Here is a 144,179-nt window from a genome sequence, read left to right as displayed (position 1 = left end):
CCAGTCTGTGCTAGCAAAACAGTCATGTAGCTTAACATCTGCTTCATCTGACCACTTTTTTATTGATCTTGGTGCTTCCTGCTTTAATTTTAGCTTGTAAGCAGGAATCAGGAGGATAGAATTATGGTCAGATTTGCCAAATGGAGGGCGAGGGTGAGCTTTGTATGCATCTCTGTGTGTGGAGTAAAGGTGGTCAAGAGGTATTTTTCCTCTTGTTGCACATTTAACATGCTGATAGAAATTTGGTAAAAATGATTTTAGTTTCCCTGCATTAAAGTCCCCGGCTATTAGGTTCGCCGCTTCTGGGTGAGCGTTTTCTTGTTTGCTTATGGCGGAATACAACTCATTCAATGCTGTCTTAGTGCCAGCCTCTGACTGTGGTGGTATGTAAACAGCTATGAAGAATACAGATGAAAACTCTCGGTAGGTAGATACCTACAGCTTATCATGAGATACTCTACCTCAGGCGAGCAATAGCTCGGGACTTCCTTAGATCGTGCACCAGCTGCTATTTTCAAAAATACATAGTTTGCCACCCCTTGTCTTACCAGACACCGCTGTTCTACCCTGCTGGCACATCGTATAACCAGCCAGCTGTATGTTGATATTGTTGTCGTTCCACCTCGACTTCGAGAAGCATAAGATGTTACAGTTTTGAATGTCCCGTTGGTAGTTTAATCTTCTGTGTAACTTGTCAATTTTATTCTCCAAGAATTGCATGTTTGCTAGCAGAATGGAGGGAAGTGGGGGTTTATTCAATCTTTCTCCGCCTCCTCCTCATGCAGATCACAGGGATCGGGCCTGTTCCCAAAGAAGCAGTATATCCTTCGCGTCGGGCTCGTCAGAGTTGTGAAAGGAAAGAAAGGGTTCTGCTAGTCCCTGGTGAGTAATCACAGTCCTGATGTCTAGAAGTTATTTTCGGTAGTGGCAACATTATGTACAAAATAAGTTAAAAAATAAGTTACAAACAACGCAAATAAACAATCAAAAAATCACAATTGGCTGGTGGCATGTAAAACGTCTGCCATGTAAAACACCTGCCATCTTAATAGCTGCTGTAAATTGAACAGTGCAGTTAGATAAACAAGAATTTCAGCTTTCTGCCCACATCAGATATGTCTATGTCCTGGGAAATTTCATGTTACTTACAATCTCATGCTAATCACATTAGCCTACTTTAGCTTAATCATCCAGTGGGGGACACCGATCCTGTAGAGGTTTTAATTGATTTATCTGGTTAAATAAATGTAAAATAAAAAAATGAAAAGAACCTACAGTATGTTTATCTTCATGGACTGAAGCTTCAAGCCATACACCCATTTTCCCAACCTTCTAAGTCTTTATCCAATCGCTTTTAAGTTGAATGGTTGGCAATCAAATGTTCAGATATGCTTCATGCAAATGCATTGCTTGATTGTAAATTATTCTGTATTGGGCTGAGGGGTTATCAAATGGAATAACAAAATCCAGACAAAAAAACAGACCAATTCTAAAGCTGACTTTTGTTCTTGTTTCTTTTCAAACAGTGTTCAGCTCATTCCTTATTTTTAGGTCACACATGGTGCTACAGACACCGTGACATTTGTGCAGGACCAAACTGCTGAATAATTGACTGTGGTTTTGCATGCCTAAATGTCACAGCCATACATAAGGAGCCCTTTGGAGGTTGTGGAGAGAAAGAAAAAAACAAGGGAAGAAATAAGGAAAGAAAGAGAGAGAGAAATAGATAGAAAGAAAGAAAGGATGAAATAAAGAAAGGGGAGAGAGAGCGAGAGAATGCGAGAGAGAGAAAAAGAAAGAGAAAGTGAAAGCAAAAGCAAAAGCCATTGATGTCAATCTAATAAAGGCCACCATCACACATAATGTCTGTCACTTTGCATCAATCATGATTCACCCCAGTGGTTACCCAAAACGCTCAGACTTTTCTGTTTCCATCTATGGGGGCCGGAACCCGTGTCTCACTGGGCCATGACTCCGGCAGACCTGCTCTGACTTGGAGCCAAGGCAAGGCCCTGGGTACTTTTCAGCTTGAAATGACAACCGTGAACTTTAACACCTTCTCACAAAGCAACAATCTTGAATGATGCAGAGGTTGTTGATTCTGCTCGCCACAAGTCTCTAGTGTCACACTCCTGATGCAAACACAACAACAGTAGAGCTGACATTAACATTAAACACAGGTGACACACTGGTTTTTGGGATAAGTCCAATGGAACAGCACCATTAGAGAAAACAGAACAGACACTCAGATGAAAATACTTACTCCTTATTAGAATAGACTACCTAGTGCATTGTGACTAATTTCTTCCTATTTGTCAACAAAGAGAGGCCAGACAGAGAAACCAGACCATTCCGTTTTCCCCCAAAGCCTGTTTTAATGTCATCTTCTGAATTGCAAGGTTGCTAGTTAGAACATCTATATGGAAGTAGAGAGAGAGACAGCGGACTGATAAAGAGTTTGTAGGCGGGGTTTATTCTGTCTCCTAGGCCCCCCAAGATCAGATCTATGCCACTACAGCCAGCCCAAGCCCCCTGCCCCTGCAGGAAGTACCTCTAGATGACAGCAGCACATACAGTGGCAAGAAAAAGTATGTGAACCCTTTAGAATTACCTGGATTTCTAAGTCAATTGGTCATAAAATGTAATCTGATCGTCATCTAAGTCACAACAACAGACAAAGACAGTTTGCTTAAACTAATAACACACACAAAATTATACGTTTTCATGTCTTTTTTAACACACCATGTAAACATTCACAGTGCAGGGTGGAAAAAGTATGTGAACTCTTGGATTTAATAACTGGTTGACCCTCCTTTGGCAGCAATAACCTCAACCAAACGTTTTCTGTAGTTGCTGATCAGACCTGCACAACTGTCAGAAGGAATTTTGGACCCTTCCTCTAGGCCACTCCAGAAGGCTTGTTTTATTCTGTTGAAACTATTCTGTTGTTAATGTACTTCAAATCAAATCAAATCAAATTTCATTTGTCACATACACATGGTTAGCAGATGTTAATGCGAGCGTAGCGAAATGCTTGTGCTTCTAGTTCCGACAATGCAGTAATAACCAACAAGTAATCTAACTAACAATTCCAAAACTACTGTCTTATACACAGTGCAAGGGGATAAAGAATATGTACATAAGGATATATGAATGAGTGATGGTACAGAGCAGCATAGGCAAGATACAGTAGATGGTATCGAGTACAGTATATACATATGAGATGAGTATGTAAACAAAGTGGCATAGTTAAAGTGGCTAGTGATACATGTATTACATAAGGATGCAGTCGATGATATAGAGTAGAGTATATACGTATGCATATGAGATTAATAATGTAGGGTAAGTAACATTATATAAGGTAGCATTGTTTAAAGTGGCTAGTGATATATTTACATAATTTCCCATCAATTCCCATTATTAAAGTGGCTGGAGTTGAGTCAGTATCAGTGTCAGTGTGTTGGCAGCAGCCACTCAATGTTAGTGGTGGCTGTTTAACAGTCTGATGGCCTTGAGATAGAAGCTGTTTTTCAGTCTCTCGGTCCCAGCTTTGATGCACCTGTACTGACCTCGCCTTCTGGATGATAGCGGGGTGAACAGGCAGTGGCTCGGGTGGTTGATGTCCTTGATGATCTTTATGGCCTTCCTGTAACATCGGGTGGTGTAGGTGTCCTGGAGGGCAGGTAGTTTGCCCCCGGTGATGCGTTGTGCAGACCTCACTACCCTCTGGAGAGCCTTACGGCCCGCCAGGATGCTCTCGATTGTGCATCTGTAGAAGTTTGTGAGTGCTTTTGGTGACAAGCCGAATTTCTTCAGCCTCCTGAGGTTGAAGAGGCGCTGCTGCACCTTCTTCACGATGCTGTCTGTGTGAGTGGACCAATTCAGTTTGTCTGTGATGTGTATGCCGAGGAACTTAAAACTTGCTACCCTCTCCACTACTGTTCCATCGATGTGGATAGGGGGGTGTTCCCTCTGCTTTTTCCTGAAGTCCACAATCATCTCCTTAGTTTTGTTGACGTTGAGTGTGAGGTTATTTTCCTGACACCACACTCCGAGGGCCCTCACCTCCTCCCTGTAGGCCGTCTCGTCGTTGTTGGTAATCAAGCCTACCACTGTTGTGTCGTCCGCAAACTTGATGATTGAGTTGGAGGCGTGCGTGGCCACGCAGTCGTGGGTGAACAGGGAGTACAGGAGAGGGCTCAGAACGCACCCTTGTGGGGCCCCAGTGTTGAGGATCAGCGGGGTGGAGATGTTGTTGCCTACCCTCACCACCTGGGGGCGGCCCGTCAGAGCTGGATGACGAGGAAGTGGCTTCTATTTTGAAAGCTCCATGTTCCATAGCCTGCCTTCGCTCCATTTAAAGGGATATCAACCAGATTCCTTTTCCTATCGCTTCCTCAAGGTGTCAACAGTCTTTAGACATAGTTTCAGGCTTTTATTTTGAAAAATTAGCGTGAAAGATAACATCGCGTCAGTGGATAGCTGGGTGTTCGCATGAGTTTTGCTTGCGCAACAGATTGGGGCAGCCATTGTCTCTCCCTCTCCTATTGAAAAAGTGATAATCCCGGTTGATATATTATCGATTATATATTTAAAAAACAACCTGAGGATTGATTATTAAAAACGTTTGACATGTTTCTGTGGACATTACGCATACTATTTGGAATTTTCGTCTGCGATGTCGTGACCGCTCGAGCCTGTGGATTTCCGAACATAACGTGCCAAACAAATGGAGGTATTTTGGATATAAAAATAATCTTTATGGAACAAAATGAACATTTATTGTGTAACTGGGAGTCTCGTTAGTGAAAACATCCAAAGATCATCAAAGATAAGCGATTCATTTTATTGCTTTTCTGATTTTCGTGACCATCTACTTTGATGCTAGATGTTCATAATGTTTTGTCTAGTGATCGATAAACTCACACATACGCTTAGATAGCTTTCACTGTAAAGCATATTTTCAAAATCTGACACGACAGGTGGATTAACAACAAGCTAAGCTGTGTTTTGCTATATTGCACTTGTGATTTCATGAAAATGAAATATGTTTAGTAATTTTATTTGAATTTGGCGCACTACAATTCAGCGGGTGTTGATGAAAATGATCCCGCTAACGGGATGGGGTGCATCAAGAAGTTAGCCTAGGATTTCACTTACTTTTTTGAACCTAGACTGTGAATGTTTACATTATGTAATCAATATAAACAAGAAAAATACAATAACTTGTGTGTTATATGTTTAAGCACACTGTGTTTGTCTATTGTTATGACTTAGATGAATATTGGATTAAATTGTATGACTAATTTATGCAGAAATCCAGGTAATTCCAAAGGCTTCACATACTTTTTCTTGCCAATGTATGCACAGGCCTAACCCCCACTATAACAACCACGCAAGCCCCATCCTGCAAACTAAGAGGTATGTATCAGATGCTCAACATGCTCTGCTCACACCTAGTGTAATGGTCCGAACCTAAACCACACAAAAACAACACTAGACACTATGGAACACAAAGCTTTTACTATCTCATCCTGGAATACACAAGGTCTGAGCTCATCTGCCTTTGACATAAAGAGCAGGAACCCAGACTACATCAAAGAAATTGGAAATACAGACTTGTCATCCTACTACAAACATGGCATAGAGAAATCAGAGCCACTTATTGCCCTCTAGGTTACAGAGAGCTGGTAGTCTCATCCACAAACTACCAGGTGTGAAACAGGGAAGAGCTGATTTCTTACAGAGCAGACATAACCCACTCTATTAAAACAGGAGCATTTTACATCTAGCTAGAAGTTAATAAGGAGAGAACAACAGAGAAAAATGTCCTCATGTGTGCTACCTATATCCCCCCAATAGAATCCCTATACTTTAAGGATGACAGCTTCTCCGTCCTAGAGGGGGAGATCAACCATTTTCAGGCTAAGGGACATGTACTATTCTGTGGCGACATAAATGACAGAACTGGACTAGAACCTGACACTCTCAGAACACAGGGGGACATACACCTACCTGGAGGTGTCAGTATTCCCTCCCAAATATGCTCCCCTAGACACTACTATGACAAAACAACCAACAAAAAGGGGTCACAACTCCTGCAGCTCTGTCACACGCTGGGTCTGTACATAGTCAATGGTAGGCATACAGCTCATCCCTTGGCAGTAGTACTGTAGATTACTTTATTACTGACCTCAACCCAAAGTCATTCAGCCCACTGACACCACTATCAGATCACAGCAAAATCACAGTCCACTTTTTATTTTATTTATTTTGTATTTAACCATTATTTAACTAGGCAAGTTAAGAACAAATTCTTATTTACAATGACGGCCTACCAAAAGGCAAAAGGCTTCCTGCGGGGATGGGGGCTGGGATTAAAAATAAATATATATATATATAAATATAGGACAAAACATGAGAGAGATAACACAACACTACATAAAGAGAGACCTTAGACAACAACATAGCAAGGCAGCAACGCATGACAACACAGCATGGTAACAACACAACACGACAACAACATGGTAGCAACACAACATGATAGCAGCACAAAACATGGTACAAACATTTTTGGGCACAGACAACAGCACAAAGGGCAAGAAGGAAGAGACAACAATACATCACGCAAAGCAGACACAACTGTCAGTATGAGAGTCCATGATTGAGTCTTTGATTGAAGAGATGGAGATAAAACTGTCCAGTTTGAGTATTTGTTGCAGTCGCTAGCTGCAGCAAACTGAAAAGACGAGTGACCCAGGGATGTGTGTGCTTTGGGGACCTTTAACAGAATGTGACTGGCAGAATGGGTGTTGTATGTGGAGGATGAGGGCTACAGTGGATATCTCAGATAGGGGGGAGTGAGACCTAAGAGGCTTTTATAAATAACCATCAACCAGTGGGTCTTGCGACGGGTATGCAGTGATGACCAGTTTATAGAGAAGTATAGAGTGCAGTGATGTGGCAAATCTGACTGCCGAATGGTAAAGAACATCTAGCCGCTCGAGAGCACCCTTACCTGTCTCCGTAATCTAGCATGGGTAGGATGGTCATCTGAATCAGGGTTAGTTTGGCAGCTGGGGTGAAAGAGGAGCGATTACGATAGAGGAAACCAAGTACTTGTATGAGGGGACTACCTCAAGCTCTAAACCCTCAGAGGTAGTAATCACACATGTGGGGAGAGGGGCATTCTTCTTACCAAACCACATGAACTTTGTTTTGGAGATGTTCAGAACAAAATTAAAGGTAGAGAAAGCTTGTTGGACTCAAAGACAGCTTTGTTGTAGAGCATTTAACACACAATCCGGGGAGGGGCCATCTGAGTATAAGACTATACTGCATATAAATGGATGAGAGAGCTTCCTACAGCCTGAGCTATGTTGTTGATGTAAATTGAGAAGAGCGTGGGGCCTAGGATTGAGCCTTGGGGTACTCCCTGGGTGACAGGCAGTGGCTGACTTTATACACTGCGCTCTTTGAGAGAGGTATCTATCAAACCAGGCCTAAGACCCCTCAGAGACACCAATACTCCTTAGCCAGCCCACAAGAATGGAATGGTCTACCACATCAAAATCTTTGGCCAAGTCAATAAAAATAGCAGCACAACATTGCTTAGAATCAAGGGCGATGGTGACAACATTGAGGACCTTTAAGGTTGCAGTGACACATCCATAACCTGAGCGGAAACCAGGTTGCATACCTGAGAGAATAATATAGACATCAAGAAAGCCAGTAAGTTGATTATTGACAAGTTTTTCCAACACGTTTGATAAACAGGGTAAAATAGAAATAGGTCTATAACAGTTCGGATCAGCTTGATCTCCCCCTTTAAATAAAGGAAGAGCTCAGCCATGTGCTTCTTCTCAGGAACAACCACATCATCAACTTTAAGGGACATGGGCAGCTGTGAGGAGGAGGGTATATTCTCCAGGTCGTTAACTGTTTTCTAGAACTTATTGGGGTTAGACCCACAGAGAGAGAACTGCTCCTTAAAGTAACTAACTTCTGCCTCCCGATAGCCTGAGTGCACTTATTTATCTTTTGCCTGAATGAGAGCCAGTCAGCCTGAGTATGTGGGTGGCGAACATTTTCTGCAAATGCAATTCTTGAGGTGGAGTAACTCTGCAAGATCACGATCGACCCAGGGGCTGAACCTGTTTTTTATTCTAATTTTCTTTATGTGGCATGTTTGTTAACAATACCACTGAAAATATCAAAAAAAGAAGGTCCAAGCGTCTTTGACAGAGGGGATCAAGCTGATTTTATACCATTTTACAGAGGCCATGAAGGAAGGCTTGCTCATTAAAGTTTTTTTAGCAAGCATCTATGACAATTCACGACAGGTCATTTCACTGAGAAACCATTACTATCACAGGCTGTAAAACAGTGATCACCAAGGTCATTACAGAAAACCCCAGGCTGATTCCTATCAGGATTATTTGTGAGGATAACATCAAGAAGAGTAGCCTTTTCTGGGTGTTTGGAGTCATACCTTGTGGGATTGGTAATAATCTGAGAAAGATTTAGGGAGTCCCATTGCTTTAGGACTTGGTTAGGTGGTTTAAGCATGTCCCAGTTTAGGTTACCTAGCAGGACAAATTCAGACTTAGTATAAGGGGCCAGGAGAGTGCTTAGGACAGGTAGGGTACAGGCCAGTGCTGATGGAGGACGATAGCACCCAGCAACAGTCAACAAAGAGCTATTTGAAAGTTTAATACTTAAAACCAGCACATCAAATTGTTTGGGGATAGACTTGGTGGAGACAACCGAGCACTGAAGGTGATCCTTGGTAAAGATTTCCACTCTCCCACCTTTGGAAGATCTGTCTTGCCAAAAAAGGTTATAACCAGAAAGGTTAACATCAGTATTCAAAACACTCTTCCTTAACCACCTCTCAGTAATGACCAACACATCTGGATCGGAGCTGTTAACCCACACTTTCAATTGATCAATTTTAGGTAATAAGCTTCAAGTGTTAATGTGCAGAAAACCCAGGCTTTTACGAAAGCAGAAATCAGTGAAGCAGATATCAGAGCTCAAGTCAGAATTTGGGCTAGCAACAGTAGATGGGACAAGGTGTACATGCACATTTCCAGATATCACCAACAGTAATACAATCACGCCACATCATAGGACAAGGAGAGCTCTGTCGTGCTGATTTTATACATCTGATTGTGCATCAGATGGCAACAAGATCATATTGTACAGCAATTTCATCAGGTAACATGAATACAAAGCCGGTGAGAGGTGGTTAGACTGGGATGGGAGGCCAAAAGTCAGTGTAACAGATGGGAGGCTAATAGTCAGAGTTCCGAGTGTGGGAACAAACATAGTCTGTCCCATGATTGGGTGAAGAAAGTTCATAGTCATGACGCAAATAGAAAAATTGAAAAATGCACAAGACTTTTAAAAAATGTATAAAGACTTGGGGCAACCATTGTAAGTTCAGAGTCACTTGCCCCAACAGTGCACGTGGGGGGGAGACAACCAGGTGGGGGTACCTGTACCAGACAGGGGGAGACAACCAGGGCAGACTGTGAACAGATCGCCAGGTGGAATCCAAGCAGCATTGCAGCGGGCAACAGGAGTAGGTATCACTTTTATTTCTGGAGGCAGATTTCTTGTAGAAAATACCAGTCTCTGAACATCAGGAGGGGGCTTCAAGGCCTTTGGATTTGGGTGGGGTAGCCTGCCATTCGTTGGGCACAAAGGCTTCGACTCCTCTCGCTTCACACTGATTGAAGTTGTATCTCTTTGTCCTAGCAAGCTTGGTAGCCTTAGCATTCAGTCCTTATAAAATAAAATATATCATTGTAATGTATTTTTCTTATTGGCTTTTGAAAGTAAAAAATAACTTCAGACTAAGCATTACTCACTCATGCCCAGGTTGGATGGTTTGGGAATAATAATCCTTAGGTGTAGGAAGCATTCCAGGTAATTCCAGGTAATTCCATCCAAAATCAGTTTGTAGGTTTGGAGTTTTGATTTGGAGTGAAGGTTATGTTGTTTAGGGTAGCATCCTGTATTATGTCCCTGACAAGTTTGACAAGTTTGTCTAACTCTAAATATATATATTTTTTTTTAAACATGCTGAAAAATGTGGGAGCTCATCTGCTCATGACCTCTCTCTCTCCTTCAGCAGGTCTCTTGAACAGAGCAATACTCAATCATGAGGCATCAAAGCCAAAGGAACTACACAATATTAATGCAACCGCTGTGTCAGATTATTTAAAAACTTTACGGATAAAGCAAACCATGCAATAATCTGAGACGGCGCTCAGAAAATGACTGAAATTATCCCCGATGTTGGAGTCAACAGAAACCAGAAATCACATTTTAAATATTCCCTTACCTTTGATGATCTTCATCAGAATGCACTCCCAGGAATTCTAGTTCCACAATAAATGCTTGATTTGTTCGATAATGTCCATTATTTATGTCCAAGTAGCTACTTTTGTTAGGGCGTTAGGTACACATATCCAAACGATCGTGCAGGTCCAGCATAACTTCGGACAAAAACTTCAAAAAGTTATATTACAGGTCGAAGAAACTTGTCAAACTAAGTATAGAATCGATCTTTAGGGTGTTGTTATCATAAATCTTCCATAAAGTTCCAACTGGAGAATACCTTTGTGTCTGGAGAAGCAATGGAATGCAGGTCGCTATCATGTGAAATGCCCATGACCAGGAAATGGCTCTCTGCCAGTAACCTGACTCATTCAGCTCTTATTCAGCCCCACAACACAGAAGCCTCATTCAAGTTTCTAAAGACGGTTGACATCTAGTGGAAGCCCTAGGAAGTACATCTTCATCCATATCCCACAGTGAATTCAATAGGGCCTCGGTTGAAAATCGACCAACCTCAGATTTCTCACTTCTTGTTTGAATTTCTTCCCAGGTTTTTGCCTGCCATATGAGTTATGTTATACTCACAGACATCATTCAAACAGTTTTAGAAACTTCAGAGTGTTTTTTTACCCAATACTAATAATAATATGCATATATTAGCAACTGGGACTGAGGAGCAAGCCGTTTACTCTGGGCACCTCTGGGCACCTTTCATCTAAGCTACTTAATACTGCCCTTGCGCCAGAAGAAGTTAAATATGTTTATGTATGAAATCTATCATTCAGTATCACACTTGTGTCCTTCAGCACAACAAAAGTTTCATGTTATACCACAATGTCACCTGTTATGCTGAATGACAGTAGCTTTGTTATCCCATGTTTTCACTAGTTTACAACATGTAATCATGCAATTCATATTTGCTTGTTGTATGAATACTGAATATTATAATTTGTAACTATTTTATGGCATTTTAAGGTATTTCAAGGCACATTATCTTTATACTATTGATGCCATTGTTTAATAAGGAGAAGGCTGCACGGCACAGACAAAAGATTAACGCAGATCCAGTTGCTAGGGAGGAAAGACTAGCCAGAAGAAAAGCAAGGTATTGTTTTCATGGTTTCATGCTACTGTCAGCAACAGAATAGGATATAATAGCATATAAAGCTGGGTGGATAACACTTAACATTAAGTTGCTCTATTTCACTGTAGTTAATGTTTTATTGCACTGCAGTTAAGGTATAACTGATGGATTATATTAGTTAATATAATATTACACACACACACACACACACACACACACACACACACACACACACACACACACACACACACACACACACACACACACACACACACACACACACACACACACTTATGGATTAAAATTGGATTATGAATTATATTAGTTAATAGTTGCTTCAGATATGGGCCACTTTTATGAAAAATCGAGACTGTACAAGTTTGAATTGAAGTCGTAAGATGGGCATTTTATGTAGCTATTTTGTGTAGATATCTTGAAACGGCATTTGTGTACCTGCATTGAATAGAAATGTACCAGTAACAGTGTAACAATGCATAATTACAACATTAACTATCATGCAATAATTGTGTAATAATGCAACTTAATGCAACGTAAAGTGTTGCCGCAGTCTCAAATTATAGTAAAGCGATTATTATTAACATTAGCAATGAAATAGTAACAAAACATGTTTGAGAGAGAAAGGGAGAACTATTTTGCATTGTAAAACCCATGTTCTTTATGTGTGTGGCAAATGGGTCATTTCTCTCTGTCTAGTATGGAAGCGATCTAAGTTCAGCTAGCCTATATATTTAAAACATGTTTTCCTGATTTTTACACAGTTTTATAACTTAAAAAAATTGCTAAAAGAAAAATACTATTGCTGCTACTAATAATAGTTCATTGGATCATTATTGTTATTGCTGAAAGAATCACATTTAATCAATATTTGTGGGCCATAGTGATCTGTGTCATTCAGGGTAACAAAATATTGTCCTACAGTTTAACACCAGTATTTTATAATAAAATACAATATTGAAAGATATTTGCATTGATTTTTACATTTATTTCAGTGTAAGGCAGGAAGTTTTGGGAAAAAACCTTCAACAAATTTTGAATTGTACCCGTGACACTTCAAATATGTGGAATTCAAAATAACTAATATAAGGGCATAGGTGACGCTACAATGAACATAAAAAAGTATTTTAGGGAATTGTAATTGCTGCTTTATTTATTTGCTACTTTGAAAACCTTTGACTCATATATAAATGAATTGGCGAGGGCACTCAAACAGTCTGCAGGACTGGACTGCGTGTTTGCTGATGATCTGGTGATTCTGTCCCCAACCAAGGAGGGCCTACAGCAGCACCTATATCTTCTGCACAGATTCTGTCAGACCTGGGCACTGACAGTGAATCTCAGTAAGACAAAAATAATGGTGTTCCAAAAAAGGTCCAGTTGCCAGGAACACAAATACAAATTCCATCTAGACACCGTTGCCTTACCCCTTCAAACATTCAATCTCCAGCTGTGTACCCCCTCTAGCACCAGGGTTAGCTCAATCTCAAATGTATTTTTTTTCCATCATTGTAAGCTATACGATACATTTATTAAAAATAAGAATTTGTGAGTTTTTTGTCACAACCCAGCTCGTGGGAAGTGACAAAGAGCTCTTATAGGACCAGGGCACAAATAACAATATGATAATAATACATTATTTTGCTCTTTATTTAACCATCTTACATTTAAAATCTTATTTGCTCATCGAAAATTATGAATAACTTACCACAGGTTAATGAGAAGGGTGTGCTTAGGAAATGCAGCTCAGCTATTTCACACATATTCCACACACATATGTATTTAGTTTTCATGCTAGCGAGGGCCGAGAATCCACTCTCACATAGGTAATTCTAGATTCAGATCATTCATGCGAGAAAAAACATCACCAAGATTTTGCGCAATCAGTACAGATACCAACACATCTTCACCACCAAAGTCCATTTGATATCACAAAGCTGTCCAGTACTTTAAAAATATCCTCTCCTGTTGTCCTGGTTTCCAGTGGTTTGCAGAAGAGGATGTCTTCCTTAATTGACCCCCCATAAACGTAACAGACATATACCAGGAGCTGTGCCAGGCCCGCCAAGTCTGTAACGCATAGAATTGGCTGGCTTTTATGCAAAGCAGTAATTGTTTCAAAACATCTCATACCATGTCACTGATGTGTCGTGAAACAGTGTTATTTGATGAAGGCATTGACTGTATAGTTTTTTTGGCCTTTTCCCCCAGCATTGTCCCAGCATTGTCCCAGCAGCAGGAAGAATGAAGTCCTCCATAATAGCTTGGGTCTTGCCTGTCCTAGCCACTCGGTAGCTCACCATATAAGACGCTTCTAGCCCCTTCTTATTAATGGTATCTGTTGCTTTTATACATGTCTTACTACTCTAAAGTCATTTTAATTCTTGCTCAAAAAACTCCTGTGGCTTATTTTTCAAATTGGCATGTTTTGTTTCTAAATGTCTGCACAAGAGTGAAGGTTTCATCGAGTTGTGAAATAGTACTTTTGCACAATGTGGCTGAGGAAAGGCGCTACTCCCAATATAAGTGAACCCCAAATCAATGTCGTTCTCATCATATTTGTGCCTCTTCGATGGTCGATGGTCCAACGTCCCTGTCTGTTGTTCGGTACTTTCCCAGGTAAGGGGGCAGTAGCTCTTTGGCTGCATCAGATTCACAACTGTCTGTGTCCATGCGAGCTGGGCTAACAACAAATGTAGAATTACTGATGCTAGCATTGTATGTGCTCGTGGAAGCAGAACAACTTGTGTTGTCTACAGGTGCAGGTGTAGTACTGCTGGTAGAAGCAGTACTACCAGTAGAGCTGGTATGTGTCTCCATGGACGCGGGCCTTAAAAAATAACCATTTAAACATTTTCGAGCAAACGGAATGAGCAGCAGCTACGTTTGGCTACCTATGGACCGTTAGTGGAATTCCCACGAGAGAGTAACGGTTAATGTGATTGGATGTTAATTATTTGACTAGGGTACCTGTATTTGACATTGTGTTGTTATTTCGCTGAACACTAGATGGTTTAATTTAATTTTTGGCAGTGAAACGAGGCTACTCAGGCACAAAAAAACTCACAAAAAGTTATAGCCCTGTTGGAACATATAACTGGACTGTTTGTGAAGAAGAAAATATTTTTTTTATGTGAATCACATTTTTATTTGGCGTACCCCGACGGCATTGTGCATACCCCAGTTTTGGAATACCTGCCCTAGATCACAAAAAAAACTATACATACAGTACCTCGGCCCCAACATCAGCGCTGCAGGTAATTTCCACAAAGCTATGAATGATCTGAGAGACAAGGCAAGAAGGGCCTTCTATGGCATCAAAAGGAACATAAAATCCAACATCCCAATCAGGATCTGGAAAAAAATACTTGAATTAGTTATAGAACCCATTGCCCTTTATGGTAGTGAGGTTTGTGGTCTGCTCATGAACCAAAAAAAAATCACAAAATGGGACAAACACCAAATTGAGACTCCAGAAAATATCCAGAAAATACCAATTAAATTCTACAATCACCTAAAATTTAGTCGATTCCCAAACCTTCCATAATAAAGCCATCACCTACAGAGAGATGAACCTGGAGAAGAGTACCCTAAGCAAGCTGGTCCTGGGGCTCTGTTTACTAACACAAACATACCCCACAGAGCCCCAGGACAGCAACACAATTAGACCCAACAAATCATGAGAAAACAAAAAGATAATTACTTGACACGTTCGAAAGAATTAACAAAAAAACAGAGCAAACTAGAATGCTATTTGGCCGAAAACAGAGAGTACACAGTGGCAGAATACCTAACCACTGTGACAGACCCAAAATGAAGACTCAGTGTACAGACTCAGTAAGCATAGCCTTGTTATTGAGAAAGGCCGCTGTAGGCAGACCTGGCTGTCAAGAGAAGACAGGCTACCTGCACAGTGCCCACAAAATGAGTTGGAAACTGAGCTGCACTTCCTAACCTAAAGCCAAATGTATGACCATGTTAGAGACACATATTTCCCTCAGATTACACCTGCAAAGAATTTTAAAACAAATCAAATTTTGATAAACTCCCATATCTATTGGGTGAAATACCACAGTGTGCCATCACAGCAGCAAGATGTGTGACCTGTTGTCACAAGAAAAGGGCGACCAGTGAAGAACAAACACCGTTGTAAATATAACCCATATTTATGTTAATCCTTTTTCATTTTGTACTTTAACTATTAGCACATTGTTGCAACACTGCAGATAAACATATGTCATTTGAAACGTCTTTATTCTTTTGGAACATTTATTAGTCTAATGTTAACTGTTAATTTTGTATTGTTTATTTCACTTTTGTTTATTATGTATTTGATTTGCTTTGGCAATGTAAACATATGAGAGAGAGAGAGATAAAGTGAGGAAGAGAGAGACAGAGAGCGAGAGAGGTTAAAAAAGTTCCAGTCAGTTATAGAACCAATTCCTCTACAGTGGCAAGAAAAAGTATGTGAACCCTTTGGAATTAACTGGACTTCTAAGTAAATTGGTCTTAAAATGTTACCTGATCTTCATCTAAGTCACAACAATAGACAAACACAGTCGGCTTAAACTAATAACACACAAACTATTTTCGTTTTCATGTCTTTATTGAACACACCATGTAAACATTCACAGTGCAGGGTGGGAAAAGTATGTAAACCCTTGGTTTTAATAAGTGGTTGATCCTACTTTGGCAGCAATAACCTCAACCAAACGTTTTATGTAGTTGCGGATCAGACCTAAACAACAGTCAGAAGGAATTTTGGAACATTCCTCTTTACAAAACTGTTTCAGTTCAGCAATATTCTTAGGATGTCTGGTGTAAACCGCTCTCTTGAGGTCATGCCACAGCATCAGGTTGAGGTCAGGACTCTGACTGAGCCACTCCAGAAGTCATATTTTTCTTCTGTTGAAGCCATTCTGTTGTTGATTTACTTCTGTGTTTTGGGTTGTTGTCCTGTTGCATCACTCAACTAACTGTTGAACTTCAATTGGCAGATAGATAGCCTAACATTCTCCTGCGAAATGTCTTGATAAACTTGGTAATACATTTTTCTGTTGATGATAACTAGCTGTCCAGACTCTGAGGCAGCAAAGCAGCTCCAAACCATGATGTTCCCTTCACCATACTTTACAGTTGGGTTAAGGTTTTGATGTTGGTGTGCTGTGCCTTTTTTTTCTCCACACATAGTGTGCTCCTTCCAAACAACTCAACTTTAGTTTCACCTGTCCACAGAATATTTTGCCAGTAGCACTGTGGAACATCCAGATGCTCTTTTGCGAACTTCAGATGTGCAGCAGTGTTTTTTTTGGACAGCAGTGGCTTCTTCCGTGGTGTCCTCCCATGAACAACATTCTTGTTTAGTGTTTTACTTAGCGCAGACTCGTCAATAGAGATGTTAGCATGGTCCAGAGATTTCTGTAAGTCTTTAGCTGACACTCTAGGATTCTTCTTAACCTCATTGAGCATTCTGCACTGTGCTCTTGCAGTCATCTTTGCAGGATGGCTACTCCTATGGAGAGTAGCAACAGTGCGTTACTTTCTCCATCTATAGACAATTTGTCTTCCCATGGACTGATGAACATCAAGGCTTTTAGAGATACCTTTGTAACCCTTTACAGCCTAATGCATTAATGCAAACTCACATTTTTTGAGTGTTTTTTAATAGGGCAGGGAAGCTCTAAACAACATCTCCAATCTCGTCTCATTGATTGGACTCCAGGTTAGCTGACTCCTGACTCCAATTAGCTTTTGGAGAAATCATTGGCATAGGGGTTCACATACTTTTTCCAACCTGCACTGTGAATGTTTAAATTATGTATTCAATATAGACAAGAAAAATACAATAATTTGTGTGTTATTAGTTTAAGCAGACTGGGTTTGTCTGTTGTTGTGATTTAGATGAAGATTAGATCTAATTTTATGACCAATTTATGCATAAATTCAAATAAATCCAAAGGGTTCACATACTTTTTCTTGCCACTATATGTGGCAACGTATGTATGGGGTCCACTTTCTAATAATGAATTTACCAAATGGAACAAACATCCAATCGAAATACTGCATGCAGAGTTTTGCAAGACTCTATTGCAAGTGCAAAACAAAACCGCCAAATAACGCATGTAGAGCGGAATTGGGCCAATACCCTTTCCTTATTCAAATAGAAAAAAGAGCCATCAAATTTTACAACCATCTAAAAACATGTGACCCCAAAACATTTCATTACACATCCCTACAATGTCAAGATGAAACAAGAGAAGAGTCCCATCAGTCAGCTGGTTCCGAAGCTCAGTTCAATAACCCAAACCAGCCCCATAGAGCCTCAGGACAGCACTCAGAAAATCTGGTCCAACCAACTCCTCACAAATAAAAAATAAAAAGATATCATCTATTGGAAAGACATCACACAAAATCTAAGTAAACTTCACTGCTATTTGGCTCTAACCAGACAGTACATGGTGGCAGACTGACCACTTTGACTGATAGAAAATTGAGGAATACACTGATTAGGTACAGACTCAGTGAGCGCAATCTGGCTATAGAGACCGGTCATCAGAACTGCATTTCCTATTACACTGTGACAAATACTCAGACAAAACAGTCTTTCTTTCCAAAAATGATCACTCAGTACAAAGAATTTGAAACTATAAATATGAAAAAAAAGAGACAGAGAGAAGGGTAGAGAGAGTTAGAGAGAGAGAGAGAAGGGGAAAGAGAGAGAGAGAGAACATGTAGCTGGAGAAAAGTTGAAGTGTCTTCATAAACTGTCATCATAAACTGTCATTGCATTCCAATAGTAGATATCTCAAATAAAGAGTTGGGCACACTGGGCACACATTGGTTGAATCAACGTTGTTTCCAAGTCATTTCAATTAAATTATATTTAACCAATGTGGAAAGACGTTGAATTGACATCTATGCCCAGCGAGCTTTCTTTCTTTCTCTCTTTCTCTTTCTCAAATGTAAAGCTCTCTTTCTATCCTTCACCCCCCTGGGCGGTTTCTTAGCTATGTGTATGTTGACTGTCATCACCTCGTTCTAACTCACTAACGGTCTCTATCTCCTTAATTCTCTTTCACTTTTCTTCTTTTTTCACTTTCAATTTTTTTGTCTCTCACATTCCTCCCTCCCTCCCCTTTCCATCCTCTCTCTCTCTCTCTCTCTCTCTCTCTCTCTCTCTCTCTCTCTCTCTCTCTCTCTCTCTCTCTCTCTCTCTCTCTCTCTCTCTCTCTCTCTCTCTCTTTCTCTCTCTCAATTAAATTCAAAGGGATTTATTGGCATAGGAAACATAAGGGTTGTTACATTGCCATAGCAAATTACATAGATAATTAACAATTTGTAGATTTGATATGGAAGCTGAGAGTTGTAATATATACAGTTTAGTTTTTACTGTTTAGGTTTCTGTCCAGAAATGTGTCTAAAAGGGATTAACCTCACTAGGGGAGGCTAGCGTCCCACCTGGCCAACGATCCAGTGAAATTGCAGAGCGCCAAATTCAAAAACAGAAATACTCACTATAACAATTCATAAAACATACAAGTGTTATACATCGGTTTAAAGATTAACTTCTTGTTAATACAACCACGGTGTCAGATTTAAAAAAGGCTACTACCTTACTCAATAAATGTTTGTTTTGTTCGATAAAGTCCCTCTTTATATCCAAAAACCTCTTTTTGTTCACGCGTTTTGTTCAATAATCCACAGGCTCAAACGCAGTCACAACAGGCAGACGAAAAATCAAAATAGAATCCTTAAAGTTCGTAGAAACATGTCAAACGGTGTTTATAATCAATCCTCAGGTTATTTTTAGCCTAAATAATCGATAATGTTTCAACCGGACAATAACGTTGTCAACATCGAAGGTAAACAAGAAAGGCGCACTCTCGGTCGTGCGCATGAAAAACCTCTGGGACACTGTAGGGTCCACTCATTCAGAGTGGTCTTACTCTCTCATTTTTGAGAATACAAGCCTGAAACTATTTCTAAAGACTGTTGACATCTAGTGGCAGCCATAGAAAGTGCAATTTAACTCCTAAGTCAATGGATACTGTAATGGCATTCAATAGGATACTAAAAAACATTTAAAAAATCCCACTTCCTGGATGGATTTCTCTCAGGTTTTCACCTGCCAAATCAGTTCTGTTATACTCACATACATTATTTTAACAGCCCTGGAAACTGTAGAGTGTTTTCCATCCACACATACCTATTATATGCATATCCTAGCTTCTGGGCATGAGTAGCAGGCAGTTTACTTTGGGCACGCTTTTCCTCCGGAAGTGAAAATAGTGCCCCCTACCCTAGTGAAGTTAAATTTGTTGTTGCCTAATTGATTTTTGGTAGGTTTCTACACTACTTTCCTTCCATTTATGAAAGTCATTGTTGTTCATTTTCTTAGGTTGTCTGCTTGAATTTTTGTTGATTTGATAGGGAAGCTGAATGGTCAAATATACTGTTTAGGCACTCTACTGCCAAGTTTTCACCTTCACTATTACAGTGAAATGTTTTGTCCAGGAAGTTGTCTAAAATGGTTGAATTTGTCGTTGCCTAATTTTTGTTAGGTTTCTACAATAATTTCCTTCCATATATAGCATTTCTTAAGGAGAGGTATATCTATAATTCCATGTGTATAACTTGTTTTATCATCTACATTTATGATGAGTACTTCTGTTGAATCGATGTGGCTATGCAAAATCACTGGATGTTTTTGGAACTAGTGAACGTAACGTGCCAATGTAAACTCAGATGTTTTGATATAAATATGAACTTTATCAAACAAAACATACATGTATTGTGTAACATGAAGTCCTATGAGTGTCATCTGATGAAGATCATCAAAGGTTAGTGATTCATTTTATCTCTATTTGTGCTTTTTGTGACTCCTATCTTTTGCTGGAAAAATGGCTGTGTTTATTCTGTGGCTTGGTGGTGACCTAACATAATCGTTTGTGGTGCTTTCGCTGTAAAGCCTATTTGAAATTGGACACTGTGGTGGGATTAACAACAAGATTACCTTTAAAATTGTATAAAATACATGTATGTATGTTTGAGGAATTTTAATGATGAGATTTCTGTTGACAGACCATCCCCTGGCACTGCGCAGTGTGTTCGTGTGTGTGTGTGTGTGTGGGGTGTTAGTGGTGGGTGGAAATTCAGGATACTAGACATCCAGGACTTTGTGTCAGCCAATGTCAACCTGTACAAGTCTATGACAGTATTGGTACATGGCAACCCCAAACAGTGTAAACTGGATTTCCAGATAATCAAAGAGGGAGCGCAGCAGGAGAATCTCTCTCTTGAGAATGACTCCCCTACCCCGAGCGAGTCAGATCAGACCTCTTCATTAACTTTTTATGGCTGCAGGGGCAGTATTGAGTAGCTTATGCCCATATCAAACGGCCTGCTCCGCAGTCATAGTTGCTAATATGTGCATATTATTATTTGTATTGGATAGAAAACACTCTGAAGTGTCTAACTGTTTGAATGATGTCTGTGAGTATAACAGAACTCATATTGGCAGGCAAAATCCTGAGTTGAAATCAATACAGGAAGTCAGAAATCTGAGCTTGTATGTATTCACCAAATCAAATCAAATCAAATGTATTTATATAGCCCTTCGTACATCAGCTGATATCTCAAAGTGCTGTACAGCTCTCCTGGTAGCTAATAATCTTGCTGCCTCTACCCTGTGGCACAGACAAATGATTTTGCAGCCACCAAAGGGTCTGATACAAGAGCTTCAGAGGAACCTTGTCAATTTCTTCTGGTCTGGACAACACTCGATTAAAGCTACAGCCCTGTACCTGCCACTGCACGAGGGTGGGCAAGGCCTGGTGGACATTTCCTCTAGAATCATGGCTTTCCGGCTTCAAGCAGCCCAGAGATTGTTGTACAGAGACAGTTCTAGCTGGGTCGAAACGGCCTACATATTGTTGAGGAGAGCGGGCTGTTTGGGCTTAGACAAGCACCTTTTCCTCTTAAAGCTGGAGGGGGGTGATTTGTCTGGCCTGACTCCATTTTATGAGTCTGTTATGCAGGCTTGGAGAGTCCTTGTCAAGTCCCGTAAGGCCGGCACGCCACCAGGGATGTGGCTTTTTGAAGAGCCTCTTTTTCACAACACTGCCACCCAGTCCCGTGTTCTGGGTTCAGCTAGCCTACGTTCATGCCTGTTAGGCGTGGGGTGTACCAAGCTGGGTCATCTGATGCGGAGCAGGAGCAGATCGTTGGAGGAGCTGGGAGAAAGAGCGGGGATCCGATCATCTCACCTACTGAGGAAGGTCGTCGCAGTATGTGACTGACACTTCCAATTCTGATCGGTGGAAGGAGGGTCTGGATTATCTGCAGTATGTGACTGACACTTCCAATTCTGATCGGTGGAAGGAGTGTCTGGATTATGTGTTTTGTTAGTTGTTAGTGCTGCGATGGGGCATTTGAGGAGGACGTGGGGATGCTGCTTTCCTTCGATACCCCGGAGCTGGGGGAGTTCAAGGAGATGGGAAAGAAGGCCATGTACAGAATATGTGTAAAGGTGTCCCATGCCTCTTCCCTGGAAGGGGTCAAATCGACGAGGTGGGCGGGTGTGCTTGGTCCAAGTGCCTCTCCAAAAGGCTGTTGGCGATCATTATACAAACTGCCTATTGATAAGAGGACAGCTGACCTCCAATGTAGGATAATACATGGAGCTATAGCCACCAACATGCATCTGGTACACCTGGACCCTATTGTTGGGGAGGGGTGTCCATTCTGTGCTGAGTCTGAAACTCTGGCACATCTGTTTTTACCGTGTCCCAGGTTGGTCGGGATGATGGATCTCTCTCTCTCTCTCTCTCTCTCTCTACCCTTCTCTCTCTCTCTCTCTCTCTCTCTCTCTCTACCCTTCTCTCTCTCTCTCTCTCTACCCTTCTCTTTCTCTCTCTCTTTTACCCTTCTCTCTCTCTCTCTCTCTCTCTCTCTCTCTACCCTTCTCTCTCTCTCTCTCTACCCTTCTCTCTCTCTCTCTCTCTCTACCCTTCTCTCTCTCTCTCTCTCTCTCTACCCTTCTCTCTCTCTCTCTCTCTACCCTTCTCTCTCTCTCTACCCTTCTCTCTCTCTCTCTCTACCTTTCTCTCTCTCTCTACCCTTCTCTCTCTCTCTACCCTTCTCTCTCTCTCTCTCTCTCTTTACCCTTATCTCTCTTTCTTTCTCTGCCCTTCTCTCTCTCTCGCTCGCATGCACACACACACACACACACACACACACACACACACACACACACACACACACACACACACACACACACACACACACACACACACACACACACACACACACACACACACACACACACACACACACACAGAACCACACTTCATTTCTTTCTCTGTCTCTCTCGATGGCTCTCTTGCTCTGACACTTTTCTAGTCGCGCCTGTCATATATCTCTGATTTGAAAAGGTCTGAGCCTGTCCCCTGACAGAATTAGTTCTGAGACAGAAAAGCAAACACACGCAGCAGCAATTCAATATGCAGCCAACATGAAACATATGCTACATTACCAACAGAGAGAAAAAAACTATACACATAACATATTTTCCCAGTCTAAACAGCCTAGTTCCCCAATATCAACACATTTCCCTAGTTTAAACAGCGTGGTTCCCCAATTACACATTTCCCCAGCCTAAACAGCCTGGTTCTCCAAATTATGAACATTTTAAACCTGACTCTGACCTCTCTGAGCAGAGATCACAGCAGAAACATCAGTGTGGAAGAAGTGTGGAAGGAACACAAAGACTGAACCATAGGGCTCTGGTCAAAAGTAATGCACTCTACCTGGAATAAAGTGTCTTCCATAGAGATAGCGGTAGGACAGGGACAGGGAGCATAGTGGGTGCAGGGAGTATGGCGGTGTGGTTCATTTGTTACTCTGATGAATGTGTTCTAACCTCTCCTCGGGGACCCACAGATGTTTCACAATTATGCTGTAGCCCTGACCTACAGTAACTCACCTGATTCACCATTCATTGATGTGGAATAAGGTATGCTAGCTCTGGATTAGTTCAAATACATGGAATGACTGGGGGTCCCCAAGGAGAGGTTTATAAACCCCTGTATAAGAGAACACTCTCTTTTCTTACCAGGCAGACATTGTGCAGTGTACCTTCCCTTGAGGTCTTATGAATTACGGCCTCTACCCAATGTTATGGATGGCATGCTTCCAATTAAGATGGAGGAACAAACACAAACACACTCATATATATGCGCTGCGCATGAACACAGACACACACACACACACACACACACACACACACACACACACACACACACACACACACACACACACACACACACACACACACACACACACACACACACACACACACACACACACACACACAGACACACACAGGAAAGCACGCAGGCAGACACACACTCACACGCACACAGGCCCACACACAACTACACACGCACACAAACACACACTGCGAGACAAGGGGGTATGCTATGTATATGCATTTCTGAAGGACATATGTTTGACTTTATTAGCCCTGCGGCACTATAACTCCGCCGACCAAAAACGCAATTGCCTCGTTCCAACACAAATATTAACATTTCCAATCTGTTGTGTTGTGCTGCAGCAAATAGAAGCAACATAATTGTGGTACTGTTCATAAATCATGATTATGAAGCAGCATTGGCCACAGCCTTCTGTGTGTGCATCCACTGTGTGAACTCCATTCTTGTCTGTCTATGCTGTGGGCTAAACTAAACCCTGGATGATGACACAGGTTGTTAAGTAATTATGAACAATCAAGACTTTGCTAGGACAACACAGCTGGTGGCCACACCCCCACTGGAGGCAAGAGATGAAGGGTGTGTTCACCGTATCTACTCCTCAACCTACCTTGAAAGTTCTCCTTGGACTGAACCGACACAGACTCTTACCTAGCTTTAGGTTTTGTTACTTGTAAATGGCTATGACACCTCTAAAGTTGGTGTGCACTGTCATCCAGTGTGAATTGAATGGCTTACACTTCGTACTTCTTTGTGACTTGAATGGCTAAAATTTCGTACTTCTTTGACTTGAATGGCTAACAGTTTGTATCCCCATATGTCACTTTACACAGAGGTAATTCAGATGAAGTGCTTAAGGACATTGTTTCTGCAGTATGACTGTCTTTCTGCCACCGTCTGGGACTTCTACCGTCCACTCTGGGGACATGTGTCCCTTCATGTCTCACTCTTTCACTCTCTCTTTCTTGTGCCCTCTCTACTGCTTCACCAAAATACTTTCGCTATGATTGATTGAGCTTTCCTGGAAAAATAGATTGAATATAATAGTGACAAACTGCACATCTGGCACTCCAGGCAGGCTAAAGCACACACAAAACATTTTTTAAGTATTTGAAATAGTATTTGAACTCAGGTCTGTTCACAACCCATACCGTTTGTGTGTTTGACTGGAGTTCGCAGCCAGAAATTATAGAGAAATATGATTTGCAAATATGTTTGAGAGAACACATGTATGCATATTAATAAAAACTTCACTAGGTGTCCCCTTGGGACGTGACTGGGTGTAATTATATTTACAAACCTGCGGAGGCATTAAGATATGCTAAACGACGCTCGCTCCACTCAACCTGCTGAGTGGAAACCCAATCTGTTTTGAAGTTAAAAAGGTTCATAAATAAATCAAATACATCTCCTCCCCCTAACTCTGAACATGTACAGATGTGTATACAACCTGTCTCCATCTCTCTTTTTACTCTTCTCTCTCACATGCACAAACCCATTTGCACTGTTTCTTTTCTTATCCTTTGTTCTTTCCCTCCCCTCTCTCCTTGACTCCTACTCGCTGTGTTTTACTAATTTTTCTCTCTCTGCACGTACAGTTGAAGTCTGAAGCTTACATACACCTAGGTTGGAGTCATTAAAACTCATTTTCAACCACTTCCCATATTTCTTGTTAACAAACTATAGTTTTGGCATGTCAGTTAGGACATCTACTTTGTGCATGACACAAGTAATTTTTCCAACAATTGTTTACAGACAGATTATTTCACTTATAATTCACTGTATCACAATTCCAGTAGGTCAGAAGTTTACATAAACTAAGTTGACTGTGCCTTTAAACAGCTTGGAAAAATCCAGAAAATTGTCATGGCTATAGAAACTTCTTATAGGCTAAGTGGCATAATTTGAGTCAATTGGAGTTGTACCTGTGGATGTATTTCAAGGCCTACCTTCAAACTCAGTGCCACTTTGCTTGACATCATTGGAAAATCAAAAGAAATCAGCAACGACCTCAGAAAACAATTGTAGACCTCCACAAGTCTGGTTCATCCTTGGGAGCAATTTCCAAATGGCTGAAGGTACCACGTTCATCTGTACACACAATAGTACACAAGTCTAAACACCATGGGCCCACGCAGCCGTCATACCGCGATCCCAGAACAACAGCAAAGGACCTTGTGAAGTTGCTGGAGGAAACGGGTACAAAAGTATCTATATCCACAGTAAAACAAGTACTATATCGATATGACCTGAAAGTCCACTCAGCAAGGAAGAAGCCACGGCTCCAAAACCGCCCTAAAAAAGCCAGACTATGGTTTGCAACTGCACATGGGGACAAAGATCGAACTTTTTGGCTACCCGAAACATTTGAACTAAGTTAAACAATTTAACCTATCTTGGGTAGGGGGCAGTATTTTCACTTCCGGATGAAAAGCGTGCCCAAAGTAAACTGCCTGATGCTCAGGCCCAGAAGCTAGGATATGCATATAATTGGTAGTGGATAAAAAACACTCTATAGTTTCTAGAACTGTTCAATTAATGTCTGTGAGTATAACAGAACTGATATGGCAGGTGAAACCCGGAGGATAAACCATCCCCCCCAAAAAAATTCAGCCTACCACTATTTTCAATCGCTGTCACTTTTATTATAATGTGACGTCCTCCCAGATTGCAGTTCCTAGGGCTAGATGTCAACAGATGTCAACAGTCTTTAGAAAGATTTTCAGGCTGTTTTTTGGAAAAGATTAGCCAGAAATTGTAGGTGGTTCCCATTTTGGCTGTAGTGTTTCCAAGTGCGTGAATGAGAGCGCGTTCTTTGGTATTTTTCTCTGGTAAAGACTAATGATTCTCCGTCTTAAATTTGACAGTTTATATAAGTATTAGGGTACCTAAGGTTTGATTATAAACATTGTTTGACTTGTTTGGAAAAGTTTATTAGTAATGTTTGGGATTAATTTGTATGCATTTTGAAAGGGAAACTGGGTGGATTCGGGCCTTGTAAACAATACTCAGCCTTGTCTCAGGATGGTAAGTTGGTGGTTGAAGATATCCCTCTAGTGGTGTGGGGGCTGTGCTTTGGGAAAGTGGGTGGGGTTATATCCTTCCTGTTTGGCCCTGTCCGGGGGTATCATCGGATGGGGCCACAGTGTCTCCTGACCCCTCCTGTCTCAGCCTCCAGTATTTATGCTGCAGTAGTTTATGTGTCGGGGGGCTAGGGTCAGTTTGTTATATCTGGAGTACTTCTCCTGTCTTATCCGGTGTCCTGTGGGAATTTAAGTATGCTCTCTCTAATTCTCTCTTTCTTTCTCTCTCTCAGAGGACCTGAGCTGTAGGACCATGACTCAGGACTACCTGGCATGATGACTCCTTGCTGTCCCAGTCCAACTGGCCATGCTGCTGCTCCAGTTTCAACTGTTCTGCCTGCGGCTATGGAATCCTGACCTGTTCACCGGACGTGCTACCTGTCCCAGACCTATTATATGACCATGCTAGTCATTTATGAACATTTGAACATCTTGGCCATGTTCTGTTATAATCTCCACCCGGCACGGCCAGAAGAGGACTGGCCACCCCTCATAGCCTGGTTCCTCTCTAGGTTTCTTCCTAGATTTTGGCCTTTCTAGGGAGTTTTTCCTAGCCAACGTGCTTCAACACCTGCATTGCTTGCTGTTTGGAGCTTTAGGCTAGGTTTCTGTACAGCACGTTGAGATATCAGCTGATGTACGAAGGGCTATATAAATAAATTTGATTTGATTTGGATAATTGACTGAAGCGTGCCAGATAAACTGAGTTTTTATGGATATAAAGAAGGACATTATCGAACAAAAGGACAATTTGTGATGTAACTGGGACCTTTGAATGCCAACAGAAGAAGATCGTCAAAGGTAAGGCATTTATTATATCGCTATTTCTGACTTTCGTGTCGCACCTGCCTGGTTGAATTTGTTTTCTTCATGGTTTTGTATGCGGGGCACTGTCCTAACATAATCGCATGGTGTGCTTTCGCCGTAAAGCCTTTTGGAAATCTGACACGGACTGGATTAACAAGAAGTGAAGCTTTATTTTGATGTATGATACTTGTGATTTTATGAAAGTTAAATATTTATTATTCTGTAGTTTGAATTTTGCGCTCTGCAATTTCACCAGATGTTGGCCAGATGGGAAGATACCTTCCCATCTTCCAATAATAAATTAAAGGCAATGCTACCAAATACTAATTGAGTGTATGTAAACTTCTGACCCACTGGGAATGTGATGAAAGAAATGAAAGCTGCAATAAATCATTCTCTCTACTATTATTCTGACATTTCACATTCTTAAAATAAAGTGGTGATCCTAACTGACCTAAGAGAGGGAATTTTTACTAGGATTAAATGTCAGGAATTGTGAAAAACTGAGTTTAAATGTATTTGGCTAAGATGTATGTAAACTTCCTGACTTCAACTGTATACTCACTCAGGGTATAAAAGCAGCAAATCATGTTTATGATATTATTATATTGGGAAACTCCTGTACTGCTCTGTTTTGTGACAAAGGATTAACGAAATAAAAAAGATTGTGGGGATTGAAGAGATGTTTAGAGAACCAGGAGACATGGTGACAGTCTGCTACCAAAGTGAGAGAAAGAGAGAGGTAGAGAGAGAGAAAAGGAAAGAGAGGGATATAGAGAGAGGTAAACAGACAGAGAGACAGGGGAGACAGAGGAAGAGAGGCGCAGGAGAGAAGCAGGATATCTGCTCCTAAATTAGGTTCAATTTGCTGAGGGGTGACTAACGAGGCTAATGACACCAGCCCCGCTTTCTGAACCCAGACAGACAGACAGACAGACAGACAGACAGACAGACAGACAGACAGACAGACAGACAGACAGACAGACAGACAGACAGACAGACAGACAGACAGACAGACAGACAGACAGACAGACAGACAGACAGACAGACAGACAGACAGACAGACAGACAGACAGACAGACAGACAGACAGACAGAGACACTTGAGGCTCCAGGCAACTCCTAACTAGGTCATATCTCTGTCTGAGTCTGAGATGAATACAGGGGCAGGGTGAGACGGAAATGAAAAAGCTGGAGATAAACAGAGAGGGCAGGGTGGGTACTCATTGTTTCTAGGAGAGTTGGAAAAATTCTGAGAGAAAGAGAGTATGTAAGGTGACCCTTTACCTGTCTCTTGTTAGAAGACAGAGAGAGAAACAGAAAGCCAAAGATTGAAATAAGGACAGAAAGTTCTGTTGGTAAATGGAGGTAGAGCGAGATGGAGGGAGATCAGGGTAAAGGGTCATTGTTCTTGTCTCTGGCTGGAGAGAAATCAGAGAGTGATAGGAGAATAAAGATAGAACTATGGAATGAGAGCACAAATCTATGTTTTGCTGTCATTGGCTGTAAGAGTCATCAAAGTGAGTAATGAAGAGATACGAGATGGAGAGAGAAGGAAAGAGAAGAGGAGGGAGAGAGCTACAGGCATGCTCAACATGAACTCCTGATTTTTCGTTGTTTTTAGAATGAGATAAACACTCGAATCTAAAAATAATTCAAGACAAGAAGTGATGAACAACAACTATATTAAATCACAATATAAAAAAGTAACTTTGAGCATGAAATAAAGAAGTTTTGACTCTCACTAGCTAGCTACATAACAAAAACCTAGTCAGCAGGCTAACAAGCTAGCCAGAAAAATGTAGCTAGAACAAACCTAGCAGGTTAATACAGCTACATCAAACAACCTAACTGAGTGAGTAAACCAACAAGGAGCACAGACTCTTAACTTTAAACTTATCTTCCATTTTTTTGTGTTAAGATTTTTCACTTTTTGCATTTCTTTTAGCTAATTTAGAACTAGCTAGCAACAGCAGCAGACAAACAAAACTGGTTTCCATGGAAACGGTGCAGCAGAACAGAGCAGCAGTAGTAGCAGAGCCCACAGGCACCATGTCCCCACTCCTCAGCGCGGAGTCCATTCTCTACCCCCCCAGAGGCCAAAAATTACACAACAAGGAAGGCTTTAAAAAAAAAACTACTAAAGGGGAGGCCAGAAACCCTTTTTGCAGACCTCTACAAAAACAGTGATGTGAGTAATCTTATCTTTCTCACTGACCAGCCAAATGCATGGTGCTCAGAAGTCTGCTCTCCCTACCCATCCATAAAGAAAGAGAGAATCTGTAATGGCTGGAAGCTGAAAGTCAAAGACACAGACGACTCTGACAGCACCATGATAACAATCAACCTCTACAAGGCTGGAACTGTCATCATGCAAGGTAACATTAGGCTGTTTGAAACAGACTTTCAGACCATTAACCTCTCTGGTACAAGTGCGACGCTAACGTCCCACCTCGGCAACAGCCAGTGAAATTGCAGGGTGCCAAATTCAAAACAACAAAAATCCCATAATCAAAATTCCTCAAATATACAAGTATTATACACCATTTTAAAGATACACGTCTTGTAAATCCATCCACAGTTTCCGATTTCAAAAAGGCCTTACGGCGAAAGCACACCAAACGATTATGTTAGGTCAGCGCCTAGTCACAGAAAACCATACAGCCATTTTCCAAACAAGGAGAGGTGTCACAAAAGTCAGAAATAGTGTTAAAATTAATCACTTACCTTTGATGATCTTCATCAGATGGCACTCACAGGACTTCATGTTAGACAATAAATGTTTGTTTTGTTCAATAATGTCCCTCTTTTTTGTCCTAAAACCTCCGTTTTGTTGGTGCATTTAGTTCAGAAATCCAGAGGCACAATGGGCACTCTCAACATTAAGACGAAGTCAAAAGTAGAATAAAAGTTAGTAGAAACATGTCAAACGATGTTTAAAATCAATCCTCAGGTTGTTTTAGTCATAAATAATCAATAATATTTCAACCGGACAAAAGCTTCGTCAATAGAAAAGGAGAAACAAGAAAGGCGCATTCCCGATCACGCGTATGACTCGTGTCTGGAAATGTCCACTGTCCACACATTGAAAGTGCTGTATCTCCCTAATTTTTCAGAGTAAAAGCCTGAAACAATGCCTAAAGACTGGCCACACGTAGAGGAAGCCATAGAGATTGTGAACTGGGTCATAAGTCTTTGTACGATGGATAGGCTTTCAATGGAAAACAGCCTTTCAAAATAGTACTTCCTGGTTAGATTTTCCTCAGGTTTTCACCTGCCATATCAGTTCTGTTATACTCACAGACATTATGTTAACCGTTTTGGAAACTTTAGAGTGTTTTCTATCCAAATCTACTAATTATAAAGCTTCTGGGCCTGAGTAGCAGGCAGTTTAATTTGGGCACGCTTTTCATCCAAAAATTCAGAATGCTGCTCCCTACCCTAGTGAAGTTTTAAGGAGAGAGCAGAGAGGGAGAAGGACCCCAACCAGTGGCATGCCTTCCCACAAGACAAACTCCACCAGCACCACCCTTACCCCCTATCCCCAACCAAAAAGGCACATCCAGCACCTCTCTTCCCACCATAGTGGAGGACACGGCCCAGGAGGAGAGCGACCCACTCAGTGCAGAACAGACTCAGGCCCTCTTCCCACCATGGTTGTCATGAGGGAAGAGTTCACCAAACTGGAGGGGGAGGTGGTTCTGCTCAGGGAGAGTGTGAGCAAACAGCAACCAGACATCCACATCTTAGAGGAGCTCCTAACCAAGGTGCGGACAGATCAGGACAGCAGCCTTGCAACACAGCTGAAAGAGGTTCAGCAAGAGTGAGACGGACTCAATAGAGAGCTGGCTGATCTAACAAATGAAGTGATAAAGCTCCAAAAAGACAGGCAGAGCAGTAATAACGAGCTGACCACACTAAGAGAGGAGCTGCAGGTGAGAAAGTGAACAGAGGACAGACTGCAAGAGCAGCTAGATCATCACTTTATAACCTGTCCTCACACAGCAGAGGAGCCCGACACAACCAGCCAGGCCTACCCAGCCCTGCCTACTGCACGCCTCCCCCAGCCCACAGAACAGCCTCCCACTGACAGCGGCACCGGCACAGACCAGCCACATCCCAGCTCCAACACCCACCAGCCCCCACTCTACCACCCTCCAGTCCAGAAGAAACACTGGCTGACATCGTCCTGTTGATGGACTCAAATGGGAAGTTTGTTCAGGAGAATAAACTTTTCCCTAGACACAAAATGAGAAAGGTGTGGTGCCCAACAACGCAGAGAGTCATAGAGTTTCATAAGGCCCAGCTCGGGTCTAGCAACATATTAACATAATCAAGCAACATATTCATACACACCGGAAGCAACGGCCTGCGTGCTCAGTATGAGAGGGTGGCACACTCACTCCGGGGAATGATTGAGAATGCCTCTGCAATATTCCCCAACTCAAGGATCGTGGTGTCAACCCTTCTATGGCGGAAGGACTTCCACCCTGCCACAATCCAAATAATAATGATGTTGATATTGTACTGCTACAGGAAACATGGTGTAGAGGTGATGTTTCCACTGGCTGTCCATTAGGTTATAGGGATATTATCCTGCTTTAAGGTATGACCCAGGTGCAGACAGTGTTGAAGAAATGAAAGTTTATTCTTTAAACAGGGGCAGGCAAATGACAGGTCAAGGCCGGCAGGGGTCAATGATCCAGAGAGGGTGTAAGGCACTGGAACAGCAGGCGGGCTCAGGGTCAGGTCAGGCAGGGGTCAATCATCCAGAGAGGGTGTAAGGCACTGGAACAGCAGGCGGGCTCAGGGTCAGGTCAGGCAGGGGTCAATCATCCAGAGAGGGTGTAAGACACTGGAACAGCAGGCGGGCTCAGGGTCAGGTCAGGCAGGGGTCAATCATCCAGAGAGGGTGTAAGGCACTGGAACAGCAGGCGGGCTCAGGGTCAGGTCAGGCAGAGGTCGGTAATCCAGACTAGTGGGGCAAAGGTACAGGACGACAGGCAGGCTCGGGGCAGGCAGAACGGTCAGAACCGGGAAACTAGACGACAAGAGCAAGGAACAGGCGGGAGCAGGGAAAACAAAACATTGGTAGGTTCTAGAAACAAAACGAACTGACAACAGACAAACAGAGAACACAGGTATAAATACACAGGGCACAATGGGGAAGATGGGCGACACTTGTAGGGGGGGTGGAGACAAGCACAAAGACAGGTGGAAAAGATCAGGGAGTGACAGGGATAATCGTACCATCAACCAAATTAAAAGGAATCACAAAGGGCAGGGACTCGGTGGGAATGCTAATATGGTGTGAATCTGAACTAACTAATTCAATCAAATTGATCAAAACAGGAGAATTCTTTATCTGGTTAAAAATCAACAAAAATCAACATCTTTTCAGATAAAAACGTATTCCTCTGTGCCACATACATTCCCCCCTCAGAGTCACCCTACTTCAATGAAGAGAGTTCTCTCCATTCTAGAGGGGGAGATAAGTCACTTTCAGGCCCTAGGCAACGTACTGGTATGTGGAGAAGAACTAGACACTATTAACAGTCATGGGGACAAACACCTACCGGGAAGCAACAGCCTTTCCCTCCCTACAACCCCCCCCCAGAAACAACTATGACAAAGTGAAAAACAAAAATGGAGTACAGCTCCCGAGGCTCTGTTGTACACTAGGTCTGTACATAGTCAATTGTAGGCTAAGAGGGGACGCTTTTGGTTGGTACACCTACAGCTCATCCCTTGGCAGGAGTACTGTAGACTACTTCATCACCGACCTCAACCAAGAGTCTCTCAGAGCCTTCACAGTCAGCCCACTAACACCTCTCTCAGAGCACAGTAAAAGCATAGTGTATCTGAGAAGAGCGGAACCCAACCATGAAGCATCAAGGCCCAATAAAGTACATGGTACTTAACAGGCCTGTAGATGGAGTGCAAACAGTTTAGAAATCTACCAAAAAGCTACTAATTAGCCCAAAAATACAATCTCTCCTGGACAGCTTTTTAGCCTTAACATTCTCCTACAGCAATGAAGGTGTAAACTTAGCCGTTTGGAACATAAACTTTATATTTATATTAGCCTCCTTGGCTAATCTAAAGAAACCTAAGAGCAAAGCAAAAACAATAGAAAATGAAAAATGGTTTGGGATAATGATTGCAAAAATCGAAGAAAGTAATTGAAAAATACAGTTGACGTCGGAAGTTTACATACACTTAGGTTGGAGTCATTAAAACTCATTTTTCAACCACTAAACACATTTCTTGTTAACAAACTATAGTTTTGGCAAATCGGTTAGGACATCTACTTTGTGAATGACACAAGTTATTTTTCCAACAATTGTTTACAGACAGATTATTTCACTTATAATTCACTGTATCACAATTCCAGTGGGTCAGATGTTTACATACACTAAGTTGACTGTGCCTTTACACAGCTTGGGAAATCAGCCAAGACCTCTGAAAAAAATTGTAGACCTCCACAAGTCTGGTTCATCCTTGGGAGCAATTTCCAAATGCCTGAAGGTACCATGTTCATCTGTACATACAAAAGTATGCAAGTATAAACATGGGACCACTCAGCCGTCATACCGCTTAGGAAGGAGACGTGTTCTGTCTCCTAGAGATGAATTTACTTTGGTGCAAAAAGTGCAAATCAATCCCAGAACAACAGCAAAGGATCTTGTGAAGATGCTGGAGGAAATGGATACAAAAGTATCTATATCCACAGTAAAACGGGTCCTATATTGACATAACCTGAAAGGCAGCTCAGCAAGGAAGAAGCCACTGCTCCAAAACCGCCATAAAAAAGCCAGACTACGGTTTGGGGACAGAGATCATACTTTTTGGAGAACTGTCCTCTGGTCTGATGAAACAAAAGTGGAATTGTTTGGCCATAATGACCATTGTTGTGTTTGGAGGAAAAAGGGGGAGGCTTGCAAGCCGAAGAACACCATCCCAACAGTGAAGCATGGGGGTGGCAGCATCATGTTGTGGGGGTGGTTTGCTACAGGAGGGTCTGCTGCACTTCACAAAATAGATGGCATAATGAGGAAGGAGAATTATGTGGATATATTGAAGCAACATCTCAAGACATCAGTCAGGAAGTTAAAGCTTGGTCGCAAATGTGTCTTCCAAATGGACAATGACCCCACGCATACTTCCAAAGTTGTGGCAAAATGGCTTAAGGTCAACAACGTCAAGGTATTGGAGTGGCCATCACAAAGCCCTGACCTCAATCCTGTAGAAAATTTGTGGTCAGATCTGAAAAAAATTGTGCGAGCAAGGAGGCCTACAAACCTGATTCAGTTACACCAGCTCTTTCAGGAGGAATGGGCCAAAATTAACCCAACTTATTGAGGGAAGCTTGTGGAAGGCTTCTCAATACATTTGACCCAAGTTAAACAATTTGAAAGGCAATGCTACTAAATACTAATTGAGTGTATGTAAACATCCGACCCACTGGGAATGTGACAATGTGACTAAACAAACCTCATCATAAGGAATTGGCTATCCAAAATGGGGATACAGTGGCAAGAAAAAGTATCTGACCCTTTTGGAATTTCCTGGATTTCTGCATAAATTTTTACATTGTTTGATCTGATCTTCATCTAAGTCACAACAATAAACAAACATAGTGTGCTTAAACTGATAACACACAAATTATTGTATTTGTCTTGTCTATATTGAATACATAATTTAAACATTCACAGTGTAGGTTGGAAAAAGTACGAAAACCACGAGAGCCTAGAACCTAGGCTAATGACTTCTCCAAAAGTTAATTGGAGTCAGGAGTCAACTAACCTGGAGTCGAATCAAAGAGACGAGTTTGGAGATTTTGGTTAGAGATGCCCTGCCCCATAAAAAACACTCAAAAAAGAGTTTGCTATTCACAAGAAGCATTGCCTGATGTGAACCATGCCTTGAACGAAAGAGATCTCAGAAGACCTAAGATTAAGAACGGTTGCTTTGCATAAAGCTGGAAAGGGTTACAGAACTATCTCTAAAAGTCAGTCCATGGTAAGACAAATTGTCTATAAATTGAGAAAGTTCAGCACTGTTGCTACTCTCCGAAGGAGTGGCCATCCTGCAAAGAAGACTGCAAGAGCACAGCACAGAATGCTCAATGAGGTTAATTAAGAAGAATCCTAGAGTGTCAGCTAAAGACTTACAGAAATCTCTGGCAGATTGTAAAATCTCTGTTGACGAGTCTACAATACCTAAAAGACTAAACAAGAATGGTGTTCATGGGAGGACACCATGGAAGAAGACACTGCTGTCCAAAAAAAAGCGCTACTGGCAAAATATTCAGTGGACAAATGAAACTAAAGTTATGTTGTTTGGAAGGAACACACAATACTATGTGGAGAAGAAAAGGCAAAGCACACCAACATCGAAACCTCATCCCAACTGTAAAGTATGGTGGAGGGAGCATCATGGTTTGGGGCTTCTTTGCTGCCTCAGAGCCTGGACAGCTTGCTATCATCGACGGAAAAATGTATTCCCAAGTTTATCAATATATTTTGCAGGAGAATGTAAGGCTACCTGTTCACCAATTGAAGCTCAACAGAAGTTAGGTGATGCAACAGGACAACATCCCAAAAGACAGAAGTAAATCAACAACAGAATGGCTTGAACAGAAGAAAATGCGCCTTCTGGAGTGGCCCAGTCAGTCCTGACCTCAACCCAATTGAGATGCTGTGGCATGACCTCAAGAGACTAGTTCACACCAGACATCCCAAGAATATTGTGGAACTGAAATAGTTTTGTCAAGAGGAATGGTCCAAAATTGTGCATGTCTGATCCGCAACTACAGAAAACATTTGGTTGAGGTTATTGCTACCAAAGTAGGGTCAACCTGTCATTAAATCCATGGGTCCACATACCCTTTCCAACCTGCACTGTGAATGTTTCCAGGGTGTGTTCAATAAAGGCATGAACAATTAATTGTTTGTTTGTGTGTTATTAGTTTAAACAGACTGTGTTTGTCTATTGTTGTGACTTAGAGGAAGATCAGATTACATTTTATGACCAATTTATGCGGAAATACAGGTCATTCTAAAGGGTTCACATACTGTTTCTTCCCACTGTATGTGGAGAAATCACTTTGCAAACTTCTGAAGCAATATAACAAAGAGCCCAGAACAAAATGATAAACAAGAAAAATTACACATCCTTCAATCAGCAGTCAAAGACTATCAGAATCCTGTGGATACCCCAGTTACAGAAAAATGATTATTGGAAAAACTATCCATCTCCAACCCAAAAAGGCCTGTGGTGCGGATGGCATTTTTGATACAGAGAGAAGATACAGACCACGAATTCAAATTTGCTATACTCAAACTCTTCAACATTATCCTCACTTCAGTTATTTTTCCTGATATTTGGAACCAAGATCTGATCACACCAGTCTATAAAAATGTTGACAAATTTGTCGCAAATAATTACAGAGGAATTTGCGTTAACAGCAATTTAGGGAAAATTCTCTGCAGTATAATAAATTGCAGACTACATAATTTCCTTGATTAACACAACGTCCTAATCGAAAGCCAGATTGGATTTTTTACATTTTATTATAATTATAAAAAATATATATTATCGTATAACAACCACATTTACACCCTGCACACTCTAAATAACAACAAGTAAACCAAAACAAAGGCAAAATCTACTTGTTTTGTAGACTTCAAGAAAGCATTTGATTCAATTTGGCACAAAGGTATTCTTTTATAAACTAATAGAAAGTGGTATTGGAGAGAAAACATATGATGTTATTAAATCAATGTACACTAAAAACAAATGTGCGGTTAAAATTGGCAACAACAAGCAAACCGACTTCTTCTATGAGGAACGTGTAGTGAAAGAGGTCTGCCCAATAAGTCCAACACTATTTAACATCTACATTAAAACTTCTTATGGCTGGGGGGCAGTATTGAGTAGCTTGGATGAAGAAATTGCCCAAAGTAAATGGCCTGCTCCTCAGTCTCAGTTGCTAATATATGCATATTATTATTAGTATTGGATAGAAAACACAAAAGTTTCTAAAACTGTTTGAATGATGTCTGTGAGTATAACAGAACTCATATGGCAGGCAAAATCCTGAGGAGAAATCAAAACAGGAAGTGAGAAATGTAAGCTTGGTATGTATTCACCACAGTTCCCAATTAAATCCCCTTGAGATATTAATGATGTTGCACTTCCTAGGGGTTCCACTAGATGTGAACCATCTATAGACATTTGAATGAGACTTCTACTGTGTTGTGGGACTGAATGAGAGCAGAATCTATCAGGTGACTGGCAGTCAGCCATTTTCTGATCACGCGCATTCCTCATTGTATGCACTTGCGTTCCATTGCCCATCAAGATACAAAGGAATACTCCGGTTGGAACTTTATTGAAGCTATATGTTAACATCCTAACGATTGATTGTGTACTTAGTTTGAAATGTTTCTTCGACCTGTAATATAACTTTTTGAAGTTTTTGTCCGACTTAACGCTGACCAGAATGAGCGTTTGGATATGTATACCAAACGCGCTAACAGAAGAAGGTATTTGGACATAAATAACGGACATTATCGAACAAAACAAAAATGTATTGTGGACCTTGGATTCCTGGAGTGCTTTCTGATGTAGATCATCAAAGGTAAGGGAATATTTATCATGCAATTTCTTGTTTATGTTGACGACAACATTGCGGCTATTGTGACTTTTTCTTCTGATCGCCGTCTCAGAATATTGCATGGTTTGCTTATTCCATAAAGTTTTTTTGAAATCAGACACAGCAGTTGCATTAAGGAGAGATATATCTATAATTCCATGTGTATAACTTGTATTATCATCTACATTTATGATGAGTATTTCTGTTGAATGATGTGGCTATGCAAAATCACTGGATGTATTTGGAACTAGTGTCACTAACGTCATAGTGAGGAGACCAAAGCGCAGCGTGATGTGAATACATCCTTTTAATGATAGATGAAAACAAACACGAAGTACACTAAACAAACAAAATATCTAGGCAACATATCAAACCAATCTAGGCAACCATAGACATACATAAACACCTAGATGGTAAACAACCCCATAAACCTACAAAACCCCTAGACAGTACAAAAACACATACATCACCCATGTCACACCCTGACCTAACCAAAATATATAAAGAAAACAAAGAATGCTCAGGTCAGGTCCTGACAACTAGTGAATGTAACGCGCCAATGTAAACTTATATTTTGATAAATATGAACTTTATCAAACAAAACATGTATTGTGTAACATGAAGTCCTATGAGTGTCATCTGATGAAGACCATCAAATGTTAGTGATTAATTTGATCTGTATTCGTGCTTTTTGAAACTCCTCACTTTGGCTGGGGATAAAAATGTCTGTGTTTTTCTGTGGCTTGATGGTGACCTAACATAATCGTTTGTGGTGCTTTCGCTGTAAAGCCTATTTGAAATCGGACACTGTGGTGGGATTAACAACAAGATTTCCATTAAAACGGTATAAGATACATGTATGTTTGAGGAATTTTAATTATGAGATTTCTGTTGTTTTGAATTTGGCACCCTGCACTTTCACTGGCTGTTGCCATATCATCCCGTTAACGCGATTGCAGCCATAAGAAGTTTTTAATCAATTTGAAAAAACATTAGAAGAATCGGCAGCACCTGTTCTCACCCTACACAACACTGAAACCGAGTGTCTGCTGTGCGCATATGACCTGGTGCTACTGTCTCCCACTAAGGAGGGGCGAAAGCAGCATCTAGATCATCTGCACAGGTTCGGTCAGACCTGGGCTTTGACCGTTAATTAAAAAAAACTGAATATAATGATATTCCGTAAAAGGTCCAGAAATCTCATTCGACACAGTTCTATTAGAACACACCAAAAACTACACGAATCTAGGACTAAATATCAGCAACACAGGTAACTTTCACATGGCTGTGAATGAGCAGAGAGACAGAGCAAGAAGAGCATTCTATGCCATTAAAAGGAACATTAAAATCGAAATTCCAATTAGAATCTGGCAAAATAACCAATTGCTCTATATGGCAGTGAAGTATGGAGTCCCCTCTCTAATAATGAATTTACCAAATGGGACAAACATCCAATCGAAATACTGCATGCAGAGTTTTGCAAGACTGTGTTGCAAGTGCAAAGAAACCCGCCAAATAACGCATGTAGAGCAGAATTGGGCAAATACCCCCTCCTCATTCGAATAGAAAAAAGAGCCATCAAATTTTACAACCATCTAAAAACAAGTGATCACAAAACATTTAATTACACGTCCATACAATGTCAAGAGACAAAATAAGAAAAGAGACACATCTGTCGTTCTGCCCTTGAACAGGCAGTTAACCTACTCTTCCTAGGCCGTCATTGAAAATAAGAATTTGTTCTTAACTGACTTGCCTAGTTAAATAAAGGTAAAATAAAAAATAAAAAGTCAACTGGCTCCAAAGCTCAAATCAATAACCCAAACCAACCCCACAGAGCCTCAGGACAGCACTCAGAAAATCTGGTCCAACCAACTCCTCACAAAGAAAAAATAAAAAGATATCACCTATTGGAAAGACATCACACCAAATCTAAGTAAACGTCAATGCTATTTGGCTCTAAACAGACAGGTCATGGTGGCAGACTATCGACCGCTGTGACTGATCGAAAACTGAGGAAAACACTGACTAGGTACAGACACAGTGAGCACAGTCTGGTCATAGAGACCTGTCATCACAGGCAAACCTGGCTGCCCAGAGAGGACAGGCTGTGCTCACTCTGCTCCAGAGGAGAGATATAGACAAAGATGTCATATTTAATGGGTGAAAAGACTAAATGTGTTCTCCTGCCACAACCTGAGGGACAGCCAGTGAAAAGTGCTATGTAATGTCAATAATATTTCCCCATTTAGTTTTGTTTTGGCTTTCATACCATGCCATGTAGCTTCTCAGTCATGTTGAGACTGGTCTACTACTATTGCTTTAATGTATTATTATTATTCTCATTAATATTGTTGTTGTAGTTGCTGTTAATGGTAATCCCATTTCCACTACTATTATTCCTATTGCTGTTGGTCCCATCATTTTTGTTAAATGTATACTTTGACATGGTAAGTAATTTTACTTGCCATGTCAATAAAGTCTATTGAAATGAATTGAATTGAGAGAGAGGGAAAGTCGAGTAGAAAAGAGATGAGAAGAGGGGAGAAGGAAAAAGAAGAGGTTAATTCAAACTTATTTTGGCTGCAGGGGCAGTATTGAGTAGCTTGGGTGAGAGGTGCCCAGAGGTGCCCAGAGTAAACGGCCTGCTCTTCAGTCACAGTTGCTAATATATGCATAGTAATATTAGTATTGGATAGAATACACTCTGAAGTTTCTAAAACTGTTTGAATGATGTCTGTGAGTATAACATAACTCATATGGCAGGCAAAAACCTGAGAAGAAATCCAAACAAGAAGTGAGAAATCTGAGGTTGGTCGATTTTCAACCCAGGCCCTATTGACTTCACAGTGGGATATGGATGAAGTTGCACTTCCTATGGCTTCCACTAGATGTCAACCGTCTTTAGAAACGTGAATGAGGCTTCTACTGTGGTGTGGGGCTGAATAAGAGCTGAATGAGTCAGGTTACTGGCAGAGAGCCATTTCCTGGTCACGTGCATTTCACATGATATCGACCTGCATTCCATGGCTTCTCCAGATACAAAGGAATTCTCCGGTTGGAACTTTATGGAAGATTTATGATAACAACACCCTAAAGATTGATTCTATACTTAGTTTGACAAGTTTCTTCGACCTGTAATATAACTTTTTAAAGTTTTTCTCCGAAGTTATGCTGGACCTGCACGATCGTTTGGATATGTGTACCTAACGCCCTAACAAAAGTAGCTACTTGGACATAAATAATGGACATTCTCGAACAAATCAAGCATTTATTGTGGAACTAGGATTCCTGGGAGTTATTATTTTTCTGAGCTCCGTCTCAGATTATTGCATGGTTTGCTTTTTCCGTAAAGTTTAAAGCAAATCTGACACAGCGGTTGCATTAAGGAGAGGTATATCTATAATTCCATGTGTATAGTATTGTCATCTACATTTATGATGAGTTTCTGTTGAATCGATGTGGCTATGCAAAATCACTGAATGTTTTTGGAACTAGTGAATGTAACGCGCCAATGTAAACTCAGATGGTTTGATATAAATATGAACTTTATCAAACAAAACATACATGTATAGTGTAACATGAAGACCTATGAGTGTCATCTGATGAAGATAATCAAAGGTTAGTGATTAATTTGATCTCTATTGTTTTTTTTGTGACTCCTATCTTTGGCTAGAAAAATGGCTGTGTTTATTCTGTGGCTTAGTGGTGACCTAACATAATCGTTTGTGGTGCTTTCACTCTAAAGCCTATTTGAAATCGGACACTGTGGTGGGATTAACAACAAGATTACCTTTAAAACTCTATAAAATACATGTATGTTTGAGGAATTTTAATTATGAGATTTCTGTTGTTTTGAATTTGGTGCCCTGCACTTTCACTGGCTGTTGTCCTATCGATTCCGTTAACGGGATTGCAGCCATAAGAAGTTAAGAGAAGAGAAAATAGAGGTATAGAGAGGGAATGAGAAAATGAGAGAACAAGAAAGAAAGAAAAACATGAGAGTCTTCTCCTACCTGTCTCAGGGTGGCATGGTCCATGCTGGTGGCAGGTGCAAGGCACACAGGGAGACAGGGGTCCTCCGTTAGGGACCTCTCTGCTGAATCCTGGGGCACAGAGCTCACAGAACTGACCCCCAAATCCAGGAGGGCATGTACACACCTCTACCCAGAGTGCAGGAGGGGTAGAGGGGATAACAGGACTGGAGAAGGGGGCAGCGGAAGCCATGGTTACCCCTGAGAGTTGGGACGTGTCTGGGGAGAGAGGATGGAGATCATTAACACTTTATCTCCAAATCTGGAGAGGTCTTGAATACTCAAACATCCTCAAAAGGCTACTCTCACATCCAGAAGACAATGGTCCACTAATGCTGAGTTTTATCATCAGAAACAAGATTAATCTAGGAATTTAACCAAGTTTGTGTGTGTGTGTGTGTGTGTGTGTGTGTGTGTGTGTGTGTGTGTGTGTGTGTGTGTGTGTGTGTGTGTGTGTGTGTGTGTGTGTGTGTGTGTGTGTGCATACCTGCACCCTTGTGACGTAAATGTGGGCACACACCTATCTACTTCACTCTGAGAATCTCTGATAAAACAAATGTATAAATCAGCGCAGTGGAGCGAGGGAGGAGAGCAGGAGGAAAGGAGGAGAGGAAGAGAAGAAAAAGTGGAGGTATTGGGGGAGCATGAACCCACTGGGATTATTGATTCCTCTTTCCTCTCTTCCTCCATGAATAGTGATGGGGGATAGTCCAGGTTGAATCCTCCTCAGCCGTTGTACAGAATACTACCACCACCACTCAAGGTCCAGTGCCCAGGCTTTCAACAGAGGCTCTTTACCAGGGCCAGTGAGGATGTGTGTGCGTGTATCACGGTGAGTAAGGGATGTGTGTGAGATCAAAAATACAGAATGTGTGAATTAATGAATTAATGTCTAACGAGAGAAAGGGAGAGAGGGAAAGAGCCATTTAAAAAAGACAGAATAAGCATGAGGAAGAGAGAGACCTCTAACAAGTCGTGATCACCCTGATCCTTAAGCAACGATACAACACAGTTAATTTACCATCTGCAACTCAGCCCCCAACCAACTCATCCCCTCCGACTACCATACTCCTGGCCACCAGTTAAACCATCTCCCTCTCCTTCTCCCTCCCCCTGTCTCTCGGCAGCCACCCGCACCTCTCTGATTCAGAGGTGTTGGGTTAAATGCGTAAGACACATTTCAGTTGAATGCATTCAGATGTACAACTGACTAGGTATCCCCCTTTCCCTCTCTCTCTCTCTCTCTCTCTCTCTCTCTCTCTCTCTCTCGCTCTCCTTCTCTGCCCTTCTCGCTCTCCATCTCTATACCCTTTCTTCATCTCTCTCTCCCCCTCACTCTTCCCCTCTTTCCCTTTTTCTCGCTCCCTTTTCCATTCTCTCTACATCTCTCTCTCTCTCCCATTCTTTCTGCCCCTCTCTCCATTCCTCTCTCTCTCTCCCTCCACCCCCCACACCTCTCCCTCTACTGATTATGTGGAAGCCTCCTACCCTAACCTTACATCTTCAACACTACTCAGCTGTCACACAGGATCCTCACCCAACAATGTGACATCCATCGCCTACAGACAATCCTGTCATTAAAATAATAATGAATGTCTTAATCTGTTTTTTGGTGCAGGGGGGGAGAAAAAGGCGAAATTGCACTTTGTGGGATTTTCATATTAACATTTGCTTGGCGGCCTGCGGAGATAAGGCACTTCTAACACTGTTTGAGAATTCATTTGAGACCGAACACAAGTCATTAGCAGTGTTTTCCTCCGCAATGCACAAAGAGGGTGTGTGTGTGTGTGTGTGTGTGTGTGTGTGTGTGTGTGTGTGTGTGTGTGTGTGTGTGTGTGTGTGTGTGTGTGTGTGTGTGTGTGTGTGTGTGTGTGTGTGTGAGAGAGAGAGAGAGAGAGAGAGAGAGAGAGAGAGAGAGAGACCGTGTGCGTCTATGTGTACATGAGTGTGGATGTCTGTGTGTGCATGCACATAGTGTGAATGTGTGTGTGGCTTTGACCCAATGTGAGAGATGGTGTGTATGGCTTTAACTAAAGGGAGAGATGGTGACTTTTAACAGCTGTTCTGTCATCTTTGTGCTCTAATCTAATGTAATGCCTCTCACATCCCCTCAGTACACTGACCTAAACACTATGAGAGAGAGAGAGAGAGAGAGAGAGACCGTGTGCGTCTATGTGTACATGAGTGTGGATGTCTGTGTGTGCATGCACATAGTGTGAATGTGTGTGTGGCTTTGACCCAATGTGAGAGATGGTGTGTATGGCTTTAACTAAAGGGAGAGATGGTGACTTTTAACAGCTGTTCTATAATCTTTGTGCTCTAATCTAATGTAATGCCTCTCACATCCCCTCAGTACACTGACCTAAACACTATGAGAGAGAGAGAGAGAGAGAGAGAGAGAGAGAGAGAGAGAGAGAGAGAGAGAGAGGAGAGAGAGAGAGAGAGAGAGAGAGAGAGAGAGAGAGAATCAGACTGTACCCCCGCTCACTCCATTAAAGAGCAGGGGGTGTGGAAGTACAGACAGGCAATATCTGTGAGCAGAAGTCCTGCTGCTCTTGCCTATGAATTTGGCACAACTCAATGCTTCAGTGAGAGCAAGCATGTGTTGAACACTCAGTGATATAAAGTAGGCCTTAACTGGTAATGAAAATGTGCGTGGGTGCCTCTGTTGCATTTAATAGTCTCAAAGTGGTTGTGTGTATAAACTATAAAGAGTGTGTGTGTGTGTGTACGTACGTGGGTGCATGTGGTCCATATGAGAGTGACTGAGGCAGTGTTACTAAGTGAGATAGAGTTCTGGTACTGAACTTCCCCTGCCAGTGAAATAACTTGACAGCTGATGTTCACGAGGCCAAGTGGTGTTACCATGCAGATTCTCCTCAGAGATGTTCCAGAAGAGGCCGGAGCCAATGAGAGGGCAGCAGGTTGAGAGCAAGTAGTAGGAAGCAGACTGCTGTCCATTAATGAACTGACAGGGTAGAGAGGAACCACATCCAGCTCAATGACTCTTCTGATGGATTTGTTTTACTTTGGTTAAATAAGAACATACTCTTAGTGATAGGGTACAGGAGGCACAAATAATGAACAACACGCTAGCTTGAGGTGTAGCCATTGCCAGTGCACACTGGTGTAGCCAGTGTGCACACACACTTATACACACCCACTCTTACACACATGCACACATGTAAACAAACACACACACACACTTACAGTTGTGTCCTCCTGCGTTGCTGATCTGTATAGCAGTGAGGTTGAAGAGAAGATGGTGGAACTGGAAGGCAGACAAAGAAGGCCTCAGCCTCGTCTCCTCCTTGTGAAGTCTGGAGGAAAACAAACACAAACACAGCTCCATGATTACTGAGGCCCCTACGTTTACTGAGGCCCCTATGATTACCGAGTCCCGCAACATGTTTGTACAGTATTATTACGTGCAGTATGTTTGTAGGAATGAATAAATGCATCAGTCATATCTTCGTCTGAAATGTAGCATGGGATGTTTGTGTTAGTAATGGGAATGTGGAAGCTGTCTGTTGGACATACAGCTCCTACTCTGTCCTGTGTGTGAATGTGTTATATTTGGGCAAGGTATATCCGCTATATGTCCTCTGTGTCTATGAGTTAGTGTTGACAGTATATGACATTTCCTCTGTATGTGAAAAAAATGTGTGTCCAGTCTATGGACCACACAGACCTCTCCCCCTCTACAGAGGTCCTCGTTCCCCGGCCCCTAGACTGCCATAGTTATAAAAGGAGACAATTACAAACACAGCCTCACAGCCCCCCGGTAATGGAGCTCTGCTCTGCTGCTGTGTAGCGATAAGCAGGGGTTGATGTGAAAGTGAGAGAACTCTCTGCCATGTCTTCCCTATGGAGCACTGTCCATTTTGGTTCTAATCAGAGCCGGGCAGAGCCAGAGACACTGAGACTGTAATTAAGGAATGCTAGTATGAGAGGAACATCATCAGATGACCAGGAATCCACTGGAGATCTGTGCATAGTGTGTGGTTTGTTTTACTATCTTTGTGGGGACCAAACAACGGATTCCCATTCAAAATCCCATTTTCCCTAACCCTAAACCTAATCCTAATCCTTAACCTATCCCTAACCTTAACCTCAAACCCCTAACCTTAACCCTAAACCGAACCCTAACTCCTAACCCTAAACCTTACCCTTAACCGTAACCCTAATCCCAATTCTAACCCCTAACCCTAAAATAGCCTTTTACCTTGTGGGGACCTGCGAAATGACCCCAAATGTTCCTTATTTTACTATCTCTGTCAGGACTTCTGATCCTAACAAGGATAGTAAAACCAAACACACACACACATACACAGATAGATAGAGACACAGAGGGGCGGAGAGGAGAGCCTCCCGGGTGGCGCAGTGGTCTACCAGAGACTCTGGGTTCGAGCCCAGGCTCTGTCGCAGCCGGCCGCGACCGTGAGGTCCATGGGTCAACGCACAAGTGGCCTAGCGTCGTCCAGGCTAGGGAGGGTTTGGCCGGTAGGGATATCTTTGTCTCGTGTAAGGTGTTTCCTCCGACACATTGGTGCGGCTGGCCTCCAGGTTGGTTTCGCACTGTGTTAAGAAGCAGTGTGGCTTGGTTGTGTTTCGGAGGACGCATGGCTCTCGACCTTTGTCTCTCCCGAGCCCTTACGGGAGTTGTAGTGATGAGACAAGACAGTAACTACTAACAATTGGATACCACGAAATTGGGGAGAAAAATCAAAAATCTAAATCAAAAATCTAAATAAAAAAAATATTTTTTTTTTAATTAACATTTTTAAATTAAAAAAGAGGGGTGGAGAGGAGAGAGATGAGGAGGAGAAGAGAAAATAGACAGAAGAGAAAAGAGAGGATGAAGACGAAGAGAAGAGAACCAGAATACACAAACATGTATCCTGTTTACACATTTAGAACGAAAAGTATCCACCCCTTGTGTCGCCCCACAGTCTACACTGTAATGGAGAACAACAAAGGCTAACTCCTCCAACACTATTTAACATGCGGGCATCAACCCCCCCCCCCCCCCCCCCCCAGTCTCTGAACACCCCTATCCACCCCTTGTGTCGCCCCACAGTCTACACTGTAATGGAGAACCATTCCAGTGTTTTACTTGCTATATTGTATTTACTTTGCCACCATGGCCTTTTTTGCCTTTACCTCCCTTCTCACCTCATTTGCTCACATTGTATATAGACTTGTTTATACTGTATTATTGACTGTATGTTTGTTTTACTCCATGTGTAACTCTGTTTCGTTGTATCTGTCGAACTGCTTTGCTTTATCTTGGCCAGGTCGCAATTGTAAATGAGAACTTGTTCTCAACTTGCCGACCTGGTTAAATAAAGGTAAAATAAATAAAATAAATAAAGAACAACAAAGGCTAACTCCTCCAACACTATTTAACATGTGGGCATCACCCCCCCCCCCCCCCCCCCCCCCCCAGTCTCTGAACACCCCTATCCACCCCTTGTGTCGCCCCACAGTCTACACTGTAATGGAGAACAACAAAGGCTAACTCCTCCAACACTATTTAACATGTGGGCATCAACCCCCCCCCCCCAGTCTCTGAACACCCCTATCCACCCCCCTACTCCCTGTGATTATAAGTGATCCTGGTGTCTGCTGGAAACACAGAGCCACTTATCCTGGCTAATACATTCAACACATTCACACAACACATGCAGGCTCACAGTCATAACATACAGCATGCTATCTGTCACTCAGAGTACATAGCCAGGGAATGGGGAAGTGTGTGTTATTGTCAGTCAAATGACACAAACACAGGCATGGATAAACACACACACAAACACACACACACCACTCCACTTCCCAGCTGATCCATCTCAACGTAACCGTGTGGAGCCAGGAAGAGAGCTCCAGCAGGAGGGGATGCTGTGTGTGTATGTGTTTGTGTGTGTGTGTGAGAGAGAGTGTGTAGGGACAGATATCTGTCTCTCTAATGACGTGTGTGGAGCCTGTCTCCATAGATGGCCCACCCAGGAGGGAAAGGGGGGACCAAACTGCCCCTTCACCAAGGGCTGGGGGGCAGGAGGGAACTCATTAAGGCTTCCGCATGCTTCGGTTTGGCTGGCGCCTAGTCGAACTTGGCTAGGTGAACTGAATGAATCTGCTCGCCTACTCCCTAAAAATACCTTTGCTTGAAAAAGTAGTCAACATTTATCTAAGATAACTCAAGAAGTCTGTCATTCATTATTTATTTTTTGCAGAGGATATCTTTGTCGCGCAATTTTACATCTAACTAAGATGATTGGTGCAGTATTTCTCAAGGGAAAAAAATTGCTTGAAAAAGTAGTCTATTATTGAATGACAACAAACACTTAATTGAAGAATCCTTACTGTTGACCCATGACAGATGAAAGTGTGTAGACTTTGGCTCCAAACTTCGACTTGGCTCGAGAAAAAACATGTTTTGCACGAACAGCAGAAAATAAACTTTCACCAAATATCGTCATAATATATGCACAAACTGTGACGAACTGTTTTGGATGGGAAGCATAAGGACACCTTTAGTGGTGGACAGTAACCAGAAAGGACACGACTATGTCTGACACAAAGTCAGAAGGCAGATTCCATAGTATCTCAATCCAGATAGGGATCATATTGCCATGAAGATGGTACTGTTCATCCACACAGCCTGAGGTATGTATTTGTGACATGTGTAATATCATGTATAGTAGCACAATGGTAGTAGCCTTGTAGTATGTCATACACATATGCACACATGCTATACACATATACCAAACTCACATATGCACACCTCAGCTAATGTTGCCGCCTTAGACAGGTTTTACCTGAGAGTGAAGGTGTGCTGGGGAGCGAGGCCCGGCTGGTGGACAGGTCCATGTTGGGGTGAAAGGTCAGCTGACAGGGTGGTTCCCGATCCTTCCAGGAGCACTGTGGCACTGATAGGGAGGAGGTACTGGGCCTCGGCCGTGAAGGTCAGGGAAAGGAGCTGGCCGTAGCTCAGGAGATGGTTCCCCAGGAACCTCTCTACAGGAGGGAGGGGAGACAGACAAACAGACATGCTTTTAGCTATCTCACATCCTCCCAGAGAGAAAGAGAGACAGAGAGAGAGAGAGAGAGAGAGAGAGAGAGAGAGAGAGAGAGAGAGAGAGAGAGAGAGAGAGAGAGAGAGAGAAAGAGAGACATGTCAATAAGTCCCATTGAGAGAGAGAGAGAGAGAGAGAGAGAGAGAGAGAGAGAGAGAGAGAGAGAGAGAGAGAGAGAGAGGAGAACCTCTTATCATTACTGTGTGGGATTTCAATTGTTTTGTGTTTGTGTATGTTTGCAAGTGTGTACATCTGAGAGTGAACTAGTAAGGGATTGATTTAGTATGAGTGTGTGTTTGTACGAGTGTGTGTGTAAGTGTGAAAGAGAGAGGGTCCACGTTGGGGTGAGTGTGTGTGTGAGGGAGAGAGAGAGAGAGAGAGAGAGAGAGAGAGTGAGTGTGTGTGTGTGTGTGTGTGTGTGTGTGTGTGTGTGTGTGTGTGTGTGTGTGTGTGTGTGTGTGTGTGTGTGTGTGTGTGTGTATGGTAAAGTGCGAGGGCCGAGGATCTTGTAGCCCACAGGTCACAGTGGCAGTCTGGCTGTAATTACCCTCATTACAGCACATTAACACCACTTCAAAGAGCCACACACACACACACACACACACACACACACACACACACACACACACACACACACACACACACACACACACACACACACACACACACACACACACACACACACACACACACACACACACCAAGCCATGCGTACACACACACACATTCCAACCACTTTTCAAACCAGCACACTCACAGCATACAACATGATCAGCAGCCAGGGAGCCTCTAATAAAACAACAAATTGGAAAAACTATCCCATCTTGAGTTATGGGTGGGTGAGGTGAAAGACTCAATAAAATGGTGTTTGTGGAAATATGTAAAAATAAAACAATAATAAGTATGCTAAGAGGAGATGGATAAGCATCCATTATTCAAGATTGATTGCAGCAATAAAAACAGCAGTGCACTTTTATAAACGAGGCAGACATTTCTCAGTAAGGCAATACGAAACAGCAGTGTGACACACACACACACACACACACACGCACGCACGCACGCACGCACGCACGCACGCACGCACGCACGCACGCACGCACGCACGCACGCACGCACACACACACACACACACACACACACACACACACACACACACACACACACACACACACACACACACACACACACACACACCTGTCTGCTCACCTCACAGTCACATCTGATATTTGGAGGACCAGCCTTTATCATCCCAAGCACACTGCCCAGTGCTGGATGACTGCTCTCTGAGTTTATGGACTGATGGTCTGATGGACTGGGTTTATGGGCTGATGGTCTGATGGACTGGGTTTATGGGCTGGTGGTTGACCTCTGATCCTACAGTTTGTTTAGAGTTGTAATGTTATTTACTGTGTGACAGGCTACAGGTTTGCTCTGCTTTAGGATATTTGGAGGAATTTTGAAGAGCATTATAGGATGATGTTGAAGAGGTGATTCAACCAGTACGGTTTGTGTCATATTTCAGGGGCACAACTTTGGTTTTAGAATGTGGGGGGGGGACATAACCTAGCAGGGGGTCTGGGACTCCTCCCTCAGATTTTTTTGGGGCATCTGAAGCTAATTTCCTGTATTTCTACTAGGGCTTTCCCTGACCCAAAACAATATTTGTTGCCAAGAGTAGTCTCTTTTTGACCAATCGATTGGTCGAAATTGTAAAATGTGTATTTTCCCATATATTGAAACACACTATGTATTTGAATAAAATCAACGATATGATGCTTTAAGCTGTTTGATTAAATAACTAAGACTGAAGAGGGAGTCAGAGATCAAGATAGCATAACCAGAAAAAAAACTGTTCCCGACCCTCCTTCTCATGCTGATGCTGGACTTGGCAGATTCTGCTGTTATGCTCCTGAAGTTACCATAATAGGCTAAAGCACTGGCTGGCAATCTATTCCATTTGGAGTGCCAATTTGTCTTACCATTTCCACTAATCTGTCACTTTTATTGCCAACTATGTAAAAAAAAGCCTACATAAATCCAACACATAAAAACATTGCAGCCTGCAGGTAGAAAATATACTGATAAAAATAAATATCTTATAAATCACATCAGCTATAGCATGTCTGAAACTAACTTAACCAACTTGGAACATTGTATAACATATTCTGGGCCCTCAGAGTTTCCCGCGCCAGTGACCTTGGGACAGACACAGCTGTCGGCTGGTTGTGCAATGCATAATAATTAATTAGGTATTACATTTTTCCCTTTAATGCCAAGTGGTTATCAAAGGGAGAAACCTGGAAATATTTTTCAAATATTTTGAGGAACTATTGTCATTCTCAATTGATTCTAAAAACAGACATTGTTTACTTGCTGTTTGAGGTGAAGAGACATTTGAGAAGCTCCACAGCTCACTAGTGGTGATCGGCCACTTTTTTTCAATTTTCGCCTAAAATGACATACCCAACTGTAATTGCCTGTAGCTCAGGCCCTGAAGCAAGGATATGCATTTTATTGGTACAATTTGAAAGGAAACACTTTAAAGTTTGTAGAAATGTGAAAGAAACATAGGTGAATATATATATATATATATATATTATTTAACCTTTATTTAACTAGGCAAGTCAGTTAAGAACAAATTCATATTTACAACGATTGCTTAGGAACAGTGAGTTAACTGCCTTGTTCAGTGGCAGGCAGAACAACAGATTTTTACCTTGTCAGCTCGGGGATTCAATCCACCAACCTTTCGGATATTGGCCCAATGCTCTAACCAGTAGGGTACCTGCCACCCCTAATATAACACATTAGATCTGGTAAAAGACAATACAAAGAAAAAACAAACATTTATTTGGTACATTTTTTTGTACCATCATCTTTGAAATGCAAGATAAAGGCCATAATGTATTATTCCAGCGCAGGTGCAATTTAGATATTGGCCACTAGATGGCAGCAGTGTATGTGCAAAGGTTTAGTCTGATCCAATGAACCATTGCATTTCTGTTCAAAATGTTGTATTAAGACTGCCCAAATGTGCCTAATTTGTTTATTAATAACTTTTCATGTTCAAAATTGTGCACTCTCTTCAAAGAATAGCATGGTATTCTTCCACTGTAATAGCTACTCTAAATCGGACAGATCAGTTAGATTAACAATCTTTTTGGCAATATCAGATATGTCTATGTCCTGGGAAATGTTCTTGCTAATTTCAACCTCATGCTAATCGCATTAGCCTACGTTAGCTCAACCATCCCGCAGGGAATCCAACAATCCTGAATAAGTTAAGACAATCAGAGATACTATCAGACATTCCCAAATGGGCACATTTATAGGCCTACATTTGCGCACAGCCAGGTAGACTAGTCCTACAGTACTTCTACACAGTATGTGTAATCAGGTGGACGTCCTTACTCAACATTGACAGGAGCAGGAACATTGACATTGGTGTCAAACAAAAGACGATTAATAAATTGACAAAACTCGTAAATGGAATGAAATAAACAAAAACGTGTTTCTCACAAGTGTAGCATAGGTTGTGGGTTCTGCAAAACACATGTTCACTCCGACAATGACAACGGTAAAAGACAGTAATAATAATATCTTGAATGCATTAACAGAAATGACTGTACCTAAACAAACTTTGCAGATGATAAATTATGTGAATTAATGGACGGCTAAATGCAGGCTACGACTGGTGATATATGTAATGGGGAATTGATAGACACAGCAAACAATGCACACAATGAAGTTATGAAACAATGAAAACCCACGAAATGGTGGCAGAGAGACGTGCCTTGTGCATCTGAGCCACAATCCTTATTTTCTTGGACTGTGGCATCCCCGCGGCTTCCTCAATGGATTAGTCCACTGAGACAGGCACAAATCACACAGGTGTCCATGTGCCATGGAAAAAAATCTATTTGTAACTGCTCGACTAAAAACAACTGTTTTCAATACAGATCCCTTTTCTCATGCAGTATTCCATATTAGGCACGCAGACGTTATGAAAGTTGCACTGTATACTCTTAATCTTATAATAATTCAAATCTAGTGATACATAACTAGACCTTTCTGCCATCCATTGTGACATGTGGGAGGATAACCAACTTTCCAATTAATGGCAATGCATTTCTTAGCAGCTATAAATGGTAGATTACACAGGTTCTTCTGATAACAGTCTCCAGTATCAACATTTCAAAGCAAACATAAACAGGAAGAAGGGAGAATCTGTAGACATGCTGAGATTAAAAAAACATACGATTTGCCAGATTTCAGCCAGCCTTCACAAGATCATAGCATATGCAAATATTTCCCCTTTTGTGCTTTCCACCTTCATCAGAGGACTTACATTTCTGAGTGCATAATATTCAGTTTCACTGGAATATAGTATGTTCTGTGCATGGTCTTAAACTGCAGAAATGTATGTCTGAGATGATATGAACATGACTGGGCATTTAAACATATCTGTATAGATTCATCATCATCAATAGTGTCTCCCAGGTCTTCAAGTTTTTAATTGACATGTTATGTTTTGTTGGGAAAAGCTTCTACCAATCGTTTTGTTACCGTTTGGAAATCAACTTCAGAGGTTTGTCAGACTACCTTAAAATAGTTTAATATTTGAAGCTTCTGGCTTGTCCAGTGTTTGCTGCTTAGAGAGAATAAAGTATCTGCAAAAGTTCACCTCAGCGCTGTCACAGACTGGTCTTCCCTGGTGGCCTGACCCTGCTGAGACCACAGTCAACATATAATCCTGCTCAGATGAGGCATGACAAAGAATGACCTCAGAGTTAATTTATTCATTATATTATCCAAGAAAGTAATCAATGGTTCAAATAATTGAAATTACCATTATTCTCAGTTGCCTACCCATCAACTCAAGATGGAACTTTGTATCCATTCACTGATTGTATTAATATACTGCAAAATTCACCTGAGCTCCGTACACTTGTCTTCCCTGGCTTTCTGGCTCTGCTGGGACACCTGTCACCATCTGAGCCTGCTAAGCCATGATGATCATAGTGTGCACCATGACAGTGTAGCCTGTAGAGATGTTTATACTGTGTCAGTGTGACAAGTAAGGAATTAGCTAGGGGAAGTGACAGATCAATAATGTTACATTGCTAGACTGACAAAGAAAAACTCTCAATGCTCTGTCAAAAAACACAAGAATATCAATCTTCAATCAATCTTCAATCATTTGGCCTCTGGTCTCATTGTTTGATTCAGGTGTAGTGTGATTGAGGCAAAAATGATAGCTAAAGTTGGTGAGCTAGCTAGCTAGCTAATGTTTGGCTAGCTCCAATGGTACATCAACTGGGGAAAACTAGCCAAAATATGTGACCGACCAGCTCGATTTGGTCTTATGTAGGAACATTTGAAATCGTGTTTATTTTTTATTTTTTACATTGGCCATAGCAGAGACTCAGAACTAGAAAAGGGTATTTCATACACTACAGTTGAGGAACAACAGGAAAGTAATTATACTTTGGAAGTTGATAAACTTGTAACCTCACTTTTGAGAAAATTGCCTTTGAATGTTTTGGAACACCTATTAATGTTAGCTAGCTAATAGTACACTAACTTAAAATGACTTTCTGACAAAATTAGAAACGTGTAATATCTGAAAATTAAGCTAACTAGACTAGACTAGATGCTTCTCCCTCTCTGTCATGGATGCCATGGTTGCCCTTAGTTGGTAGATGTTTTATACAACAGCCTTCTGTGTGTTCTCTTTTCGACTCCATCTGCATGTTTGCAATCAAACACCAGAATTTTCTCGATTTTCTCGATCTCCTGTCATACTCCATCTAGCTATCATACTCTAATTCCACTGATTTCTGATTTCCACTTCCAGAAAGTGGAGAACAGCACTTATGCAGTTCTACTACGTGATATCTTTCAAAAAAAGATATCACGTAGTAGAACTGCATACTGACCAGCTCATGTTATAGACATGAGCCTGCTACATGGAAGACCAATTCAAACTCACCTCTCGGCATGTCCAGCCCACTCATTCGGCTGGACAGCCTAGTGGTTAGAACGTTGTACTAGTAATCAAAAGGTTGCAAGATTGAATTCCCAAGCTGACAAGGTAAAAATCTGTTGTTCTGCCCCTGAACAAGACAGTTAACCCACTGTTCCTAGGCCACATTGAAAATAAGATTTTTTTCTTAACTGACTTGCCTAGTTAAATAAGAAATAAAAAATAATCTCAGACTATCATGGCTAGCGGGAAGGTTGCAATCCTTTTCTGTGGCGAAACCAACTAGGCTCGTAATTTAACAATTTTATTTGTATTTACAGATGGCATACACATTTGTTATTAATGTACATGAAAGTTCACATGTTCCAGAGGGCATTTCTGCCCAAACATAAAAAGTTTAGGTTCAAATGGCTCTCCTGTGAACTAGTGACGCGCGACATAGGCACTTCCTGATTCACATATGCCATTGTACCATTATCATGGATTACTATTAATGGGTTTGTCACAGGAGAGAAACAGACAAGAGATAACAGAGCACTACCAGCCAGTTCTGTGAGCCAGAACAACAATGTTTTCTGCTTCCACTCAATGTGCACGCAGTGAGTGTGGGTGTGTTGTTTTATGTGTGTGTGTGTGTGTGTTTTGAATGTGCCTTTTCAATCTCTGTGTGTCTGTTATTAAGTGATGTGCTCAACCTGAACTCCACTGAACCCCTTCCAGGGACAGACAAATTCTCTGCCAAGATGCCTGACGTCCCAGTGACATTTGATGAACGGTAGAGGAGTCCTGCGATCAATCAAGGGTTTAGACTCTCTCCAAACTAATTAATCAACTCTATTTCAACTAGATAGCCGCCGTCTCACACAAACAACTTTAAGTCCCATGGAGGCCTCTAACTGACATTGACTGCTGTGCAATGGGCATGAAAGCAAAACGTGAACAGACAAGCTTTAACTTTACCCAGCAGAGAGAGAAAGAGAGAGAGAGTGTCCGCGAGTCTGGTGACCTACTCTAAACACTATACACACACACACACACACAATTTGCCAATATAGCAATGTTTTCTTCTCTAAAAACAACCCAAAAAACATAATCTACTTTGTGGGTGTAATGGAGTCTGATATGGTAATGTACAGCTAATGAGAGTGTGCCAGTGATGTTAAGTGGGGGTCATCGAGTTAGATTATCTTGAACATTCTAAACTCAGAAAGAAATAAACGTCCTCTCACTGTCAACTGCATTTATTTTCAGCAAACTTAACATGAGTAAATATGTGTATGAACATAACAAGATTCAACAACTGAGACATAAACTGAACAAGTTCCACAGAGATGTGACTAACAGAAATGGAATTATGTGTCCCTGAACAAAGGGGAGGTCAAAATCAAAGTAACAATCAGTATCTGGTGTGGCCACCATCTGCATTAAGTACTGCAGTGCATCTCCTCCTCATGGACTGCACCAGATTTGCCAGTTCTTGCTGTGAGATGTTACCCCACTCTTCCACCAAGGCACCTGTAAGTTCCCAGACATTTCTGGGGGGAATGGCCCTAGCCCTCACCCAACAGGTCCCAGACGTGAGATCCGGGCTCTTCGCTGGCCATGGCAGAATACTGAGATTCCTGTCTTGCAGGAAATCAAGCACAGTACGAGCAGTATGGCTGGTGACATTGTCATGCTGGAGGGTCATGTCAGGATGAGCCTGCAGGAAGGTTACCACATGTCTTCCCTGTAACACCCAGCGTTGAGATTGCCTGCAATGACAACAAGCTCAGTCCGATGATGCTGTGACACACTGTCCCAGACCAGAGTACAGGCCTCGTTGGAACGTTCATTCCTTCGACGATAAACGCGAATCTGACCATCACCCCTGGTGAGATAAAACTGCGACTCGTCAGTGAAGAGCACTTTTTGCCAGTTCTGTCTGGTCTGCCTTACAACAGCCCAGTCCAGCCTCTCTCAGCCTATTGCGGACAGTTTGAGCACTGATGGAGGGATTGTGCATTCCTGGTGTAACCCTGGCAGTTGTTGTTGCCATCCTGTACCTGTCCCACAGGTGTGATGTTCGTATGTACCGATCCTGTGCAGGTGTTGTTACAAGTGGTCTGCCACGGCGAAGACGATCAGTTGTCCGTCCTGTCTCCCTGTAGCACTGTCTTAGGCGTCTCACAGTATGGACATTGCAATTTATTGCCCTGGCCACATCTGCAGTCCTCATGCCTCCTTGCAGCATGCCTAAGGCACGTTCACGCAGATGAGCAGGGACCCTGGGCATCTTTCTTTTGGTGTTTTTCAGAGTCAGGAGAAAGGCTACGTTTTCATAATTGTGAACTTAATTGCCTACTGTCTGTAAGCTGTTAGTGTCTTAACGACCGTTCCACAGGTGCATGTTCATTAATTGTTTATGGTTCATTGAACAAGCATGGGAAACAGTGTTTAAACCCTTTACAATGAAGATCTGTGAAGTTATTTGTATTTTTACGAATTATCTTTGAAAGACAGGGTTCTGAAAAAGGGACATTTCTCTTTTTGATGGGTGAATGTTTGTCATGAACGTTCTGGGGCTCACAACCTACCAAAGATCATGGTGGTGGTTTGTCCTGAACGTTCTAGGGCTCACGTCCAGCGCAGAGGCAGCCTGTCCAGGAATCTTGGCAGGAACGTTACTGCAGAGGATGTATACTGAAACTTCTCCCACTCTCTCCCTCGTCCTTTTGTGCTTACCCTCCTCTCTTTCCTGTCTCTTTCTCTCCTTTTCCCCTCTCCATTTCTCTCCTGCCGGTATGCTCCCTCTCTCCTTTTCCCCTCTCCATTTCTCTCCTGCCGGTATGCTCCCTCTCTCCTTTTCCCCTCTCCATTTCTCTCCTGCTGGTATGCTCCCTCTCTCCTTTTCCCCTCTCCATTTCTCTCCTGCCGGTATACTCCTCTCTCCTTTTCCCCTCTCCATTTCTCTCCTGCCGGTATGCTCCCTCTCTCCTTTTCCCCTCTCCATTTCTCTCCTGCCGGTATGCTCCCTCTCTCCTTTTCCCCTCTCCATTTCTCTCCTGCCGGTATGCTCCCTCTCTCCTTTTCCCCTCTCCATTTCTCTCCTGCCGGTATGCTCCCTCTCTCCTTTTCCCGTCTCCATTTCTCTCCTGCCGGTATGCTCCCTCTCTCCTTTTCCCCTCTCCATTTCTCTCCTGCCCGGTTGCTCCCTCTCTCCTTTTCCCCTCTCCATTTCTCTCCTGCTGGTATGCTCCCTCTCTCCTTTTCCCCTCTCCATTTCTCTCCTGCCGGTATGCTCCCTCTCTCCTTTTCCCCTCTCCATTTCTCTCCTGCCGGTATGCTCCCTCTCTCCCTTCTCCCTCCATATCCATTTCTCTCCTGCCGGTATGCTCCCTCTCTCCTTTTCCCCTCTCCATTTCTCTCCTGCCGGTATGCTCCCTCTCTCCTTTTCCCCTCTCCATTTCTCTCCTGCCAGTATGCTCCCTCTCTCCCTTCTCCCTCCATATCCATTTCTCTCTCCTTATCCACTTTCTCTCCCTCTCTCCGTGTCCAGCCTATTTAGGTGAGAACCTGCCAAGCTGAGGTGATGGCAGACTCTGTGGTGGCGTTCATGTCGAGTGAAGCTCTTAATGACCATCTCTCCCTTCAACTCCCCCCCCCCCAACATCTCTCCCGATGGCAGAGAGCTGGGTTGGATCTGAACTCACCACCTGGTTTGATTCCCCCAGGGAATCTCAGGCTCATGAGCTGAAAGATTACTTACTATTCAATCACATTTCATTCTTCCTAGACTGGTGCACCTTCTCGGCGAGCCCAATGAAGGATGGAGATGAGACCCACAAGTGATCCTTTGGTTATGTTATACAGTGTAAAACCAGTCACATAATCCTTTGACTGGTGCCGACTCGAGGATAGCCCTCGAAAGGATCGAGATGGAGATTGAACACATATGGGATCTGATTCTTTGGCTCCTGAAGTGAATGTCATAGCCTGCTCTCCTGCACCAGCCACATGCTCCCTGGCCCCATTGAGGCCAGACATATAAAGGATAGAACTGCATGTCCCTCTCTTGACATTCTGAAATAAACCTCTCTTGGGGACATGTCCCTCTTGGTTTTCTGGGTTAGCAGTATGGCCTGGTGTAGATAGGGAGATGGACCATGACCATGTCAGGCACTAAGGCACAGGTGGCTGGTTCTGGATCAGGGCCTGTTGGACCCTTGAGCTTGGAGGATTGGAGAGGAGTAGCACATAACCTGCATTGCTTCAGTGAATGTCCAGCAGTTAAAAATGGAAGCTATGTCAGTGAGGCTGGATTAGCAAGGCTGTTGAAGAAAGTGGTGTTGGCTTGGAATCCATGATAGAATCTGTTGACAAATGCTCTGTCGTCATAGGAACGTGACCTTTCTATTATGTGTCAGCTAGCAGCAATCTTTTCTTTGCCAAGAGGATGAGGACAAGTGTGGTGGTAAATGAATTGGATAGACGACCATGTATTCAAACTCTCTTTCTTTCTTTCTCTCTCTCTCTCGCTCTCGCACTCTCTCTCTCGCTCGCTCGCTCTCTCTCACTTTCTCTTTCACTATCTCTTTCACTGCCTCTTTCTGTCTACCTCTCTGACTTTTTCCTCTAAGTCCCTCTCAGCCTTCTCTCTCTCTTTGAAAGACTCCAGCTGAACTTCCCTGGATAATGCTCTGTGATCTGGGCTCCTCCATTGTGTGTCGGGATTGTGTTCTTTGGCACTGCAGTTTCGCCTGCAGTTTCGCCGGTATTTCTGGAAGTCGGGAAGAAGCACGTTGATCCCCAACACTTCTATCTGTTTTCATTACACTGAGAAGCCAACTGATCTGATTCTAGACATTTAAGCGACAGACGTAGCCCGAGACACACATAATAGATTAATAAGAAATTGCTTTCCCTCTGCGTGTTGTTTGGTAGCGGTGCATTGTCACTCAGAATTATCCGACACTTTAGTGAGAAAGGCTGCAGGAGGATTACAGCAAATGAAGTAGAGAGAGAGAGAGAGAGAGAGAGAGAGAGAGAGAGAGAGAGAGAGAGAGAGAGAGAGAGAGAGAGAGAGAGAGAGAGAGAGAGAGAGAGAGAGAATTTATTTATCATTAAAGCAGTGTGGCAATAGATCTCCGTATTTTACTACTTGACAAAACAACACCAACAAGCTCTGTTCCGGCGAGATAAGGGGATGGCCACAAGGCAGCTCCCGGCGAGTTTGACCACAAATCACTGTGTGGTGGCCTGCAGAGGCACTGGAGTGATGGACGAGCTTCAAGAAAACAGAGAACTAAACCAAACAATAAATAAACAAACAAACTAAATATATCCAAGTCGACTTAACGACATATAAGAAACTCTAAAAATATCTCTGGACCAAGTGAACCAAAGCATCTTCCCTCCGAGGCGTCTTCTGTGATCTCAGGCTTTTCATACATAAATAGACAGATGCCTGTCTGAATGAACTTGTTTACTTGTTAACTTGTTTGTGATCAGAGAGCTTGAACATGAAACCATCAGGATGTTTTGGTAGTTAATGGGATTTCTGCTGTTTCTGGTTCTCTCTATCCCTCTCCCTGTTGGCTGCTGCTTCGCTGGGCTGGGTCCTTGGTGCACTGAGTAGCCAGACTGAGCTGAGCCAGGCCGATTTCCCCTTTGTTATTCTTCCAGCTATGGCCAAGACATCCAATTCCATCAGGCCTAGTCTCTCCTACTGATATATAGTTGAGTCCCAAATAGCACCATATTCCCTATTAAGTGCACTACTTTTGACCAGGGTCTATAGGGTACTGTAGTGTACTATGTAGGGAATAGGGTGTAATTTGGGACACAGTCATAGGGAGAGCCTGTAGCAGAGCCAGCTATAACTCCTCTCTCCTAATGGTCGTGTTAAGAGACTGCTGTGACAAAATGGTGTTGCAGCATGTGCTTTATGACCTTATGGCTAACGTTATGAGTTATTGTTTAATCGAACAAAGGAATGATCTCGAGCAACAAGCCAAGGGTATTAAAGGTAGCAGACGGTAATATGATTTACATATTTACATGTTAAAAGACCAGCGGGTGTCTGAGCTCTCTCCAAGCACAAACTGTCTTTGTGTAATCTTTCCTCATCCTGGAAGTGTATACAATTATCTTATCCCAGATCTTCTCCTATAAACTCTAGGGCCCAGATCTTCTCCTATAACTCTAGGGCCCAGATATTATTCTGTAAACTAGGGCCCAGATCTGCTCCCATAACTCTATGGCCCAGATATTATCCTATAAACTAGAGCCCAGATCTTCTCCTATAACTCTAGGGCCCAGATCTTCTGCTATAACTCTAGGGCTCAAATATTATCCTATAAACTAGGCCCCAGATCTTCTCCTATAACTCTAGGGCCCAGATACTATCCTATAAACTAGAGCCCAGATCTTCTCCATCTGGGCGGTAGGTAGCCTGGCGGGTAGGAGCATTGGGCAGGTAACCAAAAGGATGCCAGATCAAATCCTCGAGCTGACACGGTAAAAATCTGTTGTTCTGCCCCTGAGCAAGGCAGTTTACCCACTGTTCCCAGGGAACCGATGATGTGGATGTCGATTAAGGCAGCCCCCTGCACCTCTCTGATTCAGAGGTGTTGGATAAAATGCAGAAGACACATTTCAGTTGAATACATTCAGTTGTACAACTGACAAAGTATCTTTCTTTCTTTATTTTCCAATGAACTCTAGGGCTCAGGTCTTCTCCTATAACTCTAGGGCCCAGATCTTCTCCTATAACTCTAGGTCCAGATATTCTACTATAACTCTATGGACCAGATCTTATCCTATAATTCTATGGTCCAGATATTCTCCTAATATAACTCGAGGGCCCAGATCTTCTCCTATATCTTTAGGTCAAGATCCTCCTCTTTACTTCTATAGACCAGATTATCTCCTATAAACTACATGGTCCAGATCTTCTCCTATAAACTCTAAGGCCTATATCTTCTCCTATAAACTCCAGGGTCCAGATCTCCTATACATCTATGGTCTAGACCTGGCCAGGTTTTATGTTTGGGAAAACTCCAGGTCCTACTCATATCTCACCTTAAACGTGACATCAGCTCTCTTTGTGTATGTATTTGTGTGTGTGTCAGCTCTGTCTCTCTCACCTGGAGCTCTGTAGAAGCCGAGATCATCCTCACTGAGTGGTAGCAAGTAGACATCCCCTTCCTTCCACAGCAGAGGATACTCCTGTCCCCCGGAAAACTGTCCTGACCAGCCATCTGTGTCTGCAGGGAGGGAGGGGGGAGGAGGAGGAACATGGCAGAATGACTCAGGATGATAACCACAATATAAGGAATTCATAATTAGCTGATAACTTATGAAAGTCATTAGCTAGTTATTAGCTGAATGCAGTACTTTCAAGATAATCATGATTGGCTGAAAATATATATGATTGGCTGAATACCTTCAAGAAAGTCCGATGTGATGTTGACAGCTGCATGGTGATTGGACGATCTGCAGGCCAATGAGTGTCTGAAGCAGAAACAGGGCGTACATCCAGATGGATTGTTCTCTTGCAGGTTGAAGGAGCCTGGCTTACACCTGCACACACACATACACACAAACACGCACACACACACACACACAGGGAACAACGTGACAGGGAACATTTTAATTTACCGGTCATTTGAGAAATGCATTGGGTGCATATGGGTCAGAACACGCAGCTTGTGTAATGAAGCAGCCAATACATTTTAATTTACAAACATTTGCCAAAAAGCTATTCGCGAGAAAATACCAGTTGAAACAGCGCACCTGGGAAAACACCAGTCTAAACAGCGCGCCTGGGAAAACACCAGTCTAAACAGCGCACCTGGGAAAACACCATTCTAATCAGCGCACCTGGGAAAACACCATTCTAAACAGCGCACCTGGGAAAACACCATTCTAAACAGCGCACCTGGGAAAACACCATTCTAATCAGCGCACCTGGGAAAACACCATTCTAAACAGCGCACCTGGGAAAATATCAATCTAAACAGCGCACCTGGGAAAACACCATTCTAATCAGCGCACCTGGGAAAACACCATTCTAAACAGCGCACCTGGGAAAATATCAATCTAAACAGCGCACCTGGGAAAACACCATTCTAATCAGCGCACCTGGGAAAACACCATTTTACACAGCGCACCTGGGAAAACACCAGTCTAAACAGCGACCCTGGGAAAACACCAGTCTAAACAGCGACCCTGGGAAAACACCAGTCTAAACAGCGCACCTGGTAGCAATTCCATATGTGACAGAGATTAAAATCTCTTTTAGAAACTTAGAAAGAGGGGGAATCTAAACATGCAACAACGAGGATGGGTTACTAATATGACTAGGATTGTGCCTTTGGCTTCTGCACAACAAATTGAACGTTGATATGAAAACCAATAGAACAGGAGATGAATGGAAATACATTTGCCAAAATCATATAACTATCCCTGTTTATACAGCAATAAATAAACGCATTCAAAATACTCCACTAGAAAGCATGACTTAGCCACAGAGGAATTGAGGATTACCTCTTTGAAAAAATAACTCTTAGGCCTATGCCTTTTTGGGAAGCCCGCAATTTGGGCAGCGAGCTTGGCAGTAGGCCTAGTTGATTATTGAGTTGCGGCTGTCAGTGAAAATCATCTAAAATATGTCTGAAGATAATGTGTCTTGAGGCCTATGCCCTTTTTGGGAAGGGCATAGGCAGAGGCTGGTGATCTCGCATTAGTTGACTTTTAGCTTTATAAATTTGAATAAAAACATGTATGATTAACAGGACAATGCTTTAGAGAAAGTAAAATGTATTATTGAAATGAAACTGTTCCACAAAATGCGCACATGAAAATCATAAGTGGTATGCAGAACATTAGAAATTGTAGGACAAATTGTAAGCTTCCCCAAACTTGAAACTCACGCACCACCTATGAAGTCTTTTTAAAAGACATGCCTCATAATATGAAATATAATATTCAGGTTTCAAAGAATTAAGTATTTTTTCAAAATACGTACTGCCACCAGCTCACATTGTAAAGTGGTGGCTGATAGCTTGTTGCCTGTACTTTAATGGTGAATGGGAGGCACTATTCAATTACCAGTTGAGAAATTAAAAGAGCAGCTCTTTTTAATCATACACCAAAACTGGTTTTAACACATGATTGAATTTTGAATTGTTGTGCAATGAATGGGCTGAAGAAAGCACATGTTTTACTCCAGCAGCACCCAGCTCTGTATGCTGTGATTGTATTGGATAAATAAGATATATAATGAATAACGAAAATACACACAGGCTAATTTAATTATACTAAATGATGAAATTAAGTTATAGACCGATAAGCATGATGTATTTACATTGACTGGTATTTCCATCAATTAATAAAAAGCATTATTTCGCAATGGATTTTTAAAAATCAATGTCAGTTTGGCCGGCAACAGTTTTTTACTGATATTTATGTATTTATTAAAGCCGGCATTTGCCGGCTAACGGAAAGCCTGACATGCACGCACAAAACATATCGTCATTATATGCTTCGTCATTGCACTCCTGTGCTACTTTACCCACTGTTTCTGTGTAGCTTGTTGTAGCTAATCTCTCCATATTGTGGCGCAAGCTCAGAGACCATCACTAGGCCATGTGAGTCTGTGTAGATGAGAGAATCTGCCAAGTGAACATGTGTTGCTGTCTCTGTTGCAGTGTTGAGGCCAAGGAGGAGGCCAAGGCCAATCACCCCACAGCTGGTATCACACTGTGATACACTACCATGACCTCCAGACAGACTGCTGTAGGGGAGACCACTGGTGTGTGTGAGTGTGTGTGTTGGTGTCTGGGTGTGTATAATTCTTATATATTTTTTCAATACTTTTAACCCTCAACTCCAACATACTCTCCTGCATCCCGCCTCACCCAATGTGGTACAGTTCTCCTATTTTCTTTACTTTAGAATTGGAGCCCCCAAAAGCAGCTAGCTAGCTAACTAGCTACTAGCTAACCTTTGGCCCAGACAACTCCTTCCAGTCTGCACAGAGCGATTCAACCCAGAGAAAACCGGACTCTTTTCCCCACATCCCCGGACTCCTACCGCAAGCTCTGAACCTTTTCACCTGGATCATCGCAGCTAGCTAGCTGGCTAATGTCTCTGTCCCGAAGCAAGCACCATTTAGCCTGGAGCTAGCCTATGCTAGGCCCATCTCCCGGCTAGCTGAAGAGGTCCATCAGCCACAATACGTATTTTGCCAATTGGCCTGGATCCCATTTACTGCTGATACGGAGCCCCGCCGATTCTTCACGACTGGTCTACCGACGTAATCCACCCGAGGGGAATTTCAACAGGCTTCTCCATCACGACGTCCCCTGAATGCCCATCTGCTAGCCACAGCCAACTAGCTGTCTAAAGCATATCGGACTGTTGGCTGAAGAGGTCCATCAGCCAATTTTCTTGGGCTACAATACCTATTTTTGCCAATTGGCCTGTACCCTTTTACTATACGGAGCCCTGCCGATCCATCACGATTCTTCTGCCGACGTAACCTCCCGAGGGGGCTACAACTGACTCTTCCATCGCAACGTCCCCCTAAGGCCCTTCTGCTAGCCTGCTAGCCCGGCCCGCAAGCTGTCTCCAGCCCGCTTAGCTACTCACTAGACCCCATGATCACTCGGCTACCCATGCCTCTCCCTAATGTCAATATGCCTTGTCCATTGCTATTTTGGTTAGTGATTATTGTCTAATTTCACTGTAGAGGCTCCAGCCCCGCTCAATATGCCTTAGCTAACCCTTTTGTTCCACCTCCCACAGATGCGGTGACCACACCTGGTTCAAATGGTGCCTCTAGAGACAATACCTTTCTCATCGTCACTCAATGCCTAGATTTACCTCCACTGTATTCACATCCTACCATACCCTTGTCTGTACATTATGCCTTGAATTGATTCTTCCGTGCCCAGAAACCTGCTCCTTTTACTCTCTGTTAAGAACGCACTAGATGACCCTTATCCTACTCCTCCTCTGTTCCTCTGGTGATGTAGAGGTTAATCCAGGCCCTGCAGTGCCTAGCTCCACTCCCATTCCCCAGGTGCTCTCATTTGTTGACTTCTGTAACTGTAAAAGCCTTGGTTTCATGCATGTTAACATTAAAAGCCTCCTCCCTAAGTTAGTTTAATTCACTGCTTTAGCACACTCTGCCAATCTGTATGTCCTAGCAGTGTCTGAATCCTGGCTTAGGAAGGCCACCAAAAACCCTGAAATATCCATCCCTATCTATAACATTTTCCGACAAGACAGAACTGCCAAAGGGGGCGGAGTTGCAATCTACTGCAGAGTTAGCCTGCAGAGTTCTGTTTTCAGCACAAAAACATCCTGTGGGGTACTGCATTAGAAACAAATAGCACCCACGATATGCACATTTTTAGGGAAGTTAGGAACCAATATGCACAGGCAGTTAGGAAAGCAAAGGCTAGCTTTTTCAAACAGAAATGTGCATCCTGTAGCACAAATTCCAAAACGTTCTGGGACACTGTAAAGTTTATGGGGAATAAGAGCACCTCCACCCAGCTTCCCACTGCACTGAGGCTAGGAAACACTGTCACCACCGATACATTTTTCTATGCCTGGCCATGCTTTCCACCTGGCTACCCCTACCCCGGTCGACAGCCCTGCACCCCCCACAGCAACTTGCCCAAGCTTCTCCTATTTCTCATTCACTCAAATCCATATAGCCGATGTTCTGAAAGAGATGCAAAATCTGGACCCCTACAAATCAGCCAGGCTAGACATTCTGGACACACTCTTTTTAAAATGATCTGCCGAAATTGTTGTAACCCCTATCACTAGCCTGTTCAACCTCCCTTTTGTATCGTCTGAGATCCCCAAAGATTGGAAAGCTGCCGCTTCAAAGGGGAGACACTCTAGACCCAAACAGTTACAGACCTATATCTATCCTACCCTGCCTTTCTAAGGTCTTCAAAAGCCAAGTTAACAAACAGATCACCGACCATTTCTAATCCCACCATACCTTCTCCACTATGCAATCTGGTTTCCGAGCTGGACATGGGTGCACCTCAGCCACGCTCAAGGTCCTAAACGATATCATAATCGCCATCGATAAGAGACAATACAGTGCAGCTGTATTCATCGACCTGGCCAAGGCTTTTGACTCTGTCAATCCCCACATTATTATCGTCAGACTCAACTGCCTTGGTTTCTCAAAGGACTGCCTCACCAGGTTCACCAACTACTTTACAGACAGGAGGGCCTGTTGTCCGTACCTCTGGCTGTCTCTATTGGGGCACCACAGGGTTCAATTCTCGGGCCGACTCTTTTCTCTGTATACATCAATGATGTCGCACTTGCTGCGAGTGATTCTCTGATCCACCTCCATGCAGACGACACCATTCTGTATACATGTGGCCCTTCTTTGGACACTGTGTTAACTAACCTCCAGACGAGCTTCAGTGCCATTACAACTCTCCTTCCGTGGCCTCCAACTGCTCTTAAATGCAAGTAAAACTATATAATGCTCTTCAACCGATCGCTGCCCGCACCTGCCCGCCCATCCAGCATCTCTACTCTGGACGGTTCTGATTTAGAATATGTGGACAACTCCAAATACCTAGGTGTCTGGTTAGATTGTAAACTCTCCTTCCAGACTCACATTAATCATCTCCAATCCAAAATTAAATCTAGAATTGGCTTCCTATTTCGCAACAAAGCATCCTTCACTCATGCTGCCAAACATACCCTCGTAAAATTGACTATCCTACCGATCCTTGACGTCGGCAATGTCATTTACAAAATAGCCTTCAACACACACACATTTACACAATAGCCTTCAGCCCCATATACTACCCACCACTGCGACCTGTATGCTCTCGTCGGCTGGCCCTCGCTCCATATTCGTCGCAAGACCCACTGGCTCCAGGTCATCTGTAACTCTTCTCAGCTCACTGGTCACCATAGCAGCACCCACATGTAGCACTCGCTCCAGCAGGTATATTTCACTGGTCACCCCCAAAGCCAATTCCTCATTTGGCCGCCTTTCCTTACAGTTCTCTGCTGCTTCCTCTGCTGTTCTCTGTGTGTGTGTGTTTGTGTGGCTGTGTGGCTGTGTGTGTAGGGGAGTTGGTGTGTGTGGGTGAGAGTGTTGGTGGGAGGTTCTGTGTGTCTTAGTGGGTGTTTGTGTGTGTGTGTGTTGTTTAGAAACAGGACTATGTAAGGGAAAGAGAGTCCTTGTTCAATGAAGCATGAAATAATACACAACACAACAAAATAAACAGGCCAAAAAAACGTGAAGAATAATTCAACACTGGAGACATTGTGGTTGCGTGTTTGGCTAAGTTCAAACTAGTGATTTGTCTGTGTTGTGTCTGTCTGGTCAAATCTTAGAGAGCAGTAGAAAAATGATATAAATATGGGTGTAGAGAGGGTTAAGTACAGACAGAAAGTCTAAAAGAATCATGTTTCCCCAGTCTTTTCATAAGCATTATGACTAAAAAGGCCCCAGAACACATCACATTGATACCAGTGGAGGCTCCTCAGAGAAGGAAGGGGAGGACCATCCTCCTCAGTGAATTTCATTAAAATAAAAAGTGAAAAAATAGGACTATACTAAATAGATTCACATGTCAACCAAATAATAGATTAAACCAAATAATAGATTAAAACACACATTTTGCAATAAAATGGTCTACAGTAGCCTCAACAGCACTCTTTAGGGTATCACCATGGTGTAGCCGGAGAACAGCTACCTTCAGTCTTCATCTGGGTACATTGACGTCATTACAAAACCTAGGAGGCTCATGGTTCTCACCCCCTTCCATAGACTTACACAGTAATTGTGATAACTTCTGGATGACCTCCTCCAACCTATCAGAGCTCTTGCAGCATGAACTGACATGTTGTCCACCCAATCAAAGGATCAGATAATTAATCTAATGAAAGCATTAGCTACAGCTAGCTACCACTGCAGTACATAACGTTTGAAACAAAGAGTTTTGAACAAATGTATTTATTTAAAAATGAAGGAGAAGCAAGAGAGCTAGCTATATTTCATAGTATTTTTTTCACTTTCACTTAGCTAGCGAAGGCAGCTAGCTAGTTTAACATATGTTAGCTACACTGGATCTCTTCCAAGCTTTTGGTTTTATTAATTATGTGATCATGCTGTTTGTATGTGGCTGTTATGAAAGTTAACTGTGTTTGCGTGTGATCAGGGGTGTATTCATTCCACCAATTCTGTTGACAAACATTTCTTAAAAGGAAGCAAACAGAACCAAACGGGGATAAACATACCTGAATTTGTCCAATAGAAACTCTCATTTTCAACTGTTGGGCTAATGATTACACCCTAGATCAGCTAGATGAGGTGAATAGGATGATTATGTCTTCGGAAGATGGGCATGGACTCTGTTGTCCTACCATTGGGTGCCTCGACCTGTGCACCTACGTTGTAAACTTTCATTCGTAGGCCAGGTTGTAGAAACCTCATGATGGGTATAGGGAAAATGTGAGTATCATGTAGTAGTCTAAACCTATCGATGTTACATTGAGCTGGGTGAATGGAATATGAATAACAGTCATCCAATATGCTGTAATAGAAATAAGGCCATGCTCATAAAACAAATAATCGCCCTACCACATCTTAAACGGCACCGATCGTCACTGAATGATACGTGTCCTGAGTGACTATGAATGAAAGCATACTACACAAAAAATATAAGGACAACATGTAAAGTTCTGGTCCCATAAGCTGAAATGAAAGTTCCCTGAGGTGGCAGGGTAGCCTAGTGGTTAGAGCGTTGGACTAGTGACCGGAAGGTTGCAAGTTCAAATCCCCGAGCTGACAAGATATAAGTCTGTTGTTCTGCCCCTGAACAGTCAGTTAACCCACTGTTCCTAGGCTGTCATTGAAAATAAGAATTTGTTCTTAACTGACTTGCCTAGTTAAATAATGCACCAATAGCTTATTTGTCTAAAAATGTTGGCCCACATTTGTTTACATCCATGTTAAGGTAAAAAAAAAAAGAAGTTCCATATGCACAAATAGCTTATTTGTCCAAAAATGTTCGTTCACATTTGTTTACATCCATGTTAGTGAGCATTTCTTCTTTGCCAAGATAATCCATCCACTTGACAGGTGTGGCATATCAAAAAGCTGATTAAACAGCATGATCATTACACGGGTGCACCTTGTGCTGGGGACAATAAAAGGCCATAAAATGCGCAGTTTTGCCACACAATACAATGCCACAGATATCTGAAGTTTTGAGGGAGAGTGCAATTGGCATGCTGACATCCAGGAATGTCTATCCAGAGCTGTTGCCAGAGAATTTAATGTTAATTTCTCTACCATAAAGCTACCTCAAAGTTGTTTTAGAGAATTTGACAGTATGTCCAACTGGCCTCACAACCACAGACCACGTGTATGGCGTTGAGTGGGAAAGCAGTTTGCTGATGTCAACGTTGTGAACATAGTGCCCTATGGTGGCGGTTTGGTTATGGCATGGGCAGGCATAAGCTACGGACAACGAACACTATTGCATTTTATCAACGGTCAATTGAAGGCCATTCGAATGCACAGAGATACCGTGACGAGATCCTGAGGCCCATTGTGAGGCAAATATCTTTTACGTTATCTGTGACCAACAGATGCATATCTGATTTTTTTTTTTTTTTTTTACTGGTCACATACACATACACATGTTATTGCGGGTGTAGCAAAATGCTTGTGATTCTAGCTCCAACAGCGCAGTAATATCTTATAATTCACAACAATACACACAATACACACAAACCTAAAAGTAAAAGAATGGAATTAAGGAATATATAAATGCTAGGATGAGCAATGTCAGAGGGCATACACTAAAATACAGCAGAATAGAATACAGTGTATACATGTTAGATGAGTAAAGCAAAAATATGTAAACATTATTAAAGTGACTAGTGTTCCATTATTAAAGTGGCCAGTGATTTCAAGTCAATGTATATAGGGCATCAGCCTCTAAGGTTCAGGGTTACGTAATTGGGGGGAAGCCGCCTAGTGATGGCTGTTTAACAGTCTGATGGCCTTGAGGTCCCCGCTTTGATGCACCTGTACTGACCTCACCTTCTGGATGATATCGGGGTGAACATGCAGTGGCTCGGGTGGTTGTTGTCCTTGATGATCTTTTTGGCCTTCCTGTGACATCGGGTGCTGTAGGTGTCCTGGAGGGCAGGTAGTTTGCGTTGGACAGACCACACCAGAGGGTGGTGCAGTTGCCGTACCAGGCAGTGATACAGCCCGACAGGATGCTCTCAATGGTGCATCTGTAAAAGTTTGTTAGGGTTTTAGGTGCCAAGACACATTTCTTCAGCCTCCTGAGGTTGTCTGTGTGGGTGGACCATTTCAAATCGTCAGTGATGTGTACGCCGAGGAACTTGAAGCTTTCCACCTACTCCACTGTGGTCCTGTCAATGTGGATAGAGGCGTGCTCCCTCTGCTGTTTCCTGAAGTCCACGATCAGTACCTTTGTTTTGTTGACATATAGTCAGAAGTTATTTTCCTGGCACCACACTCACCTCCTCCCTGTAGACTGTCTCGTCATTGTTGGTAATCAGGCTTACTACTGTCATCTGAAAACTTGATGATTGAGTTGGAGGTGTGTGTGGCCACGCAGTCATGAGTGAACAGGGAGTACATGAGGGGGCTGGGCTGAGCACGCTCCCTTGTGAGGCCCCTGTGTTGAAGATCAGCGAACTGGAGGTGTTGTTTCCTAACTTCACCACCTGGGGGTGGCCCGTCAGGAAGTCCAAGAAACATTTGCACAGGGCGGGGTTCAGACCCAGGGCCCCGAGCTTAATGGTGAGCGTGCTGCTGCTCCAGTTTCAACTGTTCTGCCTTATTATTATACAACCATGCGGGTCATTTATGAACATTTAAACATCTTGGCCATGTTCTGTTATAATCTCCACTCGGCACAGCCAGAAGAGGACTGGCCACCCCACATAGCCTGGTTCCTCTCTAGGTTTCTTCCTGGGTTTTGGCCTTTCTAGGGAGTTTTTCATAGCCACCGTGCTTCTACACCTGCATTGCTTGCTGTTTGGGGTTTTAGGTAGGTTTTCTGTACAGCACTTTGAGATATCAACTGATGTACGAAGGGCTATAAAAATAAATTTGATTTGATTTGATTTGAGGGTACTATGGTGTTGAATGCTGAGCTATAGTCTTTGAACAGCATAAGTATTCCTCCTCTCTTACATAAGTATTCCTCTTGTCCAGATGGGATAAGGCAGTGTGCAGTGCGATGTCGATTGCATCGTCTGTGGATCTATTGTGGCGGTAAGCAAATTGACGTGGGTCTAGGGTGTCAGGTAAGGTAGAGGTGATATGATCCTTAACTAGCCTCTCAAAGCACTTCATGACGACAGAAGTGAGTGCTACGGGGCGAGTCATTTAGTTCAGTTACCTTAGCTTTCTTGGGTATCTGTATTGGCTGATGTAAAAAGGGCTTTATAAATACATTTGATTGAATGATTGTATTCCCAGTCATGTGAATTCCATAGATTAGGGCCTAATTCATTAATTTAAATCAACTGATTTCCTTATATGAACTGTAACTTAATAAAATCTTTGAAATTGTTGCATTTTGTGTTTATATTTTTGTTTAGTATACAGTACCATTTATAATGTGTTTTGTACTCTGGAAAAAATGTACTTGTCAGTTAGTTTGAAAACCTGTTTTCAATGGGTTACCGTGCCGACTCCATTTGGATACAGTTTGTTAAAGAGCGGTGCCAGAAAATGTCAAGATACGTTCTGTTGAACAACGGCAGCAGGCGGCATCAAAGCTTAATCCTGTACGCCATTGTGCTAACAGTAGGAAGCAGAACAAAGTGTTTCTGTGTCTGTACCGTTGTGGTGACTTCTGTTGCAGACAGCTTCTCCCACTCTCGTTTGCGGAAGAATTGAGTGTGAAAAGTCGCTAAATGCTTTTAAAACCATAGAAATCCTCAGTGTCAAAACTTCTTAAAGCCAGCCTGAAAAGTAGCTGAACGTGTTGCTAGCCTCTTTTACCAATAAAAGTTGCTGGAGGGGTTGGAAAACTTGCTAAATATAGCGACAGTCACTCAATAGGCAACACTGAAAACGTTCCTGGGAGTCTGTGTCACCGTGGTAACCGGAGGGTAGTATTATGTTATATAAGGTGATGATGCAGTAGCCTATCACGGGTCACCTGTCACATGCCTATTTTTCAATTTTGAAGAAAGAACAGTACAATATAAAAGTCACCTGTCACACGCCTGTCCCTCCACGTTAACCCTGCAGTGACAGCCACCATCCAGCACAGAGCAGACGCCCACACTGCCCCTACGGTCACAGTCACACAACCTGTGGAGAGACAATAACAACATCCAGTAAAGGTCAAAGGTTAGCCAGAGGCCAAACTGCTCATGACTGGGGTCATAACATCATGAGACACTTACTGTAGTTTAACACAGAGGTAAGAAAGTCAGAATTCATATTTGTTTGAGTATTTTGTTTTGTGTCTCTGTTTCACATGTTGTTTCATTGATTAATTACTCTGGCAAGGATTGTTTAGTCTTTGCTTGCTCTCTTTTCACACACACACGCACACTGAAAACAGCCTGATCACCAGACCGTGATTGGTTAGGTGGGATCGCAAGCTGTGTCAATCAAAAGCTTTGTTCTATGATAACATGTTTGATCACCTTCATTGATTGATTGTTTTCCTCCAGAACTGTAACACAGAATCAATATTTTAACAAGGTTGCTATTAAGAATAATTCAATTATCCCATGGGCAGGCTTCTACTCTGCTCAGCTCCACTGGCCTGTGTAATTCACACCTCACTTCAGATCAGTACACTGGCAGACTGAGGAAGGTGATGGAGGGAGAGAGGGATGGAGGGAGAGAGGGATGGAGGGAGAGAGGGATGGAGGGAGAGAGAGATGGATGGAGAGGAAGAGGGAGGAGGGAAAAGGAGAGTTTGTGTGTTCTTGTCTGTGTGAGAGTGAAAAACAGAGCAAGCATACCATGCTCACACACCTGTACATGTCTAAGTGTGTTTCTCCATATGCTTATAAGGATCGCCCCCTTTTTTTCCAATCTTTGCCTAAAATGACATACCCAAATCTAACTGTCTGAACTGCAAGTTCTCCCACTTAAAAAGATGAGAGAGGCATGTAATTTTCATCATAGGTACACTTCAACTATGACAGACAAAATGAGATTTTTTTTCTCCAGAAAATCACATTGTAGCATTTTTTATGAATTTACTTGCAAATTATGGTGGAAAATAAGTATTTGGTCAATAACAGGGGATAGGTGTAGGTACTGTTTACAATATCAAGGGGAACGACAGATTTGTACCTTATCAGCTCAGGGATTTGAACTTGCAACCTTCTGTTTACTAGTCCAATGCTCTAACCACTAGGCTACCCTAACACCCCACTATTATTACTATATCAAGGGGATAAGACTGGGTACTGTATACTAAATCAACGGGTTAGGAGTGGGAATTAATTACTCTATTAAGGGGATATAAGTACTGTTTTCTATATAGAAGTACTGTTTACTATATGAATGGGACATGTCTAGGTACTATTTACTATATCAAGGGGATCGGAGTATGTGCTTTTTACTATATCAAGGGCTTTGGAGTAGGTACTGTTTACTAGATTAAGGGGATAGGTGTAGGTGTAGGTACTGTTTACTAGATTAAGGGGATAGGTATATGTACTGTTTACTATATCAAGGGGATAGGAGTATGTGCTTTTTACTATATCAAGGGCTTTGGAGTAGGTACTGTTTACTAGATTAAGCGGATAGGTTTAGGTACTGTTTACTATATCAAGGGGAAAGGAGTGGGTACTGTTTACTATATCAAGGGGAAAGGAGTGGGTACTGTTTACTATATCAAGGGGAAAGGAGTGGGTACTGTTTACTATATCAAGGGGAAAGGAGTGGGTACTGTTTACTATATCAAGGGGAAAGGAGTGGGTACTGTTTACTATATAAATGGGAAAGGAGTGGTAAATGTTGAGTCTATTAAAGGGATTGGAGTGGGTACTGTTTACTATATCAAAGGGAAAGGTGTTGGTAGTCTTTACTAGATTAAGGGGACAGATGTAGGTACTGTTTACTATATCAAGGGGATAAGTGAACGTACTGTTTACTATATCAAGGGGACAGGTGTAGGTACTGTTTACTATATCAAGGTTGATAGCAGTGGCTACTGTTTACTATATTAAGGAAATAGGTATAGGTACTGTTTAGTATATAAAGGGGATATGAGCAGGAAGTTTTTACAATATTAAAGGGATAGGTGTAGGTGTAGATACCGTTTGCTATATCAAGGGGATAGGATTACGAACTGTTTACTATATCAAGGGCTTTGGAGTAGGTACTGTTTACTATATTAAGCGGATAGGTATAGGTACTGTTTACTATATAAAGGGGATAGGTGTAGGTACTGTTTACTATATCAAGGGGATAGGTGTAGGTACTGTTTACTATATCAAGGGCTTTGGAGTAGGTACTGTTTACTATATCAAGGGGATAGGTGTAGGTACTGTTTACTATATCAAGGGCTTTGGAGTAGGTACTGTTTACTATATTAAGCGGATAGGTTTAGGTACTGTTTACTATATTAAGGGGATAGGTGTAGGTACTGTTTACTACATCAAGGGGATAGGACTGGGTACTGTTTACTATATCAAGGGGATAGGACTGGGTACTGTTTACTATATAAATGGGAAAGGAGTGGTAAATGTTGAGTCTATTAAAGGGATTGGAGTGGGTACTGTTTACTATATCAAAGGGAAAGGTGTATGTACTGTTTACTATATCAAGGGGATGGGTGTTGGTAGTCTTTACTAGATTAAGGGGACAGATGTAGGTACTGTTTACTATATTAAGGGGATAGGTGTAGGTACTGTTTACTATATAAAGGGGATAGGTGTAGGTACTGTTTGCTATATAAAGGGGATAGGTGTAGGTACTGTTTACTATATAAAGGGGATAGGAGTAGGTACTGTTTACTATATTAAGGGGACAGATGTAGGTACTGTTTACTATATCAAGGGGATAGGTGTAGGTACTGTTTGCTATATAAAGGGGATAGGTGTAGGTACTGTTTACTATATAAAGGGGATAGGAGTAGGTACTGTTTACTATATTAAGGGGACAGATGTAGGTACTGTTTACTATATCAAGGGGATAGGTGTAGGTACTGTTTACTATATAAAGGGGATAGGTGTAGGTACTGTTTACTATATCAAGGGGGTAGGTGTAGGTACTGTTTGCTATATAAAGGGGATAGGTGTAGGTACTGTTTACTAGATTAAGGGGATAGGTGTAGGTACTGTTTACTATATCAAGGGGGTAGGTGTAGGTACTGTTTGCTATATAAAGGGGATAGGAGTAGGTACTGTTTACTAGATTAAGGGGATAGGTGTAGGTACTGTTTGCTATATAAAGGGGATAGGAGTAGGTACTGTTTACTAGATTAAGGGGATAGGTGTAGGTACTGTTTACTATATCAAGGGGGTAGGTGTAGGTACTGTTTGCTATATAAAGGGGATAGGAGTAGGTACTGTTTACTAGATTAAGGGGATAGGTGTAGGTACTGTTTGCTATATAAAGGGGATAGGTGTAGGTACTGTTTGCTATATAAAGGGGATAGGAGTAGGTACTGTTTACTAGATTAAGGGGATAGGTGTAGGTACTGTTTGCTATATAAAGGGGATAGGTGTAGGTACTGTTTGCTATATAAAGGGGATAGGTGTAGGGACTGTTTACTATATTAAGGAAATAGGTATAGGTACTGTTTAGTATATAAAGGGGATATGAGCAGGAAGTTTTTACAATATTAAAGGGATAGGTGTAGGTGTAGATACCGTTTGCTATATCAAGGGGATAGGATTACGAACTGTTTACTAAATTCAGAAGATAGGAGTGGGTGCTGTTTACTTTATCAAAGGGATCGGTGTTGGATTGTTTACTATATCAAGGGGATAGGTGTTGGTCCTGTTTACTATTTCAACGGGATAGGTGTAGGTAATGTTTACCTCAAAGAGGATAGGAGTGGGTACTGTATACTATATAAAAGGGAAAGGTGTGTGTATAGGAGTGGTTTCTGTTTACTATATTGGGGGATAGGTGTAGGTACTGTTCACTATATCAAGGGGATAGGTGTACGTGCTCTTTACTATCTCAGGGGGATAGGAGAAGGTACTCCTTATGACATTAAGGGGATAGGAGTATGTGCTGTTTAGTAAATCAAGGGGATAGGAGTAGGTGCTGTTTCCTATATTAAAGTGTGACAACCTCCCACTCTGTCTGCCGTATTCTCTCTTTGTTCTTGTTTCCTTATTAGGATGTCGGTGGGCGGAGTTGGGAGGGTCGTCAGCTACATGGGAAACACCTGGGCCCGGTGTCTCCCAGGATAAATACACCACTTCCCCAGACTCTCTCCATGCAGACACCTTTATAGATTTGGTTGTGTTTCTTGGTGTTTTTTTGGTTGTTTGCGTTAGCATCTTTCAACATCCTGCATTATCCCATTCATGCATGCTAAACACTCACACTACTGATTACTGATTACACACACCATTGTGTATTACACTGAATTACTTTATTTAAAAAATATATTTTGTTACTCGTTGTCTCCATTTTGTTACGGGCTTTGAGCCAGTTCGTGACAAGTGGGGGCTCATCTGGGATTTTTGAACGTATTGGTTTGGGAGACCGTGGAGGTACGTGTTTGGTTTGTATATTTTGTTTGAGTTTGATAGGCCCAGTATTGGTTGCCTTTGTTGTTTGGTTTGTGTGCTGCGTTGGAGAGTATAATGGTTAGTTTCCAGGCCCTGTCCAGCCTTAACTCTTGTTCTACTTTCTGTTGGGACATCAGTCTGAGGAGGTGAGTAATTGGCTGTGTACCTCGGGAGATTTGGGTAGGGTAGTGGAACTTGCTACCCGGAGCTATAGCCTTTTTCCCCTGATAGGCTTAGCGCCGTGTTTCATTTTTGGAATATGTTGGGCATGGTTAATGTTTGTGATTTGTGTGGTGTCTGTAGACTGAGCAGTTGTCTCGGGGGCACATCCGTGGCTTGGTGGAATTTTCCTTGCCAGCGGGCTACAGTGCATAAATTCCCACCGCAAATCCGCATGAAGACTAGGGTTGAGTTATTGTAGGTTTTGGGAAGCTCCGTATCTCATCTCTCTTCTATGGTGCTCAGGGTGATTGTCACTTCTCAGGTTGTGGTCTGGTGTGCTCAGCAGAGGGGAAGAGCGAGATTTTTTTTTCTCGTATCTATGGCGTCTTATGTAGATGAGTTAAATTGCTTTCCATCAGAGGAATTGTTAGAATGAGGTACTAAAGAACAGCTGTTGAAGGTCACTGAACACTACAAGGTTAAAATTAGTGATAAATGTCTAAAGAATTATATTAGGTTGATATGAAGCCCAATCTGATGGCGTGGTATTCTTGAAGTTACCACTGGGCCAGCCTCTGCTGAGGACTCGTCGTCTCCCCGTAACGTTACAATGGCCATTCCATCGGTTAGCCCTAGTAGTCTTCTTTTTGAACAGCAGAAAGAACTGCTTCTGTTACAACTGGAGCATGATCGTGAGAAGAGAGAGCATGATCGGCAGCATGATCGTGAGAAGCTAGAGCATGATCGTGAGAAGCTAGAGCATGATCGTGAGAAGCTAGAGCAAGATCGTGAGAAGCTAGAGCATGATCGGCAGCATGATCGTGAGAAGCTAGAGCATGATCGGCAGCATGATCGTGAGAAGCTAGAGCATGATCGGCATCATGATCGTGAGAAGCTAGAGCATGATCGGCATCATGATCGTGAGAAGCTAGAGCATGATCGGCAGCATGATCGTGAGAAGAGAGAGCATGATTGGCAGCATGATCGTGAGAAGCTAGAGCATGATCGGCAGCATGATCGTGAGAAGCTAGAGCATGATCGTGAGAAGCTAGAGCATGATCGTGTAAAGTATGAAAAGGAATTGGCATTTAAACAACATATGGAGCGTGCTAAAATCAAGTTTCAACAGGAATGGATAGAGTTGGTTAGGGAAAGAAAGATCTCAGGGGAGAGTTTGTTCTGGGAAGGTGACCCAGATATACCTAGGGGTCGTTCCTCTTTTGGTCGTGCCCCGGACGCATTTGATATTGTTGGGAACTTACAGTTATTGCCTCTAATGAAAAGGACCCTGAGACATACTTTTCGTTGTTTGAGTGTGTTGCTGACGCTAGGAGTTGGCTTGATTCTGACCGCACTTTAATGTTGCAGTGTGTACTGACTGGTAAAGCGCAGGAAGCATATTCAGCTCTTAGTGTACACGACAGTGCCAGTTATGATGAGGTTAAAATGGCTGTGTTACAAATTTATGAATTGGTCCCTGAGGCTTACAACCAATGGTTTAGAACTTTAAAAAGGAATGATAAACAGACTCATGTTGAGTTTCCGTGAGAATTATCTTTAGTTTAATCGCTGGGTGTTCTGCCTCTGCAGTTGTGACTTTCCAAGGGCTGTGTGATCTGATTGTTAGATCAATTTAAGGACACAATCCCTGATCGTATTGCCACGTATATTAATGAATGAAAAGTAAAGAATGTCGCTGAAGCTGTGGTTTTGGCGGACGAGTATGTGTTGACTCACGAAAGTGTCTTTGCAGTGCCCCGTATTCTGAATGAGTTCGGATAGATTTGGGCTTCACTCACCGAGATACTTTGGCTCACGGGCAGAGTTCTATTCAACTAGGGTTGAACAAGAGTGTCACTATTGGTCAAGAGTGTCACTACTGTCAAGGTTCAGGTCATTGGAAAAACGAATGTCCACTTCTCAGGTCAAAGGGTGCTTACGCTAAATCTAAGCCTACCGCGTTAGCTGCGCCTGTTCCACATCAGTTCACTCATGACTCATTGCCTCATGCCCAGGAGCATGTGAAAGTCCATATTGATCCAGGCTATTTACCTTTCATTACGGAAGGTTTTGTGTCTATGTTAGGAAGTAAAGACCTAGTGCCAGTGAAGATCCTGAGACACAGTGGCCTCTGAATCATTTGTATTGGAGTCTGTGTTACCCTTTTCTGCTGAGACTGGTTCGGGGAATAGTGTTCTAATTAGGGGAATAGGTTTGAACACTCTGTCAGTTCCATTGCATAAACTGATGTTGGATTGTGGGCTGGTGAAGTTGTTGTGGGGGTGCGTCCTTCGTTGCCTATTGAGGGTATCGACGTTATCCCTGGGAATAACTTGGCTGGTGAGCGTGTACCATCTCTAGTGGTTTCCACTAAGCTGTCATTTGTTAGGATTCCTGATGAGAATGTACAGTTTCCCAGAGGTGTTCTCTGCATGTGCAGTGACACGTTCTATGAGCCGTGGCGAACTGGTCACTGCGCTGACTAATGATGATGATAATACAAAAAAGTATGTCACTGTTTTCCCTGTTATCCCGTTATCTGTAACCCGCTCAGATCTAATCAATGCGCAACAGCATGACCCCACATTAGAAAAGTTGCGTGACCAAATTCTGCCTGTGGTACAATTGGGAGATGTCGCCCATGGCTATTTTCTCCAAGAGGATGTCCTGATGAGAAAGTGGGTGTCTCATGGTAGTTGTCTTCTGGGGAAGGCAATTAGTCAGGTTGTTGTACCAGTTAAGCTTCGTGAGTTGGTGTTGGCAACTTCTCACAACGACGTTGCTGGACATGGGGGTGAGGAAAACCTACAATCGTATATTAAGACATTTCTTTTGGCCTAGATTAAAGAGGGATGTTTCTGATTTTATCAAAACGCGTCACACCTGTCAATTAACTCGTAAATCTAATCAAGCTTGTTTCCTGTACTCAGCCAACCTTTTGAGTATCTGATTATTGCCTGTGTGGGTCTTCTGCCTCGTTCTAAAAAGGGTAGTAGTTACCTGTTCACTGTGATGTGTCAGACCACTAGGTTTCTTGCTGCCTGTCCTCTCCGATCTATCACGACTAAGTCTGTGTTAAAAGCTTTGACTCCGTTTCTCTCACTGTTTGGAATCCCTAAGGTCATTCAGAGTGATCAAGGATGTAATTTCACCTCTAATCTGTTTAGTAAGGTTCTTCAACAGCTCCATATTGAACACAATTTGTGAAGTGCCTATCACGCGCCAAGTCAAGGAGCACTGGAACATTTCCATCAATCACTTAAGTCTTTGTTGAGAGCTTATTGTACTGAGATTGATAAGGATTGGGAGGAGGGGTTGCCTTGGTTACTGTTAGCCGCTAGGGAGGTTTCACAGGAGCGCACGGGTTTCAGTCCAAATTACCTTGTGTATGGACATAGGGTGCATGGACTTTTATCTGTCCTCCAGGATGACTGGAAGTCTCCCGAGCCTCCTCAGTCCCTGTTATCGTATGTGTGTGATTTCCGGCGACGCCTGTATGCCGCTGGTGAAATGGCTAAAGAGAAGTTATCATCTTCACAGGAGAGGATGAAGGGCATATTTGATCGCCGAACTGAGCCTTGTCACTTTAGTCTGGGTGACCAGGTTCTTGCTCTGCTGCCAATTGTTGGTTCTCCTTTTCAAGCCAAGTTTCAAGGTCCATATACAGTGGTGAGCCAGTACACTGAGCAAAATTATCTAGTTGCCACTCCAGAACGGAGGAAAGCACACCAGCTGTGCCATGTAAATTTGTTAAAACCCTATTATGCATGTTCCTCTGAGACTGAACAGTAGGAGTCTACAGAGGATGGTAAAACCTGTTCTTTTGGCTGATACCATTGTTTCCTTGGGTTCTTGTCATGCTAGATCTGTGCATGAGGAGGAAGATGTTCCTGGTCCCGACGGTTGTATATTGCAGGGTAGATTGTCTAAAATATCCAGTGTCTCTGAATTTTTCAGTCTTCTCACTCACCTACCTATTGATGGGTGGAAAGAGATGGTTGGTCTGATTCTGAGATTTCCAGGTTTGTTTTCTGATACACCTACCTACACGTACAAACTTAATAGAACATGATATTAACATTGGAGATGCTGACCCCATTCGTCAGCGGTTCTATAGAGTTTCTTCAGAGAAACTTCGTTGTCTGGATGCTGAGGTCAGGTACATGCTGGAGAGTAAGATAGCAGAGCCTTCTTTCTCCAGTTGGGCTTCTCCCTGTATCTTGGTCAGTAAACCGGACGGAACAAACCAATTTTGTACCGACAACCATAAGGGAAACAGTGTCACAAAGCCAGATTAATTTCCTCTTCCTCGGATGGAGGACTGTGTTGAAGTCGGTGCAGCTAAGTTTGACCTGTTAAAAGGCTATTGGCAGGTGCCACTGACGACTAGAGCACGTGAAATCTCTGCCTTTATTACACCCTTTGGTCTGTACTCGTATTCGTTTATGAGTTTCGGTCTGCGTAATGCACCTGCCACTTTTCAGCGACTTATGAACAGGGTTGTCGCCGGTCTGACCGGGTGCGCTGTTTATTTGGTCGATGTAGTTATATATATATATGCAGATACTTGGGAAGAACATCTGTCCCGTATTCAAGCCTTGTCTGGCTGCGGGTCGCCTCAAGATCAATCTGGCAAATTGTGAGTTTGCTCAGGCGACCGTTACATACCTTGGCAAGGTGGTTGGGCAGGTTGAAGTGCGTCTTGTTTGGGCTAAAGTGGTAGCTATTGATGCTTTTCCACCACCAACTACTAAGAAGGAACTGATGCGTTTCTTGGGCATGATTGGTTATTACTGTAGTTTTTGTAATAACTTCTCTACTGTGGTCGCTCCCTTGACAGATATGCTGAAAGCTAAGGCTGTTTACGTTTGGTCTACTCGTTGTCAACAGGCTTTTGAAGATGCAAAGAGGTTGCTTACCTCAACTCTGGTGCTGGCTGCTCCTCATGTGGATTTGTCATTTACCTTGCAGGTGGATGCTAGTCATGTGGGAGCAGGTGCAGTTTTGCTGCAAGCAGATGTGTCTGGGGTTGAGAGGCCTGTAGGTTTCTTTTCCAAAAAGTTTAACGATTATCAGTTCAACTATTCGGTTATTGGGAAAGTGAACAGTTATTATTTGGGCGCTACAACACTTCGAAGTGTATGTCGGGTTGGGGGTAGTACCTATTGTGGTCTACACCGACCATAACCCTCTTTTTTTTTTTTTTAGGTCCATGATGTATCCTAACCAGGGGATAATGAGATGGTGTTTCTTTTTACAATCATTACATCTTGATGTGCGAGACATCCGGGGGACTGAAAACGTGATTGCTGATGCGCTCTCTCGTGCACCCTTTTCCTAAATGTTTACTTGACTGACCATTGTTTCGTATTGTCATGTTCTCTCTGTCCTGTCTGTCCCCTCCTGGTCTTGTTTTCTTCTTTCCTCTTAAATGTTGCTTCCTGTGCAAAGGTTGCTGAGGTCTGGGGAGGAGGTTGGCTGGGGCAAATTGGGAGTGTGAACACGTAACCCCTCATCAATTTGAGACGCAGAGGCTGTGTCAATTTGGGACGCAGAGGCTGTGTCAATTTGGGACGCAGAGGCTGTGTCAATTTGGGACGCAGAGGCTGTGTCAATTTGGGACGCAGAGGCTGTGTCAATTTGGGACGCAGAGGCTGTGTCAATTTGGGACGCAGAGGCTGTGTCAATTTGGGACGCAGAGGCTGTGTCAATTTGGGACGCAGAGGCTGTGTCAATTTGGGACGCAGAGGCTGTGTCAATTTGGGACGCAGAGGCTGTGTCAATTTGGGACGCAGAGGCTGTGTCAATTTGGGACGCAGAGGCTGTGTCAATTTGGGACGCAGAGGCTGTTATGATGTTCCGGGGTCCTTGTTGGTCCCCGGTTTTATGGGGGGAGATGTGACGACCCTCCCACTCTGTCTGCCGTATTCTCTTTGTTCTTGGCATCCTTATTAGGATGCCGGTGGGCGGAGTTGGGAGGGTCGTCAGCTACACGGGGAAACACCTGGGCCCGGTGTCTCCCAGGATAAATACACCACATCCCCATTCATGGAAGAGACTCTCTCCATGCAGACACCTTTATAGATTTTGTTGTGTTTCTTGGTGTTTTTTTGGTTGTTTGCTTTAGCATCTTTCAACACCCTGCATTATGCCATGCATGCAAAACACTCACTTCTTATTACTGATTACACACACCATTGTATATTATACTTGATTTAATAAATATATATTTTGTTACTCTATCTCCACGTTGTCTCCCTTTTGTTACGGGCTTTGAGCCGGTACATGACAAAAGGGATTTGAGTAGGTTCTGTTTACTCTATTAAGGGGACCGGAGTAGGTAATATTTACTTTATCAAGATGATAGGTGTACGTACTGTTTACTATATCAAGGGGATAGGACTGGGTACTGTATACTATATCAAGTGGGAATTAATTACTCTATTAAGGGGATAGAAGTACTGTTTACTATATAGAAGTACTCTTTACTATTTGAATGGGACATGTCTAGGTACTATTTACTATATAAAGGGGATCGGAGATGGTACTGTTTCCTATATCAAGGGGATATGTGTACATACTGTTTACTATATCAAGGGGATAGGACTGTGTACTGTATACTATATTAAGGGGATAGAAGTACTGTTTACTATTGTCATGACTGTCAACCAGGTCAGGTTACAGGAGACCACAACCCTACAGATTATCTCTCAACCCCAACAGAGGAGAGATCTAGGGGTCTGAAGATGTGGGCGGTTTTATGGCCCCTCACGCCCCTGGTAAATCTCAGGCCACAGACAAATTCCTTTGTCCTGTTACTATGGAGAACCAGACATTAAACATGAATAAAGGGACTTTGGAACAATGGTTTCTGTCAGCCACAATGGTGGTCATGACGATAGATGGAAAATGAAAATGTCATTTTTGTTTTGTTAATAGATGACGTTATTACGAAAACATTGTAATGTGAAGAGTTTTCCTAGTATATGTTTGTTTATACGTTGTATTGAAAATAGGTACCGGAGTAGGTACCGTTGACTATATGCAGGGGATAGGAGTGGGTACTATTAAGGGGACATGAGGTACTGTTTACTACATTAATGGTACTGTTCACAATATAAAGATGTGTAGGTGCTCTTTACAATATCAAGGGGATAGGAGGAGGTATTGTTCACTTTCTCTAAGGGATAGGAGTGGGTTCTGTTTACTAAATTAAGGGGATAGGAATATGTGGTTTTTCTATATCAAGGGCTTTGGAGTAGGTACTGTTTACTATACAAAGGGGAAAGGAGTGGCTACTGTTTACAATATCAATGGGATAGGAGTGGGAAATGTTGACTCTATTTAGGGGATAGGAGTCGGTACTGTTTAATATATGAATTGGACACGTGTGTGTATATACTGTTTACTATATAAAGGTAACAGGAGTAGGTACTGTTTACTATATCAAGGGGATAGGAGGTGGTTCTGTTTACTATATCAACGGGATAGGAGGTGGTTCTGTTTACTATATCAACGGGATAGGAGTTTGTGAAGTTTACTTTATCAATGGCATTGGAGTAGGTACTTTTTTAAAGGAATATGTGTTTTCCCTGTTTACTATATCAAGGGGATAGGAGGAGGTACTGTTCACTTTCCCAAGGGGATAGGAGTGGGTTCCTTTTACTAAATTATGAGGATATGAGTGGGTACTGTTTAGTATATCAAGGGGATAAGTGTAGGTTTTGTTTACCATATCAAGAGGATAGGAGTGGGTAATGTTTACTATGTCAATGGGAAAAGTATGTACTGTTTACTATATCAAGGGGATTGGAGGACGAACTGTTCACTTTCTCAAATCAAAGTTTATTTGTCACGTGTGCTGAATACAACGGGTGTAGACCTTATAGTGAGCTTACTTACAGGCTCTAACCAATGTTGCGGGGGGGGGGGGAAGTGTGTGTGTGTGTGTGTAGGTAGGTATAGAAATAAAACAACAGTAAAAATACATTTGAAAAAAGAGTAGGAAGGCTTTTTCCAGACACCGGTTAGTCAGAATTATTGAGGTAGTATGTACATGTAGGTATCGTTAAAGTGACTATGCATATATGATGGACAGAGAGTAGCAGAAGCTTAAAATGAGGGGTTGGCGGGTCGTGGGGCACAATGCAGATATCCCGGTTAGCCAATGTGCGGGGGCACTGGTTGGTCGGGCCAATTTAGGTAGTATGTACATGAATGTATAGTTAAAGTGACTATGCATATAAGATAAACAGAGAGTAGCAGCAGCGTAAAAGAGGGGTTAGGGGGGCACACAATGCAAATAGTCCGGGTAACCATTTGGTTACCTGTTCAGGAGTCTTATGGCAGCTCTACCCTTTAGCTCAGTGCGAATGTTGCCTGTAATCCATGGCTTCTGGTTGGGGTATGTACGTACAGTCACTGTGGGGACGACATCCTCAATGCACTTATTGATAAAGCCAGTGGCTGATGTGGTGTATTCCTCAATGTCATTGGAAGAATCCCGGAACATGTTCCAGTCTGTGATAGCAAAGCAGTCCTGTAGTTTAGCATCTGCTTCATCTGATATTTTTTTTTAGACCGAGTCACTGGTGCTTCCTGCTTTCATTTTTGCTTGTAAGCAGGAATCAAGAGGATAGAGTTGTGGTCAGATTTACCAAATGGAGGGTGTGGGAGAGCTTTGTACGCTTCTCTGTGTGTGGAGTACAGGTGATCTAGAATTGTTTTCCCTCTGGTTGCACATTTAACATGTTGATAGAGATTTGGTAGAACTGCATTAAGTCTCTGGCCAAGGGGATAGGAGTGGGTTCGTTTTGCTAAATTAAGAGGATAGGAGTGGGTACTGTTTAGTATTTCAAGGGGATAGCTGTAGGTTTTGTTTACTATATCAAGGGGATAGGTGTAGGTGCTGTTTACCTCATAAATAGTATAGGAGTGGGTACTGTTTACTATATCAAAGGGAATGGTATACAGTGCCTTGCGAAAGTATTCGGGCCCCCTTGAACTTTGCGACCTTTTGCCACATTTCAGGCTTCAAACATAAAGATATAAAACTGTATTTTTTTGTGAAGAATCAACAACAAGTGGGACACAATCATGAAGTAGAACGACATTTATTGGATATTTCAAACTTTTTTAACAAATCAAAAACTGAAAAATTGGGCGTGCAAAATTATTCAGCCCCCTTAAGTTAATACTTTGTAGCGCCACCTTTTGCTGCGATTACAGCTGTAAGTTTTATATCTTTATGTTTGAAGCCTGAAATGTGGCAAAAGGTCGCAAAGTTCAAGGGGGCCGAATACTTTCGCAAAGCACTGTATGTACTGTTTACTATATCAAGGGATAGGTGTAGGTACTGTTTACTATATCAAGGAGATAGCAGTGGGTACTGTTAACTATATTAAAGGGATAGGTGTAGGTACTGTTTACTATATCAAGGAGATAGCAGTGGGTACTGTTTACTATATCAAGGGATAGGTGTAGGTACTGTTTACTATATCAAGGAGATAGCAGTGGGTACTGTTTACTATATCAAGGGATAGGTGTAGGTACTGTTTACTATATCAAGGAGATAGCAGTGGGTACTGTTTACTATATCAAGGGATAGGTGTAGGTACTGTTTACTATATCAAGGAGATAGCAGTGGGTACTGTTTACTATATCAAGGGATAGGTGTAGGTACTGTTTACTATATCAAGGAGATAGCAGTGGGTACTGTTTACTATATCAAGGGATAGGTGTAGGTACTGTTTACTATATCAAGGAGATAGCAGTGGGTACTGTTAACTATATTAACGGGATAGGTGTAGGTACCTTTTGCAAAATCAAGGGGATAGGAGGAGCAACTGTTTTCTATATCAAGGGGATAGGAGTGGGTACTGTTTACTATATCAAGGAGATAGCAGTGGGTACTGTTAACTATATTAAAGGGATAGGTGTAGGTACCTTTTGCAAAATCAAGGGGATAGGAGGAGCAACTGTTTTCTATATCAAGGGGATAGGAGTGGGTACTCTTTACTATTTGAAGGGGATATGTTTAGGTTCTGTTTACTATATTAAATCTGTAGCTGTTGGTACTGTTTACTATATGATGGGGATATGTTTAATGTAAGGTTTACAATATGAAGGGGATAGGAGGAGGTACTTTTTACTATTTTATGAGCATTGGAGTATGTCCTGTTTACTATATCAAGGGGATAGTAGAAGGTACAGTTTACTATATTAAGGGGATAGGTATAGGTACTGTTTACTACATCAAGGGGATAGGTATAGGTACTGTTTACTACATCAAGGGGATAGGAACAGGTACTGTTTACTATGTCAAGGGGATAGGTATAGGTACGGTCTACTATGTCAAGGGGATAGGAGTGGGTACTGTTTACTATATCAAGGGATATGATTAGGTACTGTTTACTATATTAATGGGATAGGTTTAGGTACTGTTTACTATATTAAGAGGAATGGGTACTGTTTACTATATGAAGGGTATAGGAGTTGGTACTGTTTACTATATACATGGGATATGATCAGGTACTGTTTACTGTATGTAAGGGCTAGGTGTAGGTGCTGTATAGTATATCAAGTGGATAGGAGAAGGTGCGTTTACTATATCAAGGGGATAGGAGTGAGTACTGTTTACCATATTAAGGTGATAGGAGTGGGTACTGTTTACCATATTAAGGTGATAGGAGTGGGTACTGTTTACTATATCAACGGGATATGTGTAGTTATTATTGACTATATCAAGGGGTTAAGTGTAGTTACTGTTTTACTATGTCAAGGGGATAGGAGTGGGTACTGTTTACCATATTAAGGTGATAGGAGTGGGTACTGTTTACCATATTAAGGTGATAGGAGTGGGTACTGTTTACTATATCAACGGGATATGTGTAGTTATTATTGACTATATCAAGGGGTTAAGTGTAGTTACTGTTTTACTATGTCAAGGGGATAGGAGTGGGTACTGTTTACCATATTAAGGTGATAGGAGTGGGTACTGTTTACCATATTAAGGTGATAGGAGTGGGTACTGTTTACTATATCAACGGGATATGTGTAGTTATTATTGACTATATCAAGGGGTTAAGTGTAGTTACTGTTTTACTATGTCAAGGGGATAGGAGTGGGTACTGTTTACCATATTAAGGGGTTAAATGTAGTTACTGTTTTACTATGTCAAGGGGATAGGAGTGGGTACTGTTTACCATATTAAGGGGTTAAGTGTAGTTACTGTTTTACTATGTCAAGGGGATAGGAGTGGGTACTGTTTACCATATTAAGGGGTTAAGTGTAGTTACTGTTTTACTATGTCAAGGGGATAGGAGTGGGTACTGTTTACCATATTAAGGGGTTAAGTGTAGTTACTGTTTTACTATGTCAAGGGGATAGGAGTGGGTACTGTTTACCATATTAAGGTGATAGGAGTGGGTACTGTTTACCATATTAAGGGGTTAAGTGTAGTTACTGTTTTACTATGTCAAGGGGATAGGAGTGGGTACTGTTTACCATATTAAGGGGTTAAGTGTAGTTACTGTTTTACTATGTCAACGGGATAGGAGTGGGTACTGTTTACCATATTAAGGTGATAGGAGTGGGTACTGTTTACCATATTAAGGGGTTAAGTGTAGTTACTGTTTTACTATGTCAAGGGGATAGGAGTGGGTACTGTTTACCATATTAAGGGGTTAAGTGTAGTTACTGTTTTACTATGTCAAGGGGATAGGAGTGGGTACTGTTTACCATATTAAGGGGTTAAGTGTAGTTACTGTTTTACTATGTCAAGGGGATAGGAGTAGGTACTGTTCACTGTTCTTTGTGACAGGTTTAGTTACTGTCTACTAATATTTATTGTAATGAAATTGCAAATAGCGGTGTTGTTAATAGATCAGGTCACAGTAGTGATGAATTAGCAAAAACAGCAAGAGTGGATAGTTGTTGCAAACTGGATGAATGTCCCCATTTTGGTGTTCTGCTCAGCCATGGTATACACCTCAACACTACAGAAGCAAATAGGGTCAGGGTTAGTGCGTTTCTAATGGCTAGAACCAACGCAGCATAACAAGATAAATCAATAAACACAAACTAGAATTGGATTGCTGGTCTTCTCTACACCAGATTTTCAAAGATAGTTAAGATGTGCTTCTAAAATAATATGTCTTCATGTTGAAATTAAATATGAACACACACCCCACACAGGGTTGAATTCAGGAGTGCAATTTACTGACCCGGAAGATAGTTCTACAATATTGTGGCCTACTGAACGTGGTCGTAGATTAGACGCAAACAGAAAGAAAAAATATCCTTTAAAAAAAACCTGCATTGTTCTATTACTCTCCCTCTGTCATCAAAGTGTTTGTTTATTTTTCCGTGTACATGTGTGTGTGTACCTGCAGCCGCCAGGGCTGAGGGAGTGGAAACCGGGTTGACAGGTGTCACACTTCACCCCTGACACACTGGGTCTGCACTCACACTTCCCCTCCACACCACACTGCAGACTCACAGAACCTGGGAGAGAGGACGGAGGGAGAGAGAGAGAGTGAGAATGAGAGAGAGAGTGAGAGGGAGAGAGGGGGGGGATGACAGGGTGAGTGGTTGAGTGGTTGAGTGAGTGAGTGAGTGAGTGAGTGAGTGAGTGAGTGAGTGAGTGAGCGAGTGAGTGAGAGAGAGAAGGGGGGGAATGACAGGGTGAGAGAGTGAGAGAGTGAGTGAGTGAGTGAGTGAGTGAGTGAGTGAGTGAGTGAGTGAGTGAGTGAGTGAGTGAGAGAAGGGGGGGAATGACAGGGTGAGAGAGAGATGGATGGATAGTTCATATTTATGATGCCTTAATGTGAAGCAGTCTAAAATACATGGTTTACCCATGGTGTTACAGTCACAGGGGCTGCAGGGGTCCTGTGATGACCGTCGGTAGTGGTTCTCTCTACAGCGTTCACAATGCGGTCCATCAGTCTGGTCCCTACAGTCTACACAGCGCCCCCCACTTGCTGTGCTGCGGTACTGCTCCACATCGAAGACACACACATCCGCATGCCCACTGCAGTTACACTCTGACGAGAGAGAGAGAGACAGGGGGGATAGCGAGAGGAAGAGAAGGTGGGTGGGTGGTATGGAAGGGAGGGAGGGAGAGAGAGAGAGAGAGGTAAATAAGAAAGAGAGGGGAAAAGATGAGCAAAAAGAGAGGGAGGGGAGAGAGAGGGAGGAGATGAGGTCAGGGAAATGGCGAGAGAGGGAGAGTGAGATGGGGAGGAAAAGTGAGAGAGAATGGATGGGGGTTACTGTATGCTTATGAGAGATTATGCGTGTGTGATTGGAACCTAATGTACAGGTACATTTCTAATCCCATTTCACACGGGCCTAATGATCAGCCAATCACTTAGTCAGGGGGCACCGTGATAACGCTAATAAGTGTGTACAAGAGTGTACAAGAGACGATTACTCAGTCGATAACCTCCAATCACAGGGCTCGGTAGAGTACTCTTCATTTCCTCTCCACTGCAGTATTCTGCTGTCTCTCTGTCTGGCTACATGAGGTTTAGGATTCTAGAAAACATCCTATTTTATTACACATCTGTCACGTTCTGACCATAGTTCTTGTGTGTTTTCCTTGTTTTAGTGTTGGTCAGGACGTGAACTGGGTGGGCATTCTATGTTGTGTGTCTAGTTTGTCTGTTTCTGTGTTTGGCCTGATATGGTTCTCAATCAGAGGCAGGTGTTAGTCATTGTCTCTGATTGGGAACCATATTTAGGTAGCTTGTTTTGTCTTGGGGGTTGTGGTTGATTGTTTCCTGTCTTTGTACTAGATAGGACTGTTTTCACATTTGTTGTTTTGTATTTTGTGTTCAGTTGGGATTTATTATTAAAGAAGATGAACACTCACCACGCTGCACTTTGGTCCTCTCTTTCCCAGGAAGAAAGCCGTTACAGAATCACATTTTCTGTTAAGTTTGCAATAACCATATGATTATTCCTCCCTGATTGAAGAGAGGAGAGGTTCCATTCTAGTTGTATTTTGCTCTACAGAGTAGGAAGTGAGTGTATTTGCTATTAGAGTATGGAGATTAGGAATATATTAACGAGACTCTATCTAGAGATAGGCCTCAGAGCCACAGAAAGATCAAGGTCTAAACCAGTGCTGCATAGTTAGTCTCACATGTGTCATTCTCAATTTATAGGATTTGGGTGCATATGGGTGGGCCTACACAGTAAGATATGAGAGTCTGATTTGTAAACCACTGGATATGAGTCTGCTAATGATTAAAATGTGAAAAACACAAGACATAAAACACCTACTACAGTCAATTACTTTATTTACATGTGTTGATTTTTGCTTATAGTACCTGTAGCAGACAGGTATGAGGTATATGAAACAAGTTGTCATGGAGAAGAACTGTCACGACTCCTACCGAAGGTGGCTCCCCTTCCTGTTCGGGTGGTGATCGGCGGTCGTAGTCACCGGCCTACTAGCTGCCACCGATCCCTTTTTCCCTTTTCTGTTGGTTTGGTCTGATTTGTTTCACCTGTTTCTTGTTTAGACTTTTAGTTTGGCTTTTTAAGTCGGTAGGCCGCCTGCTCTTCGTATGTTTGGCTATTTAAGTCGGTAGACCCGCCTGCTCTTCGTGTGTTTGGCTATTTAAGTCGGTAGGCCGCCTGCTCTTCGTGTGTTTGGCTATTTAAGTCGGTAGGCCGCCTGCTCTTCGTATGTTTGGCTATTTAAGTCGGTAGGCCGCCTGCTCTTCGTATGTTTGGCTATTTAAGTCGGTGGGCCACCTGCTCTTCGTATGTTTGGCTATTTAAGTCGGTAGGCCGCCTGCTCTTCGTATGTTTGGCTATTTAAGTCGGTAGGCCGCCTGCTCTTATGTTTGGCTATTTAAGTCGGTAGGCCACCTGCTCTTATGTTTGGCTATTTAAGTCGGTAGGCCACCTGCTCTTATGTTTGGCTATTTAAGTCGGTAGGCCACCTGCTCTTCGTATGTTTGGCTATTTAAGTCGGTAGGCCACCTGCTCTTCGTATGTTTGGCTATTTAAGTCGGTAGGCCACCTGCTCTTCATATGTTTGGCTATTTAAGTCGGTAGGCACGCCTGCTCTTCATATGTTTGGCTATTTAAGTCGGTAGGCCACCTGCTCTTCATATGTTTGGCTATTTAAGTCGGTAGGCCACCTGCTCTTCGTATGTTTGGCTATTTAAGTCGGTAGGCCACCTGCTCTTCGTATGTTTGGCTATTTAAGTCGGTAGGCACGCCTGCTCTTCGTGTGTTTGGCTATTTAAGTCGGTAGGCCCGCCTGCTCTTCATGCAGGCTTGTTTATTCCCACTTTGTATGTGGGGTAGTGCGATCTTGGTTTGGTTCCTGTTTTGGGCATTTGTTTTATGAAGCTCAGTTTCGTTGTATATACTGTTTTTCCCGGTGCTGAATAAAACGCTATTCAGAACGTTCTGCCTCCTGCACCTGACTCCTCACCCACTACGCCTAAGATTGTTACGCGAACATCCTTCACCAGGCACCATAGTCTTATTTTCATTCTATATATTAACATTTGATTCCTAAAAAATTTACAATATGAATTTAAACCAACAGCTTGTAAACATACTTTTTAAAGCGTTCTGGAATGTGTAATTCTGAAACAATGGAGGTCACTCTGGGAACGAGTCAATCAACTGCAGCATAATAGTCTACTATAGCAGAGGTCATCGAAAAACAGACTTATTATTTTATATATTACAGCTGTTATGATCTGCACATGTCAGTGAAAAATAGCCAGTCCTATACTTTGCAAAGCCCCTTGATTCCCTCAATGATGTCTCAGAGCAATTGATAGAAATCCATCAATAGTGTGATTTTTTTTTAAACAAGAGGAAATTAGATTACTGTTGGTTGGGAATAGGCTACTGGGTGGATGTTGAGTTGTTTTGTAACCATTGTTTTCCCTGCTAAAATTGTTCATACAGTATATACCCTTTAAAGATGATCATGAGTGATAATGTGTCTGACTGCAAATAGATAGAGTCTGCCTGAGTCATTACACATGTATTCAAGGCAGGTATCTCAGGTGCACTTACTAAAATGTCTTTCCAACTAGGAAGTGGATAGTAAGCTAAATTAGACACTTATGTCTGCTAAGTAACTTGGTAATCACCAGAAGGATGTTGTGACAACATAAATGTCTGTCTGTCTGTCTCTCACCCGTTGTCAATTAAAGTGTTTGTGTTCTGACAAGTAGAGCCATATGGTACTGGTTCCATACACATGCCATACACAGCAGAGAAGAGAGAGACAGAGCTTGGTCCGGTAAGCTGCGGCAAAATTGGTTTCTATCTCACCGAATATGGAGGCTGAACATTATAATACACAGAGCATTCACTTTTACTCTCTAGTTCTTTCACATTCAGTACTTATTTTCTTATATGTATTTAATAATATATTCATTTTTTCCTTTACAGTACAGTGCAGCTGCATGCGGCAGTCTATTTAAAAAAGCCACCTGTTTGGTACAGAGACCCAAATTGCACCCTATTCCCTACATAGTGCAATAGATTTGACCATAGCCCTATGTGCCCTGGTCAAAGGTAAACTACACTATATAGGGAAAGGGTGCTATTTAGAACACAGCATGAGTGTAATTAAAACAAGCTTGTTTCTTAATAGAATCAAGCATAAAAACAATTAACGAGGCCTCTCCTTTATGGGTTTATCAGTCCAACCAATTACAATTCCTCCTCAGCAGTGTTCAAAAGAACCATTCACCGCTCAGTGCACAGCGCGATAAGCCTGAACCGCGCTGATATTTGCACGCACACGCACACACACACACACACACACACACACACACACACACGAGCCCATGAAGACTGTAATGCAGAAAAACAATAGAGAAGCATTATTCTATCAACTTACTGTAGGGTGTGACCTGGACTCTTGTACCTCCTTGTGGAGAGAGATTCTACAGATGGTGCAGGTGCGACATATGCCTGACAACCCCCAAGGCGGTACAGCACCCCCTCACTCACTTGCTCCAACACACACACACACACACACACACACGCACACGTACACATGTACATATACACACATGCGCACACACACACATACAGCAGCAGGTTGATGTTTATTGTCATGAATCTTGCCCTGGAGGCAGAAGTGAGCGATTTCCGCTAGATGAGCCAGCTGCAAAAATTGTATATATTGTAAAAATATGTGAGAACAAAAATGTAAGGTTAGGGTAAGCAATTTGGGTAAGGTTAAGTTAAGGCTACACCAACATCTTACATTTACATATGATACGTTCAATATCAGGTATGCTTTGTAAATACAGTGTTATGTGGTTACTGTACATCAATGTTCAGCTGTCCTCCCTCCAACTCTCCTGTAGCCTACTCAGAGGGTTCAGCTGTCCTCCCTCCAAATCTCCTATAGTCTTCTCCGAGGGTTATTTGAACAAATCCCTGGGTACTCACTAATACTTTATGTACTCCTAAAGGAACTTGGCTGCAATACTCACTCATACACTACCCCAACTATACATTTCCCCAGGGGTGACTGAACTAAACCAATCTCTAATACTCACTCATACACTACCCCAACTATACATTTCCCCAGGGGTGACTGAACTAAACCAATCTCTAATACTCACTCATACACTACCCCAACTATACATTTCCCCAGGGGTGACTGAACTAAACCAATCTCTAATACTCACTCATACACTACCCCAACTATACATTTCCCCAGGGGTGACTGAACTAAACCAATCTCTAATACTCACTCATACACTACCCCAACTATACATTTCCCCAGGGGTGACTGAACTAAACCAATCTCCAATACTCACTCATACACTACCCCAACTAAACATTTCCCCAGGGGTGACTGAACTAAACCAATCTCTAATACTCACTCATACACTACCCCAACTATACATTTCCCCAGGGGTGACTGAACTAAACCAATCTCTAATACTCACTCATACACTACCCCGGCTATACATTTCCCCAGGGGTGACTGAACTAAACCAATCTCCAATACTCACTCATACACTACCCCAACTAAACATTTCCCCCAGGGGTGACTGAACTAAACCAATCTCCAATACTTACTCATACACTACCTCAACTATACATTTCCCCAGGGGTGACTGAACTAAACCAATCTCCAATACTTACTCATACACTTCCCCAACTACATATTTCCCCAGGGGTGACTGAACTAAACCAATCTCCAATACTTACTCATACAATGGTTGGCAGAGTCTCCGGTGGCCCTGGCCCAAGGCCTGTCCTGGTAAAATGGGTGACACCTCTGGCAGTCCACCCCGACAGTGTGATGCTGGCAGTCACACACCAGAGCCCCCTGCTCGTCCAACACACATTCACTGCCATGGCCATTACACTTACACCTGGCGGATAAAGATGGAGAGGTGTGTGTGTGTACACACACACATTTACAGATATACATTTGTATGGACTCAAACTTACAGTATATGCACTGAGCGCACACACGTGCACACATGTACGAATATGCACACACACAAACACAGACACACACACATAAAAGGAAATTAACAGAGAACAGAGAATAGGACAGAACGGAGGAGATGTAAAATGAGAAAGTATTTTCACTGTGACTTTTCACCTCCCATTACCTATCAGTGGCAGATACAGTACATCGCCTTGGATAACGTGGGGTTTTATACCCTTCAGTGAATACTGTTCTGCTCATCTCCCCTGTGTGTCCAACTCTCGTCTGGACAAGATGTCCCTGAGCGTAAACAACTTCAACTACCAGTCACTGTGTGTATGTGTGTGCATGTGAGTTATTGTGTTATATATCAAGTTATGCATATCCTTTCCAACCAGTCGAGAAAAGACCATTTCCTATGTCTAGAAGTCATTTAATGATCAAGGATGTTTTGCCAATAGCTGTTAGCTGAGGCCCTATCTTTACTGTGACACGGTGAGGATGACAGTGTCTTATTCTCCTTGTTGTGTTGACTCTGTATAGTGCCTGCCTGCATCCCAACTGACACCCTCTTCCCTATACAGTGCATTACTTTTGACTAGAGCTCTTTGGGCCCTGATAAAAAGTAGTGCATGAAATAGAGTGCCATTTGGGGTGCATCCTCTGTCATTGGTTCTGCAGAGGGCCTTTCTGTGAGGGGGGGGGGGGGGGCTTATCATCGCCTGTCCCTGTCAGATTTAACCAGCTGTCCCAGATCCAGACTCTTTATGCTAACGGCTCCCAATCAGTTATTTCTGTTTCTGTTGTTGTTGTTGTTGTGACAAGGAAGTTGTTAGTAAGAAAGTGAAAATTGCCCCCAACCACCAACTCAGATGTCTCTAGTAGTAAACTCTGAGGTAATCTTGACAACCACAATAATGAATATGGAACAGAGAACAGCTCATGTAGCAGCTTAGTAGTCCATCAGTTCTGGACCATTTCTTTTGACTATTTTTGGAGTTACTATACTCCACTAGCTGACCATTTAATACAACACATTGACATACCCTGACACTAATTGTGTCCATTCATAACATTCAGTGTGCGAATTGACCAAGTGACAAGTACTAGCACTGCTCTGGCCAATCCAACAAGCTAGGCTGACTACGCAAGCCCAACAAGTTGTCAGCTTGCCCCCCTTCATTCCCTCAGGTGTCATGGTGACATTGTTGGGTCATTTGTCAAACTGTCACCCCTCGCTTTGATCATAAACACTTATGACAGGTGTCAGATCCTGTTGAAGCAGTGAAGGCTTCATCTCAACTACTTAAGAAGGTTCATGTTATTGTGCCGTGCCCATGGACATCCTGTCTGTGCTGCCCGCCTCCTGTTGTCCCTTCTCGTTACTGTGAGGACTAAGCCCAGGGACCAGCAGACCTGTGTTCAACTATTATTTGAAATCTTTCAAATACTTGGAGTGTTTGCTCTGGTCTACCCGGAGTGCCAGATGCGCCGGGTTTGCAGTTTTTGAATGATTTCAAATAGAATTTGAACCCAGGTCTGAGGACAAGAGACAGAGCAGGGACAGTGATGGAAAAGACATGGGGACAGAGGAGGATGATGTGGCTCTGTTCTTTTTAGGGGGGAACTTGGTAGATTGTTGCCTTACAATCTACTGTATAGGGCTTGTGTTGAGTTAGACTATTTGTTATGTAAAAGGATACAGAGAGGGAGGAAATGTGGAGAAGCATTTTATTAGCTGTTTTAATATCTATTTTATTATCTACAAAGTGGGTCACTATAACGAGCTGGGTTGTTGATTCATAGTCGAGTCTGTCTGAGAAATGAGCAAAGATGAATCAAAGCAAACAGGCTCTCTCTCTTCTTCTCTCCCTCTCTTCTTCGCTCCTTCTCTTGTTCTCTCCCTTTTTCTCTCCCTCCCTCTCTTAGACGTCAGGTGTGTGTTACCTGGCGCCTACGGAGAAATCGGAGATGGCGTAGAAGTAGGATCGCAGCACCTTGGCGTACTTGAAGAACTCATCTCCGAATGTGTTGAGCCTGTCCAGAAAGATGAGCAGGTCAGTGGCTGTCACCCACTCCTAAAGGATGAGACAGAATCAAGGAGAGGGGGATGAGGAGGAGGGGATGGATGGATGGTGGCTGTCAGCTACTCCTACAGTGGGACCGAGAGGAGAGGGACATGAGCGCGAAGGGTTAGAGCGGTCGGAGGGAAGTAATGGGTTGAGATGGAGAACAAAAGGAAAGGTAAAGACAGATTCAGGCTCGGTCAGAAGGTGGAGGAAGAATAGGATGGGAGAGAAAGGGGGGAGAGAGAGAAAGATAGAAAGCGAATGGGAGTCAAGAGAAAGAGGGGAAGGGCAGGGTGTGGCTCTGAAAGAGATATAATAGAAGAATGAAATAAGAAATAAATAGAGAGGAAATGAGTAGGAGAGATAAAGAGATGATATAAGCAAGAGAGGAGACTTGGTACAGGGTTCCCAGACTCTTTCATTATAATGGATAAGGTTTTAGCAGCACACAGATATGATGACAGCTACAGTATATGAAGCTGAATGCACCATGGAGGGGCTGAATTGGAACAGTTAAATAGAATAGATTGTGAGAGGTGGAGACGAAGCGAGGGAGGGGAGAGGAAAGAAAGAGGGAAAGACAAACAGCGGGATAAAGGTAAACAGAAGAGAGAAATAGGGGGAGGAAGATCAAACAGGGTCAGTTGAGGAGAGAACAAAAGGAGAAAAGATGGAATAAGGGAATATTTCTCTCCTCACAACTTTAAAACAAATAGATTACAGAAACGTGTCTTTCACTTGGCTGGTTGGGGACTCTGTGGACTGTATGGCATCCCTGTGTTGTGTTTTCTGTACACTCTCCCCTGAGGGGTGTTTGAAGTAGGGGACCAGGGGAATGAGAGGAATGGGAGGAGAGTGGAGAGGATAGGCCTCAGACGAACAACATGTGGAACAGTTGGGTACATGTACTGTGCGCCTGCCTCAAGATCTCCTAGCTAGCATGCCGTACCAAGGACTAGGGGAATTGGGTAGCACCTTGTATGATGTTGATTCTTATTTAATATAGTTAGCCCATAAGACCACATATATGAGAACATGTGACAACTCGACTTCAAGAAAAAGAAAAGTAGGGAATTTTTCTCTATAGCAAAATGGAAACATAGTGAAGACTAATTAAGTTTACAATATTGTTTTCAAACACTATATTTTGTATTTATTTTTATTTATTTCACCTTTACTTAACCAGGTAGGCTAGTTGAGAACAAATTCTCATTTAAACATGGAGTTACACATGGAATAAACAAACATACAGTCAATAAAAATGTATATTAAATTAAACTATTATTTGGACAAGTTCATGTAAAATGCAACCAATAATTGTCCTCTCGAGTTAGCTTCACAACTTGTTTTATGTGATCTGTTACTGTGTATATAAAGCACTGCTACTGCAGTAAAACTTTATATTTAGCACTGCCTCAAAGACTATTATTCTATCAGGCAGTCTAAGAGTCTCTCTGATTGTCATTTGTAAGAGATTCTGTAAGGTCACCTGTAAGTTAGCGTGGAGAGAAATGGTGCGTGGGTCAGCTGTTTGTTCACCCCACCCACCCACAACTGTTAATAACCCATCCGCATCCGCCCAACTACATGTGATAAAGTGAAAATATGAGGCCCACACCCAACCCTAACCCGCAAATATAGAAAATGCACTATAGACTACATTATCATTGTGTATTATTATTGTGTTTACTTGATAGCTACCTACACAAATAGCTAGCTAGAACAAAGTGTTAATAAGATACATTCATTTAAAGAGATTAAAAGTCAAAGACTGCAGAATGATTTTTGACAGGGGGTTGTTTTGCCTGATTTAAATAGGTGTCTGCTTATAATTTCTGACATTTTGGTAGGCTATTTGTCAGTCAACTTGTCTGTAATTAGATACATGTAACTTCTCTTTTGTCAATATATGTTGCCCTCGAAGACTAAATAAACCCTTGCCCAACAGAATAATGTAATAGAATTGAATTCATGATTCAATCTAGTTGGCATCGGTAAAGTTTTCTCTGTCATCTTTCGCGGAGAAAAGACGTTAAGGGACTGGGGAGAAAAGACGTTAAGGGACTGGGGAGAAAAGACATTAAGGGACTGGGGAGAAAAGACGTTAAGGGACTGGGGAGAAAAGACATTAAGGGACTGGGGAGAAAAGACATTAAGGGACTGGGGAGAAAAGACGTTAAGGGACTGGGGAGAAAAGACATTAAGGGACTAGGGAGAAAAGACATTAAGGGACTGGGGAGAAAAGACGTTAAGGGACTGGGGAGAAAAGACATTAAGGGACTGGGGAGAAAAGACATTAAGGGACTGGGGAGAAAAGACATTAAGGGACTGGGGAGAAAAGACATTAAGGGACTGGGGAGAAAAGACATTAAGGGACTGGGGAGAAAAGACGTTAAGGGACTGGGGAGAAAAGACATTAAGGGACTGGGAGAGAAAAGACATTAAGGGACTGGGGAGAAAAGACATTAAGGGACTGGGGAGAAAAGACATTAAGGGACTGGGGAGAAAAGACATTAAGGGACTGGGGAGAAAAGACGTTAAGGGACTGGGGAGAAAAGACGTTAAGGGACTGGGGAGAAAAGACGTTAAGGGACTGGGGAGAAAAGACATTAAGGGACTGGGGAGAAAAGACATTAAGGGACTGGGGAGAAAAGACATTAAGGGACTGGGGAGAAAAGACATTAAGGGACTGGGGAGAAAAGACATTAAGGGACTGGGGAGAAAAGACGTTAAGGGACTGGGGAGAAAAGACGTTAAGGGACTGGGGAGAAAAGACGTTAAGGGACTGGGGAGAAAAGACGTTAAGGGACTGGAGAGAAAAGACGTTAAGGGACTGGGGAGAAAAGACATTAAGGGACTGGGAGAAAAGACGTTAAGGGACTGGGGAGAAAAGACGTTAAGGGACTGGGGAGAAAAGACGTTAAGGGACTGGGGAGAAAAGACATTAAGGGACTGGGGAGAAAAGACGTTAAGGGACTGGGGAGAAAAGACATTAAGGGACTGGGGAGAAAAGACGTTAAGGGACTGGGGAGAAAAGACGTTAAGGGACTGGGGAGAAAAGACATTAAGGGACTGGGGAGAAAAGACGTTAAGGGACTGGGGAGAAAAGACATTAAGGGACTGGGGAGAAAAGACATTAAGGGACTGGGGAGAAAAGACGTTAAGGGACTGGGGAGAAAAGACGTTAAGGGACTGGGGAGAAAAGACGTTAAGGGACTGGGGAGAAAAGACGTTAAGGGACTGGGGAGAAAAGACGTTAAGGGACTGGGGAGAAAAGACGTTAAGGGACTGGGGAGAAAATATAATAAAGCAACAAAAATAAAAACAGGAAAGATTTTCTGTGCAAAACGTACAAATTACATAAGTTTGACTGGTTGTAAGGGAAAAAAAGCTGTGAAAATGACCCAATGTGTTTCTGATAAGATTTCAGTTCGTCTTCGATGCATATTTTATTTGGGAGAAATACTATCAGCTTTTATGATGAAGACAGCACCTCTACAGATGGTATCTAACTGAACATTGCATTCTCTCAAGGTGCAGAAAGAAATACACCATATTCCTCCACTCCTGTTCCCAAGTCCAAATGTTTCTTTGGTATATCATGTTATATCAAATGTTTAATGCTTCTACACCTGCATTGCTTGCTGTTTGGGGTTTTAGGCTGGGTTTCTGTACAGCACTTTGAGATATCAGCTGATGTACGAAGGGCTATATAAATACATTTGATTTGATTTGATTTAATTCTGCAGGAGTTATTATTAAGGCTTGAGCCATATTCGCACAGGCCAGTATTATTAGAGTATTATTAGAGAACGTTGGTTATGTATTTATTACCCCAGAATGTCTGTTATTCCAGAGGATGATTCAGGTGGGATACGTTTTTTCCAAACTGCCACCTGTAATTCTTTCTTCATTTTTAAAATTGTTTTAATACAGCAACTGTTATGATGGAAGCCTGAAGGTTTTTTCTAGGTGTGAAGATATTTCAACAAGTCCAGGCGATAACAGGCTACACTAACACATCGAGCTTGGTTCACAAGTTTCTAAACCATATCAAACCATCTTTGGTATAGTGTTGCCATAATATTTGAATTGAAGAAGTGTGATCATAATCATTCAGATATTTTAGTGATAGTAGAAGTAGTAGAAGTAGAAGACGTCCTAAATGCCCTCCAGCCTTCAGATGTGAGCCAAAACAGCTAACTTGCACTTGATATGCATTTTTAGGCTATGGATGAGAAAGTGAACTTGTTTAGCTCAGTTTAGCTCAGTTGTATGCTGCTTTGGGATCTATTAACAGAAAGTGTTTCATTAAATAGGCACTATGTTTTACCATGCATTTGCCAATGTCCAATTAACTTGCACAAAACATATAAACAAAAGCATTCACTGTGAAAGTTGATAAATATAGGCCCTTCATATATATTTTATGCACATCACTTTGTTAAATTTATCGAGTCAGTTATTGTTTTCTTGCTCAAACCGCGAGCAACACCTGTAAAACTCAGATATTTCTCTCAAAACACAGGGATGTCGATTCGCATAAGGACAGTAGGTTATTCTGGTAGGTCAATGAACAAGATTTCAGTTTCCATTTAACCCATCTAAACAGTAGGCTACAGTTCCCTTGACATGCCATAGGCCTATTTGAAGTCCTGTCTTGTGACTGTCGAATTTGTATAGCGTCTCACAATCATCACACCTAACATGGCTGGCACTGCTATCATCCTCTTTGCCACTTCACCAAATCTTTTCAAAACATGACTTTTCTGGCCATCCCTTTTCTTTATTTTCAACTCTCCTTTCGCAGCGTTTGTCTTCTAGAATTAAACTTCAACACAACTTCAACTTTTTCTGCCCGTCACCAAAAGCATTATTTGGCGATTGGCTGTGTAGGCAATTTGGCGTGAGTACAGTTAAGCCCTAAAGCTTAGGCTTATAAACTAATACCAGATAGCCTAAAATAATGAAAGAAAAACCTCAATGTAGACTACATAAATTGCACAACAATTACACATTTATGGAATTTTTAAGGTATTGTTTAATGACCCTAAACCCGTCCAACCCACGGATATAACCGTGGGGACTGCAGGTTATGAGTCAAGCCGCGCATCACTAGTGGAGAGTCAAATGGTCATGAAGCCTGTTTGGAACGTGGTGGAAATCTAGAACACATGTGTTCCATAACCCCTTTAACCCTTAAAGGGGCAGAAACAGTAGGACTTGTAGGACCTTGGTGAGGACAGTAGGACTCCTGGACCTTGGTGACTTATGTGGGTCAACAGGGCCAGACCTGGGTTAGACCTGGGTCAGATGTGTTAACATTGTGGATGGGTACTACTGCCTGGAGCTGGATCAAATGTTCAAATCCAGGGCAACATAACAGTGAAAATAGCTGAGAATTAGAACAAAACAATCATAGAAAGTGGTCATTTGTAATATGTGGACAATGTCCTTTGGAGCTAATGTGGTGATCAGTAAATATCCTTTATTCTCACTCTCCTGCTACTTTATTAGCTCTCTGTCTCTGTGTCTCTCTGCCTGTCTATTTCTCTGTCTCTCTCTCTGTCTCGCTGTCCATTTCTGTGTCTCTGTCTCTCCATCTGTCTCTCTGTCTGTGTCTCTCCCCCCCCCCCCCTCTCTCTCTCTCTCTCTCTCTGTGTCTCCCTGTCTCGCTGTCCCTCTGTCTGTGTCTCTCTCTGTCTCTCTGTCTCTGTCTGTCTGTCTCTCTGTCTGTCTCTCTCTCTCGCTCTGTCTCTCTGTCTGTCTCTCTCTCTCTCTCTCTCTTTCCCTCTCTCTGTCTCTCTGTCTGTCTGTCTCTCTCTCTTTCCCTCGCTCTCTCTTTCCCTCTCTCTGTCTCTCTGTCTGTCTGTCTCTCTCTCTCTCTCTCTCTCTCTCTCTCTCTCTCTCTGTCTCTCCTCATATGCCCACAGCCTTACCTTCACATTTTACCTTTCACAACCATTTATTTTACTACCTCTTTCTCTCCTCCTTCTCACCTCTCTCTCTCTCCATCTCTCCCTCTCTGGTGGCACTTTCCTCAGGGAGCCCTTGAGGAGGGTGTGCCTTGTGTTTGTGAGCTGCCTGTTTCACAGCAGCACGGTGCAGAGCAGAGTGGAGCTGGCACGCTATTGTTTTGGGGCCTGCTTATCGACTTCGGCCCTGCTTGACATGGCTCCTCTCCTGCTAATGGGGTTTGGACGCTGCCGAACGACCCCAGTGCCCAGGGGCTGCCAGTGGAAGCGTACGTTCATCCTTCACGCACTGCCGCCTGCCCGCCGCTCCCAGTACCATCGTCAATGGGGGAAAACAGGTGTTTTAGGGGTTTTAAAAGGGGGGAGGTGGGGGAGTAGGGGGTGCTGGCTGTTGGTAACAAATAGAGGAGAGGAAGGGGGAAATCATGAGGGGAGGAGAAGAGGATGGGAAGTTGAGGAGAGGAGCAAAGAAGGAGAGGAAATTATGTCAGTGGAGCGAGTGTCTTCAATGTTTGAAGAAGGAATTTGAATAGGGAAGTTAAAGAATACAGGGGAGAGCTTATTCTAATTCAGGGCAGGAAGGGAATGATGGGAAACAAAACAGATAACTTCTCCATACATTTTCTCACTCTCTCTCCTGCTCTATCTCCCTCCCTCCTTGTTTTGCTTCACACCTCAACAACCACAGCAATGTTAGAGGAGAGCCAAGAGTTTGGGAGATAGATCAGTTTGAAGTTAGTCTCAGAAAACTTTTCCCCTCACCTTGCTGGGATCTGGATCAGAATTCTGAGAACAATATTGTGCTGTATCATAGACATGAATGAATGCTGATTGGTTGATGATAAGCGTCCAGCTTCGAAAACCAATCCACAATGAGGACATCTTACTGCAGTCACTTCCTGACATGTGATCCATTCTGACCAATGATCAATAGCCAAAAGCAGGTGATCAGGGATCCGTCCACCATTACTCTCTGTTATAAATAGCCTCATGTCTCCAGAGGCAAAAGTTAAAGAACAGAAGTAAGAGGAGATACTCTTTGATCAACTATATCCTGGAGTCCTCCTCGTTATAGATTTAAAACAACCAACTCAGGATGATTCAACCCTCCCAAGCCTCTTTTTGATGCTTATTTCTCTCTCTCTCTCCTCCTCCCTCTCTCTCTATTTATCTCTCTATTCCTTTCTCTCTCTCTCCTCCTCCCTCTCTCTCTATTTATCTCTCTATTCCTTTCTCTCTCTCTCTCCTCCTCCCTCTCTCTATTTATCTCTCTATTCCTTTCTCTCTCTCTCTCCTCCTCCCTCTCTCTCTATTTATCTCTCTATTCCTTTCTCTCTCTCTCCTCCTCCCTCTCTCTCTATTTATCTCTCTATTCCTTTCTCTCTCTCTCTCCTCCTCCCTCTCTCTCTATTTATCTCTCTATTCCTTTCTCTCTCTCTCTCCTCCTCCCTCTCTCTCTATTTATCTCTCTATTCCTTTCTCTCTCTCTCTCCTCCTCCCTCTCTCTCTATTTATCTCTCTATTCCTTTCTCTCTCTCTCTCCTCCTCCCTCTCTCTCTATTTATCTCTCTATTCCTTTCTCTCTCTCTCTCCCCCTCCCTCTCTCTCTATTTATCTCTCTATTCCTTTCTCTCTCTCTCCTCCTCCCTCTCTCTCTATTTATCTCTATTCCTTTCTCTCTCTCTCTCCTCCTCCCTCTCTCTCTATTTATCTCTCTATTCCTTTCTCTCTCTCTCCTCCTCCCTCTCTCTCTATTTATCTCTCTATTCCTTTCTCTCTCTCTCCTCCTCCCTCTCTCTCTATTTATCTCTCTATTCCTTTCTCTCTCTCTCTCTCCTCCTCCCTCTCTCTCTATTTATCTCTCTATTCCTTTCTCTCTCTCGGTTTGTCTAAAGCCTGCTGTCAGACAATGACAGAATGTAGTTTCATGAAGAAGCTTCACACAGGGGGTTATGCTAATGTTTATAGCTCTTAGCCGTGCCCGTATCATGGGAATACTAAGGAAATAATAATGTTTTAAGGGGTCACAGAGATCATCTATTTTCCTTCACAATCGTTGTTTTTTGTTCATTATTAAAAACAGAACAGGTATTTGTATTTATTAAGGGTCCCCATTAGCTGTGTGTGTGTGTTCCATAAGGTGTATTTTTTAAAATCACATTTTATTGCTTGCATCAGTTACCTGATGTGGAGTAGAGATCCATGTAGCCATGGCTCTATGTAGTACTGTGAGCCTCCCATAGTCTATTCTTGACTTGTGGATTGTGAAGAGACCTCTGGTGGCATGTCTTATGGGGTATGCTGTGTGCCAATAGTTTAAACAGACATCTCTGTGCAGTCAGGATGTCAACACTTCTTACAAAAACAAGCAGCAATTAAGTTAATCTCTCCTCCATTTTGAGCCATGAGAGATTTACATGCATATCATTAATGTTATCTCTCCATGTACATTTAAGGGCCAGCCGTGCTGCCTTGTTCTGAGAAGATTGTACATTTCCAAGGTCCCTCTTTGTAGCACCTGACCACTTGACTGAACAGTAGTCCAGGTGTGTCAAAACTAGAGCCTTGTTGATAGTGTTGTTAAAAAGGCAGAGTCACGCTTTATTATGGACAGACTTCTCCCCATCTTAGCATGACAGTTTTGACCATGACAATTTACAATCCAGGGTTACTCCAAGCAGTTTAGTCACCTCAACTTGCTCAATTTCCACATGATTTATTACAATATTTAGTTGAGGCTTAGAGTTTAGTTAATGAGTTGTCCCAAATACAATACTTTTCATTTTTTTAATATTTAGGAATAGCCCGCGTTTGCAGCTGCTGTTGCTAACTCAACTGCTAGGAGGTATCACTTCTGTAGTGAATAAGAGTTCAAAGTTCATACCATTCACAACCAAAGCTCACGCTGAGGTTGGCTTAGTTCTGTAGTTGACATGTTAGTCCTTTTAACGCAGAGGCTGCAGACCTCACGTACTTGGAACAGGTTACATTTTCATCAAGGCTTTATATAGTGGAGCGAGAAGGGTGTGTTTGATAAGTTTTATAACCCATGTCTCTTCACAGGGGCGGGCCACTGATTGAGCAGAGCCCTAACCTTATGAAAACCCAAATCTCTCATTTGGAAGCTAAAATGACATTTCATCTCTTCACCAATAATTTTATATTCAAACATTTAAAGTGAACAACAATTCCATGTGACTCCGACACTACAATGTGCAGACTTTCCACTGTAGAGTTTATGTCATCCTGTCATTGATGAGAATGTCCCAGATAACAACCGAACTGACATCATATTCATGAAGTACCAACGCGTATGTTCTATTGGTTGGATTACCAGAATATAGTTCATTTCCCCCCACCTTCTGATGTTCCCAGAATCTCTATGTTAACCAAGGGGTTTGCAAATTTCACATCAGTAGGGTAGAGAGAGGAAAAAGGGGGGAAGAGGTATTTATGACTGTCATAAACCTATCTCCAGGCCAACGTCATGACACCATTCATTTTTTTTTACATCAAATGAAATCAAATTTTATTGGTCACATTCACATGGTTAGCAGATGTTAATACGAATGTAGCGAAATGGTTGTGCTTCTAGTTCTGACTATGCAGTAATATCTAAGAAGTAATCTAACAAGTTCACAACAACTACCTTATACACACAAATAAACACAAATGTAAAGGGATGAGAAAGAACATGTGGATGAATGATGACGAGATGGATGGATGAGGATGAGCATAGGCAAGATGCAGTAGATGGTATAGAATACAATATATATACATATGAGATGAGTAATTTAGGATATGTAAACATTATTAAAGTGGTGTTATTTAAAGTGACTGGTGATACCTTTATTAAGTCCATTTATTTAAGTGGCCAGAGATTTGAGTCTATGTTGGCAGTAGCCTCTCTATGTTAGTGATGGCTGTTTAATAGTCTAATGGCCTTGAGAGAGAAGTTGTTTTTCAGTCTCTTGGTTTCAGCTTTGATGCGCCTGTACTGACCTCACCTTCTGGATGATAGCGGGGTGAACAGGCATTGGCTCGGGTGGTTGTTGTCCTTGATTATCTTTTTGGCCTTCCTGTGACATCGGGGGCTGTAGGTGTCCTGGAGGGCAGGTAGATTGCCCTTGGTGATGCGTTGTGCAGACCGCATTATCCTCTGGAGAGCCTTGCGGTTGAGGGTGGTGCAATTGCCGTACCAGGCGGTGATACAGCCCAACAGGATGCTCTCGATTGTGAATCTGTAAAAGTTTGAGTGTTTTAGATGACAAGCCACATTTCTTCAGCCTCCTGAGGTTGAAGAGGCATTTTTATGCCTTCTTCACCACGCTGTCTGTAAGGGTGGACCATTTCAGTTTGTCCGTGATGTGTACACCGAGGAACTTAAAACTTTTCACCTTCTCCAATACTGTCCCGTCGATGTGGATGCTGCTGTTTCCTGAAGTCCACAATCATGTCATTTTTATGTTGACGTTGAGTGAGAGGTTATTTTCCTGACACCACACTCCGAGGGCCCTCACCTCCTCCCTGTAGGCCGTCTCGTCGTTGTTCGTAATCAGGCCTACCACTGTAGTGCCATCCGCAAACTTGATGATTGAGTTGGAAGCGTGCATGGCCACGCAGTCATGGATGAACAGGGAGTAAAGGCTGAGAACGCACCCTTGTGGGGCCCCAGTGTTGAGAATCAGCGGGGTGGAGATGTTGTTTCCTACCTTCTCCACCTTCGGGCGGCCCGTCAGAATATCCAGGACCCAGTTGCACAGGGTCGGGTTGAGACCCAGGGTCTCGAGCTTATTCATGAGTTTGGAGGGTATTATGGTATTAAATGCTGAGCTGTAGTCAATGAACAGCATTCTTCCATAGGTATTGTCACGCCCTGATCTGTTTCACCTGTCCTTGTGATTGTCTCCACCCTCTCCAGGTGTCGCTTATTTGCCCCAGTGTATTTCGTCTTGTATGTTTCCAAGTCAACCAGTGTTTTTCCAGTTCTCCTGCTTTTTGCGTTCTCCTTTTCCTAGTCCTCCCAGTTTTGACCATTGCCTGTTTCTGGACTTTGTACCTGCCTGCCTGACCATTCTGCCTGACTTGACCATGAGCCTGTCTGCCACTCTGTACCTGCTGGACTTTGATCTGGTTTTGACCTTTTTACCTGTCCACAACCATTCTCTTGCCTACCCCTTTGGATGAATAAACATTGTACGACTCCAACCATCTGCCTCCTGTGTCTGTATTTGAGACTTGTCTTGTGCCTTGATAGGTATTCCTCTTGTCAAGATGGGATAGGGCAGTGTGCAGTGTGATGGCGATTGCATCTTCAGTGGACCTATTGGGGAGGTAAGCAAATTGGACTGGGTCTAGGGTATCAGGTAGGGTGGATGTGATATGATCCTTCACTAGTCTCTCAAAGCACTTCATGATGACAGAAGTGAGTGCAATGGGGCGACAGTAATTGGTTCAGTTACCTTAGCTTTCTTGGGAACAGGAACAATGGTGACCATCTTGAAGCATGTGGGGACAACAGACTGGGATAGGGATTGGTAAATATGTCCGTAAACACACCAGCCAGCTGGTCTGCGCATGCTCTGAGGACATGGCTAGGGAGGCCGTCTGGGCCGGCAGCCTTGCAAAGGTTAACACATTTAAATGTTTTACTCACGTTGGGCACGGAGAAGGAGAGCCCACAGGCTTTGGTAGTGGGCCGTGTCAGTGGCACTGTATTGTCCTGAAAGAGAGCAAATGAGTTGTTTCGTTTGTCTGGGAGTAAGATGTCGATGTCAGCGACGGGACTGGTTTTCTGCCACATACATCTAGTGTTTGAGCTGTTGAATTGCGACTCTACTTTGTCTCTATATTGAAGCTTGACTTGTTTGATTGCCTTGCGGAGGGAATAGCTGCACTGTTTGTATTTGGTCATGTTTCCGGTCGCCTTGCCATGATTAAAAGCAGTGGTTCGGGCTTTCATTTTCAAATCCACGATTTCTGGTTAGGGAAGGTTTTAATAGTCACAGAGGGTACGACATCTCCGATGCACTTGCTAATAAACTCGCTCATCGAGTCAGCATATACATCAATGTTGTTGTCTGAGGCTATCCGGAACATATCCCAGTACACGTGATCGAAGCACTCTTGAAGTGTATGGATTCATATGGATTCAAACTTTAAGCGTGGAATCCATATATCCATTGGTCAGACCAGCATTGTATTGACCTGAGCACGGGCGTTTCCTGGTTTAGTTTCTGTCTTTAGGCTGGGAGCAACACAATGGAGTCAAGGTCAGACTTGCCGAAGGTAGGGCAGGGGAGGGCTTTGTATGCATCGCAGAATTTCGAGTAGCAATGATCCAGAATACTACCAGCTCGTGTCACGCATTTGAGGTGCTAATATAATTTAGAAAGTATTGTTCTTAGGTTAGCTTTGTTAAAATCCCCAGCTACAATAAATGCAGCCTTAGAATATATGGTTTCTAGTTTACTAGTCCAGTGAAGTTCTTTCAAGGCAGACAAGGGATCTGCTTGTGGGGGGGATATACACGGCTGTGACTATAATCGTAGAGAAATCTCTTGGAAGATAATGCAGTCGGTATTTAATTGTAAGGAATTCTAGGTCAGGTGAATAAAAGAACTTGAGTTCCTGTATGTTGTTGTGATTACACCATGAGTCGTTAACCATAAGGCATACAATCCCGCCCTTCTTCTTACCAGAGAGATGTTTGTTTCTGTCGGCGCAATGCGTGAAGAAACCGGGTGGATGTACCGACTCTGACAACATATCCCGAATGAGCCATGTTTCCGTGAAACAGAGAATGTTACAATCTCTGATGTCTCTCTGGAAGGCAACTCGTGCCCTAATTTTGTCCACCTTGTTATCTAGACATTGGACATTGGCGAGTAATATGCTCTGAAGCGGAGGATGGTGTGCTCGCCTTCTGATTCTGACCAGTAGGCTGCTCCATCTGGAAATGGCGCCGACAAAGGAAATGGCGCCGACAGAGTATCCGCTTCAGCAAAAACGTATTCCTGTTCGTGATGATGGTAAGTTGACATCGCTTTTATATCCAATAGTTCTTCCTGGCTGTATGTAATAACACTTGAGATTTTCTGGGCTAACAAAGTAAGAAAAAATACGTTAAAAAACAAATAACTGCATAGTTTTCTAAGGACCTGAAGCAAGGCGACCATCTCTGTCAGTGCCATTTCCTTCATGGGTGCATGCTTATTAGTAACTGGAATAAGACATTTCATAAACGTGTCAAGTGCGGCATCTGGTTGCTCCTCGTTACAAACCACATACCAACAAATATTGTTCACATCAACAACGTAGGAATCACTACAAAACTCACTAGCTCTTATACATGACATTAGGTCCAGACTTTGGAACTTTGATTTAGCTAAATACGTCTAATATATTGTGATCACTACATCCGTTGGATTTGGATACTACTTTAAAGCACATTTCTGCAGCATTAGTAAAGCTGTGATCAACAGATGTTGATGATTTTATTCCTATGCTGTTTGTAACTACCCTGGTAGGTTGACTGATAACCTAAACCAGGTTGCAGGAACTAGTTACAGTTTGAAGCTTTTTCTTCAGTGGGCAGCTTGATGAAAGCCAGTCAATATTTAAATCATCCAGAAAATATACCTCTGTTGATATCAAATACATTATCAAGTATTTTACACGTTGTCCAGATATGGACTGTTAGCACTTGGTGGTCTATAGCAGCTTCCCACAAGAATGGGTTTTAGGTGAGGCAGTTGAACCTGTAGCCATATTATTGAACTATTTTGGGATAGGGGGCAGCATTTTCACTTTTGGATGAATAGCGGGCCCAGAGTGAACTGCCTCCTACTCTGTCCCAGATGCGAATATATGCATATTATTATTAGTATTGGATAGAAAACACTCTGACGTTTCTAAAACTGTTTGAATGATGTCTGTGAGTATAACAGAACTTATATGGCAGGCGAAAACCTGAGAAAAATCCAACCAGGAAGTGGGACATATGAGGTTTGTAGTTTTTCAAAGCTTGGCCTCTATGGAGTCAAGTTGCAATTCCTACGCCTTCCACTAGATGTCAACCGTCTTTAGAAACTTGAATGAGGATTCTACTATAAAGGAGGGGCTCATGAGACCTGTTTGAGTCAGTGGTCTGGCATAGTGCCTTGGTCTCATGACGTGCGCTCCCGACAGAGTTACCTCTCGTTCCAGGGCTTTTCTTCAGACATAAGAATTCTCCGGTTGGAACATTATTGATGTTTTATGTTAAAAACATCCTAAAGATTGACTCCTCAAGTTTTTGTCTGGACGAAGTACCTGCGCCTCATGAAGATGGATTACTGGGCTGAACACGCTAACAAAAAGTGGCTATTTGGACCTAAATGATGGACTTTATGGAACTTTATGGAACAAATCAGTCATTTATTGTCGAACTGGGATTCCTGGGAGTGCCTTCTGATAAAGATCAACAAAGGTAAGTTAATATTTATGGTGTTATTTCTGACTTCTGTTGACTCCAAAATAGTGGATATTTCTCTGGCTGGATAGGGCTCTGAGCGCCATTCTCACATTATGCTTTTTCCGTAAAGTTTTTTGGAAATCTGACACAGTGGTTGCATTAAGGAGAAGTCTATCTTTAATTCTGTGAGTAACAGTTGTATCTTTTATCAATGTTTATTATGAGTATTTCTGCAAAATCACCAGATGTTTTGGAATCAAAACATTTCTGCACGTAATGCGCCAATGTAAACTGAGATTTTTGGATATAAATATGCACATTATCGAACAAAACATACATGTATTTTGTAACATGATGTCCTATGAGTGTCATCTGATGAAGATCATCAAAGGTTTTGTGATTAATTTTATCTATATTTCTGCTTTTTGTGACTCCTCTTTGGCTGGAAAATTGCTGTTTTTTTTTACTTGGCTATGACCTAACATAATCATATGTTGTGCTTTTGCTGTAAAGCATTTTTGAAATTGGACATGATGGGTAGACTATCAAGATGTTTATCGTTCATTTGCTGTATTGGACTTGTTAATGTGTGAAAGTTACATATTTCGAAAAACTATTTTTGAATTTCGCGTGCTGCCTTTTCAGCGGAATGTTGTCGAGGGGTTCCGCTAGCGGGAAAGGTTAAACAGTATTTAAAATGAAATCCTCTCTAAGCTTTACAGGAATGTGGTTCTGAATATAAATGGCAACACCTCCACCATTGGCATTTCTGTCCTTTCAGTAGATGTTTTAACCATGTATTGCTACCACTGTATCATCAAAGGTATTATCTAAGTGAGTTTCAGAGATGGTTAGAATATGAATGTCATCTGTTACCAGCAAATTATTGATGTAATGAACCTTGTTTCTTAAGCTATATATGCTAATGTGAGCTATTTTTAGCACTTTTCTGGGATGTTTGATTGTTTTCATTGCTTTACTGCGAAGGTTAGCAGAAGTAGGCATGCTCATGTTATTTATGTTAGTGCAGGGTGAGCTGCACACAGTGGACTTCCTACTAGGGCACACCTCCTTAGTGCGAACAGTATAATTTTGGTTCATAGGCACATGATTACTGCAATTGTTGTAGGATCAACAGAGGCATTCAGGGCAGTTAGAGGGACATACATTAGATTACTTACATTGTGTTTTCCAACACCCCTGGGATAATTTGCATTTGCTGAAAAATTATGACAACTCAGCGAGACAATGGTAGGGATTAACCTAGCTGGGCTTGGGTCATTGATAAGTCATTGTCTCATCTCAGCCTTATAATGCTGTGAAAGGACCCTAAAACCCAAATGATTTGGATGGATTCCATCCTCCTTATAAAACAAGCTTTGTTTCCAGAAGGTATCAAAATTGTCAATAAATGTTACACCCATATAGCTCAAATAGTCACTTAGCCAGTTCTGGAGGTCTAAAAGTCTGCTGAAACATTAAATGCCACGACTTAGGGATGGCACAGGGCCAGATATTATGGTGTGTTTGTTGGTGTCAAGCAGAGACCCAATAAGTTCTTTAAATTCCATCTTCAAGTGTTCTAAGCTGCCTATCATAATGCCATTTAATCCCACATGAACTATGATAGACGGAATTTCCTGATGCAGATTTAAAATGTTTGGGAGCAGCTTATTGATGTTTTGTACTTATGCTCCTTGATAGTACAACCTTATTGCTACAGGGACCGAGCCATTTCTCCCCATTGAACTGCCAAAAACAATGGCCAGAGAAGGGGATGGAGAAATTTGCCATTCCTACCAATCACACCATTCGTGGAACATGTCCCTATGAGAAGGGTTACAAACAAGTTGTTAGTCATGCCATGTTATTTATGAATTTCTGCTGTATTTATTGATTATAGCGTCTCTGTGTGTGTGTGTGTGTGTGGGTGTGGATCTTTAAGAGTAACTTTAACACACACAGACACACACACATACTGCATACACACATTATTTAGCCGTTAGCCGTCCATGATGCTCATATAGTGTGGCAGCAAATAATCCCATTATCACAACCAACCATTATCATATGCTGCTGGTAGTATTAGTCATGGTCGGTTGGACAATGCTAATTGTGTAAGGCAACACAGACATAGGCCTGAATATCACTTACAGCACTGAAGGTTAATTAGTAGCTCATTGCTTATTATTTGTGCAAACCGCAGCAAAAACCTGTTCTGTTCTGTTCTCTCCCGTGGATTCAGACTCACAATATTCAGACTCACAATGCTATGATGAAGCTGATTGAGGGGGAGGATTAAATGATACTGTTCGTCGTTGAGAGAAGCAAGGCCATTGTTTGACAAAGCTTTGTTTGGCACCATGATCTATCTACAGTGAGGGAAAAAAGTATTTGATCCCCTGCTGATTTTGTCCGTTTGCCCACTGACAAAGAAATGATCAGTCTATAATTTTAATGGTAGGTTTATTTGAACATTGAGAGACAGACTAACAACAACAAAAATCCAGAAAAACGCATGTCAAAAAAATTATAATTTGATTTGCATTTTAATGAGGGAAATAAGTATTTGACCCCCTCTCAATCAGAAAGATTTCTGGCTCCCAGGTGTCTTTTATACAGGTAACGAGCTGAGATTAGGAGCACACTCTTAAATTGTTGACGCTACCCATCCCGGTAGCGGGATAATTGTAATCAGCAACCGCTGAATAGCATAGCGCCACAGTCAAATAATATTACTAAGAAATATTCATGAAATCACAAGTGCAATATAGGAAACCACAGTTTAGCCTTTTGTTAATCCACCTGTCGTCTCAGATTTTGAAATTATGCTTTACAGCGAAAGCAATCCAAGCGTTTGTGTAAGTTTATCGATAGCATAGCATAACATTATGTACACTAAGCATTAAGTAGCTAGGTAACGAAAATCAGAAAAGCAATCAACAAAAATGGTTTACCTTTGATGATCTTCGGATGTTTTCACTCACGAGACTCCCAGTTACACAACAAATGTCCCTTGTGTTCCATGAAGATTATTTTTATACCCAAAATACCGAAGTTTGTTTGTCGCGTTATATTTTTGAAATCCACAGGAAAGAGCGGTCACGACAATGCAGATGTAGAAACATGTCAAAGTTTTTTATAATCAATACTCAGGTTGTTTTTAAAATATATATTCGATAATATATCAATCGAGTGTGTAGCTTTTTCAATAGTACCGGGAGAACCAATGGCCGCTTTACTCTATAGCGCAAAACTCACTCAGAGCCCCCACCTATCCACTGACGCAATGTGATCTTTCGCGCTCATTTTTCAAAATAAAGGCCTGAAACTATGTCTGAAGACTGTTGACACCTCAGGGAAGCCAAAGAAAAAGGAATATGGTTGATATCCCTTTAAATGGAGGATTGGCATGCATAGGAATAGAGAGGTTTCAAAATAAGAGGCACTTCCTAATTGGATTTTCCTCAGGCTTTCGCCTGCAATATCAGTTCTGTTATACTCACAGACAATATTTTTACAGTTTTGGAAACTTCAGATTGTTTTCTATCCTAATCCGAAAATTATATGCATATTCTAGTTTCTGGGGCTGAGAAATAGGCAGTTTCAAATGGGTACATTTTTTAGCCAAAAATGAAAATACTGCCCTCTACACGCAAAAGGCTAAAGGGAGTGCTCCTAATCTCAGTTGTTACCTGTATAAAAAAGACACCTGTCCACAGAAGCAATCAATCAGATTCCAAACTCTCCACCATGGCCATTACCAAAGAGCTCTCCAAGGATGTCAGGGACAAGATTGTAGACCTACACAAGGCTGGAATGGGCCATCGTCAAGCAGCTTGGTGAGAAGGTGACAACAGTTGGTGCGATTATTCGCAAATTGAATAAACACAAAATAACTGTCAATCTCCCTTGGCCTGGGGCTCCATGCAAGATCTCACCTCGTGGAGTTGCAATGATCATGAGAACGGTGAGGAATCAGCCTAGAACTACATGGGAGGATCTTGTCAATGATCTCAAGGCAGCTGGGACCGTAGTCACCAAGAAAACAATTGGTAACACACTACGCCGTGAAGGACTGAAATCCTGCAGCGCCCGCAAGGTCCCCCTGCACAAGAAAGCACATATACATGCCCGTCTGAAGTTTGCCAATGAACATCTGAATGATTCAGAGGACAAGTGGGTGAAAGTGTTGTGGTCAGATGAGACCAAAATTGAGTTCTTTGGCATCAACTCAACTCGCTGTGTTTGGAGGAGGAGGAATGCTGCCTATGACCCCAAGAACACCATCCACACCGTCAAACATGGAGGTGGAAACATTATGCTTTGGGGCTGTTTTTCTGCTAAGGGGACAGGACAACTTCACCGCATCAAAGGGACGATGGACGGGACCATGTACCATCAAATCTTGGATGAGAACCTCCTTCCCTCAGCTAGGGCATTGAAAATGGGTCGTGGATGGGTATTCCAGCATGACAATGACCCAAAACACACAGCCAAGGCAACAAAGGAGTGGCTCTAGAAGAAGCTCATTAAGGTCCTGGAGTGGCCTAGCCAGTCTCCAGACCTTAATCCCATAGAAAATCTGTGGAGGGAGCTGAAGGTTTGAGTTGCCAAGCGTCAGCCTTGAAACCTTAATGACTTGGAGAAGATCTGCAAAGAGGAGTGGGACAAAATCCCTCCTGAGCTGTTCACAAACCTGGTGGCCAACTACAAGAAACGTCTTACCTCTTGTGATTGCCAACAAGTGTTTTGCCACCAAGTACGAATTCATGTTTAGCAGAGGGGTCAAATACTTATTTCCCTCATTAAAATGCAAATCAATTTATAACATTTTTGACATGCGTTTTTCTAGATTTTTTTTATGTTATTCTGTCTCTCACTGTTCAAATAAACCTACCATTAAAATTATAGACAGATAATTTCTTTGTCAGCGGGCAAACGTACAATATCAGCAGGGGATAAAAACCTTTTTTTCCCTCACTGTATGTTAAAACTCCACCAGCCAGAGTAAAACCAATGTGGACCCCTCTACAGCCCAGCCACTGTGTGAGGAGAGGAGTACTGTAGTATCATTTCCATCCTGGGTCTTAGCCAGACTCTAGGGGAAAATACAGTTTTATATTTGTCCAAATAGTCTGAGGCCCATAACTTACATCAGCTAGTAGCCTGAGGCCCATAACTTACATCGGCTAGTAGCCTGAGGCCACTAATTTACATCAGCTAGTAGCCTGAGGCCCCAAACTTACATCGGCTAGTAGCCTGAGGCCACTAACTTACATCGGCTAGTAGCCTGAGGCCACTAACTTACATCAGCTAGTAGCCTGAGGCCACTAACTTCCATCAGCTAGTACAAGAGCCCCAAATCTCTCCCTCTCTTTCCTTCTGAGAATCACTCTCTCTTTATTTCTCACTCTGACACAGACACAGACACACACACACACACACACACACACACACACACACACACACACACACACACACACACACACACACACACACACACACACACACACACACACACACACACACACACACACACACACACACACACACACACACACACACGCATTCTCTCTCTCTCCTCTCACCTCCACCCTTCTCTCTCTCTCTCTCTCTCTCTCTCTGAGGCTTGACTTGGCAGCAGTGTTACGGGCGCCCAACCAATTGTGCTATTATGTGGGTTTTTTCGCATTATTTGTAACTTATTTTGTACATAATGTTTCTGCAACCGTATCTTACGGCAAAAAAGACAGCGATCACTCACCTCGGATTAGACAAAGATGTTTTATACAACGAGGACGCACAAGACATTCTCCAAACACCCGACAGGGCCGACATCCCCGTTATTTGAAAGAGGAAGCGACGCAGGTACAGAGGACAAAGAGCAAAATGCCTTGTCAGGACCCGGAGAAGGCGAGTTGGAAAGCTGCCATTTACCGTCAATACTACTCGCCAGCAATCATTGGACAATAAATTAGACGAGGTATGATCACGAAAATCCTACAAACGGGGCATCAAAAACTGTAATATCCTATGTTTCACGGAATCGTGGCTGAATGACGACATGGATATTCAGCTAGCGGAATATACGCTGCACCGGCAAGATAGAACAGCACACTCCAGTAAGACGAGGGGGGGCTGTCTGTGCATATTTGTAAACAACAGCTGATGCACGAAATCTAAGAAAGTCTCTAGATTTTGCTCGCCTGAAGTAGAGTATATTGTGATAAATTGCAGGCCACACTACTTGCCTAGAAGGTTTTCAGCTATACTTTTCGTGGCTGTTTATTTACCACCACAGACAGATGCTGGCACTAAGACCATATTCAGTCAGCTGTATAAGGAAATAAGCAAACAGGAAACCACTCACCCAGAGGTGACGCTCCTAGTGGCCGGAGACTTTAATGCAGGGAAACTGAAATCAGTTCTACCAAATTTCTATCATCATGTTAAATGTGCAACCAGAGGGAAAACAAATCTAGATCACCTTTACTCCACACACAGAGACATGTACAAAGCTCTTCCTCGCCCTCCATTTGGCAAATCCGACCACAACTCTATCCTCCTGATTCCTGCTTACAAGCAAAAATTAAAGCAGGAAGCACCAGTGACTCGGTCTATAAAATAGTGGTCAGATGAAGCAGATGCTAAACTACAGGACTGTTTTGCTATCACAGACTGGAACATGTTTTTCACTGGCTTTATCAATAAATGTATCGAGGACGTCGTCCCCACAGTGACTGTACGTACATACCCCAACCAGAAGCTATCGATTACAGGCAACATTCGCACTGAGCTAAAGGGTAGAGCTGCCGCTTTCAAAGTGCGGGACTCTAACCCGGAAGCTTACAAGAAATCCTGCTCTGCGCTGCGACGAACCAATCCTGCTATGCCCTGCACATGGCGGTACCGTAGTGCCAAGTCTAGGACAAAAAGGCTTCTAGGACTATTTGCATTGTGTGCCCCCCCTGCTACTCTCTGTTCATCATATATGCATAGTCACTTTAACTACACATCCATGTACATACTACCCAAATTGGGCCGATCAACCAGTGCTTCCGCACATTGTGCATTGTGTCCCGCCACCCACACCCGCCAAACCCTCTTTTACGCTACTGCTACTCATCATATATGCATAGTCACTTTAACCATATCTACATGTACATACTATCTCAATCAGCCTGACTAACCAGTGTCTGTATGTAGCCTCACTTATTTTATAGCCTCGCTACTGTATATATCCTGTCTTTTTACTGTTTTATTTCTTTACTTACCTATTGTTCACCTAATACCTTTTTTGCACTATTGGTTAGAGCCTGTAAGTTAGCATTTCACTGTAAGGTCTACACCTGTTGTATTTGGCGCACATGACAAATAAACTTTGATTTGATTGATTCTAATGGATTTGATTTGACTTGGAGGACTACCAGATGGAGACAGTGACAGGAGAGAGCAGTGTGCCTCAATCCAAACGTAATAACTTTTCATTTGATTGATTCTAATTGATTTGATTTGACTTGGAGGACTACCAGATGGAGACAGTGACAGGAGAGAGCAGTGTGCCTCAATCCAAACTTAATAACTTTTGATTTGATTGATTCTAATTGATTTGATTTGACTTGGAGGACTACCAGATGGAGACAGTGACAGGAGAGAGCAGTGTGCCTCAATCCAAACGTAATAACTTTTGATTTGATTGATTCTAATTGATTTGATTTGACTTGGAGGACTACCAGATGGAGACAGTGACAGGAGAGAGCAGTGTGCCTCAATCCAAACTTAATAACTTTTCATTTGATTGCTTAAGTTCTCTTTGCCCCCAATATGTATTTTTTTCTTCAGTGTCTCTCATTGTCATTCAATGCTGTACTTCCAATTTGCTACACTGCTTTCCAGCTTCACCCGGGAAAGAGAGAGAGAGAGAAGGTGAGAGCGAGAGGGGAGCAGCGAGATAGGAAGAGAGAGAGACAGAGTGAAAGAGACAGAGAGAGAGTGGGAGGGAGACAGAAGGAGAGAGAGAGGGATGGAGGGAGACAGAAGGAGAGAGAGGGGGGGGGGGGAGGATATATAGAGAGAAAACGTTTTATGGATGACTGAACAAATTAAATTTGAATTCATAGAGTGGCTTTCATCTTCTGTGTGGATATTGAAAAGGAGGGGGAAAAGAGCTTTACAAACTTGACAACAGCCTCACCCTTTGAAGTCAGCCATTACTTCAGAGGAAGAACATCTAAACACTCTGTTACAAGGTGAGTGTTTCTTAATCCACACAATTTGTTTGGTAATGACGAATCAGGCAAACATGTTTACCGCTGTAGATTAATGGCAGAACAGAGAGCGCTGTCACGAGGCAAGCTGATGCTAATCAATGTGAAAACACAACACGATTAAACCTGACCTGTTTTGAATGTTTTTGGGGGAATTCGGGGCGATTTATGGGAACACACAGAGAAAACACAGTACACTTAGCCCAGTGTTCCTCAACTATTTATCATACAACCATTGTGTGTCAGCAACCCCCTTTCTCAGTATTTCTCCTCTATGGCATCCCTAAGATGGAGAGTAGAGAGGTTTAGAAACGTGGGGAATAATGGCTGTGAAGTCTTTATACAGGGAGCGGGCCCATCAGGCAGGGAAAGGAAAAGCATGCGGCGAGTCTACAGACGGATTAAAATGCTAATAAAGCAGACAGAATGCGATTCCCATTTTAGGACTTATGAAATATTTATAGCTCTCTGTATACGCTTTACAGCAGGCAAACGGCCTCACTAGCTGCCACGTGCCCAAGAGACCAACAGAGATAATTGTATGGTCTGTTGACATTCTGAATGTGGAGAGTAAGTATGGTTTTACCTTTCTCCAACCCCCACTCAACCCATTTACTCTTAAAAAACGCACATGATAAGTAGAGCCTTTTTTTATCACAATTTTATGAATCCAATTCAATTCGAAGTGATCCACTCTCTAGCTTTCCCTCAGGAAAGAGTGAAGGGGATTTTCCACCATTGGGTGATTCTGGAAATAGAAAAGCACATATTTGTGTGGAGGGATTCATTGTATATTATGGAGATGCGTGGCTTCTTTAAATGTTATTACAATGTAATAGACCAAATGTTTTATATATCAATTCAATGTTATTGAGTGCTATCATAAATGACACTTCACCATTTCAATTACTCAAACTTAAGTATTGGTAGCTTTAAAAGCTGAAGCTTTGAAAATAAAGGTGGGAATGTTGTAGGGACATTTCCAGGAAGGGTTTTGGGCTCAGTGTTGTTCTCTCTTTTCTATAGGAGTGAACAGCAAATGAAGGAGGATGTAAAATAGGAGGATGTATTATAGGAGGATATATTATAAGAGGATGTTTTATAGCAGGATATATTATAGGAGGATGTATTATAGGGCGATATATTATAGGATGATGTATTATAGGTGGATGTATTATAGGAGGATGTATTATAGGAGGATGTATTATAGGAGGATGTATTATAGGTGGATGTATTATAGGAGGATGTATTATAGGTGGATGTATTATAGGGTTAGAAAGGAACTACAGTGAACCCTGAGCCCTGAATGTTCTGGGATCTGTTAATTTAGCAGCTAGGCCTGGTCCCTCTTCTCTCATCTTACCCTGTGGAAGTAGTCCATTAAAATTAACCATAGAGTAGGCCTGAGGCCTGGGCAGTGGGTTGCGGGTGCCTCTGCAGGCCCACTCTGCGTCACGCTGACTGCAGGTGAAGTAGACCAGAGCAGAGCAGCCTTCCTCCCTCTCGATTGTCTCTCTCTCTCAGCAATTTCAAATAAAATGTTATTCGTCGCATGCTTCGTAAACAACAGGTGAAGACTTTCAGTGAAATGCTCACTTACCAACAGAGACAAAGAAATTAGAGAAATAATAGAAAAGTAAAACAATGAATAATACAAGTAATAATAAATGCACGATGAGTAACAATAACTTGGCTATATACATGGGCTAGCTAAAGGTCAGCTCATCCCTGTGACAATGTGGCATGTCAGCCATGCTCCAGAGGTTACAAAAAATACCTATGAACGCAAGAAGAAAATGACATCTAATTAATTTCCTTTTCATTCACTGGTACTGAACGATTCAGTGGTTCGGGAAAAAAGAGAGCAGAGAGAAAAAAATTGAATGTAATGAAAGGAATGAGTGCCATTGATTCCGATGAGGGGACAGATCAAAGTCAATTATAGGACTCCTCATCTTCTTGCATAAGTGACAAGACAAAGGAGGGAGAGAAAAATAAGGAGAGAGAGAGAGAGAGAGAGAGAGAGAGAGAGAGAGAGAGAGAGAGAGAGAGAGAGAGAGAGAGAGAGAGAGAGAGAGAGAGAGAGAGAGAGAGAGAGAGAGAGAGAGAGAGAGAGAGAGAGAGAGAGAGAGAGAGAGAGAGAGAGAGAGAGAGAGAGAGAGAGAGAGAGAGAGAGAGAGAGAGAGAGAGAGAGAGAGAGAGAGAGAGAGAGAGAGAGAGATAATATGCAGGCTTGCTGAGAGATTTGCCACCTTATCTGTGTATCCCTGCTCCATATTGATCTCTCTCTGCTTTATAATCAGGGGGTCGATGACATCCAAACCACAGTGAAATATGACCAACAGGCCCATTAGGAGCACGCCACAGGCTTCAGTGTAACTACAGCATCTATTTACTGAACAGCCAGGCAACCAGGCAGCCATGCCACAGTCTGTCCCACAGGGCTAACAATTGTTTTATTGTCTTTACTCATGAACTTGCCATTCTCACATCTGATATGTATTTGGGCTTACTTAAATGGTATTTAAGTCATGAGAGAAGGTACAGTAATACAAGGAGTAGACTATGTTTTTTGAATTACTGAATTAATTAACATGTCCATGGCCATTCATAGCCTTTGGGCAACAAACTACAGTAATTATCCCATTATCTCAGTATTAGTAATTGTGCCTTAAAGGATAAGTAATACAACTATAAAACTAAATATCCTACTGTAAATCCCTTCCTTACTGTTCACAAACAATCCTCCCCCCCAGCAACACACAATGACACTGCATTTTATCACCCCCTCCTGTGAAGAAAATTCAATTTCCAGTTAGCAGTCACAATAATGAAATTCAAACCCTATTATGTAGCAGGCGATAAACGTAAAACAAACAACATCCTATTTTGACAGATTACAAGACAATTCAATTGGGAGAAAAGAGAGATGGACCAAACAAAAGGAGACATTACTGTAGCAGAGCCTCAGCCCTGTTGGGATGGGATAGCAGAGACAGAAATAGCACTGGGCTGATGCTGAGTGTACAGTAGGATGCATCCCAAATGGCACCCTATACCCTTTTTAGTGCACTATTTTTGCTTTTGATATAGGGAATAGGGTGCCATTTGGTATGCAACCTGGATGAATCAAAACAATACAACTCTGTCTGCTTCTTAACAGCAACACAGCCTCCCTGTTACCAAAAGAGAAGAAGAGAATATAATAATACTGGGTAGTACTGAGGAAGGTGGAATGAGGGGTGGGGAAGATGGTCTTGGTTGTTGAACGAAGGAACCTACCGGAAAGCTTTTTTTTTGCCTGTGAGTTAAGTGGTTATTACTAAGCCACAGAAATCCTAGCCTTTCTCTTTCTTTCTTTCTCCCTAGACATAACAGAACAGAAGAAGTCAGAAGTCCTCGTCTCCTTCTCTCTCAGGTGAGGAGCCCAAATCCATCCCTCTGTGCAGATTCCCTCTTTAAAATTCATGTTCTCACCTCCATATCCCATCCTTCTCTCCACCACTGCCTCCCCACACAAGGCTCCTACCCCTCAGTAACACCAAACATAATACAATATTCTAGTTAATTTACTATTCTCCCCCCTCTCCTCTCTACTCTTCTCTTATTTTTTCTTCTCCTCTACTCTACTTACAATACATGACCAAGAGTATGTGGACACCTGCTAGTCGAATATCTCATTCCAAAATGATGGACATTAATATGGAGTTGGTCCCCCCGTTGCTGCTATAACAACCTCCACTCTTCCAGGAAAGCTTTCTCCTAGATGTTGGAACATTGCTATGGGAACTTGCTTCCAATCAGCCACAAGAGCATTAGTGAGGTCGGGCACTGATGTTGGGCGATTATCCCTGGCTCGCAGTCTGCATTTCAATTCGTCCCAAAGGTGTTCGATGGGGTTTAGGTCAGGGCTCTGGTTCCACTGGAACTAAGGGGCCTACCCTGAACCATGAAAAACAGCCCCAGACCATTATACCTCCTCCACCTAACTTTATAGTTGGCACAATGCATTGGGGCAGGTAGCATTCAAATCCAATCAAATGTATTTATATAGCCCTTCTTACATCTGCTGATATCTCAAAGTGCTGTACAGAAACCCAGCCTATAACCCCAAACAGCAAGCAATGCAGGTGTAGAAGCACAGTGGCTAGGAAAAACTTCTCCTGGCATCTGCCAAACCCAGATTAATCCGTAGGACTGCCAGATGGTGAAGTGTGATTCATCACTCCAGAGAACGTGTTTCCACTGCTCCAGAGTCCAATGGCTTTACACAACTCCAGCCGACACTTGGCATTGCGCATAGTGATCTTAGACTTGTGAGCGGCTGCTCGGCCATGGAAACCCATTTCATGAATCTCCTGAACGGACAGTTCTTGTGCTGACGTTGCAGAGAAAGTTTGGAATTCAGTAGTGAGTGTTGAAACCAAGGACAGATGATTTTTACTTGTTGGAAAGGTGGCATCCTATGACAGTGCCACGTTGAAAGTCACTGAGCTCTTCAGTATGGAACATTCTACTTCCAATGTTTGTCTATGGAGATTGCATGGCTGTGTGCTCGATTTCAAACACCTGTCAGGAATGGGTGTGGCTGAAATAGCCGAATAAAGGGGTGTCCACATATTTTTGTATTTATAGTGTACCTCTCCTCTCCTCGCTAGCTGATGGGCCTTCACTGCCTGTCTGTGGCTCTGGCTCTCTTTCTGGCTCTCTTCTTCTCTTACTGTCTCTCTTCGCTGTCTCCAGTCTGTTTTCTGAATAGGACTACTCTGGAGGAATAATGGTTATTTCTTCTCTTTGTTAGGTTTGGAAGATGTCACATATTAAAAGGTGTTAGAGCAGATGAGAGAAGGAAACAGGAACCCCTTCAAGGCCAGAGGGTGTGTGTGTTTATGTGTGTGTGTATGCTTACAAATATATATATATGTGTGTGTGTGTGTGTGTGTGTGTGTGTGTGTGTGTGTGTGTGTGTGTGTGTGTGTGTGTGTGTGTGTGTGTGTTGGAGCAAGTGAGTGAGGGGGTGCTGTACCGCCTTGGGGGTTGTCAGGCATATGTCGCACCTGCACCATCTGTAGAATCTCTCTCCACAAGGAGGTACAAGAGTCCAGGTCACACCCTACAGTAAGTTGATAGAATAATGCTTCTCTATTGTTTTTCTGCATTACAGTCTTCATGGGCTCCTTTCACTGAGCTGAAGAGGCTTTGAAATCTATTAGCTATTTATTGAGCATGAAACTGTCTGCATGTCCAACAAACTGTTGCAGAATCACACACACATTCTGCAGTTGTCAAGGGAAGAGAGCCAAAAGGCAGGTGCTTTATTTCCTCATCTTTAGTCACAGTTTACTGTGTCCATTTTCTCCCTGTTTCTCCCTCAACAGCCTGGTGCTAAATCATCATAAAGCTATTAAGTCGTCATCAATGTTTATCGGAGCTAAATATAACATGAAATCCTCTTCAGCTGCCGTTCTAGAGGCACAGACACGTTAGCCAGTGTGTCTGTGTGTGTACGTGTGTGTGTGTGTGGTTCTGTGTGTGGTTCTCTGTATGGTTCTGTGTGTGTGTGTGTGTGTGGTTGTGTGTGGTTCTCTGTATGGTTCTGTGTGTGTGTGTGTGGTTCTGAGTGTGCTTCTCTGTATGGTTCTGTGTGTGTGTGTGTGTGGTTCTCTGAATGGTTCTGTGTGTGTGTGTGTGTGTGTGTGTGTGTGTGGGTCTCTGTATGGTTCTGTGTGTGTGTGTGTGTGTGTGTGGTTCTCTGTATAGTTCTGTGTGTGTGTGTGTGTGTGTGTGTTAGAAAGAGAGATAGAGAGAGAAAGAGACATCGTTACAACACTGTACACAGCCATAATATGTATTTTTGTATTGTGATTGTAATGTTTACTGTTCTGTTTTCAATGTTTATTTCACTTTTGTTTATGATCTATTTAACTTGTTTTGCACACACACACAATGTTGTAAACAATGAATACGGCAGGAATGAATAAATATGACTAATGACTTGTTTATAATCCTTCTAATAAGGACATGACCTGTTCTGTTGTTAATAATGATATGTATGATTGTGACGCAAATGGATGATCTCTGTGACACCTTAAACAGCATTATTTCCGTAGTACTCCCATAAAAAAATACAGTACCTTTATTGGCCTAATAGTTACATAATTAAAAGTACAAACTTCAATTCATTTTAACAGATTAGAAAGTTAGAACCAAGCCCCCCTCCTTGTCCACTGTACATAGAACCGCCATCGATAAGAAACATTACTGTGCAGCCGTATTCATTGATCTGGCCAAGGCTTTCGACTCTGTCAATCACCATATCCTCATCGGCAGACTCAACAGCCTTGGTTTCTCAAATGATTGCCTCGCCTGGTTCACCAACTACTTCTCTGATAGAGTTCAGTGTGTCAAATCGGAGGGTCTACTGTCCGGACCTCTGGCAGTCTCTATGGGGGTGCCACAGGGTTCAATTCTTGGACCGACTCTCTTCTCTGTATACATCAATGAGGTCGCTCTTGCTGCTGGTGAGTCCCTGATCCACCTCTACGCAGACGACACCATTCTGTATACTTCCGGCCCTTCTTTGGACACTGTGTTAACAACCCTCCAGGCAAGCTTCAATGCCATACAACTCTCCTTCCGTGGCCTCCAATTGCTCTTAAATACAAGTAAAACTAAATGCATGCTCTTCAACCGATCGCTACCTGCACCTACCCGCCTGTCCAACATCACTACTCTGGACGGCTCTGACTTAGAATACGTGGACAACTACAAATACTTAGGTGTCTGGTTAGACTGTAAACTCTCCTTCCAGACCCATATCAAACATCTCCAATCCAAAGTTAAATCTAGAATTGGCTTCCTATTTCGCAACAAAGCATCCTTCACTCATGCTGCCAAACATACCCTTGTAAAACTGACCATCCTACCAATCCTCGACTTTGGCGATGTCATTTACAAAATAGCCTCCAATACCTTACTCAACAAATTGGATGCAGTCTATCACAGTGCAATCCGTTTTATCACCAAAGCCCCATATACTACCCACCATTGCGACCTGTACGCTCTCGTTGGCTGGCCCTCGCTTCATACTCGTCGCCAAACCCACTGGCTCCATGTCATCTACAAGACCCTGCTAGGTAAAGTCCCCCCTTATCTCAGCTCGCTGGTCACCATAGCATCTCCCACATGTAGCACACGCTCCAGCAGGTATATCTCTCTAGTCACCCCCAAAACCAATTCTTTCTTTGGCCGCCTCTCCTTCCAGTTCTCTGCTGCCAATGACTGGAACGAACTACAAAAATCTCTGAAACTGGAAACACTTATCTCCCTCACTAGCTTTAAGCACCAACTGTCAGAGCAGCTCACAGATTACTGCACCTGTACATAGCCCACCTATAATTTAGCCCAAACAACTACCTCTTTCCCAACTGTATTTAATTTTAATTTATTTATTTATTTTGCTCCTTTGCACCCCATTATTTTTTTATTTCTACTTTGCACATTCTTCCATTGCAAAACTACCATTCCAGTATTTTACTTGCTATATTGTATTTACTTTGCCATCATGGCCTTTTTTGCCTTTACCTCCCTTCTCACCTCATTTGCTCACATTGTATATAGACTTGTTTATACTGCATTATTGACTGTATGTTTGTTTTTACTCCATGTGTAACTCTGTGTCGTTTTATCTGTCGAACTGCTTTGCTTTATCTTGGCCAGGTCGCAATTGTAAATGAGAACTTGTTCTCAACTTGCCTACCTGGTTAAATAAAGGTAAAATAAAAAATAAAAAATAAATGTCCACACCCCTACAAAGTCCCTCAGACGGTTCCGGTGGAAGGTAACCTAGCGGTTGGGCATTGGGCCTGTAACCGAAAGGTTGTTGGTTTGAATCTCCGAGCTGACAAAGTGAAATGTCTGTAGATGTGCCCTTGAGCAAGGCAGTTAACCCTTATTGTCCAAGGGCACCGTTCATAATGGCTGACCCTGGCTGTGACCCCACTCTCCGATTGTCTCATGCAGAGTGAGGCATGCAAAAAACACATTTCCAAGTCACGCCTGTGTATAATTTACACACTTGTGCATGTCTGAAATAGGACAAATATAAGCAATCAGAGTCGGTCCCAACCAAAGGCCTGAACACCACCCACTCAGGACAGAAAACAACCCTTACCAGCCTGGAACATGGAAAAAAACCAGGTGCTTCACTGTCAACTCCTCCCCACAGAACAGACACCCAATGATGGATCAAGGAGTGACATGTATCTGTTTGTAGCGATTTTTGCCTCCAGCTACACTCTTGGTGTTCCCCTGCAGAGGCAATGGTGAAAGGCGATAGGTCAGTCTCTGCCTACTCCCTAGCAGCTCTCTGAATGAGCCTGGTAGTACAGCATGGACCCCCTCCACTACCTGCTACAGCAGCCTGGTTGACTTTATGAAGGAAGCCTCCATGTCAGTCGCTGGCAGATTTCCACCCTGCCTCTTCTTCCAGATCACCCACCTCAGTGAACCCTGCTCTCACAAGCCTGGCCTGCAAGCTGGGTTGTGAAACAGTGGCTCCTCCATTATCCATGTTATCCATGAAACGTCTCTGTCAACAGCTTTTTCCACTACTAAAGCACAGCGTGGGAGAACAGAGTAATGACTGATCCAACAGTAACCTATCGTACCCAAGGTTGCCTGCTCTCCTCAGAACAGTCAATGCAGTGTCTCTCCAGCACAAGCCCTACTGATCCAGAAGCCTTTGTGCAGCTTGTAGACAGGAAAGCTCTCAGTCTGGATCTAATGTCCACCAGCCCTTGGCCCCCCTCATGCAAAGGGAGGTGTAACACTGCTGTCCATATGTGGACAGACCAAAATAAAGTGAGAGAGAGAGCATGTGGGTGGAATCCGGGTTTATCTTACTTACGGTGGTTGTTGTCAACATTTGAAGTGTGTGTGTTTGTTATGTGTGCGCAGCAGTAGTTATGTCTGGGAGCTGGGAAGGAGGGACGGACACTTAAAGGAAACTTGTCAGGAGTGCTGACATATTTTCGGACATTATGCTCTGGGAAGAATAAAGTGTCACATCTGCTCCTGCAACGCCCTCTACTGCTCATCCTGTGGCTCCTTGACCTGCCGCCACTCCCCAAGTACTCTTTCCCTCTCCCTCTCTCTCTACGTGTGTGTGTGATTGTGTGGGCGGAGACAGAGCGTGTTGGAGTCAGAGCAGATCCCCAAGAGCTGCAACCTGTTCCATAATCAAAACGTCTACAAATACTCAGCCCTGCCACCACACGCTGCCAGATCGTAATCTTTGCTCAGTCAGTCTACGTTTCTAGCCGTTTGTTACTATTCAGATCCTGTTATCCTGTTGTGCCTGTTTTCTTTGCCTGACACTGTTTTCCTCACCAGTACAGTTCTGCTCGCTATGACTCTGGTCCCTGTCTCCAGTCCCACGTCTCGTCATCCTGCTACTCTGTCCTGGATTCCCCACTCTACTACTCCCTTGGATTCCCCTCCGGACCTGTCTCAACCCCTCTCGCTCCAGGCCTCAGCCTCCGCACCTGGTTTCCAGCCCGAGCTTCCCCTGACCTGCACTCCATCTCCCGCTGTGTTCCAATAAATACCATGGTTACTTCATCCCAGTCTCCTTGTCTGAGTCTGCTCTTGGGTTCCCCTGTTCCACTCAGCGTAACAGTATAATCTGGAAAAAGAGATGAACCCAGCAGACTCTACTACTCTCCACCAAACCCTCGCCGGCCAAGGCGCCCAGCTCGAGCAACATGACCAAGCCCTGTAGACCCTTCTGGAACACATCAAGGAGTTTTCACAGAGCCTGTCTGACCTACACTGCCGACCCTTCGCACAGAGCTCACAACCAGTTCCAAGTCCTTCTCCTCCACTCCGGGAGCCATTTGTTACAACTCCTGAGCATTACGATGGCATCCTCAGAGCTAGCAGAGCACTTTTCGTGCAATGTTCACTAGTATTTGAGCAACAGCCCTACTCTTATGCTAGTAAACGGGCCAAGATTTCCTTTCTGATTGGCTGCCTCCATGGAGCAGCGCTTTCCTGGGCCACGACGGTGTGGGAGAGACAGTCCCCCACCTGCTTCTCCTACTCCAGATTCACGGAGGAGATGAAGAAAGTCTTCGACCACCCGGTCTGAGGTAAGGATGCCGCTAAACGACTCCTGTCCATCCGTAAAGGCCCCCATAGTGTTGCTGAGATGGCATGTGAGTTTTGCACCCTCGCTGCTGAGAGCGGTTGGAATGAGGAGGCCCTTCAGGGAGCATTCCGGAACGCGCTCACTGAGACCCTCAAGGACGAGTTGGTGTCCAGGGATGAGCCTGATGGACTCTCTCGCTATCTGCATCGACAACTGTCTCCGTGTGTGTCAGAGGGAGAGGGTAGGTAGTGTTGCATGTCGAATAACATCTGCTTCAGTGCCTTTTCCTACTTCTCCTACTGCATCCCATCCGCAGGCTCGTCCAGATCCTGAACCCATGCAGCTCGGCTGGGCCCGACCCTCTCGAGAGGAGAGGCAATGACGAATCTGCGCTAGGAGCTGCCTATACTGTGGCCAGGTTGGTCACTTTGTCTCCACTTGTTCCCTGCGTCCCGCAAAAGAGGGGGCTCGGCAGTAGTGGGGGATATATACTGTTGAGCCAAATCGCCTGCCCATTTTCCGCCAGACCCCTGCTTGAAGGCAGCATTTTGTGGCACAGCCAGGTTTTTCCTTTGTCTGCTGTCATCAATTCGGGTCACCAACGAGAGCTTCCTGGACCGAGGTGTCATTACCCAGTTTGGCCTGGACACGGTCCCACTTGATTCACCCCTCGATGCCAACGCTCTCAATGAACAGCTCCTCTCAATGAACAGACATCATTTTAACAGTTTTCTATCTAAATCTACCAATTATATGCATATCCTAGCTTCTGGGCCTGAGAAACAGGCAGTTTAATTTGGGCACGCTTTTCATCCGGACGTGAAAATACTGCCCCCTACCCAAGAGAGGTTAAACTCAGTTTTTCACAATTCCAAGAGAGGTTAAACTCAGTTTTTCACAATTCCTGACATTTAATCGGAATAAAAATGCCCTGTCTTATGTCAGTTAGGATCACCACTTTATTTTAAGAATGTGAAATGTCAGAATAATAGTAGAGAGAATGATTTATTTCAGCTTTTATATCTATCATCACACTCCCAGTGGGTCAGACGTTTACATACACTCAATTAGTATTTGGTAGCATTGCCTTTAAATTGTTTAACTTGGGTCAAACATTTCTGGTAGCCTTCCACAAGCTTCCCACAATAAGTTGGGTGAATTTTGGCCCATTCCGCCTGACAGAGCTGGTGTAGCTGAGTCAGGTTTGTAGGCCTCCTTGCTCGCACACGATTTTTCAGTTCTGCCCACACATTTTCTATAGGATTGAGGTGAGGACTTTGTGATGGCCTCTCCATTACCTTGACTTTGTTGTCCTTAAGCCATGTTGCCACAAATTTGGAAGTATGCTTGGGGTTATTTTCCACTTGGAAGACGCATTTGCGACCAAGCATTAACTTCCTGACTGATGTCTTGAGATGTTGCTTCAATATATCCACATACTTTTCCTACCTCATGATGCCATCTATTTTGTGAAGTGCACCAGTCCCTCCTGCAGCAATGCACCCCATGCTGCCATCCCCATGCTTCACGGTTGGGATGGTGTTCTTCGGCTTGCAAGCCTCCCCCTTTTTCCTTCAAACATAACGATGGTCATTATGGCCAAACAGTTCTATTTTTGTTTCATCAGACCAGTGGACATTTCTCCAAAAAGTACGATCCTTGTCCCCATTTGCAGTTGCAAATGGTAGTCTGGATTTTTTGTGGCGGTTTTGAAGCGGCCTAACAGGTTATGTCGATATAGGACTTGTTTTACTGTGGATATAGAACATTTTGTACCTGTTTCCTCCCGCATCCTCACAAGGTAATTTGCACCGAAGTACGTTTGTGTTGAGGAGACAGAACACGTCTCCTTCCCGAGCAGTATGACGGCTGCGTGGTCCCATGGTGTTTATACTTGCGTGCTATTGTTTGTATCGATGAACATGGTACCTTCAGGCATTTGGAAATTGCTCCCAAGGATGAACCAGACTTGTGGAGGTCTTAGCTGATTTCTTTGATTTTCCCATGATGTCAAGCAAAGAGGCACTGAGTTTGAAGGTAGGCCTTGAAATACATCCACAGGTAAACCTCCAATTGACTCAAATTATTTCAATTAGCCTATCAGAAGCTTCTAAAGACATGACATAACTGTTTAAAGGCACAGTCAACTTAGTGTATGTAAAATTCTGACTCACTGGAACTGTGATGCAGTGAATTATAAGTGAAATAATCTGTCTGTAAACAATTGTTGGAAAAATTACTTGTCATGCACAAAGTAGATGTTCTAACCGACTTGCCTAAACTATAGTTTGTTAACAAGGAATTTGTGGAGTGGCTGAAAAACAAGAAAAACGTACTGAAGTCCTCATATTTCTGAGTAATATTCCTTGAATTATTCTTTGATGTAAGGTCTAATGGTAAATGTTATTCATACTACACATGGCGTACTGTACTGTATATGCTTGGCCTCTAAATGTGCATCTCTGAGCTAAAATTAACTCAATAATTTATTTCTGGGACTCATTGCCTCATTGTCTCTTCGCTTCTTAATAGCTGTATAACAGTTGTCTTGAGAACAACTTTTAGTATTCCGAGTGGATTCATTTATGGTCTTATAGCATTCTAAAATTATGGAGTCAGATTGAATACTATATATCATGGTTATATTCCTCCTACACTAATTTCTGTCATCCTCAGTCGAAGTGGATTTTCACTAATCTGCACACACACACGCACACACACACCCTCACCCCACCCTCCCTCCCTCTCTCACCTGTAGCACGGCGCTCTGGTCAAAGTTGTATGCGCTGGGTCGTCCCTCCAGGGTAGAGAAGGCCACATTGCCCCCGGTCAGAGGGGAGATGTCACTGAACTCGTCGTTGCAGACTGCCATCCTCTCATCGTCCCCTGGGCGAATGTATCCCTTGTCGTTCTTCCCATAGGTCTTGGTACAGGAGGCGCTGTAGTACTGGTAGGGGATCCATGGTCCATCCTCACTTGTTCGCTTGTAGATGGCAAAGCTCTCCGGTCGACTGGTGTAGAACTTGAGGCTCACGTAGGTGATCTCAAAGGCTTTGCCTGTGGAGATACAGGAGTCAGTCTACTATAGTGTGGAGGGGATGCAGGAATTGGTCTACAGTAACGTTATGTAGGGGGGATGTGCCTGTGAGCTATCGTCACGTGACATTGGGCATTGCCCCCCAATTCCCAAGGGTTTCTGTCGGACACCACTAATTTGTGTAGGTCTATGTGACGCCCTTCAGATGAAAAACAATAAATATATGTATATCTCTAAACTAGGGACAAAATGAAAGCGCAACTGTATAAAAAAAACTGTATTAGTAGCCTAGTAGCCTGGTGGTCTCGTAGCCTAGTAGCCTGGTGGTCTCGTAGCCTAGTAGCCTGGTGGTCTCGTAGCCTAGTAGCCTGGTGGTCTCGTAGCCTAGTAGCCTGGTGGTCTTGTAGCCTAGTAGCCTGGTGGTCTTGTAGCCTAGTAGCCTGGTGGTCTTGTAGCCTAGTAGCCTGGTGGTCTAGTAGCCTGTTGGTCTGGTGGTCTAGTAGCCTGGTGACCTGGTGGTCTAGTAACCTAGTAGCCTGGTGGTCTAGTAACCTGGTGGCCTGGTGGTCTAGTAATCTAGTAGTCTACTGCTACAATGGGAGAGGTTGGAAAGAAGTGGGTAACCTATACAACATGAATCATCTCATCAGTTGGTTAGATGAACAACAACAATGGGGGATCAGCTTATTTTCCCAGAAATATACAAATCTCCTCTAATCTCTCATTACATGCACTGGTATGAGACCAGCCATGAACCATGGGTCAGCCAAACATACATGTCTGTTTTGATAGCTACACTAATAACATTAAGCAACTTAAGCCTTTGGAAAGCAAACAGCCAGACAACATCGCAGAGCATTCAGGGGCTTCCTGTGGGACCGATTTAGCAAAACCTCACATCTGAACGGCGGCATGGTTTCCAGACAGGCAAGAAGGCACACACCTCAGCAAGGGCCCTGATTAGTGGGTATGCTGAGCACACAACGGTGGGCCTCAAAGGTAAACCAACCAACCAATAAACAAACAAACAATCATAACATCCAACGCCTTCAAGTGGGGACTGTGCATGCCATGGAATTAAAGATGTCATTGATTTGTTGATGTACCTCTAGTGCCTTATTAAACATCTATCAGGCTGGAGAGGAGGAGATAAAGGGATAAATAGATAAACAGATGGAGACGGAGGGATAGAGAGAGAGTGTGTTTGTGGATGAGAGAGACAGAGAGAGAGAGGGGGGGCATGAATAGAGAGAGAGAGAGTGTGTTTGTGGATGAGAGAGACAGAGAGAGAGAGGGGGGGCATGAATAGAGAGAGAGAGTGTGTTTGTGGATGAGAGAGAGAGAGAGAGAGAGAGAGAGAGAGAGAGAGAGAGAGAGAGAGAGAGAGAGAGAGAGAGAGAGAGAGAGAGAGAGAGAGAGAGAGAGAGAGAGAGAGAGAGAGAGAGAGAGAGAGAGAGAGAGAGAGAGAGAGAGAGAGAGAGAGAGAGAGAGAGAGAGAGAGAGAGAGAGAGAGAGAGAGAGAGAGAGAGAGAGCGGGCGGGTGGATGAAGACTCACACTTTTATCTCAGGGATTTTGTATGCTTCTCAACTCAACTAAATTATTTCATTATTTCATTAAAACACTCCTTATAAAAGGAAAAAGCCAAAGCTGAGAAAAGCTAAATTCAACCCCTGTCTGGTGGATCCCCGGCAAAGACGAGATTTCCTCTGAATTTCCTTCGTGGGGGTGTCTGAGGGGGATTTGGCAGGCTCTGGAAACTTCTAGCTGTAATTGGTGTTGTCTAATTGAGGCACTGGGGTGAGCAGCCATTTTTTGTCATTTTGTTTGAGCTGCATACTAAGTGGAGTAAGGAGTCTCACAAGCCGGGTTCAATTAAACCATGAAGGCACTATATTTCTGCATATTGCACAATCTACATGCTTGCATGGCCACTTGTGGCTGCTCTGCTGCTTGATGGGCTCTCCACCCTGAGAAGATGCTGAGAATTAGTGCGTGTTTTCATCCCACATTTTTCTTGATATGTAAACTGTAAAGGTGTATGATTATTGACCTGGATGTGTGTGAATTGGAGTTGATTTAATGTTGAGCATCAACCACCCTCATCCAAACAGAGCAGAGCATCCAAAACACTGGTTAGGAACACTAGCTTCCTCTTGTAGTTCATCCATTTTCTATACCACTGAGCATTATGCCAATCTCATTTCCTCTTTGTTGACCTAGTAGGCAACAACAAGACCCTACACCCTACACTATCTAGAGGGCCCTACATATAGGACTCTTGTCCCTTAGGCCTTAGTTGAACCCTTTAAGTAGAATACCCCCAACACTGATATGAAGCCTAATGACATCTGTCTACTCCTGTCTGCCAAGGTATCAGACATCTTCACATTACTCTCATCGTTCCAGACATCCTATTTTTTAGTTTCGAGACACCCTCTCTTGTCTTTCCAGACATTCTCTCTTGTTTTTCCAACTCAGCAACATTATCTCTCCCAAAGCAGCACTCAAATCATTTAAGTTTCATTTACTCTCCGCATGAGGTGAGTTTAGTCCAGCTGGAACGGATACAAAAGAGAAAAGGAGTGTTTGTGTCCCCTGTGATGATGTTCAGTCTAATTGAGAGGTGTGTTTTTCTCTGATGAGTCTGCTTAGTCCATCCGTCAGTAGAAGGGCCTGTATATTGTGCATGCAGTATGTGTGTTTTCTGCAAGTATTTCTATCAGTATCTCTAGTTGGCCCATTTACCTACGGATCCATTTAGCTATGGATCCATTTACCTATGGATCAATTTACCTAGAGATCAATTTACCTATGGATCCCAATAACATGGAATATCAAATGATAGAACAATTATTCTGTGTTCAATGTTCAATCTGTGTTCACTCTCCAAACTGAGCAGAAGTGAAACAGTTTAGCTGAGGAGCTGAATCATAATGAATGTGTTGAGTATGAATGACCTTTGACCCCTTTCCAGCCAACCCACCTGTTCATAATACAGCCATGTGTCCCACCCGCCTGGGCTCTGATCTGATTGGCCCACACCTAGACTAAGCTCAACATCACCACACTAGACTCAATATTTACTAGGCTACACTGGATGTTTACAGGATGCTCATTTTCTCTATTCGGTTTGAGAGTTTGGGGAGAGTTCTCTTTTTGTAGATGATCTTTACCATTACCAGGAATGACGTCACTGAACTGTCTGTGCCTGAAAAAGAAAGTGTAAGGTCTTGGTCACAGATGATCAGACAGTATATGGCCATTGTGTGATTCTGCCCCAGAAACATTTTAGCTTTATCTATTTGTTTTAGCATTGAAATCTCTTGTAACCAGGTACAGTATCCGTAAACCGTAGTAAGAGTGTGTTCACAGTTGTGTATGTAGACAGTTGTGTATGTAGACTGTTGTGTATGTAGACTGTTGTGTATGTTCAGTAGTTTTCCCTCTGCACTGCATTGTTCCTTCAGCAAAGGTCATTAGAGCCAGTCTGTGAGTGTGTTGAGCCAGTCTGTGAGTGTGTTGAGTCAGTCTCTGAGTGTGTTGATTCAGTCTGTGAGCGTGTTGAGTCAGTATGTGAGTGTGTTGAGCCAGTCTGTGAGCGTGTTGAGTCAGTCTGTGAGTATGTTGAGTCAAGTCTCTGAGTGTGTTGAGTCAGTCTCTGAGTGTGTTGATTCACTCTGTGAGTGTGTTGAGCCAGTCTGTGAGTGTGTTGAGTCACTCTGTGAGTGTGTTGAGTCACTCTGTGAGTGTGTTGCATCAGTCTGTGAGTGTGTTGAGCCAGTCTGTGAGTGTGTTGAGCCAGTCTGTGAGTGTGTTGCATCAGTCTGTGAGTGTGTTGAGCCAGTCTGTGAGTGTGTTGAATCAGTCTGTGAGTGTGTTGAATCAGTCTGTGAGTGTGTTGAGTGTGTCGAGTCAGTCTGTGAGTATGTTGAGCTAGTCTGTGAGTGTGTTGAATGTCGAGTCAGTCTGTGAGTGTGTTACTGTGCCAACTATGGGAGGCTCTTATCCTTCTCTTACATCTGAGAGAGGAAATGTTTTTCTTTTAGCATCAATCAATGAAAACCAGCTGCAGACAAAAAGCTGTGTGTGTGTGTGTGTGTGTGTGTCTTGGGAACAAACTGACCCCAATTACATACCACCAGACCTCCCAGCGCTCATCTTTTTTTCTTCTTCCTCATCATGTTTTGTTTACTCCCCCTCCTCCTTCATCTCCCCCCTACCTCTGCACAGACACATTTCGGACCTGGCTGAACTGTGTGTCTCTGTGTCCTGCTGGTGTGTTTCTCTGTGTTTATCGTCCCAGCGACCCCCTCGGAGACGGAGGGGTCTTGTTTTGTTTGGAGAGCCAAAGGAAAACAGACAGAAGGGCAGCCCAGGCAGGCCCCCCTAGTGGAACACAGATGGGACACGGTCAGGTTGTATTCAATATGGAGGAAGAAGAAACACTGTGACCCTGGTTCTGTGAGAGACACAGGATGGGGGATGTTGACTTGAATAAAACGTCTTTCAGTTGTTACAAAAACAACAGAAACCTCTCTCCAGTCCAGGCGGAGGTTACTCTCAGAATAACTCTGAAGAGAAAGAGACAGAGTACCCAGAGGCTAAAGACTGAACAATGTGACCATACAGTGTAAGGTAGTATGGTCTTCCTGGACTAAGGTCTACTAGACCAAGGACTGGTGTGTTCGAATAACACATCACCAGACATTCCCCAGCCTCTCTTCTCTCTGAGAAGTAACCAGAGATTATGACCAACAAAGCCATAGAGCACTGCTCTCCTCCTTCCTCCTAGTAAAAATCAATATCTGCAGACAGACAGACGAGTTTCCTGCTCCAAGACCTTATGATTTAAACACTTCTTTCTTCCACAGACAGTCAGTCATACACTATGACATTTCAAAGACCTGTCATCGTTTTCTCTCTCTTTTGAAGCGAAACCTTTTTTTTTCTCAGGTTGGAATTTTTGTTACACCTACAATAGAGCGGAAGTTGGTTATACTCAGAGTTGTCAGAAGAAAGAATTCCCTGACTAGGCTCTCAGCTGGCTCCATCCTGTTTGACTGATGTATGTGAGCTCACTCTGCACACACATGTCACACACACACAAGATGAATAGGAGGAAAAGCTAGTTTTTATAAAGTGGGTGTACTGAAGGGCTACATCCCAAACGGCACCCTATTCCCTGTATGGTGCACTTCTTCTGACGGGAGCCCTATGGGTCTGGTTAAAAGTAGTGCACTATAAAGGGTGTCATTTGGGAGGTAGCCTTAGAGATCTTGAGGGAGAAAGGTAAGGGTCATAGTCATTTGCTTCCTCTACAGTCACAATGGACTCTGACATGATTGATTGATGTATAATCTCTGTCCCAATTAATATTTAACAACATCATTGATTTTGGCCTAATGTCATCCTACTTGAAATCCTACTCCCACTTATTTAGCAGGACTTAAAAGTGGGCTCCATGGTGGTGAAACTGTCACATCCGTTTGCAAACAACCAACAGTTTCCATCTGACATCATTGCACACCATGCAGAGTGTGCACTAGGACTGTATCATCTTTACCACAGTCCTGGATGCTGATTTCCTTAAAACAAATACGAAATGCGTCTGCGGTAGCCAGTGGCGCTGTTTCGCCTAGCGATGATCTCAGTTTTAAGTCACTTTGAGAAATCAGAACAATTCTAAGGTTATGTGGCCACAGTGGTTGTCATGTACTGTATGTCATGGATGGCATTAGTTGATATTATGCCATCACATGGTTGAACCATAAGTAATAAAAGGCCTGTTCTGTAGCCTGACTGTGGTAGTGGTAGAAATGGCATCTTTCTATCTTCTTCTCCTTCCTCCTTCTCTGCTCTCCTGGAAGTGGATTAGGTACTGTAGTACTGTAGTATACTTCTTCTCCTTCCTCCTTCTCTGCTCTCCTGGAAGTGGATTAGGTACTGTAGTACTGTAGTATACTTCTTCTCCTTCCTCCTTCTCTGCTCTCCTGGAAGTGGATTAGGTACTGTAGTACTGTAGTATACTTCTTCTCCTTCCTCCTTCTCTGCTCTCCTGGAAGTGGATTAGGTACTGTAGTACTGTAGTATACTTCTTGTCCTTCCTCCTTCTCTGCTCTCCTGGAAGTGGATTAGGTACTGTAGTACTGTAGTATACTTCTTCTCCTTCCTCCTTCTCTGCTCTCCTGGAAGTGGATTAGGTACTGTAGTACTGTAGTATACTTCTTCTCCTTCCTCCTTCTCTGCTCTCCTGGAAGTGGATTAGGTACTGTAGTACTGTAGTATACTTCTTCTCCTTCCTCCTTCTCTGCTCTCCTGGAAGTGGATTAGGTACTGTAGTACTGTAGTATACTTATTTTCTTCTTTTTATTTTTTCTATGTATTTAACCTTTATTTAATTAGGCAAGTCAGATTTGTATTTGTTCTTGCGGGGACGGGGGCTGGAATAAAAAAATGAAAAGAAAAAAAAATATAGGACTAAACACACATCACGACAAGTCAGACAACATAACACTACATAAAGAGAGACCTAAGACAACAACATAGCAAGGCAGCAACACATGACAACACAGCATGGTAGCAACACAACATGACCACAACATGGTAGCAGCACAAAACATGGTACAAACATTATTGGGCACAGACAACAGCAGAAAGGGCAAGAAGGTAGAGACAACAATACATCACACAAAGCAGCCATAACTGTCAGTAAGTGTGTCCATGATTGAGACTTTGAATGAAGAGATTGAGATAAAACTGTCCAGTTTGAGTGTTTGTTGCAGCTCGTTCCATTCGCTAGCTGCAGCGAACTGAAAAGAGGAGCGATCCAGGGATGTGTGTGCTTCGGGGACCTTTAACAGAATGTGACTGGCAGAACGGGTGTTGTATGTGGAGGATGAGGGCTGCAATAGATTTCTCAGATAGGGGGGAGTGAGGCCTAAGAGGGTTTTATAAATAACCATCAACCAGTGGGTCTTGCGACGGGTATACAGAGATGACCCGTTTACAGAGGAGTATAGAGTGCAGTGATGGGTCCTATAAGGAGCATTGGTGGCAAATCTGATGGCCGAATGGTAAAGAACATCTAGCCGCTCGAGAGCACCCTTACCTGCCAATTTATAAATATGTCTCCGTAATCTTAATCATGGTAGCTTGGTAGCTGGGTTGAAAGAGGAGCGATTATGATATATGAAACCAAGTCTAGATTTAATTTTAGCCTGCAGCTTTGATATGTGCTGAGAGTAGGACAGTGTACCGTCTAGCCATACTCCCAAGTACTTGTATGGGGTGACTAAGTCAAGCTCTAAACCCTCAGAGGTTGTAATCACACCTGTGGGAAGTATGGCTAGACGGTACACTGCCTTTACTAGTATACTATCTATTGTCCTCCCTTCCGTTTAGGCCAACACCTTAAATATGAGTTAGATGTGCTCTATTGAATGTGATCTACTCTACTGGATGCATCCGGACCACTTTGAAAGGTTTCCAGACAGACTCTGAGCCTCACGGCTACATGCTTGCAATTACTCCAACAATGTGACACTAAGCCATGTCTGGGGCAACGGGCGATGGGCAGGATGGTGTTTTCTGAAGAGAAGCTTTGAGTGACTAGTGTGTGTCATCAGTGGAGGAATTCAGAATGCTGAGGTTGTGAGGGACGTGTTCTGCTTTAGATACTTTTTCTCAGGGTGATTGGCACGTAATAGTCAAATCTTTTTCTGTCATTTAACTTCTCATAGTCAAGTCACTTTACATAATTGAACTCCTCATTGTCAAGTCTCTTTCTCTTTCTGTCATTGAACATTTCATCGTCAAATCTGTGAATTATTAAAATGCTGCGACAATGCAGGGTTGTAATGGATGTAGCATGGCCTATAGGCAGGTGAACTCAACAAAGAGTTTTTGCAGTGCCTTGTAATTTTAAAGAAGTGTAGGTTAAATATTAATGTTCAAGGCAGAACTAAACAAAAGGACAAGTCTGTAGCCTGTGTAACCTATGACATGAAATACAAATAATTGAACATAATAACACCACTTGAGGATTCACCTATCACAACTTAACATGAACACAACCTCGGGGTACAAATGGAAGCCTATGGAAGCCTATGGAAGCCTATGGAAGCTTATGAGAAGGGAGAGCTTAAGCTTCAATTTTATCCAGGTGCATGCAGGTGAGCTTGTATAGTTAGACCTGGACCAGGACTCTTCAAACTCAACTAATTGTGAACAATTTTGTACTTTTTACAGATGTGCAGGGTGAGACATAAAGAGAGTTTCGGTCTTACTGAGGTGCAGGGTGAGGTTTACAGAGTTAGGGTGCTGGACTCCGTAGAACATGGACTGGCTCTGCCACCAGGTGGGTTCCTCATCCGTGTGGAAGTCCGTCAGCAGGCTGGCATTGTGGCTGAGGCCCGGGTCCGACACTCTACAGTGGTGGCAGGACCGCGTCGAGCCCGTCTGCATGCAGTAGTCCTCCGGGGGCGAACCGCACACGTTAGAGGCCATGACCGTGCGGTTGAAGGCTGCGTTCTCAAACTTGGGCATGCAGCGGCTTGGGACACCCTCCTTGTCATCGTAGCAGGAGTCCATGGCCCCATGAATGAGGGAGAGGGAGTGGAGGAGGAGGGTGAGGAGGAGTGGGGTGGTCAGTGGGGTATCCATGTCCAGGAAAAGTCACATACAGACTCACACACACACACACCCAAACACACTATTAGAGTAATCCCGCAGATGTCTCAGAGAAGTCTATTTTCCTGTTTTTTCCCTCTCTTTCTCTCTGTCCCTCTCTCTTTCCTTGTCCCTCTCTCTTTCTCTCTGTCCCTCTCTCTTTCCTTGTCCCTTTCTTCTCCAACATGTGTTCCCCCTCTGTGAACTAAGTGAAGTTACTGGGTGAACCCCTCTCACCAGGGATAGGAGGAGAGAGACATGGGAGGGAGGGACAGACAGACAGAGGGGGTAGGAATGAGAGGGAAGTGGGGGCATGTACACTCCCCCTCCTGCTGGCCACAGCAAGTACTAATGTCCCCAGTGCAATGCAATGACGCGGATTCACAGTAAAACCATGGTCATGTTCATTAGGGCACACCATGGCAAGAGAACATAAATCTGTGCTGGGCAAATTTATGCACCACCTCCCTGTTTCACTCAATTTCAAAACATTTCCCCCCTAACTGAACACTACCCAAGTGGTAGAACACTATGCTAGTAGCATTGAAATGAACCATTTGAATAATACAGGGGCCAATACAGAGACTGTTAAAACCGTTCCATTGCACAATCTGCATTATACTGGAGAGTGTATGAACTCATAGGGTCTTTACCACTTATGACGAAATGCAATATACTGTATGATGATTATGGTGATACTTGCGTTAGTATCACAGTGGGGATTGCTGACTTCAGTAAGACTCTTCAGAATAACTACAGGTGCTGAACGGATTCAGAACCTATCATCTACCTGGCAGCAAGAAGGGAATATAGGAGACAG

At 42.8% G+C, this 144,179-nt stretch overlaps 1 protein-coding gene across 1 annotated transcript; it reads right to left on the bottom strand.

The window, feature by feature from the left end:
- Positions 1-40,378: 40,378 nt before the first annotated feature.
- Positions 40,379-143,538, bottom strand: LOC109868813 (laminin subunit gamma-3-like). Its single transcript, XM_031802655.1, has 13 exons — positions 142,978-143,538; positions 134,406-134,710; positions 98,682-98,812; positions 96,506-96,672; positions 91,141-91,329; positions 90,673-90,790; positions 73,620-73,718; positions 62,787-62,923; positions 62,488-62,607; positions 49,117-49,315; positions 45,509-45,618; positions 42,281-42,517; positions 40,379-40,383 (listed from the first exon to the last, which is right to left on the bottom strand). Exons 1-13 carry the CDS (start codon positions 143,351-143,353, stop codon positions 40,379-40,381), a joined length of 2,193 nt encoding a protein of 730 aa, XP_031658515.1. The 5' UTR covers positions 143,354-143,538.
- Between the last annotated feature and the right edge of the window lie 641 nt (positions 143,539-144,179).

The sequence above is a fragment of the Oncorhynchus kisutch genome, linkage group LG23, assembly GCF_002021735.2.
Source record: "Oncorhynchus kisutch isolate 150728-3 linkage group LG23, Okis_V2, whole genome shotgun sequence".
In the NCBI taxonomy this organism is placed as follows: Eukaryota; Metazoa; Chordata; class Actinopteri; order Salmoniformes; family Salmonidae; genus Oncorhynchus; species Oncorhynchus kisutch.
This window is presented reverse-complemented; position numbering and strand designations above follow the sequence as displayed.

Coding starts and splice junctions, on each gene's coding strand:
- LOC109868813 (XM_031802655.1), bottom strand. CDS start 143,353: ATGGATACCCCACTGACCACCCCACTCCTCCTCACCCTCCTCCTCCAC. Junction 98,813..134,405: donor ACCAGAGCGCCGTGCTACAG/GTGAGAGAGGGA, acceptor CTCATCCTTTAG/GAGTGGGTGACAGCCACTGA. Junction 62,924..73,619: donor GAGGGACAGGCGTGTGACAG/GTGACTTTTATA, acceptor GTGTGTGTGCAG/GTGTAAGCCAGGCTCCTTCA.